Here is a 102,464-nt window from a genome sequence, read left to right on the forward strand (position 1 = left end):
CTCAACGGTTGTAAAAGGAGTTTCCGCTCGACCTTGGGACTTCATGGTTATGAAGCAGCCCGGAGGTGCTGGGGGTGGGGGCCTCCTACCCTCCCGGTCCGGTGGAGGCCAGTGTCCCGGATGATGGATGTGCAGAGCGCGCCCGCGGAGCCCGGCCTCCGCTTCCTGACCGCTACCGCTTCTCTCTTTGGCCTTATGTCTTTTTTCCTTCCATCTTCTTTTCTCCTGGCCCTCACTGGTGTATCTGACGGGCAGCGTCCCCTCTTGCTGGCCTGCAGCTGGGGGTCTGGGCGCAGGGCTGGCTGCCCGGACAGACGGATGGACGTCCTGGTGACCTGGTGACGACTGCACCAGAGCAGGCCAGGGAGGCGGGGCTGCGGGTGTGGGCTCTCTGCTTCCCGAGCCTAGCCGCCCTGCCCCTGCCCGCACCGCCCTGCCCCTGCCCGCACCGCCCTGCCCCTGCCCGCACCGCCCTGCCCGGCCTCCCGTTCCATTGCTTCCCTGCAAAAGCTTGGGCCACCCTTTTTCTTCTTTGTTTTTTTTTTTTTTTTTTGGGTCCAGTCGTGGGGCCTGAACTCTGGGTCTGGGCGCTGTCCCTCAGCTCTTCAGCTCAAGGCTAGCGCTCTACCACTTGAGCCACAGCGCCACTTCTGGCTTTTTTCTTTTTGCTTATGTGGTGCTGAGGAATGGAACCCAGGGCCTCAGGCATGCAAGGCAAGCGCTCTACCACTGAGCCACCTTCCCAGCCCCTCGTCTTTGTTTTCATGCAGTTCGCATTCTACAAAGTCTATGACTCCAGGCGTCTGCCAACGCCCTGCCCGTCGCTGTGACCCCACGCCTTCTCCCGCTCTTCGCCCATCTTCTTAAAACCAGCTCTGCTTTTCTTCTTTTGCAGGGCGCTGCGGAGCTGGGCGGGGACGAGGCCCTGCGGGATCTGGCGCTGCTCTGCGGATGCCGAGCAGGCAAGGTTGGCGGCCCCGCGGGGCTGCGCTCAGCGCTCAGCGCCCGCTCCAGGAAGACATGGGGCTGGGGGCTGTGGGTTGGGGGCTGGGGGCTGGGGGCTGGGGCTGGGGCTGGGGGCTGTGGGTTGGGGGCTGGGGGCTGGGGGCTGGGGGCTGTGGGTTGGGGGCTGTGGGCTGTGGGTTGGGGGCTGGGGGCTGGGGCTGGGGCTGGGGCTGGGGGCTGTGGGTTGGGTGCTGGGGGTTGGGGGCTGGGGGCTGGGGGCTGGGGGCTGGGGGCTGTGGGTTGGGGGCTGGGGGCTGTGGGTTGGGGGCTGGGGGCTGTGGGTTGGGGGCTGGGGGCTGGGGCTGGGGCTGGGGCTGGGGGCTGTGGGTTGGGGGCTGGGGGCTGGGGGCTGGGGGCTGGGGGTTGGGGGCTGGGGGCTGTGGGTTGGGGGCTGGGTGCTGGGGGCTGTGGGTTGGGGGCTGGGGCTGGGGGCTGGGGGCTGTGGGTTGGGGGCTGGGGGCTGGGGGCTGTGGGTTGGGGGCTGGGGGCTGGGGCTGGGGCTGGGGCTGGGGGCTGTGGGTTGGGGGCTGGGGGCTGGGGGCTGTGGGTTGGGGGCTGGGTGCTGGGGGCTGTGGGCTGGGGTCTGGGGCTGGGGGCTGTGGGTTGGGGGCTGGGGGTTGGGGGCTGCGGGCTGGGGGCTGGGTCCGTTTGTGGTGGCACTGGGCCTGGAACTCGGGCCTAGGCTGCCCCTTGCCAGGAAGGTGGCGCTGCCATCGGCACCGTGTCTCCAGACCTTTCGCTTGGGTTCTTTGTCAGACAGCGCGCGGAGCTCTGCCCGGGCGGCTTTGGGGTGGGCGTCCTTCCCTCCGGTCGCCTCCAAGTGTCTGTGGAGATGGGTCTCCCGGCTCTCTGCTCCGCAGCTGCGCCCAGCGACTCTCAGGGGGACCCCCCTCCCCCCCCCCCCCGCAGCTGCAAGCACCTGATGGGCTTCACCCTCCTCCTCCTCCCTCCCTCCCTCGCAGAGCCAGTGTTACTGAGAAGAGGGGCTCACTATGTCGCCAAGCTGGCCTCCGCCTCCGCCTCCGCCTCCCCCTGAGCCTCCACCTCCCCCTGAGCCTCCGCCACCAGCACAGCCTGCCTGGTAAGATGCGTGAAGCCTACAGCGCCCTCCCCCCCCCCCCCAGCGTCCCTCCCTCCCTTTCTTTCTTCTTCTTTTGATTTGTTTTGGGTTTGTTTGTTTGTTGCCAGTCCTGAGGCTTGAACTCAGGGCCTGGGCATCATCTCTGAGCCTCTCTGTGCTCAAGGCGGGCGCTCTACCACTTGAGCCACAGCCCCACTTCTGGCTTTTTCTGTGTGTGTGGTACTGTGTGTATGGCATGCGAGGTGAGCACGCCACCCCTGAGCCACCTTCCCAGCCCTCCTTCTTTCCTTTGTCCGTATTTAGATCAAACAAACCCAAGGCCCCACAGCTGCCTGTGCGCAGCTGCCAGTGCCCGCTGCCTTCATCTGGCCATATTGCAGTGTGATAAAGCCCGTCCATATTCTAAAGCAGAGGAACTTGAGTCGCCACGCGGACAGGCCACGTGGATGGGCCACGCGGAGAGGAGCTGAGCCCCGCCCCCCCAGCCCAGCCACGGGAACCACGCCGCGTCCTCCTGTGCGCGGGCACCGGGCCGCACACTGCCAGCCCCGACAAGCCTCTGGTCACAGCAGCTCCCACCACGAAATCTCCCGAGAGGAGCAGCGCCGAGCCAGAGCCGCCCCAGCCCGCCTCGGACAGGGAAAATTCTAAACATGGAGAATTCAGACCAGCTGGGTGCCAGTGGCTCACGCCTGTAACCCTAGCTACTGAGAGCTGAGGATCCAGGTTCAAAGCCAGCCTAGGCAAGAAAACCCATGGGACTCTTATCTCCAGTGAACCACCAGAAAACTGGAAGTGGCGCTGTGGCTCAAATGGTAGAGCGCTTGCCTTGAGCTGAAGAGCTGAGGAACAGCACCCAGGCCCAGAGTTCAAGCCCCACGACTGACCAAAAAAAAAAAAAAAGACTCTCGGTCACATTCAGGTTTCATTCCAAGCCTGCCGTAGACAGCTAGAGGCTAACGTGTCCTTGCTCCCAACTGTAGTCACTACCTCTCAAGAACCCCTTACCAGTGCACACCTGCAGTCTCATGGCCTGTAGAGTGAAAGGTAGAAGGTGGAGAGTTCAAGGCCAGCCTGGGCTGCCCAGCGAGGCTCTGTCTCAACCACAGCCAGACTGGGCATGAAATTTGGGAAGTGTCTAGTTTTGTTTTTTGTTTTTTATCCTAAGTATAGATCCACTGAAGTTTTGCTTTGGTTTGGTTTGGTTTTGATGGGGGTCTCAGGTCTTTGTCTTCAACCAAGGCTACAGCTCTGTGGGTCAGGCTGGCCCCCAACTCTGTTCCTGTTGCTTTAGCCTCCAGAGTGCTGGATTACAGGTGTGTGCCACTACACCCAACCCCACCTAAGATTTTGTGGTTACTCTCAACATTCCTTTGTGGCTCTTTTTCCGGTCACTATAGAGACCACACACACACACACACACACACACACACACACACACACACACACACACACACACCATCAAGAGCCCCTTGTTGCTGGAGTCCTCTGCTTCCCTGCTGCCATGTCAGGAACACCGCCTGTCTATTCCTCCCTGCATTGCTAAATAAACCATTGCTAATCTTCAAGTGAATGAACTACTCAGTGTAACATAGTCAAGTATTAATGCCAAGTGTAACTTGGTGTGTATTTTTTTTGTCTTAGCACTGACTAGAAAGATGCTCAGCATCTGAAAGGCCTCGGGGGTGGATTGCAACTGGGATTTCTTTTTTAGGAGGTGTCAGCTATCATTGAATGAGCTTGCCGTGTGTCTCGCTGATTTAGAAGTCTGTGGCGTCATCATGGCCTACTCTGAGCAAGGAAGCTTCCGTCAACACGGACCGCAGCGCTGAGACCCCCCCCCCCCCCCAGCTTGAATTTGTCACCCCTCTCAGGGCCTGATCTCCGTGTCTTGAAGGACAACAGAGGGCAGGACTAGACTTCAATTCTGTGATGTTTGGGGGGCCAGGGCGTAGCCCAGAAGTAGAGCTGTGCCTAGCATGCCCAAGGCCCTGGTCCAACAGCACAAAAAGAGCAACAGCAAAACCCTATCAGTGGCTCACACCTGTAATCCAAGCTATTCAGGAGGCTGAAATCTGATGATCACAATTTGAAGCCAGCAGGAGCAGGAAAGTCTGTGAGACTCTTATTTACAATGAACCACCAAAAAAAAAAAAAGCCGGAAATGGTGCTGTGGCTCAAGTGGTAGAGCGCTAGCCTTTAGCTGAAGAGCTGAGGGACAGCGCCCAGGCCCAGAGTTCAGGCCCCACGACCAGACCCCCCCCCCCCAAAAAAAAAGTCAGTTGGCTTTAAGTACAAGATCGTTTTTAATCCCCTATTTAACCATCATGTTTGCTGTTTAATATTCTTTTTTTTTCTTGTTTTTGCAGGTTTTGAGAAGTTGCTCTTCATTCTCTTTTCCCTCCATTAACTTGGTTTACCATAAATCACACTATTGATTACTTTCTATTTTCCCTATATCCCCATATTTCTTTGATATTATCTAAATATAAGATAGTAGGGTGGTTTTTTTTTTTTCTTACTGAAATGCTTAATTCTAGCTGAGCACCAGTGGCTCACGCCTGTAATCCTTTCAACCCAGGAGGCTGAGATCTGAGGATTGCTGTCGGAAGCCAGCCTGGGCAGGAAGGTCCATGAGACTCTTATCTCCAATTAACCAGCAAAAAAACGGAAGTAGAGCTGTGGCTCAGGTGGTGGAGCACCAGCCTTGAGCAGAAAAGCTGGGGACAGCACCCAGGCCCTGAGTCCAAGCTCCAGAAGGAACACCAAAAAAGTTTAACTAAAAAAATTTAAAGGGCTGGACGCCCGTGGCTCACGCATGTCATCTTAGCCACTCAGAAGGCTGAGATCTGAGGATTGCGGTTCAAAGCCAGCCCGGGCAGGAAAGACTGTGAGACTGTCATCTCTAATAAACCGCTCAGATAACCAGAAGTTGTGTTGTGGCTCAAGTGGTAGAATGCTTGCCTTGAGCTGAAGTGCTGAGGGACAGCGCCCAGGCCCAAAGTTCAAGCCCCAGAACCAACAAAAACAAAATTTAAAAAATAGAATTAATTCTGCCAGTTGTCTTTCCTATAAAACCTGCAAAACTGGAGCAGCAGAGGTGACACCTAGACTCAGGCCTGAGTGGTGGGCAGATCCCATGCATGGGGCAGGTCCTGTCATGGGTGGGTCCTCTGTATGGATGGATCCTGTGCATGGGCGGGTCCTGTGCATGGGGTGGGTCCTGTGTATTGGGCGGGTCTTGTGCATGGCTGGGTCCTGTGCATGGGTGGGTCCTGTGAGTGGGACAGGTCCTGTGCATGGGGCAGGTCCTGTGCATGCATGGGCAGACCCTATGCCCCACTGAGCGCTGGCTGAATGACAGCTCAGCTCCAGCAGGTCAGAGGCGGGTGGAGACTTGGTTGTGGCTCCCTCAGAAGGACATAGGAGCTGTGTGTTCTGCTTTTAATGCGTTCAGACCACAGCTGAGCACAGGTGGCCGGCACAGAGGATGGAGCGGCTGGGCAGGAAGGCGCTGCTCACGCAGACACAGCCACGCCCTCCCCCCCCCCCCCCCCCCCCGCTCCTCCCCCCCCCCCCCCCCACTGCCGCACTCCTGTCCAACACCCTTGGGGTTTTCTGCCCAGAGACCTTGCTGAACGTTTTTGACGACTGACTGCTAGATTGTGTTTTAGCCTCCTCTCCTTCAAAGCCTCTGAGACGGGTCGGGCGGTGCCCAGAGTGGAGTTGGCCAGGCCGGCACATCTGGAAACAAGCCCTCTTTGTTAGGATTTCTCCTAGGAAGATGAGGGATAGAATGTGAACTTCCAGTCATTCCCCACACTCATATGTCGGTTAGAACATGTCTGCATTGCGTCCTTCGTATGTAATGTGGGATGTTAAAAGTTCTCTAAATGTGGCTCCCGTTTCCCGTTCAGAAAATGCATGTGTCCTGCGCTTCCCAGACGCAGTCCATCCTCCTCCAGCTGTGTTGTGCCACTTCCAGCTTTTTTCTTTTTGCTTTTGTGGTGCTGAGGAATCGAACCCAGGGCCTCAGGCATGCAAGGCAAGCGCTCTACCACTGAGCCACCTTCCCAGCCCTGTGTTCTCTATTTGGAAAGCGTTGAAGTCTTGCTCACGGGCTGCAGGGTTTCTGTCCTTTGCTGCGCTGGCCCTTCTAGGCCACACAGGAAGTGCAACTTGTCTCCTGTAACACAGGGTGCGGCGCTTCCTGCCTTACACAAACAGTCCCACGCATGGGGCCTGGCGGTGGCCATTTTCTTCGTATTAAAAGAACATCCAGGCTGGGCATGGGGGCTCATGTCTGTGATCTCAGCATTCCGGAGGCTGATGTGGGAGAACCAAAAGTGTGAAGGGAGTCTGGTCACACACTGAGGTCCTGTTTCAAGGACAAGAAAATACCAACTATGAAAACCTACTCAGCAGAGCCTCTGTATTTCTGTGAATTCATGCTTGCTTGCTTCTTCCTTATGTTTTAAAAATAATTGTTTTGCTCTTACCCTGTAACCCAGACAGGTTTTTTGTTTTATTTTTCATGCTGGGCCTGGGGCTTGAGCTCAGGGCCTGGACCCTGTCCCTGGGCCTGGGACTTGAACTCAGGGCCTGGGCCCTGGCCCTGAGCTGCTTTTTGCTCAAGGCTAGCTAGCACTCTAGCACTGCAGCCACAGATGGCCCGCTTTCCCTTTTCCCTCCCGCTGCAGTCCCAGCGCTGGCTTTTGTGGTGATTTATTTGCGTCTTACACACTTTCCTGCCCCATCTGGCTTTGAACTGCGATCCTCAGATCTCAGCCTCCTGAGTTCCTGGGATGACAGGCGTGAGCCATGGGCCCCTTTGAAGTGAATTTTCCAGGGCTGGAGATGAGCGCGCGTGAAGCACGCTGCCACTGAGCAGGTGTGGAAACCAAGCTGGGTTATCGGCTCCGCGATGGCGCCGCTGCCCCAGCCTGCGAGGGGAGACAGCACAGCGGAAGTAAAGTCAGGCGCACGTGCGTCCCTCAGCTGTCCCGACCTGAGAGCCAAGGTCACCCGAGGTCACCCGACTGCAGGGCATGGGGGGGTGGACATGTCCTGCAGAGTGGACATATTCTGTGTCCAGATGCCCCCAGAATGGTAGCCATGGTCAGAGTCACAGACCTGTGCTCAGAAGGGCGCCTTTAATTCTAGGTCAACTAGACCTAACTAAGCCTGGCTTTAAAAATGAGAACCAGCAGGAAGCTGGGGAGGGAGGAAGGGAGGGGGAGGGAGGGCTGGCGGCCTGGGAGCCTCCTCCTGCCCCTCCCCGCCCCTCCCCACAGCAATTCCTCAGCCTGGGGGAGGAGGGCGGGTCAGTCCTCTCCCCATTCCCTTTTCCTTCGGCCCAGCCTCCTGACCCTGGCCTCCGCCTTAGGGGTTCGGCCTCTTTCTTGGAAATTCTGGGCTGGCTGCAGAAGAGGCTGAACATTGATCTCCCTTTGACTTCCTCAGACGGCCTGTTCCCAGAACAGGAGGAGCCAGAGGCCTAGGGAAGGAATCTGGCTGCTTTGGTCCAAGTCAAAGAATAGATTAGGAGATTTCCTGCCAGCAGCCCTGGGGAGAAGCAGCCGGGGGGGAGCCACAAACCCCAACCCAACCGAAGCCCGGTCTCTGCTCCCCGGACCCTCGGCCTGGGAGGAGAAAATTCTTTCCAGGTTTCCTTCTGGCATAGGTGCCCGTCTGGCACATTGGCTGTGACCTCTGACCTTCTCAGACCCCCAGCGGCCTCCACTCTAGCGTGAGATCCAGGTTCATTGGTCAAAGCCCCAAAGTTGGTGGGCTCGCGGCGCAGTGAGTTCAGCGGTGTAGCATCCCTCGGACGCCCAGACACACGCTTGTTTTTACAAACCAACTTCCTAACTTGAGCCGCCCGTTTCCGAGGGTTGATGGCCCCGGGGACCCAGGCGGGCGCAGGTCCCGGAGTGCCCAGCGCGCATCGTCAACCGTGTCCGTCCCGCACTTGGAGGGAAATGAAGGGATAAAGCGGACAAAAACACTGCTGGGTCCTGCGGTGGAGGGGCGCTGGGCACCGCGGTGGCCGGGGGGGCTCGCCTGGGAGGGCGCTTGGCACATTGGAGGTGACCCAGGAGAGCTGTGTTGCAATCCAGGGAACGGCCCCAAGCTCCCCAGAGGCGGCGGGAGGCTGGGCGCGGGTCTGGGTGTTCAGAACAGGACAGGAGAGGGCCAGGCCACTCAGGAGGCTGAGATCTGAGGATCACGGTTCAAAGCCAGCCTGGGCAGAAAGATCCATGAGACTCTTATCTCCAAGGAACCACCAGAAAACCAGAAGTGGCGCTGTGGCTCAAGTGGTAGAGCGCTGGCCTTGAGCTGAAGAGCTGAGGGACAGCGCCCAGGCCCAGAGTCCAAGCCCCACGACCAACCAAAAAACAAAAAGAAAGGAAGAGCTGGCAGCTATCCCGGCCAGAAGCCTAGACGGGGCTGGGCCCAGAGAAGCCGCTGGGGAGGAAAGGTGCAGAAGCCCCCTCCTGCTCACAGCCTGCAGGCGGCGGGAGGCCGCGGCCCTGTCTCCCGGATGGAGAGGGGCCGCTCCGCTGGAGAGGGGGCCGCTCCGCTGGGGGGGGGGAGAAGCTTGGTGTCCACCCTGGACCACATGTTCGAGATGGAATGTTCTAGATTGGAATCCTGGAGTTTTTGGTTGGGTGTATCTGAACATCCATCCCCGAAATCGCCTTAGCACAGGTCTGAGAGCCGTGTGCTGCGCAGGAAGTTCATGCCGGGTGTGTAAGGGTGAACAGCCGCCAGGACCCCACGTGTGAGCAGCGGGCACGGGCAGGCAGCGGGGTGGCGGTCACCTCTGCACCCCTCCACCGCGACGGCAAGAACCTCCCCGCCAAGGTCACCAAGGCTGGGACCCCACGACACCCCACCCCGCAGCCCGAGGGAAGGCGGTCCCCGCCGGAGCTGCCTGCCGGCCGAGGACCAGCACCTGGCCAGGGCCGGGCTGCGGGACCAGGCCAGGGTGCTGACCACATGGTGTCGCCTTGGGCCCCTCTGTCCCCAAGAACCGGACACTGGTGTCCCTCGTGACAGGGAGCCGGTCACACGGAGATGGTTCTGGAAGGCTGCTCGCCGGACACCAAGAGAGAGGATGGCAGGCCTCAGGCCTGGAGGCACTCTGCGGGGGAGGGAAGGGAGGCTCTGGGCCTCCAGGGAGGGGAGTATGGGGACTGGAGGCAGAAGGGAAGCGCTAGCTGATAGAGGAGACACGGGAGGGCGTGGAGAGCGCAGGGGTGCGGCATGGTGAGGAGGGCTTTAAGGCTGGAAAGGTGATCCTGTGGTCAGAGCCACTGGCTGCCTGCTCGCTGAGTGGAGGCTGTGAAGGTCCTGGGGCAGAGGCCCGGGGTATGGGTGAGTGGAGGCCGGGGAGGCCTTGGGGTAGAGGCCAGGGGTATGGGTGAGTGGAGGCTGGGGAGGCCCTGTGGCAGAGGCCTGGGGTATGGGTGAGTGGAGGCCGGGGAGGCCTTGGGGTAGAGGCCCGGGGTCCGGCTGCAGGGTGGTACGCGTAGGTGTGGAGGATTTCTGCTGCGCAGATGGAGGGGGGGGGGGTGGAGAAGAGCCAAGGAAGGGGGTCTGGGTTTTTTCAAACCCTGTGTGTCACCGTCACCTTGGTCACACGCCGCTGCTGTCACTACCTCCCTCTTGTTCTTGGAGGCTGGAGAGTCACACTTTGGGGTGCACTGGTAGCGTGGCTTGGGGGAGCGGGGTGGGGCAGAGCGGGGTGGGGAGGCGGCGGTGTGCAGCGTTGCTGAGCTTGGATTGGGACACGGACACCACCAAGTTCATGGGCCAGGCACCGGCGGCTCACGCCTGTAATCCCAGCTACTCAGGAGGCTGAGATCTGAAGCTTTGTGGTTCAAGGCCAGCTAAGACAGGAACATCCACTGAGACTCTCTTTTTCTTTTTTTGGTCAGTCGTGGGGCTTGAACTCTGGGCTTGGGCGCTGTCCCTCGGCTCTTCAGCTCAAAGCAAGTGCTCTATCGCTTGAGCCACAGTGCCACTTCCGACTGAGACTCTTAATTAACCACCAGGAGGCCAGAAGTGGAGTTCTGGTTTAAGTGGTAGAGTGCTAGCCTCAAGCGAAAGAGCTCCAGGGATAGCATCCGGGCCCTGACCTCCAGCCCCAGTACTGGCACCAGATGGAAATAGAAACCAGCGTTTCCGTTAGGGGTCAGCAAACTTTCTCTGCAGGGCAGATCAGGTTTTCATCTCTGAGGGCCGCACGTGTCGGTGTGAACTCCTCTGTGTGCAGCATTACACGCTAGCAGCCCTGGCATGCATGAAGAAGACCCCGTTCCAACAGCACTGGCATTCTCCTGACTTGCGTGGGGATGGCCGGGGTCTAAGCAAGTACCATTTCCAGATCATGCCACGTAGTCTTCCGGTTTCCTGCCCTTTGAAAAGGTAAAGCGTCGCCTTGGCGGGCAGGCATCGCGAGAGCAGGTGGCAGAGCTGAATTTAGCGGAGGGGCCTGGGCTGGCGGGCCTGTCCTCAGTGTCACAGGCCGGCACGGGTGGCTCCCACTCATCACCTGAGCAACTTAGGAGATAGAAGAGATGGGAGTTCAAGGCCAGCCCGGGCAAAAACAACTCACAAGGCCCCATCTCTGTAGAAAAGTCTGGGCGCCGTGACACACACTGGGGAGCATAAATAGAGGGTGACAGCCAGGCTGGAGACCCCATGTCAAAACATAGCCAGAGCAAACAGGCCGGACGTTCAAGTGGTAGAGTGCTTGCTCCGCAAGTATAAAGCCCGGAGTTCAAGTCCCAGTACTCCTGAGAGAGCCCCGGGCTCCTGGTGGGTGGGGTCCTGATGTGGAGGGAGTTTTAAGATGACAGCCACTGCTCAGGCCTGAACATCTGCTCAGGCAGATCCAGACTGGCTGGCAGAGGGCAGGGAGCAGAGGGAAGGCAGGGATGAATGGATGGGATGGACAAATGGACAGGATGGATGGATGGATGGATGGATGGATGGATGGGTGGATGGATGGGATGGACAAATGGACAGGATGGATGGATAGATGGATGGATGGATGGGTGGGTGGGTGGGTGGATGGATGGATGGATGGGATGGACAATGTATGGAATGGAAGGGATGGATGGATGGATGGATGGATGGCCAGAATGGATGATGGACGGGATAGACAGATGGGTGGGATGGATGGATATACAGGATGGATCGGATTGATCGGATGGATGGGGTGGATGGGGTGGATGGGATGGATGGGGTGGATGGGATGGATGGATGGATGGGGTGGATGGGGTGGATGGGATGGATGGGGTGGATGGGTGGATGGGATGGATGGATGGATGGGGTGGGTGGATGGGTGGGGTGGATGGGGTGGATGGGATGGATGGGGTGGATGGATGGATGGGGTGGATGGGCTGGATGGGATGGATGGATGGATGGGGTGGATGGATGGATGGGGTGGATGGGATGGACAGGTAGATGGGGTGGACGGAATGGACTGGATGGATGGATGGGATGGATGGGGTGGATGGGGTGGATGGATGGATAGGGTGGATGGGCTGGATGGGATGGATGGATGGATGGGGTGGATGGGATGGATGGGGTGGATGGGATGGATGGGGTGAATGGGGTGGATGGGGTGGATGGGGTGGATGGATGGATGGGGTGGACAGGTAGATGGGGTGGACGGAATGGACGGGGTGGATGGGGTGGACAGATGGACAGTGTGGACGGACGGGGTGGCCAGGCCGGGCAGAGCTGCTGGCGTGTGCTCTCAGAGCCCCGGGGGAGAGGCAGCGGGGACGCGCAGGGTTTAGATGTTGCAGTGACTGTGGAGAGGCAGACTTGGAAACACAGAAGGAGGCTCAGGGTAGAGTGCTCGCCTCGCGGGCATGAGGCCCTGGGTTCCATTCCTCAGCACCACATACACAAAGAGCTGGAGGTGGCCCTGTGGCTCAAGTGGTAGAGCGCTATCCTTGAGCACAAGAAGTTCTGGCCCCATGACTTACAAAAAAGAAAAAAGAGAGTCAGGACTCATGCCTTGGGAAAACTGGCACATTTTGAAGGCTTTGAACATAAACGTCAACTTTGTATTTTTAGATAGATTCCATGTTGGTAATAGAGGTGTTGGGCCAAATAAACATTGTTAAGGTCCATTTGTCTGTCTGTCATTATTCCATGCTACCTAGCAACTCGACAGTGTCTTTTGTACTTGTGTGATCTTTCTTTGGGACTGTGCCAGGCCTGAGCTCTCTCTCTATGCTTAAGGGTTTGGGCATGCTTTTTGTTGTTGGTGTTGGTTATGGGGCTTGAACTCAGGGCCTGGGCACTGTCTCTGAACTTCTCCGTTCTCAAGGCTAGTACTCTACCACTTGGGCCACAGCGCCACTTCCAGTTTCTCAGTGGTTAATTGTAGATAAGAGTGTCATGGGGACTTTACGGCCCGGGCTGGCTTCAAACTTCAATCCTCAGACCTCAGCCTCCTGAGTAGCTAGGATGACAGGTGTGAGCCACCGGTGCCCTGCTGGGCCTTTACTGGGCTTTTATTCTGGCTGGTGTGGAGGGCATCTGGAGGAATCTTGAGCAGAGGAGTGGCACGGCTGGCTTGTTCGAGAAAGATTGCTCTGGATGGTACGGAGACAAGAGATTAGCAGCTCACCCGCAGCGAGGCCAGGGACTGGCCTGGAGAAAGGCCAGGCTGGGGCGGGGGTGGGGGGTGGGGTGAGGGGTGTGGCTGTGCTCTGAAGGAGTCACCCGTGGGGCCAGATGTACAGCGAGAGGGAAGGTTTTGGCCTGGAGAAAGGCCAGGGCGGGGAGGCTGTGGGGCAGGGCCCGGCAGAGCCGCAGAGCTGCGTCATGGGGGCCGAGGGTTGGATGCTGGAGAACGGAGCTCAGGGAGAAGTTTCAGATAGAGATAGAAACTCATTGGAATTTCCAAGTGCTGTTCAAGGCTCAAGGCGCTCACGGGAGGAGCGAGAAGGCTTAAAACTCACGGAAGGGACCTTCGTGCACGCACTCACCGCGAACACGCTGGGGGAAAGCGGACTCCACCGGGGATGGAGAGAGGAGAAGGAGCCCCAGAAGCTGAGGATGGAGCCCGCCACGGTGGGGGGCGGGGAGGCCCCCCGAGGAGATTCTTGGAAACGACCAAAAGCCAGAGTGCAGGGGCCCAACCAAGAGATCGGGAAAGGCCTTGGGGCCCCCCGGGGCCACCCAGGATGGGGAGCCCCAGGAATTTTACCAGGAAAAAGGGAGAGAGAAGTAAGGCCGTAGCTGGTAGAAAACTGGGTCTCAAGAAGGACCAAAAATAATGACAAGGGCTGGGAAGGTGGCTCAGTGGTGGCGCGCTTGCCTTGCATGCCTGAGGCCCTGGGTTCGATTCTTCAGCTCCCCATAAGTAGAAAAAGCCAGAAGCGCTGTGGCTCACGTGGTAGAGCGCTGGCCTTGAGCTGAAGAGCTGGGGGACAGCGCTCAGGCCCAGAGTTCAGGCCCATGACCGACCAAAAAAGACAAGACAAGGCAGAACAGTAGCTTTGTGCACGAGTGGCAGAGGTGAGGAGACAGGCTCAGGGCGGGGGGTGGGGGTGCCCTGGAGCCCGGGCCGTCCACCTTTGCCCACAAGCAGGCCAGCCGAGCGGGGGGGCGCGGGGCAACCAGAGCTGAGGCCGGTGCCTGGGAGCCGGCGGGGCCGCAGGGGGAACGCTGGGGCTCCACAGGGACTGCACGGGAGACACACAAGACAGGCTTTGCTGGTGGTGGGTTTGAAGGTCGGCACCCTGCGTGGGCCCCTGGGCGTGTAAGGGTGTATGGGGGGGGGGGGTATTTGGTAACAACTGACCCCGGTGGACCCACCCAGCCTTCCCTGGGGCCTTAGGCAAGGTGGCTGAGCAGCCTTGGCCTCATCCTCTACTGCCCTCCAGTGGCCCTGGCAGGAACTGCAGATGAGGCAGCACGGCTGCCACCCTGTGGCGGGTGTCTGTCAGGTTCCCCACTCTGAGGGCCTTTGACAGGCGTCAGGATGGGGCCTGGGGCGGCCACTTCCTCTGCGGGTCCCCGCTTTCCCTCCAAAGGGAGGGGGGCTCAGGATGGAAGACAGCTCTCAGTAGCAAAAAGCCCCCAAAGCCACACGTGGGATTCATTTGTGGAAGATGCTTGCCTAGCATGCCCTGGGGAAAAGAAGAACAGGAATGTTTACAACGCTCTAGTTATAGAGTAATCGTAGTATTAGCACCTTTTAAAGATTAAACCAATTATCTGATGGGCATGGGTGATGGGCAGCAGGACTTACTTCAGTGCAGATTAGCTACCTGGCCCCAGTCCAAAGGGGTGAGTCACTGCGGGCCTCAAAGTAGGATTTGCACCTCAAGCCAAGTGGGTGCTGCTAGCTTTCCTGAGATAAACCCACTTCAAAGGAGGCAAGCTTGCGGGCGCCGGTGGGGTGGCTCACGCCTGTCATCCGAGCTACTCAGGAGGCTGAGGCTCAGATCTGAGGATCACAGTCCAAAGCCAGCCTGGGCAGGAAAGTCTTGAGACTTATCTCCAAGGACCCACAGGACAACCGGAAGAGGCGCTGTGGCTCAAAGTGGTAGAGTGCTATGCGAGCCTTGAGCAAAAAAGCTCAGGGACAGCACCCACGTCCTGGGTTCAAGCCCAAGACCAAACAACAAAAAACGGAGGCATGCTTTGTTTCGTGGGGAGGCCAGTCCAGACTGTCGTTTCTCTCGCTCGTGGGCCGGTGGCAGGCAGAGGAGCGAGGCCCTTCTCATGGTGGAGAAGGGTGGGGGTGGGGAGGAAGCGCACGCCTCCCATCCCAGCCACTTGGGAAGCTGAGATTGGGAGGATGGTGATTTGAGGCTGGCTTGGGCAGAAAAGTCTGTGAGTGTCTTCTCTCAGCCAAGGGTGCGGTAGCATGTGGCTATGATCTTACCCAAAACAGACGCCTCACGGGCCAGGGGTGAGAGCCTACAACCAGCGGAAGCAGGACCAGAAGCGTGGCTCTAACACCTTAATTGTAAGCCCAGGGGCCCTGAGTTCAAGTGAGGGTACTGCACAAACGCGTTCAACCCATAGGACTGTGCGTGGTGATGCGTGCTTGTAATCCCAGCTGCATGTGTGTGGGGGGGTAGAGGTCAAGAGGATCACATTCCAGGTCACCCAAGCAAAAGGTTAGCAAGACTCCATTTCAATGAGCTGAGCATAGTGGTGTACACCTGTAGTCTCAGCAAGAGGCCTTAGCTAAGAGGGCAGTGGAGGCCAACCCCAGGCAAAAATCTGAGGCCTTATCTGAAAAATAACTAGAGGCAAAAGATGGACACAAAGGGCTGCGGCATGCGGCATGGCCCCAGCAGTCTGGAGCCCCAGGCCGGGAGTTCAAACCCGCACCAACAGCAAGCTAATGACTGCCACCTTCAGCTTCTTTGTAAAATTGCACAAATACTTTTCTTTCTCGCTTGTTGAGGGGTTTGAAAGTTAGATGCAACTATTTCTCAGTGGTACTTGGTGTGGGTGTGTTTATGGAGAAGTTCATGGAATTTGCCAGAATTTGCTAGTCCCGTGTGGAATGCAAAACTAAGGGCAGTTGTCCCTGCGTCCCCGCCCGTGTGGAACTTGAGTTTCTTTGGAGAAGGGAGGAGAACAAGGACAAAAATCTGGCCAAAACAAAAGCAACAGTAAAAAACACACCACATCGGGATTGTTTTTCTCAAGCTTGAAATAAATCTGCACCTGCTTCTGCTCCCAGGGTCCTGCGGCTAGCTCCATTTTGCTTTTTTCTTTGCCTATAGGAGGCATGTCACTCCAGTAGTCCTCAGGAGCTGGGTATGGGGTGGCTCACGCCTGTAATCCCAGCTACTCAGGAGGCCGAGAGCTGAGGATCACAGTTCAAAGCCAGCCTGGGCAGAAAAGTCTGTGAGACTCTTAATTCCCAGTCAACAGGGGAGCTGTGACTTGAGTGGTCCAGTGGCTTGGGCACAAAAAAAGCTTAGGAGCAAACAATGCCCAAGGTCCTGAGTTCAAGCCCCAGGACCGGCACCAAAAAAAAAAAGCAAGAAAAAGCAGAGTTCTTGGGACTCTTCTTTCAAAAGGAGGATCCAGGGCCAGGTGTGGCTCAGAGGTGGCTCAGTTGAGCACTGGGTTCATGAACACAGGGGGAGTTTGATCCTCAGCACCACAGAAACAAAATCAGAAGAAAGGTGAGAGGTGCGTCCGAGCTGGCTGGGTTGTGTCTCTGAGCTAGCAGAGATTTGGGGTGATCACGTGGCGCAGGTAGGTAACCTCACAGTGCAGACCCGGCCACTGGGGCGGAAAGAGAGAGAAGAACTTATTGTGTCAGCACCCAGCCGAGGGTGGCTTCACCTGCCCGCTCCTCCCCAGCCCGCGCCTCTGCTGTTCGCTTCTGCTGTGCTACCACGTCGCTGCGGAATTCTTGTGCAGAAATTCTTGGCGCGTTCCGGGCAGTTGTTTGTGCAGCTAGAAGCAAATCAGAACCTCTGATTGTCAGGAGCCCGTCAGGAGCGCGGCCGGGCTGGGTCTAGAGACAAGGATCTGAGCGTGAGATCTGAGGCCTCACTTGACCTCTCTGGACCTCTGCCGTCTCCTTGGTTTCACTCACAATGTTTTTACACGCGTTAAATGAGATTTGTCTGTACATGTGCTCTGTATGGCATGAAGAGGCCCAGCCTGGGAGTTCTGGAAGTCCTGAGGCCCTAGTTTGTTGTTGTTAGACAGGACCTTACGAAAGCTCAGGCTGGCCACAGTGAGCTCTGCGTCTTCCTGCTCAACCTCTTGAGTACTAGGAGTATAGGCTGGGATTACAGGCATGTGCCACCATATTGGACTTCCTCTGAGGAGCTTTGCAGTTGCCTCTCCTTAGTGCACAGTAGAGGTCCCAGAGAGCCTGGGACTTGAGACACTTGTAAGAGGATGAGCAGGAGGCAATATGAGGAAACCCCCAGGCCTTCTGATAGGTGAGGGCATCGGTTGGAAACATGTCAAGCAATATTATTTTTCTTGTTCCATGACCTATGTTTTGAAGACGAGGTTAGTTTTTCCACAAGCATGTTATTTGTGTTAAAAATATACTGGGCTGTTAACTGTTGGTTCAGATGCATACATAAACAGTTTTCCTCATTTCCAATGTGGGGAATATTGGTCGTTATAACACACAAGTAGAAGCTCTTTGCCACCCTCATGACGTTTTAGAAAACAAGTGGACACTGAAGCCAGAAGGTTAGAAATGACATGTATAAAGCACTGTCAAATAGTAGATGTCTTCACATCATTTGCTCCTTATAAAGAAAGTGTCAGGGGCTGGGAAGGAGGCTCAGTGCAGACTGCTTGCCTTGCATGCCTGAGGCCCTGGGTTCGATTCCTCAGCACCACATAGGCAAAAAGCCGGAAGTGGCGCTGTGGCTCCAGTGGTAGAGGACTAGCCTTGAGCTGAAGAGCTGAGGGACAGCGCCCAGACCCAGAGTTCAGGCCCCACGACCAGACCCCCCCCCCCAAAAAAAGAAAGTATCAGCTGATGAAGTGAGCCGTGTGGGTTGAGGCGTGGCTCAGGTGGTAGAGTGCCCGCTTGTCTTAGAAGCACGTGTGCCAAGAAATTCAGTCACACAACAACTGTCACCGTGTATGAAGCATTTGGCTGTTTGTTTGTTGCTGGCACTGGGGCTTGAACTCGGGGCCTGGGTCTGTCCCTTCCATTCTCTGCCACTTGAAGCATAGCTCCGCTGCTGGCTTTTTGCTGGTTAATTGGAGAGAAGCATTGAACCGTGATCCTCCGGTCTCGGGCTCCTAGCTGGGATTACAGGTGTGAGCCACCAGGACGCTGCCTATCCCTGATTGTAAGTATGCACCGGGGGTTGCAGGCTGCAGAGCTCGGCGGGTGGCGCCGGGGGCTTCCCTGCCCTGTGCTGACCCCTGAGCTCCCTGGGGAGCTCAGCTCTGCGCCACGCGTGTCTCTAGAGGGGTTTCACGCGTGTCCGCCTGGGTCAGCTCACCCCACCGCTCTCTGGGGCAGTGACAGGCAGGGCCTGTTGGGGTTCTGGAAGTCAGGGGGTGCACATTCCCAACGTGCAAACTTGCTTTAAGAAACACAACCGTTGGCCTGCCTGCCATGCCCGCCAGAGTGCCGGGCCTCCCCGCCCCTCCCGGAGCCCGGCTGGGGTGCAGGCTGGACCCGTGGGGTGGCACCCTGGAGGAAGGCAAACAAAAATCCCTGCCGAGGAGGGTGTTAGTGAAGACAGGAAACCCAGGTGGGTCGGCCAAGAAAACCGCAGAGGGCCTCGCGTTCGCGAGCTGGAAAAGCAGCAGAAATCTCAGCGTGGCTGGAGTCTGGCGGCCGTGCCCCGCAGAGACGGTTCAGCGGTGGTTCAGCTCCTGCGTGACCTTGCGTCCTCCAGGCATCCTCTGTGGTGGCCGGAGCCTTCCTGCGGTGGCTGATCCCTGCCAGTGACCCCGACAGGCTACCCTTGCCTGCAGTGACATCAGCGATGATCCTAGCGGCGCTTCCAGAAGCCAGCTGGGCGTCCTTCTTGCTCAGGACACTCATCCTGATTCTCTCCATCTTAGGGCCCCTTCCCTCCTTGCAGGCGACTCTGGTCCCTGGGCTCACTCCATAACTTGGCTCTGCTTTTCTACTAGCCTGAACTCATTTTGCTAGAACTGCCTCGGGACCTTGGGGCCTGTCACCTGCCTGGCCTCTCTTACTTGGCCTCCTGGCAGCTTGGCTTTTTCTGCAGATTGCTTTGGTGATGGAGTCTTGGGGAATTCTCTGCCTGGGGCTCGATCCTCTGGGTCTCGGGCTCCTGAGGGGCTAGGATCACAGGCGGGAGCCATGGGTGCCCAGTCGGAACTGAACTTCTGAAGTCTCCTTCGTGGCACCCAGAGGATGCGCTGCCCGTTAGCACCCTGAACTCACACGTGCTGTGCGGTGCCAGTCACAGATAGGAAGGAGGGCAGGGACGCTGTCTGCACAGGCCGGGGTGTGATCAGAACACCCAGGCTGGGTCGGGCATCCTGGTTAGGTGTTTGCTGTGCCTCGGGAGGGGGCTCCCCCGTGAGTTTCTCGGTATGTGAAAGCCTCTGTCTTCTTGTGGACAGGTGGGATCTGTGGCAGGGCTTTGCCATCCACAGCGAGTCAGTCCTCCCGATCTGTCAGCAAGAAGGAAAGTACAAGAAGGGAAGCATCTGTATTTCCTCCTGAGGCTCCTGTCAGTGTCTGCTTGAGTGGAAAACCTCCTCCCAGCACAAAGGAGAGGAAAGTTCACAAAACACCCTCCATCCCGCTGGCTGCCCCTACCTGTCCCCAGCCCAGAGCATCTAGATTTTGATTGGACCTTTGCCAGAGCTCATTAGCATAATGTACCCTGACCTGGAATGAATAGGGAACAGCGGTCAACCCAGAAAATGACCAGAGCCTGCCCGGACCAGGAGCGGAGATGAGATGGTTGTGACCCAGAGGCATCCGTGGCCCCAAGAAGACGTTGGGAGGTAAGTAGCTCCCCCCCACCCCCCGCCTCCTCCTCTTCCATAGAAATGATGAGTGTGGGATCCAAATGCTTTTCAAAGGAGATTGTGACAGCATTTATCCTAGTGGAAACTGAGCTCACTTTAGAGCTAGAAGCAGTGTCTTCTTTCCTCTAGTTTGTTTTTAATCTCTGGGGAAATATTAAACGAATACTCACTCATTTATTCCAGAAAACTTTTTTTTAAGTCTTTTTTTTCAAGTAAGTTTTTTTTTTTTAACTTTATCTTCCCTTGCTTTGAAAACAAACAAGAGAATTAATTATGTTCTATACAGCTTGGCTTGAAAGAATGTTTTGGGTTTTGGAAAATACAAATTTGACAACTCTCAGCCCTAGAAATCATCTATTCTATGTTGTTGTTCTATTAAATCTCTCGCTGTTGGGACCACTTTCTTCTTCAAAGAGGAAAGTTCCTACACCTGCCACTTGACATGCATGTCTTCTCTAGTCATTTACGTTTGAACTAAGGTCAGACGCTGCTTCAGTTAACACGGTGTGTATTTACCACCTAGAGCATTGTTACTTCAAATTCGTAAGAGTGGGCTCGGATGTACGTCGGTGGTAGGGCACTTGCTTGTCATGTTTGAGATGCTGGATTTGATTTCTACTGCTGCAAATACACACAGAAACTGTAGGCTTCTCTCTCTCTCTCTCTCTCTCTCTCTCTCTCTCGTTTGGGCATTTCATACAGGGTGTCTGTGTTCAAGCTGGAGAGCTGGACTTCACTCTTTTTGAATCTTAGAACCACTAGGCGTGAGAAGGTTGGGTAGAGGATGAAGAGCCCTTTTTTCACTCATTATTTAATGGGCCAAACTCATTTACATGTCCAAAGCAGTTTTTTTTTTTGGGTCCGGTTGTGGGGCCTGAACTCTGGTCTGGGCGCGGTCCCTCAGCTCTTCAGCTCAAGGCTAGTGCTCTACCACTTGAGCCACAGCGCCGCTTCCGGCTTTTTTCTTTTTGCTTATGTGGTGCTGAGGAATCGAACCCAGGGCCTCAGGCATGCAAGGCAAGCACTCTACCACTGAGCCACCTTCCCAGCCCTCCAATGCAGTTTTATACACACACACATACACACACACACACACACACACACACACACACACACACACACACACACACACATGCTTTGCAGTAGTGGACCTCAATGATGGACAGATGTTCCTATTAAATAAAGATAAATAACCACCCAGCAGAGTTCGCTGGACTTGCTAAGCTCCAGATGGCTAGCGTAGCTTGTAGCTGAGTTTACTCTTCAGTAGCTCTACAGCCTCGTACAGTGGAGCCCGGGTACCCAGTGGGTGGAGCCCAGGCTCCAGCCCCATGTTCTGCAAGGTCACCCCACGACACAGAGCCATCTCTCCCAAGGTCAACAGTACCCAGGCCGAGGAGCCGATGTCAGGGTTCAGAGCAATCTGCTAGCCTAAGATAGTAGCCGATGCCACTCAGAGATACGTGTTGCCCAGCATGTGGAGAGGAGACCACAAGGATCCCCCACAGCCCCTGAGGTCCACCAGCACACTTCTAAATAACTCCAACGTCAACATATTAGCTAGTTTATTTAAATACGTTTCTGTGGAAGCCAGTGCAAGCCAGTTCTGCTCCTGACCTGTACAGAAGCTGCTGATGGACAGCAACGATTCTTCCTGAGGCCTGCGTTGCTAGACCCTGGCCGGGGCCTAGCCATGACCCAGGAAGCCCTAACCCCAGAGAGAGCAAAGATGGTGAGGCCACCTGTCCCTCCCGCTCCGCAGCTCCCCCCGGGGTATCGCAGCCAGCTTGGCAGCGGCTTCTGCAGCACCCGGCTTTTTGGTGAATACTGGGTCCTGCGAAGAAGCCAGTGCAAACATGGTTCTAGCAGACAGGCCTGATTTTTAATTTCTTGCCTATCTTTTTCTTTTTTGGCCTCAGGAAGCTGTCTTCTGGGGTCTGTGCTTGAGTGCTCAGGTCCAGCCACATCGAGAACTTTCGAGAGCAGAACCTGCAGGGTGGGTGGAAAGACACTGACCGGGCCTGGGCTCACAATGGAATGCGAGGACGTGGAGAAGGACAGCAGGGAGGTGTCGAGCTGGGACATCAACGACATCAAACTGCCGCAGGTAGGGCCCACCCCGCCCTGCTGCCGGCACTGCGAACCTGCTAGGACCTAAGGGGAAGAGGTGAGGGTCCTGGCTGGGTAAGCCCTCCCCGCTTCCATGGGCCCAGAGAGCCGAGACGCGGGAGCTAGACGATCCGAACCCAGGAACCCAGGGGCTCCGTGCTTCCCAGGCGCCCCCGGGACCCAGCAAAGGGCACTGAGCTGCTTTTTCAAAGCTGGCTGGAAGGAGAGCAGCCTGGATAATGTATTTGCTCACGAAGACTATTTATGATATGTAAGCTCTCATACTGGGAAGGCCCGGGGAATGTGCACTTGTGAAATAGCACAGGGTCACGCAGATCTTCCGGAAGGTTCCCCACGCCCGCCCGCACAGGATTGCTTTCTGGAGAGAGAACGCTTCTATTTCTGAAGGTCTTTGATCATGGCTATGGCCTTTGACTTGTGTTTTGTTTTTTGGCGCGGGGCTTGAACTCTGGGCCTGGGCACTGTCCCTCAGCTCTTCAGCTCAAGGCTAGCGCTCTACCACGTGAGCCACAGCGCCACTTCCAGTTTTCTAGTGGTTAATGAAAGTCTAGCAGACTTTCCTGCCCAGGCTGGCTTTGAACCATGATCCTCAGATCTCAGCTAGGATGGCAGGTGTGAGCCACCAGCGCCCGGCTGACTTGTGTTTTTATTTTTGCTTTTTGAGGAGGGTATGGCCAGGTAGCCTTGGGTATTCTCAGATGGACATGCGGTGCGGGCTGCTCTTGGATTCCTCGTTCTCTTGCCTCTGCCTCCAGGTGCTGGCACTGCAGGCATGCATTGCGGTGTCTGGCGCTGCAGGCATGCATCGCTGTGCCTGGCTGGCATCCACTTTACTTCAGTTGTTAGGGATCTAGGGACTGAATTCAAGTCCTTGTCATGGCTGGTCATGTGTTCTAACACTACACACTCCCAGAACTAACACGTCCTGGATTTTTGTTTTGTGTTTCCCACTGGTCCTGGGGCTTGAACTCGGGGCCTAGGCACTGTCCGTGAGGTTCTTTTGCTCAAGGCTAGCACTCTACCTCTTAGAGAGCCACCTTCCCAGCCTTCCTAGTTTTTTTTTGTTGTCGTTGTTTTTGAGGTGGGGTCTCAGTTCCTGCCCAAACATGCACATGGACTGTGATCTGCCTGTTATTTTATACTTCCCATGGTGGCTGGGTGACAAGCAGCCACCACTGTCACCAGCGGCTCCTGTGCCCAGGCCGGCCTGGGAGCCTGAGCCTCTCACTCTCGTAGCTGGAGGGGCAGACGCTGGGCATCTGTTATGTAAACTTGATTCTCCGGGCCTGTCACTTCGTCTCACCTCTTGGCATAGGTGTTTTCGCTGGTAGCCTTGTGCAAAGGTCTCACACACACACACACACACACACACACACACACACACACACACGCGCGCCCTGGGCCCTAGACCATGGTCATTTCTCCTCATTACTGCTCCATCACAATGATTCTCCATTCTGAAGAACCGGGATTTGAATTCTCCCCCAGCCTCAACTAACAGCCGTTCTGGATTCCCACCCTCGCTGCCTCCTTCTGCTTCTGTGTGTGTTTCTCTTCACATTCTCGTTCTAGTCTCCCTGACACGTCTCAGGAGAGGCAGAAGATGGAACTTCCCGCTCATAGAAGGGTCGTTACGTGAGCACAGCAGAGCCGCCCCGTCCGTCTTAGGGTGTGTCTGTAGCTGCTTTTGGCTAGTATGATGACGATTAGAGCGGTAAATTGTACTCTCTTGGCTCAGGGATTCCTATTTCTGCCTATTTCTTTAAAATTTTTAGTTGTTATTATCAAGGCGATGTACAGAGCGGTTATAGTCGCGTAAGTCAGGTGAGGAGTGCAGTTCTTTTTGGACAAGGTCACCTTGTCCCTCACTCTCTCCTACTTTTCCCCTCCCATTCACACTCATAAGTTGTGTAGTTCATTTTCAACATAGTGTCCAGGGAGGACTCTATTTCTAACTTCATGATTGCAGTCCCCAGCTAGGAGATGGACATGAACAAACAGAAAATCCCTAAGAAACGTCCCAATGTCCCAGTCCCAGGCAGGGCTCAGAGGACAGGCAGGAGACTCTGGGATCCACAGGCATTTTCCCCCTTGAAACAGGATCTGTATCAACTATCACATCTGTAAATAAAGAAGCAACTTCCCTGGAGCAAAACTTGGCTTAGAGAAGTCCTGTCCCAACAGGGACTTTCAAAACAAAAGCATTCTTAACCAGCCAGGACACGGCGCCAAGGCAAAGGGCAAAAACACACATTCTCTTTTGCATCGTTTGTAGTTTATAGTTTCTACCACCCTGGTTCATGGAAGTAGTTAAGCAAACTCAACTTATTTAAATGCAGCAGGGAAGTAACAAAACATGCAAACATCCCTTAACATGTCTGAGCAGACACAAGACCATCCCTTCCCGACAGTTCAGGAGCTTCTGGAATTATACTAACAACCAGGTGAGGTGAAAAGTCACGCTGTCTCCCACACTTCTCAACAGCAGGTGTGCAAAACTCCAGACTTGGAGACACAAGCCTTGGATTTGAGTTCAAGCACAGTATGGCAGACCCTTTTAGAATCAGCTCCCTCTTCTGAAATTCCCTTTCCCCTTCTTAAAGTGAGGTGCATGCTCTCCTGCAAGCCTCTCGAGTCTGTCGGATTTCGGGAGTCAGCCTCATGCTCTTGGGCTGAGGATGGATGGGGCATGGACAGGGCGTGGTGGTGGTGGAGGGGCGTGGCTAGGCAGGGCGTGGTGGTGGTGGAGGGGCGTGGCCAGGGGCAGGGCATGGTGGTGGTGGTGGTGGTGGTGGTGGACGGGGTGGGGCTGGGCGGGGCATGGTGGCAGTGGACAGGGGCGTGGCCGGGGTGGGGTGTGGTGGCAGTGGAGGGGCGTGGCCTGGTGGGGCGGGGTGTGGTGCAGTGGGGGGGCGTGGCCAGGCGGGCCCCTGGCCAGGGCGGGGCGTGGTGGTGGTGGTGTGAAGCCAGGCTTCATGGCTCACTGTGTGAGCCATCTGGACCCCTAGACTTTCTCACTTCCTCTGTTAACTCACAGCAGGGCTTCCTCACAGGACCTGCGCTAAGCGCTTCAGACCAGTGTTTTCCAAAGCATGTTGTGTACTGCAGAAGTTACAAGGAATTTTTACAGAGTTGTTAAGAAAGAAAAGGGTAATACTAGGTTCAATACAATGGAATGGGTTTGATTTCCTTTTTATTGGCATCTATTAGTTGCTCAAAGAGGTTTCGTGGTGACATTCCCGAGCACACGCGTGCATGCTTCAATCACGTCCAGCCGCAGTTACCCTCCCTTCCCCTCCTCTCCTCTTTCCTGTTCCTAACAGCTCTCCTCTTATTTTCTGTCCTTCCCCACCCCCCAAATTCCGCCCACCAGGGAAAATAGGCACTGCCTGTCTTTCTGAGTCTGGCTTATTTCATTTAAGTCAATCTCAGTTCCATCCCCTTTCCTGCAAGTGACTGGATGTTCTTCTTCATGGCTAAATGAAACCCAGGGTGCATGTGTGCCCCCTTGTCTGCTACGGACCTGCATTTCTTCTCATTATCCCACCCAAGGAGGGGCTGAGCTAGGAGGCTGTGGTGGAGGCTGTGTGGGAGGTGGGGGTCTAGCCTCTTTTTGCCTAGGGGCTGTTTCCACGGGGTCTCCCAGTAACCCTGCTAGTCCTGGTTGGACTCAGAGGGCCCAATGCCAAGTCTTGAAGTTCTTGTAAAATTTCCCATTTACAAATAACATAGTTGTTTTGTTTTTCAATTTTATTTTCGAAACATGGAAAGGTTGGACAAAGGGTTCCCATTTAACGTTTCCATCTGAGGCAGCCTTTTTTTAGAAATTAGAATTATGATTTGAACTCAGGACCTTGTACCTGCTAGGCAGGTATTTTCAGATGCATTTGAGTGGCCAGAATTCACCATTCACCAGGGAAGGCTGAGGGCTACTGCGCCACGGAGCCTCATTCCCTTCCCCACATGTGTTGGCATGGCCCCGTGTTCGCACGTTGGGGGGCGCAGAGGGACTTGAACAAGGACAGCAGTCAGCCCTTGTCTCTCTGGCAGAGGCAGCCTGCCCGGGACGGATGTATTCCGAAGGCTCTCGGCCGGGCCCCTTGCAGGAATGGTGCACATGTGTTTAGCAAGAGCAGCTGGGGTCCCACGGGCCTGGAAGGCGGTGTGGGGGGCTTGGGAAGAGCTCCCAGGGGGCGCCCAGGGTCACAAGGCCTGACGCACAGGCGCTGGACCTGCAGCTGGTAGGGCAAAAGCCTCCTTACTCCCGGCTGGGTGCCCCCCCGCCGTGCACCTCACCCCACACCTCCTGGACACGAGGTCAGTACAACACCATTGCCTTAGAGCTTGCTGGCTCCGGCCAGGCCACAGGCTCAGGGCTGAGAGGGCCTCTCCTCCTTTACAAACGGGGTTACAGGATGATGACATGAGGCTGAGATCTAGACTCCACCAATGGGCTGGCAGCGATGGATCCATCCACTCTTGTCAGTACTGACTCTCATTCTTAACTTTGTAACAATGCTTTTATCCTTTAGGTTAAAAAAAATGGAGGATGAGGCTGGGTGCCAGTGGCTCACCCTTGTAATCTTAGCAACGCAGGAGGCTGAGCTCCAAGGATCCTGGTTTGAAGCCAGCCAGGCAGGAAAGTCCAGAAGACATTTATCTCCAATGAACCAGCAAAAAGCCAGCTGTGGTTCAAGTGGTGGAGCACCAACCTTGAGGGAGAAGGCTGGGGGACAGTGGTCAGGCCCTGAGTTCAAAACCCATTTATCCCACACGTGCACGCTTTTACACACACACACACACACACACACACACACACACTCACCTCTTGAGAATAAATTCAGTGCCCATTTCTCCTAAATAGTACCCCATTTTACAGGAAAGGAAAGGGGGACCAGTCCTGCCATTACCCACCTCTCAGCAGCAGCAGTAAGATGGTTTCAATAGCTCAAATGTCTTGAGTCAGTTTATTCTTGAGCACAGAGTTGTGAAATCAAACTCATGGCCAAAGCCACACTAAACCAAGGTCCTGGGCCCCTCCCCCAGCTCCCCTCAGCTCCCCTCCCTCCTCTCTCCACTCCTTATTTTTCTTTCTTTCAAGAGACAGCATCTCACTATGTAGCCCTGGGTGCCCCTGAACTTCGTCCAATACCTAGAAATCTCTATTAAACTCCTGATGGTGTTATCCAGGAGATTTTAAAATAGAAATTAGAAAAATCTTTAATGCCTATTTTCTTTTTTTTTTTTTTTTGGGGTCCGGTCGTGGGGCCTGAACTCTGGGCCTGGGCACTGTCCCTCAGCTCTTCAGCTCAAGGTTAGAACCACTTCCGGCTTTTTTTGTTTTGCTTATGTGGTGCTGAGGAATCGAACCCAGGGCCTCAGGCATGCAAGGCAAGCGCTCTACCACTGAGCCAACTTCCCAGCCCCTTAATGCCTATTTTCTGCATGGCAAGCAAGAAATATTTCTCTAGGGTTCTACTTATTTCTACTTTAGCCCTGTTATACTAAACTAAATCCTTGTGAAAACTTTCAAAAAATAAAATAAAATACAACTCAGTTAGATGTACATGTGGGAGACCTTAGGAATATTCCCTTTCAATGATAAACTTCTTAACCAAGAGGAAAAACAAACAGTTACCCATGCAAGGTTAGAAATTAAACTAAACAAAGGATCTAAAAAGAAGAGGCAGTGGGCACGGTGCTGCACGCCTGTAATCTCAGTGCTGGGGAGGCTGAGCAGAGGGGGTGGGAGTTCCAGGTCAGCCTGAGATGAGGCCGGGAATGAATGGGTCCCTGGAGGAATGGAAGGAAAGGTTGTATGGGGAGTCGTTAACCAAGATTTAAGAAGTGATTCTGCTTTGTTTTGTAAATTTACCTCTCTGACACCTTAAATTAAAAGACTTTTAGGGATCCTTATTGTCCATTTGACATTTAGAATTTTTGCATTATTTGAGTCTAACTTTTCTCATAATTGCTATGAAAAAAAAGATACCAAAGATTCCATGAAATGTCAAATCGAAAGAATAGGAATAAACAAGCAGTCAAGGGGAGTTTGATGTAATCACATTTATGCCTATGGTGTGTGTGCGTGTGTGCGTGTGTGTGCGTGTGTGCGCACATGTGTACAGACCTATACTGGGGCTTGAACTTGGGGCCTTGCACCCTTGGTTGGCTTTTTCACTCAAGACTGGTGCTTTACCACTTGAGCCACTGCTCCACTTCTGGCTTTTTGCTGGTTACCTAGAGATAAGAGTCTCATGAACTTTCCTGCCTGGGCTGCCTTTGCAGCTCAGTCCTCAGATCTCTGCCTCCTGAGTCGCTAGGATGACAGGCATGAGCCACTGGAGCCTGGCTCTATGCCTAGCAATTTTATCAGTGCACACACTGTCCAACTTATTACCCCACTGTTAATGGAACTAGAAAATGAGGGTGTGGAGGTCACCATATGGGAGGAAGTGGCTGGAAAGGTGTGAGTCCTCCCCTCCAGCGGGAGACTTTGCTCAATTTGAACAACTGATAGTGCTCATAAACACCGGTTCCTTCTGAATGGTGCAGTCATTCTTTTGGTGTGTGGTGGGGGCAGTCATGGGGCTTGAACTCTGGGCCTGGGCGCTGTCCCTCAGCTCTTCAGCTCAAGGTGAGCACTCTACCACTTGAGCACCACTTCCAGATTTCTGGTGGTTCATTGGGGATAAGTCTTGAGGACTTTCCTGCCTGGGCTGGCCTTGAACCTGGATCCTCAGATCTCAGCCTCCTGAGTAGCTAGGGTTACAGGTGTGGGCCACTGGCACCCGGCTGCAGCCATTCATCTTGAAAACACGCACAGATCAGCTTTCGTCCACGCGCCTCGGACTTGCTGGCCTTCACTGTCCTGCTAAGTGTGCATTGTGCTGGAATAATATAAATCTGGTCCGCTGAATTCCTCAAGGTAGTACACGCCTCCTTTAAGCGCTTTAAGCTGCATTTTTCATTCTTTCCATGGTAAGATACTCTATTATTCTTTCCAGGGCATTTCTGTGCAAGGAATCCACACAGTAGAGTCTAGGCTTTCAGTCAGAAGGGAGAAGGAAGAGCGAGAGGGAGAGTTAAGGCGGGAGGTAGGGACAGCAACCAGGCTCAGAGGGAGCAGAGGCCCGGGGGGAGAAGGCAAAGCCTGCGGAGGTCAGGCCCTGTCTGCCACCCACCTGCCATGCCTCCCGGTGAGCAACTCCTAGAGCTGACTGGGGAGCAGAAGCCCCAGCCTCTCCTCCAGTTCCACTCACAGCCCACTCGGAGTGACCGCCAGCGCTCAGGCCAGGAACTCCCACCCACCTGACAGAGACGCGCGTGTGCGGTCTCCCTTCAGACCATTCTTGCCGCTCTTTTCCACACTGTGCTTTCTCGCTGGAGAAGTAAGAGAGAGGTTCCCTGGTTGATCTCTCCTTCAGAACCTTCAGAACCTTCCAGAGTCTTTTAGGCTGACCTTCTAGACTCTTCTAGATAAAATATCCTTACCCCTAGGCCATGTGTTGGAAGGCTGTGGGATGCATGGGCTCAACCTAAGTCTGGCTGCCGAGACCATCTGGTCACTCGCGATGGCTTCTGAGGACCATCTGTGAGGTGTGGAGGAGCCGCCCGACCCTGACCAGGGTGTATGTTGTGTTAACACTTTATACACATGATACTTCACCCTCAGAAAAACCCTGAGGTCGACAGGCCTCAGGGATATTTTACTGGACAAGAAATGGGGGAGGGCTGGTAAGGTGGCTCAGTGGTAGAGCGCTTGCCTTGCATGCCTGAAGCCCTGGGTTCGATTCCTCAGCACCACATAAGCAAAAAGAAAAAAGCCGGAAGTGGCGCTGTGGCTCAAGTGGTAGAGCGCTAGCCTTGAGCTGAAGAGCTGAGGGACAGCGCCCAGGCCCAGAGTTCAGGCCCCACGACCGGACCCCCCCCCCAAAAAAAAATGAAATGGGGGATCAGGAAGCAAAATAATTACTCTATAAGGACTCTAGCTCTGCACATCTGTTATCTTATAAGTTTTGGTATAGTAATAGTAGTAATATAACGCACAATATAAAACTTACCATCTTACTCCTCTTTAAATGGATAGTGTGGTGGTTGTCACTGTACACAAACCATTCTATCATCAATCTCTAGAACTTTCTCATCTTGCAAAACTGAAAACTCTGCGTCCACGGGTCCACAGCTCCCGTGTCTGCGCTCACCGGAACACAGCTCTTCTGAGCCCTCGGCTATCTGAGGTGCAGGAAGAGGGGCAGAGAATCCCCTTGGTGCAGAGGAGGAGGCGGGACCCTTTCTGAGCCGGGGTTCTGAGCCCGCACTGGGTATCTGTGGTGACTTTGCCCGGCCTTGGAGGAGACTTAAGAAGGTACCCGTGTGACACCATCTTCCTTCCTGCCACAAGGCTTCTGCTGGGCTTTGTGTAGGACTGGGACGATAGTCCTTCCCTCAAAACTCCTCACGGAGAGAGGCTCATTCCTTCTCTGGGGGTCGACTGGGGTGGCAGCGGTTAGAACTCGGCGGGGCCCTGTCTTTGGGCGCGGAGTCGGGGTGCTGCGTGGATGTTGCTGCATTTGCTGCTGGCTTCCCAGCTCCCGGATTCCTCCACGGGCAGAGGCCTGGGCCCCGCTCTGCCTGGGCCGGATCCCCGGCCTCTCCTGGGGTCTGTTTGGGGGCTTCAGCTCTAACGGTGCCGTCTGTGCTTCGCTTAGAACGTGACGAGGACCGACTGGTTCCAGGAGTGGCCGGACTCGTACGTGAAGCGCGTGTACAGCTCGGAGGACCGCAGCGCGCAGCGCCACCTCAGCAGCTGGGCCATGCGCAACACCAACAACCACAACTCCCGCATCCTCAAGAAGTCCTGCCTGGGCGTGGTGGTGTGCGGCCGGGACTGCTCCACCGCCGAGGGGCGCAAGATCTACCTGCGCCCCGCCATCTGCGACAAGGCCCGGCAGAAGCAGCAGCGTGAGTGTGGCGGCCGGCGCGGGGAGCTGGTGGCGGCCCCCCCCCCCCCCCCCCCCCCCCCCCCCCCGCCTCGATGGGCCTCGCGTCCCCACACATCCCCAGGGCACGCGGCCGTGCGGTGTGGAACGGGCTCAGGGAAAGTCAGCCGTGCCTGCACCCCCAGTATCCATCCACAGGCCCCCCCATCCCGAGCTCCTACCCAGCTGCTATGTTGGGTTGAATGACCTGACCTGAGGTCCTCCCAGTTGAGTGCTCAAGGTGCTTTGAACCTGGGTTAAAGGACCAGGTAGGCCTCGCTGGTGACGTGTGCCAAGATTAGGAGACACGCGTGTGCGCCCGCGGCCCCCCCGGGGCGTGGGTCCCCACGCGGCCCCCCGGTCGGCGGTCCGCGCCATTCCGTCCCGGGGGTCCCAAGCGGCCGTGCTCTTCTGACTTCCCTCGCTCGGTGGGCTGTAACTGCCGGCGTGCCGGCGCCCTGCTCACTCGCAGGCGGCCACTCGCGTTCCTTCCCGTCGTGGGTCTCCAGGACCGCGCCCCGGGGGACCTGCTTCAGCCATCCTGGCTTTAGTCAGCATCTGCTGGCTGTCCTCTCCCGTGGCTCCCTCGTGGCCCCTTCCTTCGACTCGGGGAATGAAAGGCTTCCTTTCCTCTGCTCAGAAGAGCTCACGGCCCGCGCAACGCCCGCTGGCGGCCGCTGCTTCCCCGGTCCGCGTTGGGACGGGGCTGCGCCCGCCTGGGTCAGGCCGCCCGCCGGCCGCAGGAGGCCCGGCCGGTCACTTCCCTCTGTCCTTCCCCAGGGAGATGCTGCCCCAACTGCAGCGGGCCCCTGAAGCTGATCCCCTGCCGCGGCCACGGGGGCTTCCCCGTCACCAACTTCTGGAGGCATGACGGGCGCTTCATATTCTTCCAGGTGGGACCGCAGCGCGTGCGCGGCTTGTGCAGAGTGTCTCACAGCTCAGCTCACGGCCCTGGGGCCGCGCGTGGCGGGCTGGGGGGGCACGCGTTGGGGTGAGGGGGGCCGCAGGATGTGGGGGGGGGGGCGCACGGCGGGGTGGGGGCCGCGGGGAGCTGGCCCAGGGCCTGCACTCACTCCCCAGGAGCCCACCCGGCCTGCACCCTACTCTGGGGCTCAGCCCACAGCCTTTGAGCTAGTTCTGGACACCCCAACAAGGGACCTCCCAGAGCCCCAGTTCTCTGTGGGGGTATGTAGGAAATACAGCAGGGGCAGAGACACCAACAGGTGACAAAGGCTGTCTGCTGGACAGGCTCCAGCTAGATTAGGGGAGGTTGCGCAGATAGCGTAATCTACTTGTGCATGCTTCCGTTTCCTATCCTGTACGCGGGTGCGGGTGATGATGATGATGGTGATGATGGTGATGATGATGATGGTTCTGATGGTGATGATGATGATGATGATGATGGTGATGATGATGATGATGATGGTGATGATAGTGGTGGTGGTGGCGTGTATCAAGGAGTAAGCCATGTTCGTCAGTGTCCTGATCACCCACAGGGAACATCACGGGGAATGAGGGGCAGCGAGCAAAGGCGACAGCGTGAGTGTGGGGTCTGGGGAATACCCCAAGGTCTCTCTCTCATTGGACGCCACACCCAACTAGGAGACCATCTGGCCACACGTGGAGACCTACAATAAGCTCCGCTCGCTGCCCAGGGTTCGCAGCCCGGCCACCGACTTGATTTCTGTCCTTTTCTTTCCCTTGTCTTCTTGAAGTCAAAGGGAGAACACGATCACCCCAGGCCCGAGACCAAGTTAGAAGCCGAGGCAAGAAGAGCCATGAAGAAAGTCCGCATGGCCTCCGCCTCAGGCTCCTTAAAGGTGACAGGGAGCCGGGAATCGCAGGTAAGCCGTTCCCAGGAAGCTCCACTCCCCCTGGGGAAGGGCAAAGGCCTGCTCCTCTACTGGCCAGGGGGTGCCAAAATGCAAATACACATCCATGCATGAGACCCTGGCTTCGATTCCTCAGTACCACATACGCAGAAAAAGCCAGAAGTGGTGCTGTGCCTCAAGTGGTAGAACACTAGCCTTGAACAAAACAAAAGCTCAAGTTCAGCACCTAGGCCCTGAGTTCAAGCCTCAGAACTGGGGGGGAAAAACCCAAATATGTATTCACCAAAAGAATGGAGATTTCATTCTCAGTATCTACTGGCTTTGAATCATGCTTACAAACTTAAATTCCTTGGGCTGGGAAGGTGGCTCAGTGGTAGAGCGCTAGCCTTGCATGCATGAGGCCCTGGGTTCGATTCCTCAGCACCGCATAAACAAAAAGAAAAAAGCCAGAAGTGGTGCTGTGGCTCAAGTGGTAGAGCGCTAGCCTTGAGCTGAAGAGCTGAGGGACAGCACCCAGGCCCAGAGTTCAGGCCCCACGACCGGACCCAAAACAAACAAACTTAAGTTCCTTATATTTGTAGGACACAGTTTTTAAAGAAAATTGACTTTGTCCTTGATCTATATTTCTCATGCTATATTTTGATAGGATAGAAATGAATTGAAATAGTCTAAACAAGATATTAGCTTTCTGCCTCTTTTTTTTCCGGAGGGAAGTGGTCCCTCAAATGTCCATCTGTCTTCAACACAGATGATTGACTGGGCTTAACTACCAAGATGAAATAAACTGCGTCTACGCCAAGGGTGGTGACCGGAGTCCATAAGCCCAGCACAGAGGAGGCCGACGCAGCAGGATTGCGAGGTCTCCGCTGGCCTGGTCCCTGTGGTTTTGTAGTCAGACCTTTGTGGCTCAGCCACAGATCAGCCTGGGCACGTCTCCTCCCCCACACTCGACTTGGCCGCTGCCCTTTCCTCCTAGAACTATCTGTGTTTGAGTGTAGGCGGGTGCTCTACTGCGGAGCCGCGCCCCCGGGCCGGTTTTCCACAGGTTATTTTTGAGATAGACTCTGGCTTCCCGCCTGAGCTGTGGTCCATCTGCATCCGTCTCCCTTCACTGCAGACACTGCCACTCGCAGCTTCTCTCCTTGGGGATTGAGTCTTTCAATCTTCTCTGGGCAGGCGGGCCTTGAACCAAGATTCCCGCGTTCTTGGCCTCCCATCGAGCCTAGCATGCCACCACACTCAGCTGTGGGTTGGGAGGGGATCTCCCGAAATGTTCTGCCTTGGTTTGCCTCAAACTACATCTTCCCAAACTCTGCCTCTCAGGAAACTAGAGTGAGCCACGGGGGCCTGGCTTAAGACGGACTTCTTATCAAGCTCATAGTTCTGCACAAGAGAGCAGAACTTCCCAACCAGGTTCTATAGAACAACCCATGTCCCTCATTTAGAAAAACAAATTGGCCACGTCGTGTTCTAGAGGTCCTTGGGTCTCAACAGAAGGGCCATGAGGTTCAGAGAAAAATCTCTGCAGGAGAAACACAAACAAACCATGGGGCCTGACACTCAACTCCACACTTACAGAAGTCAAGAGGGTGGGGGGGAGACAGAGACAAGAGAGGGAGACAGAGACAGAGACAGAGAGACCGAGAGAGACACAGAGAGAGAGTCCCCGAGAGTTCCACCGAGTATGGCATCTGGAAGCTGTAGTTTTACTGAGCAGCAGTGAGGCTCTGGGATGCATGTGTGAACAAGGAACACCTTAAGCACTCCCCTGAGTCCACAGAGTGGGTGGCTTGCTCTTCACTGGTCGGAAAGCTCTATGGTAGAACTGCAGGCAGCCTGTCTGTCTGTCTGTCTGTCCTAGAGGCTGTGGTGAGGCTGGCGCGTGTCTGGCTCCAGGCCCGCCGGGAGTGAGGAGCAGCCGGTGAAGCATGGGGCTGTGACTCGGTAGCCGGCTGGGTGAGCTCCACGTATTCACACGGCTTTCCACTTTCCTTCGCAGCCTCGCCCCGGGGAAGCCCAGAGCCAGGCCGGTTTGCCTTTAACTTGGTCATTCCAGGAAGGCGTCCAGTTGCCTGGTAGTTACGGCGGGCCTGTAATAGCTAACGCGGCCCCGCAGAGCTCTCTGAACGACTGCTTCTCCTGCCCCAAGAGAAGTCACGACGTGGGGGAGACGGCGGCGCTGGCAGAGTCGCTGCCCGCCGGGGAGACGCGCAAGGTGTCCGGCCGAAGACCCTGCCACGGAGCGGGCGCGCCCGCGTCCCCCGCCCCGGGGGGCCTCGTGGATCATGACCACGCGCAGGTCAGGCAGAGACAGGCCGCTTTGGAGAGAAGTCCCCTGAACGACAGCTGCCACCCCTTCCCTCTGGCCGGCTGCCCCTGTGACTTCTTCCCCCCGCTGAGCCCCCTGGAGCCCTTCCCCCAGCACACGCCGCTGGAACCACCCGTGACCCACGCCGCCGGCCACCCCACGTGGCCAAACCCGGGCGCTGAGCTGTACGAGGAAAGAGGGCCTGCGGATTTCCACGGCTACGTGCCTTCCCCCACAGGCCCCGGGCCCCAGCAAGACCCCACGATGCTGGGCTACGGCGCCCACCCAGCCCTGCAGTACCCGCTGCCCCCCCGGGGGTACAAATGGGATCTGGATGAAGACACGATGTACACGGGTTTGGATCCCTTCAACAACGAGATGCTGCTCAACCTCTGTCCCTTCCGGTGACCTGCCGCCCCCCGCATCCCCCCTTCTCCTGAGTTTGGGAGCTGGCTGGAAGATGTCCTTCCTTAGGAAAACGTTTCCAAAACGCAGAGCCGCCGCAGCCAGCACACACAAAGCCCGCGTTGTACGTACGTTCTCATCCTGAGCGCTCATCCGCTGAGGAATGGAGACGGGAGCGGCCGAGGGTGAGCTGCTGCATCCCTGCTGCCTCCCCGCAGCTTTGGGCTTTCAGTGGCTTTATCTGTTGGGTTTTCTTAGTTCACCGTACAAAGAAAATAGAGTAACTTAGAATTTCATCCACACATTCTTGGAAACTGAAATGAAGACATGGAGACAGAGGAAGCACCGTCTTCTTCCATGAAGTATTTAATGCTTTCACTGTGATGCGGTCCACTCATTAAAAATGTGCTTTTTAAAGCCGGGTGTCCGTGGCTCATGCCTGTAACCCTAGCTGTTCAAGAGGCTGAGATCTGAGGATCAAGGTTTGCAGTCAGCTAGGGTGGACAAATCTGAAAGACTCAGGCCAACAAACGCCCAGGAGTGGGGCTCAAGGGGTAGAACACACCAGCCTGTAGTGAAAAAGCTATGCAAGATCATGAGGTCCTGAGTTCAAGCCCCACTACTGGCATCAAGAAAATACAAAGTTTTCTAGTCAATTGTAAGACTTGTCAAGATGAGAATCATGACCCAACGGTATTATTTATAAAGCTAACGAGTGGCAAAACTCAGGGACACAGGAAGAGGACTCCAGGGGTGCTGTTTCTGTTTTCCTTCCCCCTCCCCTCCCTTCGGTCCCTTCACACTAGAGCTTGCCTCTGACCCACTGACCTCCGTCCTTTAGGGCATCTAACTTGGCGCCAGGTTCATAATATGGGAGAAATGCTTTCTTAGGGGCTGAGGGCTATGGCATAGAGGTGGAACATGTATTTAGCTGTGTGGGGCATGGGGTTTAAGACCCAGCAACAACAGAAAATAGGAAGGAAACACCTCTGTGCAGTTCACATGGCCAAGTAGCCATGTATAAATGCTGAAGTCCTTTGGAATGAAGGTGAGCCTAGACCTAAACTCTGAAATGAACCATGTAATAAACAAATGTTTTAAAAAATAAATGATCTTTTTTGTTTGTTTGGTAACAAATGCACACAGTACAATATTCAAAAATAAAAGCAAGCTGGGCGCCGGTAGCTCACGCCTGTCATCCTAGCTACTCAGGAGGCTGAGATCTGAGGATCAAGGTTCAAAGCCAACCAGGCAGGAAAGTCCACGAGACTCTTATCTCCAATAAACCATCAGAAAACCGGAAGTGGCGCTGTGGCTCAAGTGGTAGAGCACTAGTCTTGAGCTGGACAGCTGAGGGATAGTGCCCAGGCCCAGAGTTCAAGTCCCAGTGCTGGCACAAACAACAACAAAAACCAGCATAATATTCCCAGTAGTTGGTTTCTGTGTTTCTTTACATTTGGGCTGCTTGAAGTCAATTATATACAATGAGCATTTCTCAGCCAAGCCCCTGGCTTATGATGGGGTTTTAATAAAAATGTGGTACAAATAAAATGGCTAAAGTAGGAACTAGTTGCACTGGCTGCTTTGTATAAACTTTCTCTAGGTTCTTGCAATCAGCCACTGCTTAGTAAACACAGTTAATACCATTTTCTTTGGCAGAGTAGCTGACCCAATAACTATCACCAGGGTGAGTTTATTAATTGGTGCTCAGTGAAACTTTTTTTTTTTTTAAATTTTATTTTATTTTATTTGAGAACATACTGTACAGAGGGGTTACAATTACATGGGCAGGATACATTTCTTACCAAGCATTGCAGCCTCCTCCTTTGTTTACCCTTCAGCTCCCTTCCCAGTCTCCCCCCTCCCCCGCAGTGAACTTTCTTGAATGCAACAAGAAGTTTCCAGAAGATAGCCAGAAAAAGAAAAAAAATTAACTTTATAAGGATGTTTAGTTAATAGTTTTTGAGAGTAGAAGTTCAAACACCATAGAACCAACTATATGGGAAATAAAATAAGAGGACCACAGTCCAGGATGGCCCAAGAAGAGAGGGAGACCCTAGCTTAAAAATATTTGGCACAGGGGCTGGGATTGTGGCTCAGTGGTAGAGCGCTTGCCTTGCATGCCTGAGGCCCTGGGTTCCATTCCTCAGCACCACATAAACAGAAAAAGCCGGAAGTGGCGCTGTGGTTCAAGTGGTAGAGCGCTAGCCTTGAGTTGAAGAGTTGAGCGACAGCGCCCAGACCCAGAGTTCAGGCCTCACGACCGACAATATATATATATATATATATATATCCGGTACCGAGCTGGAGGTGCGGCACGAAGTGAATTCTGGGCTTAGTTCCGGTGTGTAGACACCTCCTTTTTTCATTTTCATGAAATTTTATTGCAATCTTCCCTGGAGCTTGGAAATAATTCGAGGCTCTCTATGTTGGGGTGTATTTAGGACTCACACAAGTTCGTCTTTGATGTCTTTTGAACCTCCCCTCGGGAGCCTTTCCACGTCTTGTCCGCACGTGTGACCCGGCTTGCAATCACAGAACAGCAAGGCAAACCACACGGCCACGTCTTCTGTGCCTACCACAGTAACAGCCACCCCAAACTCCAGCCCCGCGGCCCTGGGGCGCACACGGACCCCACAGTAAGTCCTACAGACCCAGGGAGGGGAATGATACACCACAGTCACACATGGATTTACACTGACTGTATCAACAAAGGTGCTCCTGACGTGTTCTGCGAGGGTGTGGAAACACAAGGACGTACCCTTCCCTCTGGTGGGCAGGGAACTAAGAGCAGAAGAAAAGGGCAATAAAGCCCCTCCCCTGAAAACCCCCGTCAGAGACCGTAAACTTGGATGTAGCCTGCGGTGGGCACAATGGAAGGAATGAGGAAAACATGTATCAGAAAACACAGCCACACACACCAAGACACAGCCTGCCTGTTCTGGCACATGGAAGTATTTCCCCTCTGGTTATGGCTGGTGGTTCAGTTTCAGGTCTTAGGCCACGGCCTTTGATCCACATACAAAATGAGAGACAGAGGTCGGCTCTCCACCGGCCGAGGGCATCCAATCCACGCAAGGGCGGAGCTTTGTGCGGTGGGAGGGGCTCGTGAGGTCTGGGTCATGGGGGGGCGGGAACAGGGGGGCACATTGGGTTAAGAGCCCTCTGTCACGCCACAGCCCAGAGGCCTGAGGACAGAGGTGGGTCAGGTGTGTGCGATGGAATTCCCCTCAAGGAGAATCACATGCTGTCGCTTGCGAGGAAATAGATGGACCTAGAAGCCAGGCTCAAGGAAGCAAATGACCCATGTTTTCTCCCTATGCGTAAGTTAGATTTAAGTATGAGAACATCTACACGGCTGTAAGGATATACACCCACACAAGCTGACAGGGATGGTACTTAGGGGAGGGGCCAAAGGTGGAACTCCTCTGAACAACAGATAAGCTGTTGATCAAAATGAATACCGGAAAGTGGAAACATGTTTTGGGGGGGCTAAGGGGAGGCGAACGCAAATGGAGGGAGGAACGTGAGCAAACAGTCATTACATTCACGCAACTTGAGAGTAAGGGTGAGCGGGAGAAAAATTGAGGAGAAGGAAGGCAGGGACTCTGGTCAAGAAGCATTGTACTCATAGCCTGACGTGGGCTTCCAACCTCTTTGTACACCTTACTAGTAATAGTAATAATGAGTCCATTCACAAGCCCATCCAGTGGGATGGCTGTGGAGCCCCATAGATGAGAATGGGCAGAGGGTCTGACCTCCAGACATCCCAAGACAGCCGCTGTCAGGCCCCTAGGGGCTTGGAGACCCACGATCATCCTTCTAAAGCCAGGCTGCTATGCAGACTTCAGGGCATTATTACCGCAGGGAGCTGCAGCCTGGGAGGATTGTGAAACTTTCTGGTCTTGCCAGTTGTCTGCCCTGTCGGGGTTTCCAGAACTCTTTCATCCTCACGCCTGCAGGGCCTGGGTGGCGGTGTGTGTGTGTGCATGGGGAGTATGGCATTTCTCTTGCTATGCGGATCCTAGCCTCTCTGAATCTTACATGCATCCAGTTTCCTTCTTGTTGATTTCCATTGTTTTCCTACAACCACTTCACCTCAAAATACAGCTCTAGACAGAATGCTTTTGTTCTGGGGGGGAGAGAGGGTAGGAGGGGGTCTCTATTCAGCTGTCATGATCCTGCCCACTTTGGAATGACGCTCTAGATCAGGAATCCACGGGGACCCAGCCCATCATGGACATGGTGCAAAGAACCCTCCAGAAACCAAGAAGATGGGAAAGCAGCACTGAGGGGCTTCAGAGATGCGAGCGTGGGTCTGGGGGATGAGGAAACATCCTTAGAGCTAAAGGTCAAACTTAAAAACACATTCACAGGTGCCGAGTCCAGTTTTACTGGCGGCCTGATGATCGCCGAGTTGGACCTCAATAAATGGAGCCGTCTGCCCAAGGTCTCTCCATCTCCAGGTACCAGGACCCAGTCCCAGGTAAGTGGCTGCTCTGGGTGGATTTGTAGCCACCCACCATCGCTGAGCCTAGCAAAAAACCACAGGAAGGGAAGCTAGGCAGTTCCAAGGTTGACCATCATCAAACAGGGACAGGATGGCTTCCCTCTGGCTCCCGCCCAGCTCCCCCACCCCCAAAGGCTCAACCCACCGCCCTCTTCCTATTCATTTCAAAGCAGAATATTCAGTTTCCTCAAACAGCCAAGGCCAAGTGGCGAGATTAATTGATGGAGAAAGTGGATTTCTTGGGAAGTTGTTGAGTTCAACATGACAGGACTTAAAGCCTGTCAAGAAACCAGGGTGACTTTCCTTTCGTGTGTACTCCAGTTTAGAGTCTACTCTATTCCACTTGGTTTAGATTCTGTTCTTTTGCAATGTTGAAAGTCAGTCAAAGATGAAGGTGTTGCTGTTCTCTTGGAAATGTGAAGAACAACTCGCTATACATGCACACACACATGGACACACATACGAACACACACGTGAACACGCATGCATTCACACACACGCACACATACATATTCACACATTAATATATACATGCATATACATGAATGAACACATCCACCCACATGCACACATGAACACATACACATGCACACACACACTTCACAGATCCTAGAGCTGACTGGAAAGAACAAAGACAGCCTAGGACAAGAGTGCCACCTAGTGGCAAAACATGTTTTGCTTCACTTCTTTGAACCACATATAGAAGTACTTTGACCAGTCTTGGAGGTGACAGGGTCTCGCTGCTCAGCCCGGGCTTCCTCACCACACGCAGGAGTTAGCCATGAATGACTTTTTCAGGGAATGGCCAACTTCGACCTTTGAAATAAAAGGCGAAGTTGGCTTCTCGGAGGGGCGTCTTCCAGTTTTCCTTTTGTAGTCTCTATTTCGTGGTGCATTGTATTTCTTCTTCCTGAGTTTTATTCTACCTGCATTTAAAATGCCCTCCATGCCCCCCCCCCCCTCCATTTATGAGCTCAAGTCTCCTGGTGACCGCGGGAAGATGGTCAGGACTTGTGGGTGGCGGGTGTGGGTGGAGTCGCCGTGGTGGGCTGGTGCAGCCAGGCAGGCCTCTTTCCAGCCTGAGGGATGGAAGGCTGCCAACTTGGGCTCTGAGGACAGCCGGGCTGGGGTCTGTGTTCACGCCGTGTCTCGCCTTTGGCAGGAGGTGGGTGGGGTCGTGGTGTTGGGCTGTCTGAGGGTTGTGAAACCTCGTAACCTCGCTCATGAATCCTGCGATGCTGCTGTGTGGCTCATCAGCGGTGTCCTGGCGAATGGCGTGGAGAGCATCCCGTTTTCCCCTTCCTCCCCCATAAGTGGTGCACAGCTGCTACCGCCTCCCGCTGCTGGGACACAGGCGTTTCGGTCACGTGCTCCAGCCCCCAGAGCCTGGCCTGTGTGGCCAGGGCCTCCTCGTTTCTCCTTGTGCCCGCCTTGTTGCCACCAAACTGAGGACTGCAATTGCTGTGGCAGGGAGGGGCCCACCACACGGCTCCGGCTTCCTCAGGCTCTGACCCCCAGCAAGAGCGCGGCCGCCGTGAGATGCAGAGAAGGCAGGAGGGAGAGGTCTCCCCTAAGAGTGGGAATCACCACGTGTGAAAGGACAGGGCAGACTCTGTTGGGCGAGGTGGGTTCCAGCTCTTTGCCATCCGCCCTCCAGCAGCGCGGAGTTCACCAGGCTTTACCGTGTCCACAGAGGAAGTTGCCGATCGCAAAGCAGGCGGGGACGTGGAAGGGAACAAGAGGGTGAGTCTAAGGCGTAATGGACGCACGCGTGACGTGTCACGGGAAGCCCCTCTGCCCAAGGTGCCCCGGGCTCCACGGTGCTGCCTCCAGTGGGAGGCAGGCAGACACGCACACAGGAAAAGTACGAGTGAAGTCTGCATTATTTAAAGTGGGAGGAATGAGTGTGATGGTGAGCGAGCCTGAGTAACAACACTGAAACCCTTTATGCATCTCCACAGCCAAGAGAAACAAACTGTAGATATGAAAACCATATATGTAACATTTACCCTTTGATTCAGTCATTTTCCTTGGAAATAATTCCAGGGCAGTGAAGGCCTATTTGAAGACTGAGGCACAGTTCCATTCTCTCCAGAAATGCAGAAAACCAAAATGTCTAAAAGCTTACAATTGGACCATGAAGCCATTAAATCTACTCACAAGTGATGTACATAGTCAAGCACTGGTGGCTCACGCCTGTCATCCTAGCTACTCAGGAGGCTGAGATCTGAGGATCACAGTTCAAAGCCAGCCTGGGCAGGAAAGTCCACAAGATTCTTACTAACCACGAAAAAACCAAAAGTGGTGCTGTGGCTCAAGTGGTAGAGCACTAGCCTTGAGCTAAAGAGCCAACTTATGGGGTTTATTCTATACACCGAGGGCCTTGCACGTGCCAGGCTGCTGCTCTAACACTGGAGCCAAGCCCCAGTTGTATTTTTCACTGTGTGCAGGTGTTTTATGTGATCCTCAAGCCACCTGAGAGAGAGGTGAGCTTTTACCGAGGGTGACCGGGACCGTTCTTGGAGGGCTGAGGGCTGTTTCCCCTCCCACGTCTGCCCGCGGCACCTAGCTACGCTCTGGCTGGTTCTACGGAGGCCAGTGATGGACCGAGGCAGAGCTTTTGAGCCACTGCTGGCCGTCCCCAAGCTGCTGAAATATAAGCAATCGCCCACACTGGTTTCTTTGAAAGGAACATCATTTTTAAATCTTTATTGGTTAAACAGCTTCAAACAAACCCAGACAGGTTTTCGCATTGTGAGCTTTAGTGCAGAGACACTAAGTCATGCGGGAAGAGCACTAGCGCAGGAGCCCCCATGCAGGAAAGTACTGGGGTGATCGGGCGGTGACTTGCGCGACAGAAATCTACCCACGAATCTGCTTGGAAAATGACATGATTTTTGCCTTGTATGAAGGTATTTTGCAACATAAATGTGCTTAAACTTACATTTTAAAACACAACATCCCAAGAATCAACAATCCCCTTAAATAAAAAAAATAATTTATACTCTTCTTAAAGGAATTCCAACAATTTAAAATAAGTTTCGATTCTATATATATGTACGTTTGTAACTGAGGTGCTCTTCTGCGCCCTGCTCATGCCGCCGCGCGGGGAGCGCTGCGCGGGGCTCACAGCGGCCGCTCCGAAAGGGCCGTGTAGCTCCTCACTCTGGCGAAGAACAGCGGCGTGTACATCTTGTCGATCTCAAAAGCACTCACTGCCGTCTCCCCGGTGGCTCTGGACAGAGAGGACAAGGAAACTGCAACTCAAGCTGCAGGCTCTGAGCTCCGGCGCGTGCAGGGCAGAGGGAATGCGACGTAACGTGGCGCATTCTGAAACATTTAACAACTGTGGCAAAGTATAAGGAACAGCCGCTCCGAATACCGCCCCCCCCCCCCCCCCCCCCGCCAGGCCAGCCCCGGCGCACGCCCACCTGGCTTCTTGGCTTTTCCCAAGTACCCCAACCTCTACATCGAGACCGTACACTTTTGGCAAGCTTGCTTCCTTTTCATGTGATATTCTGGTATTTTCTCTATTCTTCAGAAACCATTTGCTATGGCTGTATAACGTTACGTGGTCTGCCTGCACAATAATTTAATAATGCTCCTTTTGGAGATTTAGGTTCTCTCTGATATTTGGCAATTAATATGCCTTAAAAATTATGCCCTTTAAACATACTCCTAAGGTGTCTAAGTCAAAGGTAATAAGCAATTTAAGGTTTGAATTAAGAGGTGCTTCCCCATGCGCTGTGTTCTTAGAACTGAGTGTGTGCGTGACTGCTGTGCAGGGCGGGCGGGCACCAGCGCTGCCACAGCCCTTCCGCCCTCTCCACCCCGAGACGAGGACTGCTAAAACACTGTGACAGCTCAACCCGACATCGGCAGCTACACAAGCACCTACTAAACCCACAGTTGAGCCGAGTTTCCCAGGCCGCCAGGCCTGAGCCAAAAGCCACTGTCCAGAGCGTGGCTCCACTTAAATGTTTCTTTCTTGAAAAAAAGGGGGGAGGGACAGAGAGGGAGAGAGAGGGGAGAGAGAGAGGGGGAAGGAGGGAGGAAGGGAGGGATTACGGAGAAAGACAAAAAGGAGCGAGGTGGACAGGCGAGTGTCTGCACTGGCTTCAGGCCTCTGGATACGTGGAGAAGCCCGCTAGCAGAAATGGTGGTGCTGGTGGAAGGACGGTTTGGGGCTGACTGATACTTCTTGGCAGCAGGAATCTGCTGTGTTCTCCTAACGCAGTGCTGCCCTCCTGGTCCACCGACCACCCTCCCCCGGGACCCGCCTGAAAATCTCCTCTCTGGAATTTACCAGAATCCCTACCCTTGAGCTCTTCTCAGCAAAAGTCCACCCTGGCCTTGTTGGAAAGCGCAGAAGGACATCATAAATCCCAAACAGAGCAGTCCCAGGCTCCGCTCTGTTTAAATCCAATCCCCTCCCCCCCCGCCCCCCCCATTCCTCACCCCTCCAACTCGGCTGGGTAGTACTGGGAATCCCTCCGGAACCCCCACCCCCCCCCCCCATTCCTCACCCCTCCAACTCGGCTGGGTAGTACTGGGAATCCCTCCGGAACCCCCCCCCCCCCCGCCCATTCCTCACCCCTCCAACTCGGCTGGGTAGTACTGGGAATCCCTCCGGAGCCCCCCCCCCCCGCCCATTCCTCACCCCTCCAACTCGGCTGGGTAGTACTGGGAATCCCTCCGGAGCCCCCCCCCCCCCCCGCCCATTCCTCACCCCTCCAACTCGGCTGGGTAGTACTGGGAATCCCTCCGGAACCCCCCCCCCCCCGCCCATTCCTCACCCCTCCAACTCGGCTGGGTAGTACTGGGAATCCCTCCGGAACCCCCACCACCCCCCCCCCCGCCCATTCCTCACCCCTCCAACTCGGCTGGGTAGTACTGGGAATCCCTCCGGAACCCCCACCACCCCCCCCCCGCCCATTCCTCACCCCTCCAACTCGGCTGGGTAGTACTGGGAATCCCTCCGGAGCAGAACTGAGTCCTGACCTCACCGGCGGGCGGGGCTCTGCCTCCTCCCCTTTCGTCTGCTTCCTCTTTCCTAACACTTGGGACTTGGAATCAAAGTGAGCAGACAGCCTGGGCGGCGCACCCGCCAGCTTTAATGCCGTGCGCGCGCGCGCCATCTCCCAACTCCCGTTCTAACCACTCGTTCTCTCGGGCTCCTCCTCACTGTACAGCAAAGGGCTCCACACGGGAATCACCGGGCGGATCTGACTTTGGAGTACACGAGCTCCTGGTTTTTAGCACCTGATTTTTCTAACTAGGGTTTACTGTAATCGCATACAAGCCCTAAAGACAAAGCAAATGCAGAGAAAAATGGCCTGGAACCACCAGGGGCCCGAGCAGGCGGGCACGCTACGCTCGGTGCTGAGCCGGCTGAAGGCCCATGCGGGGACACCACCATCCTGCCACGCCGATGCCATGGGCGGACGCTGGCGCCCCACCTCCTCCCACATGGGCTGTCCTCCCCGGCAGCAGTGCCGCCTCGTGGCTTGGGTTTGTAACACTGACCTGGAGGAATCCAACCCCGCAGAACCCGTGGGCTAGCCTGCCCCTAGCGCCATGCCCACCCACCTGTATGTCATGTGACAGGAATGATGGATCCAGACAAGCTTGTTGAACCTCTGGTGGCCGCTGGAACACAACTGCAGCCCCACATGAAAGCTGTGGTCTGCTTCCTGTACGGGAACTCGGCGGAAGTATCTGTACTTGTAGTCCAGTGGTTTCTGTGGCAGACAAGGGTGGGCCGTTACCAGACGGCACTTCACGTCTGTGCAAATGTGCGAGGGACACCGTTCCTGCCTGGTCCCCAGTCACAGTCTCACAGTCTAGGAAGATCGACACGTGCTAATGGAAAGGGGTCTCCCAACTTTCCTGCCTGGGCTGGCCTTGAACCTTGATCCTCTTCATCTCCACCTCCCAAGTGGCTCTGATGATAGGAGTGAGCCAGGGACACCTGGCTTCCCGGACACTTTTGACCTCAAGAAAGCCAGGATCATGATCACAAAGCAACAACCTTTGTCCCTCAGAAAGGAGCTGGCCTCCCCAGGATTTTACAAGCGGGAGGCAGAGAAGTGAACGGGAGGCCCCAAGCTGACAGGACTCACAGACAGAGCCATGCCCTAACCACACTGGCACATGATGCTAAAAGGGTTCCATGCCCAACGAGTGCCGAGGACAGTGCACTGCCCCGCTCCTCACACCTGCGCCGGGGCAGCTCGACTCAACAGGACAGAAGAAACGCACCACGCACAAGCTCTGTGAACGCTAGGGCTTCCATCTGTTACAAGAACACAGAGGAACGCAACGATACAGTCATTCCAGCAATCACATCTGCTGGGCTTTGTTTTCCTTTCGAAAGAACAAGGAGAGGATTACTTCCAGTAGGTAAGCTTATTCTCCACGGGGAAGGAGGCCCACTCTGGGAGGAGCTGGTGGGGTGGGGTGGGGTGCACAGGCACACCTGCGCAGCAGCCTCCGTGTCACAGACAGTGGGAAAGGAACGTGTGAAGCACAACGCTGCCTGGTACTGCAAGAGCCCCTGCACCGCCGCGCCACACGCAAAAGCCCGAACCACCACAGGAAAACCACCCAAAGAAAATCAATATGCACTCCAACAGAAGCTCCCATGCTCACGCTGTAATCCTAGCTACTTGGGACACTGAGATGTGAGGAATGCAATTCAAAGACAACCTGAGCAGGAATGTCTGTGAGACTCTCATTTCCCGTTAACCACCAAAAAGACAGATGTGGAGCTGTGGCTCAAGAGGTAGAGTGCTAGCCTTCGCGAAAAGGCTAAGGGACAGTGCTCAGGCCCTGAGTTCAAGCCCTGAGTACTGGCATGCACGCACATGTACACACCACCAACAAAACAAAAACAAACTTTCCAGCTGTCTTCAGAGACACCTGCATGTCCCTACGTAATGGTGTCAGGAACGCACAGTGCTCTGAGAGCTCTAGCTGACAGCACAGGGGACGGGAAGCAAGGCGGGAGGCGCTCCAGTCAGGCACTCACTTCTTCTTTCTTCTTAGTTATCACAGCAAATACTTTGGTCTGATTGTCTGTGTCTTGTGACAAACGATAATGACCCAGCAGAATAGCATCAGTCCTGAAAAATAACATTTTAAACCGATTAGCCATGTATTTATGTCTTCAAGGCAAATATGAATTATGACAACAGCCACCAACTGCCCAGAAAAGAATCGGCTAGGATGGAATAAACCTCGATTCCACAGCCCTACAGGAGAGAGAGGCTGGAGGCTGCACAGGCCTTCCCAGGTCTGCCTGCAGCCCCTGCCACGGCGTCCTGAAACCATCCGGAGCAAGCCGGGAGCCCTGGCTGTGTTCACGGAGAATGAGGCCTGGCAAAGAGGCTGCAGCAACACTACCTGGTACTCCTGGTTCTCAGCCGGGGCACGATGGCCGGGGGCTCCTCGGGGGTGGTCAGCATCATCACCTGGCCGTCCGGAAAGAACCTGATGTACCTGCAGAAGAGGGAGCACAACACACAGAGTACCAATCACACCCCGGGGCCAGTACCTGAAGCCGCCCCTCGTGTAACCATGGGTCGGGGAACGGATGGGCCAGCAGTAAACAGGCTCAGCCTGTGGCTCATACCTGTCATCCTAGCTACACAGGAGGCTGAGATCTGAGGATCGTAGTTTGAAGCCAGCCCAGGCAAGCAAAGTCCAACAGATTATTATCTCCAATTAACCACAAAAAAAGCTGGAAGTGGAGCTGTGGTTCAAGTGGTAGATCGCTACCTTAAGCAAAAGAGCTCAGGGACAGAGCACAGGCCCTGAGTTCGGGCCCCAGGACTAACACAACAAACAAAAAACCTTAGCGGCTTGAGAGGGATGGGGCAGAATGATGAGAGGGTAACAGCAGTCAAGATTCACTGTATTTGTGGGCCTGGGAAGGTGGCTCAGTGGTAGAGCGCTTGCCTTGCATGCCTGAGGCCCTGGGTTCGATTCCTCAGCACCACATAAGCAAAAAGAAAAAAGCCGGAAGTGGCGCTGTGGCTCAAGTGGTAGAGCGCTAGCCTTGAGCTGAAGAGCTGAGGGACAGCGCCCAGGCCCAGCATTTAGGCCCCACAACCGGACCCCCCCCCCCCCCAAAAAAAAAAAAAAAAGATTCACTGTATTTGTGAACTCCTTGAAGCTGCAGGCATTTCATCTTCCTTAGAGGGAAGTGGCACTTTCAACTTCCCTCACTCAATGAAAATCCACTACATACAGCTTTTTTGTGTTTGCCTGAAGTGCTAGTGAATGCCACACACAAGTGAGCGCCATCAGTGTGCACACGCAGCTATTCCTAAGTGCATGTGGGCGGGGGGCAGGGAGCGCTCCACACCGCAATCAGAGGCTGCAGAGAATGACACGGTGGAGGCTCACCTTTGGGTTTGGGGGGCCGTGTGGGGACAAACCAAAAGTGAGGCAGGACAAAGTATAAGTACCATGCTAACCGTGGAGAGCGGGCCTGGAGGCAGCTCATGCCAGACATACCTGTAGTACTCCACCTGGTGCCAGGCTCGGTAGAAACCATCCAGAGACTGCTCCCCCTGGCGGATGTATGTGGTTTTGCTGATATACACACCTAGGGAAAAAGTAAGATTTTTTTTTTCAAGGAGTGTAAGAAAACTGAAAGTTACCAGCACGTAACCCATGTTCAGCTTTATTTTTTATTGAGGTTTCCTTTCGATCTGCTTCTTGGGTCCGCTGTGGAAGAGTAAGCTATGCGCTATCGATCATATGAGCACAGAAGAGTCTTCCCCTAGGCTCTGAGCAGGCTTACCATCAAACCGGACGCGAGGCCGCTCTAGAAACATCTCTCTCCAGGACGCGTAGGGGAAACGTTTAATGCAGCTTCTGCCCCACACTTTCAAACAGGCCAGGCGCCATATTTCAGGATCTCTAGGTAAAAAAGCACAATGGCAATAAATACAAGCTACCTCCCTCTGAGCAGATACACCGTTTGCTACCAGCGGTTTTTTAAGTCAAACAGTACTACGTACAAGGTGTGGGCAGAGACTCAATGACAAGGCAGAGGCTCTGCCCTTTTCTGTGCCAGTACTGGGGCCTCCACTCAGGGCCAGGGCACTTTCCCTTAGTTTTTTTCACTTAAGGCTGGTGTTCTACCATTTGAGCCACACTCCCACTTTCAGATTTTTGCAGCTTCATTGGAGATAAAAGTCTCTGAAACTTTTCTGCATAGGCTGGCTTTGCACCAGCCTTCTTTTCAAGAGGAAGAAACACTGAGGTCAGTACCTGGCACAGATGTAGAATCCTCTGCACACCAAGGACAGCTGCTCTAGTGACCTGAGGTCCAAGTCGCTGGACACCACCCACCGGAAGATGTACATCAGGACCTCCATTGGCAGTGCTGTGCAAGACATCTCCGTGACTCGCCTATCCGTGCTGCACCTTCACATGCACAGCCCCAGTACTGCGCAGACCCCACGCAGTCCCAGTACCGCCCAGACCTCACGCAGTCCCAGTACAGCCCAGACCTCACACAGTCCCAGTACCGCCCAGACCCCATGCAGTCTGAGTACCACCCAGACCTCACGCAGTCCCAGTACCGCCCAGACCCCATGCAGTCTGAGTACCACCCAGACCTCACGCAGTCCCAGTACCGCCCAGACCTCACGCAGTCCCAGTACCGCCCAGACCCCATGCAGTCTGAGTACCACCCAGACCTCACGCAGTCCCAGTACTGCACCAACCTCAAGCACGAGTCTACGTAGCTACCTAACAGTCACGCCATGGTCACGGGGGTGTTCTCAGTATAGAATCTATTTGAGGCTACTTGTATAGAAGTGTAACTTTTCCTTACAAGACTCTCATCAGCGGGACATATTAAAATCAGTGTATGGGGGCTGGGAAGGTGGCTCAGTGGTAGAGCGCTTGCCCTGCATGCCTGAGGCCCTGGGTTCAATTCCTCAGCACCACATAAGCAGAAAAAAAAAGCTGGAAGTGGGCACTGTGGCCCAAGTGGTAGAGCGCTAGCCTTGAGCTGAAGAGCTGAGGGACAGCACCCAGGCCCAGAGTTCAGGCCCCACGACCAGACCCAAAAAAACACAAAAAAACAAAGTCAGTGTGTGGCATCATCTATTCTAAGCATGCAACTCACACGGGGTTGTTTGTTACACTGTATTAGATGAACACTGAAAAGGTTATGTTTATGTCCTTGAAAATTTTAAATTGTCCTCCTCTGGGGGGAAAAAAATCCCTCAACTGAAGCCCATGTTTTAGCCTATGAAAAAGCAGTGCATGAGTTTCTAAGCGTTCATGCAACACCGGGACTGATGGCAGAGCGCTTGGCAGCGGGGCCAGCCCCTCCAGCGCTGCACTGAGACACAGCTGCACCTCCGCTCACCAGCCAGGGGCCACACCTGATATGTGAGTCTGGCTGCTCTCCAGCTCAGGCTGACACAGCTTGCGCACAGATTCCTGAAACGTGAGCTGCTGCTCGAAGCAGGACAGCAGGTCTGCCATCTTGCTGCTGGTGTCACTGTCCTCCATGCTGGAGGGAGGGAGGGAGGGAGGAAGGGAGGGAGGGAGGGAAGGAGGGAGGGAGGGAGAAAGGAATTAAATCCTGTAACCACAAACATATAGCCAGAAACACTTGCATAGAACTTTCAGATCTGCTTCGGTAAGTCATCTAAAAGCAAATTTTCATATTGCTTTTTAGAAGTGTAGTAATGGTTCTAAACTGAAATTTTCAGAGTAAAGCATTAGAAATTATTATCCAGAGAGAATTAAGTTTTCTAGGTTCAGGTATTGAGACCTAGTTTTAGTGTAGAGATGTTATAGGTTAGGGATAGACTTCAAGTGATTTGGAATCCTTGTATCAATAAATTCTGTATGTGGTCCTAATTCTTTCTAATCAAACAAAATAAAATATACAGAAGTTACTTAAAATACCTACTGAGGTTTTCTAGCAGATGTGCCTTATCACTTACTGTCTCTTTAAAGAGGAAAATATCTAATTTGAAAAGAACTTAGGATCCAAAATCATCTACCAAAGCATGCAAACAGTTCAGAGTTCTAAAAATGAGGCTAGCTTTCCACTTCAGCTTGGCGGGCATGTGGATTTGAATGAGGCTGGGGCAGGAACAAATGCATCTAATGGTTCATCCCAATCTTCTGCATAGACTTAGAAAACTGGCTGAGAACCGAGTGTACACAACTCCACCTCCGTTTAAAGAAGGCTTTGAAAGAGCCCTGGGATCCACTGCTCACACAGCTACCTCTCTCAGAGACCAGACCAACTGTTACCTCTAACTCAGTAACTAGCACTATCAGCTACCTCTAACTCAGTGATCAACACCATCAGTTACCTCTAACTCAGTGACTAGCATCATCAGCTACCTCTAACTCAGTACCAGCACCACCAGTTACCTCTAACTCAGTACCAGCACTATCAGCTACCTCTAACTCAGTGACCAGCACTATCAGCTACCTCTAACTCAGTGAACAGCACTATAAGCTGAAAAGCATAAATAAGCAATTAATACTGGCTATACTACATGTTTATTATGATGTACCCAATTCCTTTTTCCCTCCAGATTTACGTTAATATACATGCAGTTTGAGCCAGATGCTGGTGACCTCATGCCTATAATCTTAACTACTCAGGAGGCTCAGATATGAGAACTGAGGTTCAAGACCAGCCCAGGCAGACAAATCCATGAGAAAATTTAATTTCCAAGTAACCAGCAAATGCCAGAAGTAGAGCTGTGGCAAAAAAGGTCAGGGACAGCACCCAGGCCCTGAGTTCAAGCCCCAGGACTGGCACCAAAAAAACAAAAACAGAACAACAACAACCAAAACCTACTTCATTCTCTTTTTAAAATACAAATTTCTATATGTTAATCTCAAAATTTCTTTAAGCAATTTCTGTAACGTAAGGCGAAGGCAACATAACACCACTGGAAGAGTCGCTTCACGCTTATCACCCTGGGGTCAGCTTGGCAGGCGCGGCACCGCTTCCCTCCACAGCGAATACGCACTGCGTGTTTCCAGCGCTGTCGCCATCTGGAGACCGCGTGTACGTAATCTTGAACTCAATATCAGGCACAAGCTGCATAGCCCTGCGGTAGAACTTGATGGCTAAAAGAAGAAACGGAGCTGTATCAGCTACATGCAACATTCTGTCATTTACTTTACTCTGAGTATCCTTAAATGTACTTGAATTCACTAACCTGCTTTACAAACAGCCAAATTCTCTCTATTTTTTTTTTACATGTTGCAGTAGTTCCCTGAACAAACTGATCTCCTAAACCTTCCTGCTCAGAAAGGAACTGTATTAGTTCTTAAAGCTAAAATGGTTAGCTCTGAGTCTAAAAATGCAATTGTTTTAGCCACAATAAAACACTTATAAGTAAATTTTCTTTCTAGACAGAGTTGAAGAAAATTAGATCCTTCCAATGGAAAAAATATAATAAAAGAGTTTGGATTTCATACTTCAAATTCAATTTCCTTTAGCCAAGGTACTTTTTTCTTTTTGGGGGGTTGTGGGGCTTGAACTCAGGACCTGGGCACTGTTCCTGAGCTCTTTTGCTCAAGGCTAGCACTCTACCACTTTAAGCCACAGTGCCGCTTCTGATTTTTGAGTGATTAATTGGAGATAAGAGTCTCACAGGGACTTTTCTGTTCAGGCTGGCTTCAAACCTCAATCTTCAGATCTCAGCCTCCCGAGTAGCTAGAATTACAGGTGAGCCACTGGCATCCATGCCAAGCTACTCTTATTTAGCTAAAAACCTTTAAATGTAATTCTTTTGTCAGCTGACTTGTAGTTGTAATATCCAATAACTTCCCTGGACAGAGAGAGACTGTGGAACCCAGGGCTATAAAGCTGGCCAGAGCTTTTCCCACTTGCATGACATATTCTGCCACATTCTAATATTCTACATGAATTACCATATATTAAGTAGAGCTCAGATACTTACACACTAATGAAGACTATGTCAGAACTTGACCAATTGAACCCTTTTAAATGACTTCTTTTTCCTATTTTCCAATGATTCAAGAATAAGCGTTTTTCATGGCCCAATTATTACTTTTTTTTATTTATGATGGTAATAGGATGTGAGCTCAGGGCTTTGCACTTGCTAAGCAGGTACTCTACCACTTGAGACATACCTCCAACCTTTTTTTTTTTGCTGGCATTGGGATTTAAACTTGGCTAACACTCTACCATTTGAGCCATGTCTCCTGCCTGGCTTCAAACTTCAGGTCTCTCAGGCTCCTGAGTAGCTAGGATTATAGACAGGGGTGAGCTGCTTGGCCAGGAAGCTATCGTTTTGTCCAGGCGGGCTTGCATCTCCATGCCCCTATTTACACTTCCTCCACGGGGTCAGAGGGGGCCTCACATGTATGCTCAGGCTTGCCTTGAACTGAGATCCTCCCAATCTCAGCCTCTGAAGTAGCTAGGATTGTAAGTATGAGCCACCTGCCAGCTCCCAGTTATTATCTTTAATATAAAAAGTCCTCATGTGGAAAAGAGTTCAATCTAACAGCTGTTAAGTGAGCATCTTCTTTCTCCTTTTTCCCCCAGAATTAGAGACTGAATCCAGGGCACTGCAGGTGCTCCATCACTGAGCGATATCCCTACCCGTCTTCATTTCTTAGGGTTATTAAGAGAGACAATTAGCTGGGTATCAGTGGCTCATGCCTATTAATTCTAGCTATTCAGGAGGCTGATAAAGAAGACTGTGGTTTGAGCCAGCCTGGGCAGAAAAGTCCATGGTTCTCCATGTCGAAAAAGATGGGCTGAAGGCACGGCTCAAGCAGTAGAGTACCAGCTGCAAGCAAGCGTGCTGAGTGAGTGCAAAGGCCTGAGTTCAAGCTTCAGTACTAGCCAGAAAAAAAAAAAAGAAAGAAAAAAAAGAACTGTGAAGTACATTCCTTTGGTAAAATGTTTCCTTCCTACGAAAGGAGCACAGTCATTTTAAAATGAATTTAAACTGAAGTCATTTTAAAATGAGTTTTATTAACACTAAAACAAAATGCACAAAAATCAATATCTTCTGAAGATGAGTCATGTACACGTTTTCATCTTTATTTAAAAACCGATTTCAGAATATGGAGGCTGAAGTTATCCTAAATAAGTCCCAATACAGAGAGCGGGCACCGTCGGGGTGGCGGATGGCCTACGCACACCAGAGGGTTACCTTCATAGAGGGCTCCGTTTTGTTCCTCCTCTACTGCCTTCAGGAAGAGTTCTCTCGCCTATGGAAGGACAAGAACAAAAGAAAATAAACTGGAAATCTGTACTAACAATGAGCACAAAGAGTAGAGCCTTTCCCACACCTGGCGCTGGCTGCTGACTATCCAGACAAGACTCACTGTGACCTAAACCTCAGCCCACCCCTCACTTGAATGGTAACACAGGGGTCGTGCACTGAAGGTAAGACGTAAAACCTAAAAATGTTTAAAGGAAAACCTTGAGACCTACGACTACCATACCCATAGAAGAGAGAGGAGTGAGCTGACCTCATTAGAGCTTTGCTCTGCCAAACAAACGGGCCACCAGCTGGGAGAAAATGTCCACAGGTCACATAGACAACAAAGCACTGTCCTAGCACACTTAAAAAAAGTGTGCAAATGCTGGGCACTGGGGGCTCACACCTATAATCCTAGCTACTCAGGAGGCTATCTGAGGATCATGGTTCAAAAGCCAGCCTGAGCAGGAAAAGACCTCATGAGACTCTCATTTCCATTTAACCACCAAAAAGCTGGAGTGGAGAGATAGCTCAAGTGGTAGAGCACCAGCTTTGTCTCACTATCTGTCCTGGAACTTCCAGTCCTCCTGCCTCAGCCTCCTGAGTGCTGTGGTTATGGGCCTGCCCTACCACTCCTGGCTGAGGAAAAGCTCTTACGTGTTCAGGCATGACAGATAACGACCTTGCTACGTCAGTGAACATTCCTATGTGCTAAAAACGTAACTTGTTAGAACCTCTTCAATACTTAACTTTTCTTCCTTTGCCAGTTCTTGTTTCCCTTTGGTGTCTGCCGCTGCTTTTAGCAGGGCGCCTCTTGCTGCTCTGCAAGGCTGAGCTTCCAAGCCACTCGACCCCACTCCCGGGGCAAGCTCAAACATCCACTGAGCCCGGAACATCTGCAGCTGCGCCTAGGAGGATACAAGTGTTTTAGGATGTAGCAGGAAGGGGGCTAGCCTGGGGCAATCTGTGAACATGCCTGGTATCTACTTCTGGGCCTCTTCTTTTTGTTCTGAGACCACACAACAAATACCCACTAAACATTGTCTTATGGTAATTTTCAAAGCCAAGCACCAGCGTACTCCTGTAATCTTCGTTACTTGAGATCAGGAGGATAATAGTTGCAGGCTAGTCTGGGCAAAAAAGTCAGAGATCTCCCATAACCCACAGCAGGGCACAGTGCCAGTGTCTTTAATCCTAACAACGGGAAGTCTGGAGCAGGAAGAACTGATCTCAGATACACACCTGCGCAGGAATCAAAATCCTCAAAACTAACTGGTGAGAAACAGGGCTGGAATGTGGCCCAAGTGGTAAAGTGTCAGCCCAGCAAGGCAAGCCTTGGGTTTAACTCAGGCCTGTTAAATTTTTAAACCTGCTTAAAACTTAAAAACTGTACCACGGCAACAGCTTACCAATGTAGGAAACCCACGTTTTAATTAGAATTGAAAATGACTTAGGGACTGAGCTTATGAGCTTCCAATAATCTGTGTGTAAATATCATCTGATGGATAGCAATGAGAGCAAAACCCTTCTCATAAATAAATATTCCATACTGTACCAGAGACATTTTTACAGAAAAAGCTTCACATGCTCTAAAAACTGTAAAAACAAACAAACAAAACCCCAAAGGTACCCATGATGTGGCGGGCTGTGGGGAAGAACTGCCCCAGCCCTTTGGGAATGGACCTGGCGATCCCAGTCCCCACCCAGTGGCCAAGGAGAGGCCAGCTGGGAAAGTGCACCCCTGCAGACCGCACCAGACCCCACCCCCCTCGTCCATCTGGATAAACCTCCTCCAGGCAGCCCTACCTGCCTCCCTCCTAAAGGCCAGGCTACACTGTGCAAGTGACTCCCGGTCTCCTTTTCTTTGAAGGTAGAAAATACCCAGCTCAGGTTTTCCTCATATTCTTTACACTGCTTCGATTCCCACATGTACTTCTCTCGTGCACTTGCTCATCTCTGACTTCGGGACACACACAGTCTAAAAGCTTGTCAGCTTACTATCAGTTACTATCAGTTCATTCAGGGAAGTTTTTCTATCTCAATGCACAAAGAGTCACTTCATCCTTTTATGTGGCTGCAGTGTATTTTGCTGTATGAAGGCACCCTTCCTTAACACACCATCAGATTTTATGGTTTTGTTTTTGTTTTTTTTTTGGGTCCAGTTGTGGGGCCTGAACTCTGGGCCTGGGCACTGTCCCTCAGCTCTTCAGCTCAAGGAGAGCACTCTACCACTTGAGCCACAGCACCACTTCTGGTTTTCTGGTGGTTAATTGGAGATAAGAGTCTCATGGACTTTCTTGCCGGGGCTGGCTTTGAACTGTAATCCTCAGGTCTCAGCCTCCTGAGTAGCTAGGATTACAGGCATGAGCCACTGGCGCCCCGCTACATTTATGCTTTTCTATGCAAGCACATGATGGTACAACAAACACCTGTGCTCAGGCTTATCTGCACACTTTACACTTCCTTAGGTCCACCCTGGAGAAGAACTGATTGGGACATCTGCTTTGTATTTAGCCCATCTGCCCTTCCGAAAAGCTGTGGACATTCACGATTGCCTCCTGCCCGCCCCCCCATGGCAAGAGATATTATTCGCCAAACTGACTAAATTATTAACGAAGCTAATTATATACTTTCAAATATTTAATACTTCTTTCCATTAGCCATCCACTTCCATATTTCTAGCCTGTGTTCCTCTAATTTACAAGTGCTCTACCTAAGGATAGCAGGTCTGCCTACATAGTAAACTTGTTCTATTTCTTTTAGCTTGAGTTATACCTTTTGTAATACTGAGGCTTTAAACTTTTAAGTGGCAACAGGTGTGCCAATGTTTTTCTTAAAGGTGATGAGCTTAAGTCTGTTAAGGCTTATTTTGAATAATTCTTACCTACAGTTACATAGCAACAATTACTGATACCTTTTCACTAAAGAAATCTGTCACATATATATATATATATTTTTTTTTTGGGTCCGGTCATGGGGCCTGAACTCTGGGCCTGGGTGCTGTCCCTCAGCTCTTCAGCTCAAGGCTAGCGCTCTACCACTTGAGCCACAGCGCCACTTCCGGCTTTTTTCTTTTTGCTTATGTGGTGCTGAGGAATCGAACCCACGGCCTCATGCATGCAAGGCAAGCGCTCTACCACTGAGCCACCTTCCCAGCCCATCTGTCACATATTTTAAGTATGCTATAAAGCACGGAAAATCCTGTTACACTGAGTACAAACAAGAACCTGTGGCCCACCACCTGCCCCGCCCAGTTCCGCAGAGTCCAGCCTGGGAGAGAGGACTGGGTACATCACGGTACGTACCTGCAGGTCTGATTCAGCAGGACTCTCGTTTTCCCCGTCCCCGGCTCTGACATCATCAGAATGACAATCCTCCTCAGCTTCTGCCTGAGGGAAGACCAAAATAACATGAATGATGTGTCAACACCAGCCTCCCTCATCGGTCCTCACTTCTTCTACCTCAACATCAAGTTCGGCTGTGGAGCCCACCAAACCACCAGAGCGGGGGCAAAAGAATCGAGTCTGGAAAGTACATCCGTGCTTCAAACGAGAGCTCCGTCACTGTGAACCTTTGACAATCTCCAAACTATACTAGTCCTAAATGAAGTAATCCAAGTCCTTCTTTCCCGAGTGGCCGGACAAGACACATGTTCTGGGTGATACTGGTTCCTTCCAACAATCCATGGAAAACTATTTTCTTTTAGAAAAACAAAACGAAACAAAATCAAGCATTTTGGTTTTCCTTCTTGGTTCTACAAAACCAAGTGGAAGTTTTCAGTTTTTTGTTTTTGCTGATCTTGAGGCTTCACCTCAGGGCCTGGGTATCATCCCTGAGCTCTTTCACTCAAGGCTAGAACTCTACCACTTGAGCCACAGATCCACTTCCAGGCTTTTAGTGGTTAGTTGGAGGTAAGAGTGTCATTGGCTTTCCTGCCTGCACTGGCTTTGAACCACAATCCTCAGATCTCCACTTCCTGAATGGCTAAGATTACAGGCATGAGCCATCAGTGTTTGGCAAAACCAAATGTATTTTAACTTTTTTTTTTGTCGGTTGTGGGGCCTGAACTGTGGGCCTGGGTGCTGTCCCTCAGCTCTTCAGCTCAAGGCTTGTGCTCTACTACTTGAGCCACAGTGCCACTTCTGACTTTTTCTGCTTATGTGGTGCTGAGGAATGGAACACAGGGCCTCATGCATGCAAGGCAAGCACTCTACCAATAAGCCACCTTCCCAGCCCTATTTTAACTTTTTATGAGAAGATTTATTCAACTGTAAAGACAACAATAATTAATCCTCAAGTAACCATGGCTCACTTTCAATAATTATCAACAACTCCTCAATATCAAATATGAACTTTCAGTATTCATAGTTCTGAGGATGTAAAATGTACACATTTAAGTCTGTGGAATCAAGGTTTAAATAAGGCTCACTACTGCAGTTGGTTGAAATTTCTCAATTCTTTTCTCATCTTCTCCTGGCCCCGCCCATTTCTTGTAGCTTCTGATGAGCTTGGAGACGTCTCTGTAGAGCTTAGGTGTTGCTGAGGTGTCACTAACATGCCCTTTATCCTTCTATTTCATGTGAATTGTGGCTGGCTCAAGCAGGCTTGACTAGATTCTCATAAGAGGTTTCTAGCAACCCAAGACTGCCTTGTGGGTGATGTGTTTTAGATGAGGGAAGGAAGGAAATGCAGTTGGCCAAGTGCTACTGCCGTTCCAAACACAATCAGCTCAGGCCAACTAAGAAAAAGAGAGAACTCCAACATTTAGTATCCACAAACTCCAAAGCAGACTATTATATTGTTTTATGCCAATGACACAAAGTTGCTTCTTTGTAGATATCTTCTTCAAAGGGAACTTGAGTGACACCTATCAGACAAAACTGATTCGTATTGTCCCTGAGCTTTTTTTGCTCAAGGTTAGCACTCTACTACTTTGAGCCACAGTGCCACTTCTGGTTTTCTGGTGGTTTATTGGAGATAAAGAGTCTCACGGACTGTTCTGCCTGGGCTGGCTTTGAATCGTGATCCTCAGATCTCAGCCTCTTGAATAGCTGGGATTATAAGTGTGAGCCACTGTGCCCAGCTACTTTATTTTTTTTAATAGTGTGAAATGAACAACTTTTCCAAGCTCCAGTTTAAAATGCTTCCCAAGGTAACTGAGAACAACTCTGCTGGAGAAATTAATTTGAGTGGTATAGAGCTCAGCAATGTTTATTTTGTGGATTATATGATTACCATGAAAGATGGCCCTTCTTTTATGTAACTGACACACTAGTGAACATGTTCTATCAGAAAGACTTCTGTTTTTCAATAGGAAAGTCATTAGTCAAAGTACTATAGCTGGGAGTGCTTTTTATCAAAAGACATCTTTGTTTAATTGGTTTTATAAATCCCATCTCAACACACTGGAGTGCTCTGCAGTGGAATAAGGCTGGCCTGGATGACTGAATGCGACCGTGGGCTAACGAAGATCTGATTCCAAGTCCCTCTACTTATCCTTCCACAACTCCTGCCTCTCCCGGAGACCGAAGTTTGCCTCAGTTCCTCCGTTTGCTAATACATGATTAGGAAACAGCCTGCTCAGCGCTCGGTGTGATGAGTTTTATACAAAAATGGGGCAATCAGGGAAATGACCTTGGTGCTCAGCTAGTGGTAACAATAAAACCCAACTTCATCCATTCCAAAGGCAGTAGGGTTTCACAAGGTAATTTGAAGCTATTGCCTCATTCCAGGGGGTGGAAATGCTTCTAGAACCATAGATAAAAGAGATTAACCTGTCTTCTTGCACAGCATTACAGTGCAACACTGCCAGCCTTATCTCTGGCAGCCAGGCCACAGGAGGGGTGCCGGCAATACTCCACTAGTTACAGCAGGGCATAATGCTGGGCACACTAGAAAGGGTGGACCAGGGAGGAAATTAATAAAGCAGCAGCTGCTCCCACTTGGTAATGGATGGGCCCCAGGCTGGTGCTCCTGGGAGGTGGTGGAGCTCCGGGAAGTCCTCAGGTCCTATGGGTAGACCGTGGTACCCTCCTCTTCCGCCCGTTCTGGCGCACACTCCAGCCATCATGTAATGTTTTGTCAGAGCCCAGAGAGGCTCCTCTAGGACCCTGAGCATGAATATGCCTCCTCCTTTGTAAGTCAGTTCTCTCAGGGCTTTTCTGGTAGGAACACAGGCAGGTCCGTGGCATGTTTGCCTCCCACTGAGAAGTCCCCTTGTCTTCTCACTAAGTCTGACTTTTCACTGTAAACTTCAAACCCAACAGGTGGGAAAGGATAGTACTGTAGGGTTTTCTCATAGTAATCTAGCCTCCCGACTCCTGGTGAGCAGTCAGATTGAGCTGTTCCCTCTACTTGGAACCTTCCTCCTCACTTTGGTGCTCAAAAGTGTGGCTGAGTAAACAGAATGTACTGCAGACCTCAAGGTCAAGGATGGAAATGGGAAATCTGTAACAAGATGCCTTCCTCCCTGGCTAAGCTAGTGCTCTAGTTTACTAGTACCTTGATTCTGACACAAAAACAAGACCTGGTGTTGACTGCGTGTAGCCAGCTTCAGCACCACGGGCGCCAGAGGTTTGCGGTTTCCATGACTGAGCCTGACCTGAGTATCACCTTTCCCTCAGGCAGCTGTCTTCTTCCTGTCACTTTGGTTTCACCGGTGGGATTAGGGAAAGGGAAAGGTTAAGCACTTAATCCTCACCAGAAAATGACTCCAGAAAGTCTGGAAGAGTCAACCAGTGCCTTTTCTTTCCTCTAGATTAGCTATATAAAATAAAACCATTCTGTCAATGTACTTTATATTAAAAAAAAAAAAAGATGGGGGAGGGGGCTGGGCACCAGCCCATGCCTGAAATCCTTGGGACGCTGGAGGCTGAGATCTGAGGGCTGCAGTTCAAAGCCAGCCGGGACGGGAAACTCTATGTGACTCTTACCTCCCATTCACCACCACAAAGGAGGAAGAGGAGGTGTAGCTCAAATGCACTGGCCTTGAGTAAAAAATCTAAAGGGACACAGCCCAGGCCCTGAGTTCAGGCCCCAGGACTGGCACAAAGGCACCCTCTAGCAGAAAGCATGAGGGGGAGAGGTGTGCGCGGTGGCGTGACGGATGGATCCTCTCTACCCGGCACAAGTAAGAACGCGGACAGGGATCTTTAGGCACATTCAGGTCCCTGGCGCCAGGGTCCGCTCCGGACTTGGCTCGTCCTGCCATCCGGATGGCCGAGAAGGGGCGGTGGAGGCCGTGAGGGCACCAGGGTCCTCCAGCGGCCGGCAGGGCCCCGGCCGGAGGCTGACGGGCCGCCAAGGACGGGGCGCCCGCGGGCAGGAGCCTGGCTAACTCCTGGAGGCCGGCCTCGCTCGGCCTCTCTCTCTGGGGCGCGGGCAACAAGTGTCCGGGCGGCCAGGGCTCCCCGAACGCGGGTGCGCACGCAGCCCACGCTCGGCACCCTCGGTGCGCCCCCAGGGGGAGGCTTCCTCCGCGGTCCTGAGGACCCCGGCCTCGCGTGGGGCCAGCGGGGCGGCCCGGGGCGCAGGGCCGACGCCCCTCAGCCCCCGTCCCCCCGGACCCGCCGCCCGCGTCACCCGCCCAGGGCCCCCGCCCCCGGTTACCATGCTGGCCGGGCGGGCTGCGGCCCGGGGCCGGCTCCGGCGCCGCCCGCGGAGCGGCCGTGTCCGGTGTCTACTCCTGCCTGTCTACCGCGGCGGGCTTAGCAGAGTTCTCGGTCGGAGAAGCGCACCAGGCAGCGGCAGTAACTGCGGGCCCGGCGTACGGCAGCCATCTTCGCGGGGTCGGGGCCAGGTCCGGGCGCGCGGGAGCGGCGGCCAGGACGGGCGGCGGGAGGCGCGAGGAAGCGCGGGAGCCGCGGGCCGGGGCAGAGCGAGCTGGAGCGCCGGCCTGCTGGAGACCCGCGACGCCGCTGCGGAGACGGGCGACGCACTGGGCCTGCGCGGCGCGGCCACGGCGGACAGGAGCGACGCACCGGGCGTGCGCGCGGTGGCTGCGGTGGCGCCCGCGACGCACCGGGCGTGCGCGGAGCGGCCGCCGAGGAGACTCGCGACGCACGGGGCGTGCGCGCGGTGGCTGCAGTGGCGCCCGCGACGCACTGGGCGTGCGCGGAGCGACCGCGGCGGCCGGAGGCGGGGCCTCGCTGGTCACCTGCGTGGGTTCGGAGCGGCCTCGCGGACGGGGACCTACTGTGTGCATCTACTACGTGAGGCGACACCGAGCTTCAGACTCAACGCGCGCGTCCTGCCCGGTGGTAGACGCCATCATCTCAAAAAGGCCTTTAGACTGAGCGAGAAACTAGAGGACAAACTAGACGTACACCAGGGACTGTCGCCACGTGGGGTCAGGCCACACGCTGCTACAAACATTGGAATAAAACCGGAGGGCTAAGAGCGGGGAAGAGGATGGGATCACGTGCGCGGCCGAGGGAGCGTGAGAGAACAACCCTCGCGAGACTAGCCTGACTACAAGTCCCAGAGTGCAACGGGGGAGGACGGGAGGTTGTGAGGATGGAAGCCCGGGTTTTGCCGGGGCGGCGCCCGCGAGGCACTCTGGGATTTGTAGTTCTCCGCTCCACGTTGCGCCGGGACTTCCAACACGGCCCTTCTTAAAGCCCGACCGTGGATTTCAATTCCAGGAGGGCCGGCGGGTTTAGCAAACGGTAGTTTATTCTTTCCACGCATTAGCTTTCCTACAGCAACTGTGGGATTAAACGTTCCATGAAAGTCTTCAGGTTTCGTAGCCTCTTCCCTTCGTCCCCCCGACAGTCTCTCTAGGAGCCGGCCGACCTGGCTCTACAGCCAGCGCACGGAGTTTGAATTTCCAACCGCTCTCATTCCCGAGCCCCGGAAGTGCAGGCGGCCTCCGGCCGAGGAACGGCCACTTTCGGGTGGACTCAGGGGCTCTCCCGCCCCGGGCCGGCCTGGAGCCGCTGCCCGCAGCGCGCGGCGCCCCAGCAGCACGGATGGGTGACGGGCGGCAGCCGCGGGCCCGGCCACGCGCGAGCGGTGCCGGTGGACGGTGACGGTAACCGGTGGCGATTTTACCGCGTGCCTGCTGCGGCTGTGACCGCGGGTGAGAGGCGTGCGGCCTAGCCACGGCTCTCCGCCGGCCGGGGTCGCCTCGGCCCCGGGGTGCAGCCTCGAGCCCGCCGGCCCCGGCCGCCCGCAGCACGCAGCCCGCGCTCGCCCGGCGGCGCTCGCGGGCCGGCGCCCCGCACGGCCCGGGCGCGCGCGCGGTGCAGGGACGCGCGGGGCCAGCGAGGGGAGCTGCAGGGCAACTTTTCCCGGGAAGCGGCCGGCCGGCCCCCCTGGAAGCCACCCTGCCTTTTGTTTGTTTTCCTGCCCGCGGCCGCGAGCCGCCGGATCCCGCAGCTCCGCCGAGCGCCGCGCGGCCGGGGCGGCTGCCGGACGAGCCGGGGACTCCCGCGCCGCGATCGCCCCCCGCGCCTGTGAGTGGGGATCGGGAGGGTGGGGGGCCGGGGCGCGGCGGGGGAGGGCCCGTCCCGCGATTCCCCCGCCCCGGGCGGCGGTCCGGGGTCCGAGGCGTGGCGGGCGGGTCCCCGCCTCCCGCCCGGCGGGAGCACTCCCGAGCCCCGGGGCTCCAGCCTGCGGCGAGGGGGGCGGCCCGGGGCCGCCGCGGGGGCTCGGACCGGGGGCTCGCGCCCGGGACGCCCCGCCCCAGGTCCGGGAGACGCGGGACGCGCGGTTTGCACGCGCGTGCATCCATTTCCCCCGCGCTAGTCCCTGCTCCGTCCCCTCTGCTCCGGGCGGGGCGGGGGTGCGGAGGGGCGCGGGGGTCTCCCCGCCGGGCGGGGGAAGCGGGGGGGGGCGTCCCGCGGGCCCTTTCATTACCACCACCCGTGTCCCTAAGTTCGGCCCGGGTGCTGCGGCCGGGCGCGGCCCCAGGCCGTCCACGCCCGCACTCCCCTGGCCGCCCCGCTTCCAGGCCGCCCCAAACGCCGCAGCCCCCGGATTTTCCCCCTAACCTACTATTGATACTCGCTTCTTTTTTTCTTTGCCTTCAAAAAGAAGATGTGTTTTTTAACCAGGAACACTTTTTGTAGGAAGAGAAGTTTGATCATTGCAGTTTTGTGACCAGTCTGTTCCAATAATCAGCGGTTTCCCGGCCGAAGAGGCAATCTAAGAGAGCTGGAATTCGTGCCGTTATCACACTGGGAATTGATACCCAGCCACGAGTCTAACCCGCTAAGGAGCGCATATTATGCGTACATATGCACATTTGAAATAGTTTCCGAAGAAAGCCCTACAATTTGGCAAACAATCCTCACAGCCTTCTTAGAACCAGGGATTGTGAAACTCGAGGAAGTGGGTGTAGAGCAGAGTGCTGGGATTTTTTTCTTTTTTAGTTTAAAATGACATCTTGTACCATACCCCACCCCAAGGACCAGCCTTAAAACCCTGCACCCCTCCTCTCCTCCTTCCCGTCCACTTGGTCTTACCTCCTTCGCATGGAGTGGGCAGCTGAGGTCCTTGCTGAGACCAGTTTGGGAGAGGGGGAGGGGGGAATGGAGCCGGCCTGAGTAGGCTAGACTCCTGCCAACTTTGTGAAGCGAATCACAAACTTAATTTATAGAAATTACACACAAAAAGTGTTTTTTCCCCCACTCAAATTTGGTCCCTGCAGACTGAATAAGCTACCAGGACAGTGACAGGCCATGTAGAGCTTTATATCTCTTGACTATTCAGCCTCATCAAAGCCCTTTTTCATACTTTCAACGGTTTGTTTTTATTTGTTTGGTTCTGGGGTCTCCTAGCATAGGTGTAAATTCTGTGAGCCTTGGAACTCTGGAGTTATCTTCAACCATCTTTTCCTTTGCGCTTCATACCACTGAATCATCCAGACCTTTGCCATGTGTTTTCCATGGACCTTTCCCTCTCTTCTGCCCTGCCTAGCCCCCAGGTTCCTGTCTGGCCACCGGAGCCTGCCGCTCTCTGAGAACTCTTAGGACATTTGCACAGTGAGTGAATGAATGAATGGATGAATGAATGACTGAGAAGCTTCGGTTCTTTCAGCGATTGGATCTTTGAACGCAGGGCCTTGTACTTGAGAGAATACATTTTTTACCCCAGCATTCTCCTTAGACCCAGACCCTCCGCCTCTGCCTGTGGAGTAGCTAGGATTTGATCTGCACTAGAGCTGGCCCCAAACTTTCATCTCATCTTTTTTTTTTTTTTGGGGGGGGGGGTGGGGTGTGCAGGCACCCAGCCTTGAACTCAGGGTTCATGCTCTTGCTTAGCTTTTCCACTCAAGACTGGCGCTCTCCCACTTCGGCCATACCTCCACTTCTGGCTTTCTTTCTGCTGGTTCAACTATAATCTTCAGATCTCAGCCTCCTGTGTAGCAAGGATTACAGGAGTGGGCCACTGGTGCTCAGCCCTTCTGATCAGTTTAAGTGTCACTCCATTCCATCTCTAGGCCTTGCAGCCTTTGGCTCCCACGGTTATATGAAATTTCCCACTGGTAGATTTTTCAGGGTGTCCTGGTGAGTTTGGGTTTCTTGGTGCCCTGCTGAGGCACCAGCCCCCCCTCCCCAAGTGTCATTATGCAGGCACACACTGCTCTGTCTAGAACTCTCCCTCCTCCACCTTCTAAGTCTTACTTCCATAAGATTTTCTCTACTGTTTTTTGTTTTGTTTTCAAAGCCTGGAGATACTTGTTAACCTTTCACGCTTCTTGCATCGATCTCTAATTGGTGTAGAATATTTTAAGCCTCTGCAGGGCAGAGGCTATGTTGGATGCATGGGAATGTGTTGTGGGCGGGAGCCTGGCAGAACTGCTCAAGGCTTGGCTCTGTGGGCCCCTGGCCTTGGGAGTTCCAGCAGTTAAGTTCTCCCATGTGGAGAACAGGGGAGGTGCCAAAAGGGTCCATGGAGCCTGCTCCATAACTGTCACACACAGCCAGCGTGCTGCCCATCTCTGACAGCGACCAGCATAGTCCCTACTGTATGGCACGTGGCACGCAGTGCTAAATGTGCCTGGGCTAACGTCTAGCCCAGAGAGCCGAGCACCCAGGCAGGATCTGCCCTGGCTGAAATGGCCTGAGCTTAAGCTATTCCTGGCCACAGCTCTGCTTCTGGGATCTGTTGCCATTTTTCCATCTGATCTTTGCCAGCAACACTTTTGCATTAAAGAATTTTTTTCCCTCTTTTTTTGTTGCTGCTCTTGCAGCAAGCTCTTCCATTTCATGTTGCAGCATCTTGCTGAAAGATGTACTTAATGACTGTGTCTGCCCTTATAAAATGCATTTTCCTGGGTATGGAATTTGCATGAATGTGTACTTTGGCAGCACTATTTGCTAGTGGTTTCTGGGTGGAGTTTTGAGTCTAGGCACATTGCTGTGGTGGTGATATGTAAGCCTGTGGATTGTATCTCACTTAACTGTAATGCTTTTGTGGGTATTGGTTTCCAAGACGGGTTTATGACTAGAGGAGAAATCGATCTTTGGACCTTGATGTGGCAAAGTGTGAGAATGCACAAACAGGTGTGTGCTGATGACTTACACTGTACTTTGAGGCCACAGTGGAACCTGTGAAATATAGCTTTGACTTCCTTATCAAAATACATGTGTTATAGAAAAGTACTTCATGAAAAGGTAGGGAAGCCAGCATTTTCTAGGATCAATTTTTTTTTTTAAGCTAAAGAATTTTGCCGAGAGGAAAAATCGGAGATCACTTTCTTTGTCTTCTGGTGTATTACAGTTGCTCTACCACAGAATTGTGTCTTGGTGTAAGAGCCCATGCAGCTAAGGTGGACTGGGTTGGCTTTAGAGGTTGATATTTGCCTGTGGTCTGTGTTGGGTAAGAAGCAGGTCAGGTGAACCTTGAGATGGATTTAGTAGAGAATTAAAGCAAAGTAGAACCAGAAGAAAAGGTGATCCAGACGCCTTCATGTTAGTTTGGCTGCCAGATGTTTTCCTAAATTGGTATAGAGCATTTAGAAGGACTCTTATGTTCTTTTTTTTTTGGTCTGGTTGTGGAACCTGAACTCTGAGCCTGGGCGCTGTCCCTCAGCTCTTCAGCTCAAGGCTAGCACTCTACCACTTGAGCCACAGCTCCACTTCCGGCTTTTTTCTTTTTGCTTATGTGGTGCCGAGGAATTGAACCCAGGACCTCATGCATTGCAAGGCAAGCACTCTGCCGCTGAGCCACCTTCCCAGCCCGACTCTTATGTTCTGTACCTTAGTCCTGATATGGTTGTTGAATTTACAAAGAAGGTGGTGGGTACTTGAGGAGACAGTGTGGACTTGAAGGTATAAGAAAAACACCTATAATCAAAATTACTCTTTGTGTAGTTCCTAAGTCACTCATCTTTTCAGTCAGTGTGTCATTATTATGAGTATCGTTCATACCAACCACGCCTCCACACACTCTTCCTAGCTACCTGGAATAAAGCTGCGAACCCAGATCTTGCCCCAACATAGTTAGAGTTCAGAGATAACCACACTTTTGCCTACAACCTACGAGCAAGTGAAGCTTCTGTGGAGAATGGTAACACGCAAAAATGTTTTTGCTTACATGTGGGATTTTTCTGTTTCTAAGATTGGCAAACTGTGACTGGCTGATCAAATCCTGTCCATTGCTTGCTTTTGTGAGTGAAGTTTCATTGGGAAGTGTTGGCTGTGGTTGCTTCCATCCTCCGCTGGCATTGTCCAGCAGAGAAGGCAGAGATCGGTGCCCTTGGGGCCTGTAGTGTCTACTGGGGAAAACTTACCTGACTTGGCTCTGTTTTGTGATTATAACTAAGTCACCGTTTTCTCCTTAATACATTTTATTGATTTGTTTGTGATACACAGTGGTGAATCATCTCACACTGGATGAGTTCTGCTCCCTAGTAAAATGTGCAGGAATATTGGTCAGAGCTGGGAGAGATGATGTGCTCACTGCCCGCATCCTTGTCCCGCCCTAGCCTGTCCATCCTAACACGAGGGGTGGCTGCGTGGGACCACAGTCTCCTCCTCCTCTCTTCCCACTCCCCTCCCCTCCCTCTTTTCCCTCCCTTCCTCCTCTCTCTTTCTTCTTTCCCTTCCTTCCCGTTCCCTTCCCTCCTCTTCCCTCTTTCTTCTTTCCCTCCCCTCCTCTTCTCTCCTCTCTTTTCTTCTTTTCTTTCTGTGCCAGTACTGGGGCTTGAACTGAGGGCCTGAGCACTGTTTCTGAGCTTTTATGTTCAAGGCTGATCTACCACTTGAGTCACACCTCCACTTCCTGGTTTTCGGTAGTTAACGGGCGGTAGGAGTCGCATGGCCGTTCCTCTCTGGGAAACAGTCTTTGAGTTGGGAGACTCGTCCCAGCTCATGCACAGTTTCACACACGTTGGGGGAACTGATTTTTTTTCTAGTTCTTAAACATTTTGCTCTTCCTTCAGTTCTTCATAGTCTATAAAAGCCTAAAAAATTCCAAGCAAGCGGCTGAAGAGTTTCCTCTAAGGTCTGCGGTGAGACTCCACTCTGGGCCTGCAGAGGTAATGGAGACTCTGGACATTTCTCAGGGGGTTAGGACGTGGGGATTGATGAGGAGTCCTCTTCTCAGAAGGTCAGGTTAAAGAGCCAAAGGCCTGAAGGTCAAAGGCCTGATGCAGCTTCTGGACCTCAGAGAAGGCCCAGTCCTGAGTTATCCTCTGTGGTAGCTCAACACATCTTTTTGGGGGAAGTCAGCTATGAGGCTTGAACTCAGGGCCTAGGCGCTGTCCCTGAGCTCTTTTGCTCAAGTCTAGCACTCTACCAATTGAGCCACAGTGCCACTTCAGGATTTTGAATGGTTAATTGGAGATAAGAGTCTCACAGGCTTTCCTGCCCAGGCTGGTTTTGAACTGCACTCCTCAGATCTCAGCCACCTGAGCAGCTAGGATTAGAGGCATGAGCCACCAGCGCCTGGTGCTAAGCACATCTTTAATGGCCTCTTCCTTCAACCTAAAGATGAAGCAGGTTCTGCAGGGGGGGCGGGGGGAGCCAAGGGGTGGGGGTGCGGTGAAAAAGCTTCTTCTGACTTTGTAGCTGTTCTTCTCCATGCAGAAAAAGAAGCAGATTTTCCCAGAGGCAAAATGCTTAAAAGATTTGTTTGCTAAAAATGTATATGGACAGAGGAACTGAGCCCAAGAGAAACACAGCGGCTGCACTCGCTATTTTTAGTGCACTTTTAAAAGAGATGAGCAATATTGACTTATTCTTGTCAAGTTATGACACATTCGAATCTAGAATACGAAGTATAATTATAAGCCTGTAAAGGTATAATGAAATTCAGAAGCACCATGAGAGGGTCGTTTAGTGATTTGCTGGTATTCCGGATTTCCTATGGGAACAGATGGGTGTGAGACTTTTCTGCATAAAGTGGCAAACTAGGGGCAGTGTACTCTTCCTAAGGTCTGAATAGGGCAGATGGGTCTAAGCCACACATAATTGTGTGCTTCCCATTTTCAAAGAAATACATATTGTGTCACTTAACTTCATTGGTTTCGAAATGAAGGTTGAGCTATGGAGCTTATCAGTTTATTTGCATGTATGAAAATGGAATAACAAAGCCTGGAGCCAGTGTCTCACAGCTGTAATCCTAGTCACTTTGAAGGCTGAGATCTGAGGATTGTGGTTCGAAGCCGGCGGCAATCCGCTGCGACCTGGGACAAGGCGGTAATGGAGATAGGACTGTGGAATTGAGGTTTGGGGCATCAGGAGCCTGAAGCCTTCTGCCAGCTTCGGGTGCCCCAGGTCCCTCTTACAAGTTATTTATTGAGTAGGGTTCAGGGTATACATGCAGAAAGTGAGGTATCATTATCCTTGAAGTCACACAATCTTATTCAAGTGATAAATGACTTGCTTATCTTAGGAAGTAGAGGTGAGCAGTAAATGACTCACAATTCCCATTGGCTTTTGTTGATCCCCAAGCTCTCAGAAAGTTGGGGGTGGAATTAACTCATGTCCAGGATAGACATCTGAATTCCAATCAAGCCAGGACGAATTGACCTTTTCAGGAAACTCCCAGCATTTTGAGAGTGTGTTAGGACAAGGCATTCCAAACCCCACAGCTCAGCTTTCAGGGCGCTCACAGAAGCCAGCCCTGGCAGGAAAGTCAACTCTGATCTCTAATTAACTCCCACTAAACCAGAAGTAGAGCTGTGGCTCAAGTGGTAGCCTTGATTGAGAACGCTAAGGGACAGTGCCCAGACCCTGAGTTCACGCCCTAGTACTGGTATACACACACACTTGTGTACACGCACACACACCTAACAACAGAATGTTGAGACTTTTTTTTGTCAGTCGTGGGGCTTGAACTCTGGGCCTGAGCACTGTCCCTCAGTTCTTCAGCTCAAGGCTAGTGCTCTACCACTTTAGCTACAGGGCCACTTCCAAAGTTTTCTTTCTTTCTTTCTTTCTTTCTTTCTTTTTTCTTTGAGACTTTTAAGAAGAAGGAAGGAGGTAGAGGAAGTATCATCGGTGATAAGGATGCATTGTTTCTGTGGGTCAATGTTATAATGAACTGCTCCCTTGTACAACAAATATATGCTTTAGGAAAGAATGGATTACAGGAGGCCCTGCCCCAGCCTGGCTCCCAGGCTGTAAAACAGCAGGGTGCCCAGTGCGAATTGCTGGTCACAAACAGCTGTTCTTTCCCTCCACCCAGGACTGAGGCCAAGGGGAGGAACAGGACTGAGCACAGGAAGGTTTTCCCCAAGGTTACCAAGCCAGGAGAATCATAATGTTTCTTTCTGAGATTTGCTAGAGCTCTTTGAACAAAAGAGAGACAATGCTGCCTGTTTTTGTGGGTTGGGCACAGGCGTATTCAAAGACCCAGACTCTGCTTGGCCGGGCCTTTCTGGGTTTGAGGCCCCTGGGGCCTGCCCGCTCCGGCTGTTCGGTGGTGTTTACTGTCTGTCCATGTTAGAACATCAAAACATTTCTGGTCAGCTCAAAGCATTTCCTGACTTGACTTTGAAGGTGAAGAAATAGCATCATCAAGAGGGGTTGGAGATTCTTTCCCAAAGAGTACCAAAAATAAATGGCAAAGACCACACTTCAAATTTGGGTCATTCAGACAGTGTTTGAAGACCCGCAGTTTGCTAGGGGAGATGAGGGGTGAGGACAGGAAAACTGGAGGAGGTGGGGTTTGTATCCTCTGATTCAAAGGGTGAAGCTGGGGGTGGGGTGGGGGTCGTGGGCGGGCAGGCATTGCTCACCACAGGGAAGGGGCCGGTACCAGAGTAAATGCTGTAGGGTCCCCTTCCTTACTTGTGGCCGTCTGTGAGTTAGCTGATCAGGGGCCAGACCCCCTGACAACATGAGCCAGAGTCCACCTTCCCACTCTTTAAGTTGGTTTGTGTCAGGTATTTTGTCACAGTGATGGGAAGCTCACCCAGTAAGAGCGGATCTATGGTGAGGGATGTGGATGGAATTTCCTGGTTTGCCATATCCAGGACGCATCCAGCTGTTCGTGGGATACTAGTGTGACTCCAGCCATGGAGGCCTTCTGTGAGGTCATCTGGGAAGGCATCCCAGGCACATGTTTTCAGAGATCATGTAGCAGCCCCGCTGAGGATACAAAGCCTCTTTCTTCCTGGTCTAGCCTCCTCTGTAGATGGGTTCTCACCCGTAGAGCTCATGGCCCAGAGTTCTGGGAGCTTTCCTGACCCTAGACATTGTAGCTTTACCCAACCATGCTCGAGGCAGAAGTACAGATCTACTCCTTTGTTGGCTGTCTGTCAAAGAATAGATTTCTTCTCTCAGCCTTTGTCTACCCTCTGTGCCTGACTCCCATTTTGGTGTCCCACGTTGTGGCCATAATTCCACCACTAAATTATTTGTAATTGGAAGTATGATTTCTTTGCATGGCTTAGATTTATCCTAGTTCATAAGTAGGGCTCAAGTACTGCCGTGCCTGAGCGTAGGGAATCCCGAAAAGAATCAGAGTTCTGTAAACTAACCTGCTCCATGTGGAGCATCTGAGTAAAATTGGAATCACCTACACCACCAACCTGACATGAATGCTTGCAAAGACCCTAGTCTGATCTCTTATGCGGTTGTTAGGTAATTTCCTAAAATAACAATATATTAGGAAATAACTACCATGATATCATGACCAGAACTGAATTCATTCCCTGGTAATATGAAGAAGTATAACAAGGAGGAATCGTTAGCATGATAATATTCTGAATGACCCAATCTATCTCAATTTCAATAGCTCTTAATTCTTTCCCAAATAGTTTTCTCAATAATAATCTAGGCCAGCATTGCTTCAGTGATATAATTTAATTGGGTGAGGAAATAGTAGGGCATTAGCTATCCAAGAAAAGGCATCAACTAGTAATAATTGCCAGATCTGAATCAGCAATATAACGCCCTTTCAATAAAAATAAGTGAGGTCTATATGCCACTGCAGCATAGGTCATTTCTAAGTTTTACTCACCATAATCGTCAAGGAGCTTGAGAAGTCTGGAGATCTGAGATGAGTGCCAGACAATTAAAGGAATGGAAAATGGATCCTGCAGGGAACATTTGTGCAATTAGAGCTGAGACACACACTTGACGAATAATTTCATGTGTGTACACATTTTTATGATATGGTTCCTCTATAGGAACCATGGAAGACTAAATATGAAGGAACTAGCTGAAGCTAGAATATGCAGCTTTGGGTTAGACATGAAAAATATTCTAGATTATTTAATAGCTGAGTTGCAAAAGGCAAATAAGGTCATGTTCTCTAGATTAAAAAAACAAAAACTGAGCTGCCATTGTCTCTAGAACAAAGAATACTTTTTTCTTTTAAAATAAAGGATCCAATCTATTAGTTAGAACAGTTTTGACAAATCAAAGATCCCTCCCTCCCTCCTTCCCTTCCTTCCTTCCTTCCTTCCTCAAAATGGGCTTGTGTCAGATGATTTTGCTTCACTGTAGGCTAATATAAATGTTTTGAGCACATTCGAGTAAACTAGGCTGAGCTATATTTTAGGTAAATATATTCCATGCATATTTTTGGCAGTGCCAGGGTTTGAACTTGGGTTCTTGTGCTTGCTTTCATGCCTTGAGTTATTCTTTTTTGTTTGTTTAGCTTTTGCTTGTCTAGGAGTAACAATCACACTGTTAGCACTTGGCCATGAAGATTTCATGGAGCACACGTAGGCCTCTTTCTGGAGAGCTTACTTTGAATGTTTTGTGGCTTTTGTGAGTTTATGCTGTTAACTATGCCTTAGGGTACAGAACCTGGTATGTTTAGCTCAGCTTGCCATTTTCACCAACTGGTTATCACATAGTTTTCCCAGCTTGACCAATCAGCAGAAAGCATTGAATGAGAGCTGATTCATTTCATTACTTTTCAAACATGGTGTCTTTAACTTCGTAAAGATACTTACTTGAATCTGAAAAGAGCATTATTTAGACCTGAGACTGACAAACTTGTTTGTGTAAAAAGCCAGAGTAAAAATAGTTTAGACTTTCATGCCCTACAGTATCATGGACATTCAACTTTGCTACTATAGTTATAGATATTCTCAGGGGTGTGAGTTTGCCTGGGTCCCAATAATAAAACTTTATTTATACACAGGGCCAGGCTGGGAAGTTTGTAATTCATCACCAAGCCCTGATTTGGATATAAAAACACACACACACACACACACTTGAAATGTCCATTACTAGCATGTGTCCTCATCTTTAATATTTCTCTGCAGGCAGAAGACTGCCTTTTGAAAATATGTCTGTGGGAGCCAGTCACCTCCTGTTGAACACCTGGCATTGGTGCTGCCACCGGAAAATCTGGTTACATTCTGGGGAGGCCTGCTAGGCCACGGGCCGGGACCGCCTGAGCCCTGGGATGAGCATCTGGTGGCCATGAACAGATACACGGTCATCAAGCAGCTTGGGGACGGGACTTACGGTTCTGTCCTGCTGGGAAAAAGCGTGGAGTCCGGGGAGCTGATCGCCATTAAGAAGTAAGATTCCCCCTTCACGCTCGGGAGTCCATGCCAGCCACCTGTGGTCAAGATAGTTTCTCCTGCCCCTGTCAGCTCACGGTCCTGGAACAGCCAGAGTTCATACATTCATCTCGCGGTCACTGCTTAGCTGGGGGGGTCTCTTGTGAGGGTCTCTAATGCGGCTACAATCAGGGCCAGTGTGGGGGTCTCGCTGATGGCTGGACAGGTCTGCCTCCAAGCTCACACCACCGTAGGCCACAGTTAGTTGCCAGTGCACCCTGAAGGCCCCGGCTGCCCTGAGGCTGTGACAGGGCGCTGTGTGCTCTTCACTCCCTCCCACCTCAGGTCGTGGGCACTGAGAAATCTGAAGTGGAAGCCGAGTCTTTGGCGTCTGTGAAACAATCACAGCAATGGCTCCCTGGCACATGGCTGGGTCTGCTGGCTAGAAGTCTGCCCACTGTGTCCATCCCCGGTTGTCTTCCTAGTCCTGCAAACATGTGACCTTCATACCCCAAATTCAACTCATGCATACTCTTCACTGTTCCCCAAATTCTGTTCTCCTCACTGTTCCTTATCTTGATGAGTGACATTTGTCCTCAAAACCTGAGAGTCAGCTGGCTCCCTGCCTCTTCTGACTCACCTTAGGGCGTCTAGTCCTGTTCCTCTGCTGTTGGCCTCTTCTTCTCCATTCAGCTCTGGGTGCTCACCACTGGCTGCTAGCTCTTCTGCAGGGCCTCTGGCTTCCAGTTATTCCTCTTCATTGCAGACCGGAGAGATTGGTGTGTATGTGTGTGTGTATACATGTGTGTATATGCCCATCAGTACATGCACACACATGCATGTGTGTTTGCACATACTGGTGCTTGAACTCAAGACCTCAAGCTCTCACTTGGATTTTTTTTTGCTTGCAATTGGAGCTGTACCACCTAAGCCATGCCTCCTTCCGGTTTTTTGCTGCTTGTTAATTGGAGAAGAGACTCTGGAAGAGTTGTCTGGCTTGGAATCCTCAGTTCTCAGCCTCCCGAGTAGCTAGGATTCTGGGCATGAGCCACCGGTGCCGGTGGGCCTGTCTTTTTACTGGGCTTTCCAGGTCTCTGCAGGGCATCTCTCCTCTTTGCCCTGGCTTTCCAAAACTACTCCCCAAGTGGACTCCTTGCCTCTGCATTTAGGAGAGTCCAGCTAAGATAGCTTTCGATGGCTTGAAGCCATTGACCATTTACTCATTTATTCATTCATTCATTCATTCACTCATTTGTTTGTCTTTTTTTTTTTTTTTTTTGGTTGGTTGTGGATCCTGAACTCTGGGCCTGGGCCTGGTCTCTCAGTTCTTCAGCTCAAGGCTAGTGCTCTACCACTGAGCCACCTCCCCAGCCCTTGTTTGATTGTCTTGTTGGTACTAAAGTTTGCTAACAAACACTGGACCTTGTTGGGTGAGCTTTCTGCCATCTGGCCACATGCTCAGCCAGATGGTTAATTTTTAATAGCTGTTAGTTTTAGGATCAAGGCCCACATTTTAGATGTGACCTACACATTGCTGCATCCTTTGAACCCTGCTTGCTTCCTTCAGTCTTGTCTCCTGTCACAGGTGTTTGCTTTATTCTCTGGCCTCTTAGCTTCTGAACCTCACCAGAGACCTTCTGCCCACATCTTCCCTGTGATAGCCTCTACCTCTCCTGCCCGGCTCAGTTCTACTGCACCTTCAGATCTGGGTTGAAACTCGTCTCCATTAGAGTGTTAGAAATACCTCTTCATCTTCCCAAAGCGTGGGGTACATTAGGTTCCTCCGTGCCTGTTGTAGCACTGGCATCTTTTCCACTTTCCTTCTATAATGTTCATTCCACGAGGGACATTCTTTCTCATCTTTTGACTTCGTGTCCTATGTGCCCACCACACAGGAGGGCTAAGCAATATTTGGAGCATGATCACAGGAACGGAGCTCTCAAGCAGGAGTGTCAGAGTGAGCCGAGGAGACAGAGGTTAGGGTGTGTCCGGAACCAGCATGGAGGCCCGGGAGAGTCAGCAATCACCTGTGGCCAAGTCCTCATCTGTGGAGACCGAGAGCTTTCACGTATCATCGCATAGGCGTTATCTTCCGATTCCCCTGTTACTTAAACGTACGAGTGTCATGCTTGTCTCGTGGGCTATATACAAACAGATTGTAGGCGCTGTTGGCACTAGGACCATGCTTTGCTCTCTCCTGAGCAAGGGAGTCCAGGACAGTGCCACTCCAAAGAGTAGCAAGTACCACAGGTGGCTTAAGTTGCAATTCACTTACAATCAGGATTTAGTTCTGTTGGACCAGCGCCATTCAAATTGGTCATAAGCACATAGCTCAGTGTCTGCCATACTTGGAGGATTTACACTGACACAGGGAGTTCTACTAGGCAACTGGGAATATAGAGGTTTATTCACCCATCCAGAAGACTCTCTCAGACAAAACCTGAGGGAGAAACTTTAGCCTAATACTGGTAGTACGCATGCTGATTCTCTCTTTCTCCTCTTCTAGAATGAAAAGAAAGTTTTATTCCTGGGAAGAGTGCATGAACCTTCGGGAGGTTAAGGTATTTATTAATATACTAGGGAACACTTTATATTTGGCTGATGAAAATAGCTTCATGGGTATATTCATAGTTGAGATGGTTATTCCATGTGTATTTTTTCATAATGCTGAAATTGAAAGTGGAAGATACCTGATACGGTGTAGGTGAATTCACTGCTCATAGAAAGCTTTTTATCTTACGTCGGTTTCTTATATCTGAGTTTAAGTATATCTCAATATCGATATAAATAAGTACATTGTTAGCGAATAATTGTTGCCTATATGGTTGTGACTATTCCTGTAGAGGCATATTGATGTATGGTGTTTTTCCTAGATATATATAATGGTAGTACCTGGGGAACTTGTACTGTTCTCTGTGACGGTTTGCTCTGATGAGCATTGGGTACCACGGCTCTATACTCGACTCAGCTGCAGACTAGTCTTGGGTCCCCACACCTTCTTCTGTTCCTTCTTCTCTCCTTTCTGCCTGAGTAGACTGACTTCTTTACTTCCTTTCCTCTACGTGGGAAAAGAGACCAAGGAGTAAATCTTTTAGACTTGATGAACCAAAGAGTCACATGTAGGCTGTTTCATGGGTAAATATATAACAATAGTAAAAAAAAAAACAAAAAAACAAATTGCCACAGTATTTAAATTTAGGAAATATAAAACATAATAATAATTTTGTGTGTAACTTTTTTTATATTACAAGTTTTCCAGTGAAAACAGTGACACCTCTTGAGGGGGTAGGACACAGATACCACGTGAACTTGCATTCAGGTTCAGAGCTAGTGCCCTCCTCAGGCTGATCGCTTCTCTGCAAAAACTTCTTACCTTACGGACCATACAATAGTGGTCTGGATTTTAGGTGCGGTACTGGATTTCACCTGTGGTTCAGTGTGACAACGTCTTGCCTAAACTAAAGAAGCTCTGAGAGATCCAGAAATACAGGATGATCCAAAAGTGTGTTTTGTTTTGTTTTGTTTTTTGTCGTTGTTTCTGCTTTTTTTGTGGCATAAGTAATGGAAAATGTTCTTGGCTTGTATGTAAAAAGAATTCTTGACTTCACTTGACTTCTTACTTTATATTTTTTTGTGCTGGTCCTAGGGCTTATCTTCAGGGTCCAGGTATTGTCCCTCAACGCCTTTACTCCAGGCTGGCTCTCTAGCACTTGAGCCACAGCTCTACTTCCAGCATTTTGGTGTTTCATCAGAGATAAGAATCTCATGGACTTTCCAGTCCATGCTGGCTTCAAACCATGAGCCTCAGATCTCAGCCTTCTAAGTAGCTGAGATTACAGTCAGGAACCACTGGCATCTGTCTGACATTATTGTTTTAAGTAGTGCTGTGCAATTCCAGACATCATCATGAGAGCAGGGTGCCTGAGCCTGTATCCTGTCCTGCCTGCTGTCTCTCTGCTTTTTTAAAAAAATTGTTCTTAAATTCTCCAATTTAACATATCAGTTTATGAGTACAGTAAATACTGACCGTCTCCCCCATCTCCTCAAGCTACCATTCCCTCAGTGTACCTAGTTCATTTTCCTTTATTTGAAGCCACCTTAACTTCTGATATCTTAAGATGGTTGCTCTAGTAACTTTCCCTCTTTGCCTTATCTTTAATCTCTTGCTTTCTACTGCCTTCTTCTTCTCTTTGAATGTGTTCATCATTCTCCTTTTCTCAGAATAGTGTTCACTTTCTCTACTCTTTCTCCATCTCCCACTTGCTTCTCTTGACCTTGTCTTTTTTTTTTTTTACCTTGTTTTTTATAACCCTCTCATCCATGCCACGTCCCTGCATGCCAAATCAAATCAGCCATTCTCCTCCGTATTTCCACTGAAGCGAACATTTTCCAAAGGAACTCGGTAGGAATACACCCTGTGTTACATGGATGTTTGCCCAGTATACATACCCTGTATGACTCCCATACATGCACTGTGTCCTGCATCATGCGAATACCTGCACCAACTGTGCCCTGCATGACAGTTTGTCCTCAGCTCCCCTCTCCAGCAGAGGATTCCCTGGTAAGCCCCTTTCAGAGCCAAACTGGGGTAAATCTTGCTCTCAGTGGCTTAGACCTAGTGTCTGCGTTCCCCTCCTTCCACACCTTACCTCGAACAAACTTCTTTCCCATTACCTCTTCCTCCCCTAGCTTCTTGGTACACTGACCACTTGGTGCTCACAGATGACTCCACCCTGAAGTATCCCCGATGTTGCTTGTTTCTGTCTTGCCTTTGGTATGCCATCTGATCTTCCTGGTTCTGGTGCAGGCATTTTGAATTCGTTGTCCTGTGCTCTTGGTTGGTTTGTTTCTTCTTAAGAGCAGACAGTATCTTGTGCCCAGGATGTCCTTGGAACCTAGTAAGTCGCAGGTTGTTGATCAGTCTTGGAGGAGGGCACCGTTCAGAATATTATCCTGGGCTTTCATCCGTGTCCACTGACCCCCTGGGTCACACTGGTGTCCTCCAGTGCACTGCTCCAGTACAAGTTACTTGTCTCCCACCCTCCTTTGGAACCTTCAAGATGGTTCGTTTAGGAAATATATCTCTGGAAGATGTCCCTTCCCATTTAGGTGCCAATTTTAACATTTCCATCCTTAAACATTTTGTGTTCAGAAAGCAATGTCCTTTGTAACAAAATTCAAAGTTGAGAAGGCTTTACAGTTCACAATGGCTGGACTCCCAGCTTGATGAGAAAAAGGCTTTTGGAAGTACAGGGTTCACTCTCCTAGCTTTCATGACCCTTGGCTCTCTCGGGGACTGGCTATCAAGTCCTCATTGGCCTGTGAACAAGCCGCAGCCATTGCTTCCTCCTATTCCACCCAGCTTATCACCCAATGCACAGCTTTATACCTGAACAGGACTCCTGTTCCCGAAGACAGGGGTGTTTCCTGTCACCCAGTGCACAGCTTTATACCTGAACAGGTCTCCTGTTCCCGAAGACAGGGGTGTTTCCTGTCACCCAGTGCACAGCTTTATATCTGAACAAGACTCCTGTTCCCGAAGACAGGGGTGTTTCCTCACCTTTGGCAGGTTGATGATTGAGTGACACACGCAGGAAGTGGGCCCACTGCCCGAGCCACTCTGCAGTTATGCAAGTGAGTCACCAAAGGTCCTGAACCACCTCTGGTTTCTGGTCTGTCTCCTGATATCTTTGCCTTTGTGATCCTTACAAGCAAAAAGAAATCTCTCATTTCTCAGTAGGGTCTTTCTAATCCTATATCTCCTCTCCTCCTGGGTGATTTAAACTCTCCTAAACACCGGGTGTGACACAGGTCAAGAGAACCATGTGATTGATTAGTCTGCTGGCTAATTTGAGCAATTTCCTGTTCAGAGCATCTGAACCTTGTTAGCTGGTGATGTCAGCCAGAAGTAGCTTCATACATCAGTACTAGAAAGTTCAGGGGCTTGGTTTCCTTCTGGCTACTTCCAGCTGAACTCCAAGATCTGGAGGCTGTGCCTCAAATATCCCCGTCCTGTACCTGCTGCTGGGTGCACCCGGAGCTCTCGTTGGTAGTCAAATGCTTGCTTTCCTGTTCAGCTCATCGGAGTTGTTTTTCTAGATAAAGCTACTGTTGATTAGAGAGAAATACTGTTTGTTACAGTGTCCATAAAATATAATGGGTGGCATGCCAGCCCTTCTAAAATAAGATACTTCTTCTCAGCTATGATTAGAATCACTCTTGTTGCCTACAGATTTTCTCTAATTCTGTTTTATTATTATTATTTTTTGGCTTTCTTTTTCTTTCTTGCCTTTCCAGTCTTTAAAGAAGCTCAACCACGCCAATGTGGTAAAGTTAAAAGAGGTCATCAGGGAGAACGACCACCTTTATTTCATCTTTGAGTACATGAAGGAAAACCTTTACCAGCTCATTAAAGAAAGGTACGGGCTCACCATCACGGTCGTAGAAGCAAACATTTGCACAGCAGATGTGTGCTCTGCTTATTGTCTCTGGATTCTTTTTCTGGTCCCTTTGTGGTCCTGCAGCTGGGCTGAGAGTGGACACTGGGTGAGCACCTGACACCCACTCCTGCTAGGGAACCCCAAAATAGCTCCCAAGGCAGTGGTTTTACAGTCACTCACCCAAAGAAGCACCAAGACAGAAGAGACCCTGCCCTTCTCCATTCCCACAAGATGGGTGTGGGGGGGTAGCAGAGCGACCCTGCCAGGGGTGTTCACAGCTTCATTCTAGGCTTATTGTAGCTCCTTGCTCCTGAAGTATCTGGGGCAGGGAGGCTCATAGGAAACTTCCCCTGCTATGGTAATTTTGAACTTTGAAAACAAACCATTTGCAAGTGGGACACTGGTGGCTCACACCTGAAATCCTAGCTACTCAGCTGATATCTGAGGGTTATGATTGGAAGCCAGCTTAGCCAGGAAAAGTCCATGAGACTCTGACCTCCAATTAACCACCAGAAAACTGGAAGTAATGCTTTGGCTTAAGGTGATAGAGAACTAACCTTGAGCGCAAAAGCTTAGGGACAGCACCCTGGCCCTAAGTTCAAGCTCCATGACCAACAAAAGAAACCATCTGTCCAAGATGCATTGCAGTGCCTAGTATCTGTGGCTCACGCCTGTAATCCTAGCTACTCAGGAGGCTGAGATTTGAGGATTGCGGTTCAAAGACAGCCCAGGCAAGAAAGCCCATGAGACTCTTATCTCCAGTTAACCACCAGAAAACCAGAATTGGTGCTCTAGCTCAAGTGGTAGAGTACTTTCCTTGAGCTGAAGAGCTGGGGGACAGCACCCAGGCCCAGAGTTCAAACCCCACATCTGACAAGAAAAAAAATGCATTGCACTTCTCATTTAGCTGGCTGAATAAAACTCCTTTGTACAGCTACTTAAGAATAATAAAAATTAAAAAACAAGAAAAGGAGCCACTCAGTCCTCCTGGACACATTTTCTTGGTGGGAAAGCAGATGCCTTGGATAGGATTTCTGGGTGAGTGGGGTGAACAAATGCCATCTGCACTGTCAGTCCCAGCATTGGTGCGCAACAGCTTGCTTAAGCAGGAGCTAAACATGAACACCTATCGTGTCTTATAAAGGCTTCATCTAAAAGACCTTGAAGACAGGCCCTTGTGGCTCACACTTGCAATCTGAGCCGGTTAGGAGGCTGAGATCTGAGGATCAAGGTTCCAAGCCTGCCCCAGCAGGGCAGAAAAGTCTGCAAGATAGTGCCCACGCTCTGAGTCCAAGCCCTAGTCCAAGCCCACGCACATACACACACACACACACAAAATTTAAAAATTAATAAATAAAAAACCTTCCTCACTGAACATCTTTAAAATCACAGCTTATATCTGGAGATTTATTTGTTTGTTTACTTTTGAGGCATGTAACCCAGGTTGCCCCCAGACTTGAGATCTTCCTGCATCTATCTCCTAAGTGCTGGGAATACAGATTGTTATACCCAGCTTGATCATAGATTTTGTCAATTATGTTAGGGGAAATTTTGTTTATTATAAAAGGTTTGATCTTTTCTTTGTAATATAATTGAATATATTTGGCATTTTTCAGTTAGGTCCTCTGTATGAACAAATGATTGTTTTCCTTTGTCTTTCTTATCAAAGGATCTGGTAAAAAAAATACATATGAGCAAAATTTCCCCTTTGTTTCTTATGATGTAACCAGAAGAACACAGGAGAATCCTCGTAATACATAGACTCACATTAATAGCTTTGTTTTTCTCTTTCCTATGTAGAAATAAGCTGTTCCCGGAGTCGGCTGTAAGGAATATTATGTACCAGATACTGCAAGGCCTCGCGTTCATTCACAAACATGGTGGGTGATTTGGGGTCTTGTACTTCTGAGTAGCAGTGCGGTGTCACCACACATCAGAGTAGAAAGCTTTATTCTCTGCCATAACTAACTCCCAGAAAGGCTGAAGAATTGAGGGGTGTCAGGACAATGGACTTTGAAATACATTGTCTTTTGGAGCTTGATTTCAGGACTTTTCTTTACTTATCATGTCCTGTTTCCATTCTTCAAGCTTGTTCCTGGTAGATGTAAGATTTATTCCTGATTGTTAACTGATGTATTAATGAGAGTGAAAGTGAGAATTCTGAGACACTTGGTGTATTGTTTTACCCACTGACACCTGTTCACTGCCACTTCGCATTTTCTAAGGTTTTTGTATTTCAGTTTGTTTCACAAGAGCTTAGAAGTAGCCTAAGAAGATTTGTGCAATATGGGACCACAAAATAGATTAAAACTTCAAACTTCAAGCCAGGGGCAGGAGAATCCACAGATCCTGTGACCCTCAGCTTCTTGGGCAGCGGGAGCAGAGGGCATCTATTCCTGTCCGAGAAGAAATGGAAGTTCAGAGGGCCCCCCACAGTAAGGGTGGCGTGCGTTGTTTGGACAGCCCATTAGCACAGGCCACACTTTGCTAGAAAAAGTCTGTCCTGCAAGAGAACGGGGGAATCCAAGATGAAGAAAATGGATGATTGTATGTGCAATGGACACTAAATGTGTGGATCCCATATCCACTGATAAAGGACTGTTAGAAACGAGCGGGTTTTATTTGGTATTGACCTGACTTGGGTCAAGTGCCTCTCTGTTGTTATTCCTTTTCTCCAGTAATGGAAGGAAGGAAGGAATATATACATACATATTCGTATATATTTGTATATAAGTACATATATAATACGAATGTATAAATATATTTATTAATGTATTCCTATATATAAAAGTACACATACATTCGTGTGTGTGTGCGTGCGTGCGTGCGTGTGTGTGCGTGTGTGCGCGTGCGTGCGTGCGTGTGTGTGTGTGTGTGTGTGTGAGAAGCGGTCCACAGAGCTGACTCGTGCGTCACGCACTGTTCCTGGGAGCACACTCTCACTGTGGGTATGTTCTGCCCCGGGGAGTCACCTCCCAAGGGAGGGAAGCAGCCTGCAGGTGGTTGCTATGGCTGAATTTCACGTCTCTCAGTATTTCCCCCACGGGACAAACACATGCCTCTCCTGGGTACTGACTGAGCAGTGCCAAGGCACATGCACTTCCCAGGAATTCAGTAACCTCTGCAAATGGTCTGTCTTGTCCCCGAGCCGCCCCTGCGCACATTTGGGCCACCCCAACACTGAACGGTGGCCCATGGCGGCAGGTGCTTTGGAGGACAGTTTTTGTTCCCCCTAAGAAGTCCCCGTTTCCCATGTTCAGCTACCTTCTCTAGGTGCCTGGCTTGAGCATCCTTTACCTGTCTGTGCCTCACTGTTACTATGGGCTTTTTTGGATAAAAACACTGTAGGCTTAAATCCAGTATTGTCTGAAATCACAGTGTCTACACAGAAAGGCCTGCTCCCTAAAACTGCTTTAGTTAAGCATGCTCTGCCCATTTCCACATGTTCAGTGAGATTGTCAGGAAGAGTGTGGGGAAGGAGAAAGGGCCTCCTCGTGGCCTGTGACGTGTTTCTTGCCCAGTGGTTGGTAATAAAATAAGTGAGCACAGCAAGCTGTCTTATGTTCAGCGTAAACTGAAGGTCACTCCCTGCCTTTTGGAAGCCAGGCCATTCTGAGCTGGGTGTTTCTTATCCTAACAATGCTCTGCCTTTGCATGATCTCTTGAGTGACTCAGCCAAAGGATTTCCAGTGTCCGTCAGGGGCCCAGAGAAACATGGGGCCATTGTCACAGCCACGCGGCGCCAAGAGGGAGCATGTGCCCAGATGAGAGAGAGCCGAGTTTTAGTGTCACCTCTTCACACTTAGGTTATGTCACTAGCCTCACCAGCCCTAATTGTGTGTGTGTGTGTGTGTGTGTGTGTGTGTGTGTGTGTGTACAGGTCCTGAGGGCTTGAACTCAAGCCCTGGGTACTGGCCCTGGGCTTTTGTGCTCAAGGCTGGTGCTCTACCACTTGAGCCACACTTCCACATCTGGCTTTTTGCTGGTTAATTGGAACTTAATCTCGTGGACTTTCTTGCCCATGCTGGCTTTGGACCAGGGTCCTCATGTCTCAGCCTTTAAGTAGTTAAGGTTACAGGTGTGAGCCACAGAGCCAGGCTTGAGGTCAACTTGTGAGAAGTGTGGAGAGCCGCATGCGGTCTGAGGGATGAGTGCGCGGCTGTGGTGTCACAGCACACAGCTCTTACGCACAGCTGCTATGAGTTGAGCAGATGCGGTGATGAGGATGCTCAGAGCAAGCGTGGATTTGGGGTTCCTTGTCTCCACAGGCTTCTTCCATCGGGACCTGAAGCCTGAGAACCTCCTGTGCATGGGCCCGGAACTCGTGAAGATCGCAGACTTCGGGCTGGCTCGAGAGATCCGGTCCAGACCGCCCTACACAGACTACGTCTCTACTCGATGGTGAGTGTTCTCACCCTTACAGTGATTTGGGTATTCGCTAGAGAGACGCCATCCCAAGGAGGGCCGCAGCAGCCACCGGCACCTGAGACAGTAGGTGCGCTGGCACCACATGGGGGAAAGCCAGAGTCAAATGATCTTAAGAGGAACCCGTCATGCCTCCCCTCAGCATAAATGAGTGCTGTGCGAAGGCCTCCCCAGGATCCTGTGCCAGGAGAGTTACGCAAGAGATTCTCCACAGGCTTGTTTGAAAAACCCGTAATTGCTCCTGTCAAAACTTGGAAATGATTTATAGTTTGCCATACCTGGAGGTGAGCCTCATAGGAGTTTTACGTTGTTTCCTCTCTTCCCTTCTCTCCCCCTCTCCTTCCTCCCTCCTCTCTCCCTCCCCCTCCCTTCCTCCCTCTCTCTTTTCCTCTCTTCTCTGTCACTCTCAATCTCTCACAAGTACTACAGGAAAGACTCCTATGAGGAACTGTTTAATGGAAAGTCCTGAAGTGGGAAGCGTTGCTTCTCCACAGGAGCCGGCACGTGCCGAGTCCTGAGTCTACCTGACCAAGAGAGCGTGCTGCCCCGGGGTTCCCCGGGCTCAGCTCGTGACCGAGCTTGCCTCTGGCGGGTGAGCCGAGCTGGCAGCTGGCTTTGTCGCTTCAGGTACCGAGCGCCGGAGGTGCTGCTGAGGTCCACCAGCTACAGCTCCCCCATTGACGTGTGGGCCGTGGGGTGCATCATGGCAGAGGTGTACATGCTCAGGCCGCTCTTCCCTGGGGCCAGTGAAATCGACACAATTTTCAAGATTTGCCAAGTGTTGGGGACACCCAAGAAGGTAATGCTGTGGAGCAGAGTCCCCTGGGCCAAAGCCAGCAGCTTCCCACGGTCCCTTCCCCAGGGGCGGGGCAACACTCCCCAGCCTTGTGCCTGTTCTAGAATCCTTCTGCCTTCCAGCGTCTTCCCGCTAGCATCTCGTGGAGTCTGTGACCAGATCCATCCTCCAAAAGGATGGCTTAGTTACTGTCCTTCTCGCCTAAAAAATACTCGTTCGCTCTCCACTGCCCACCCCTCAGCTCATCCTCAGCCCCTCTTTGCATCCCTGGTTGTTTGCTGGAAGGGCCCCCACTTCTGTGTTCTGTGGGGCCTGTGTCCCCTCTGCCATGGCTGGGTGTCTCTGGTAGCCGGACCCCTCTGTTTCTCCACGGCCCTCCCTCCTCACTCCTTCCCTAATGTCCTCTCCCTCTTCAGCTGTGTTTTGTGTTATGAAGACAGTTGTCTGTATAGGTATTTTTGTGTCTTGGAACCTACTTGGCAAAATACTAATTTGGTGCTATCCCAGTCTCAAGAGATGGACTGCTCTCGATGAAGGTTGTAAGACAGGTTGGTGGGGGATTCTGGATCTTTCCTAATGTTTCTTAGATTTTATGTTCCCTGTAGTTGCTTCATGAGGACCACCCAGTGTCCCATCACCTCTGCTGCCCACTCAGGGAACACTGCCTCTTGATTATGAGCACACATAGAAGAAGACAAACCCAAGTCGTAGCAACTGGTCGAGCGAGGTTTTCCATCTTTTCCTTCTTTCAGACTGACTGGCCTGAAGGCCACCAGCTTTCAAGCGCAATGAACTTCCGCTGGCCCCAGTGCGTGCCCAGCAACTTAAAGACCCTGATCCCCAATGCCAGCAGCGAAGCCATTCAGCTCCTCAGAGACATGCTGCAGTGGGACCCCAGGAAGCGGCCGACCGCCAGTCAGGTTGTCTGCTGCGTTCTTCACGAACGCGTTTCCTCCGGGTTTTGATCTGACTCTGAATCGTTTCTGTAAATCACACAGGAAGCCTTTTATGGGTGACAGCACTGAATGCCACTCGTGGTGTGGTGTGTGATAGGAGAGCTTGAAGTTATTTGAAACCTCCTGTGTCTAATCAAAGGAGCCCAGGTCAAGCAGTGTAATTGCCTTCACTGTCAGCATAAAGTCTGAACACTCCCAGTAGCAGGGGCGGGAGTGAAAATAGATACGTGTGTCTGGTTTCAGAGACTAGTTTCAGATGTCTGCTCTGTCACTTAAGACCGTGTAGTCAGTTGTAACTCTCGCTTGGCAAAGCCAGACTCATTCAGCTGGAAGATGATGGTGAGGATTGCTGTGAGGCAGACTCATGCTAACACTGCCCTTGTCACTTTAATGCATCTTTAATTTACATTTTGTAAATGCTTTAGTATATTTATGTGATTTTTGTTTGCTTGTTTGTGTTTTGGTGCCAGTCCTGGGGCTTGAATTCAGAGCCTGGGCACTGTCCTTGAGCTTTTTTGGTCAAGGCTAGCATTATACCACTTAAGCCACAACTCTACTTCAGAGTTTTCTGGTGGTTAATTGGAGATCAGAGTCCCACAGACTTTTCTATCCAGTCTGGCTTTGAATCACGATCCTCAGATCTCAGCCTCCTGAGTAGTTAGGATTACAGTGAGTCACCAGCACCCAGCTATGTATGTGATTTTTTAAATTTTTAGCTCAATGAAGATTCCATGAAACAGATTTTCTTTTCATTTGCATCCATGAGAAAACGAACTCCCTGAAAGTCTGAGTGATTTCTGCTGGCTCGACTTTTCTCCTTCCAGGCGCTTCGCTATGCTTACTTCCAGATTGGACACCCACTGGGCACTGCCACTCAAAGACTCCAGGATTCAGGAAAGCCACAGAAGGATGTCCTGGAGAAGGCTGGGCCCTCTGCTCACATCAAGCCCGTCCCTCCTGCCCAGCCCCCGGCCAAGCCGCACGCCAGGGTCTCTTCTCGGCCACATCAAGCCAACCCGGCCCCCCAGTGCCTCGTGTACCCCTACAAAGCCGAAGCCTCCCGGACAGACCACCCGAGCCCACTGCTCTTCCCATCCCTCCACAACAAGAATCCTCCGCCAGTAAGCAGTGAGGATTTGCCAGGGGGCTGTGCTCCGTGCCCGTCTTACTTGTCCTCTGACAAATAAGATGAAATGAAGTCCTTCCCTTTTCAATCTGTGAGGTCTAATGTAATATGCTCATTGCTACCGTGGCATTGGAACTGTGAAAAGTCTCTCGGTTTGGGGTCTACGTTGTAAGTTCTAGCTTTGCTCTTGATAAGCAAGGTTCTGTTGCTGGGGCTATAGGGGGCTGGGGCGGTAGGGGGCTGGGGCGGTAGGAGGCTGGGGCGGTGAGCTGTACGCACAGGCTCTGCCGGGTGACAGCTTGGTGACCTGAGCATGTGCATGGCTTCTAACATCTTCACGCTCTTGTCCATGAAGCAAGGCTGCTAACAGCATCTACCTGGGGCAGGTGTTCCACTTAATATCTGACAGCACATTAGTGTCTGTACACAATGAGAACTCACTAACAGCCAGGTAGCAGCGGCTCGTACCTGTCATCCTAACTATTCCGAAGGCTGAGATCTGAGGATCATGGTTGGAAGCCAGCCTGGGCAGGAAAGTCTGAGACTCTTCAATGAAGCACAAACAAGGCTGCCACTGGAGCTGTGTCTCAAGTGGTAGATCACTAGCCTTGAGTATAAAAGCTCAGAGACAGTGCCCAGGCCCTGAGTTCAAGCCCCAGGATTGACACACATACACAAAAAAGAAGAAAACCAACTCAGTAAGTGTTCGTCATTGATATTATGAGTCCCTGCGGGAACTTACCTTGCCTATAAAAGGAAGGTCATGATGCACGTTTTGGCCTCTGGACAGTACTGGAGCTCCCGTGTGGTGCTGAGAGATGTGCTGAAACCATCGGGAGCCCGCAGACGCTTGCCAGCTTTCACGCCAGTACTGCTTCACCTCAGGTTGTCGCTGTGGACTTTTAGTGGAGCCCAAGTCTGTTTTCTCCACCTGATTTCCAAGTGTTAGATTCAGTAGAAAGGTAACATGAGAGGGAACGGTAGTTATCACCAGCTTTTTTTTTGTCGGTCATGGGGCTTGAACTCCGGGCTTGGGCCCTATCCCTGCACCCTTCAGCTCAAGCCAAGTGCTCTACCGCTTGAGCCACAGCGCCACTTCAAGTTTTCTAGTGGTTTATTGGAGATAAGAGTCTCATGGACTATCCTGCCTGAACTGGCTTTGAACCACAATCCTCAGATCTCAGCCTCCTGAGTAGTTAGGATTATAGGCGTGAGCCACCAGCACCCAGCTGTCACCAGATTTTTTTTTTGTTTTTTTTTGGGTCCGGTTGTGGGGCCTGAACTCTGGGCCTGGGCGCTGTCCCTCAGCTCTTTCAACTCAAGCCTAGCACTCTACCACTTGAGCCACAGCACCACTTCCAGCTTTTTTCTTTTTGCTTATGTGGTGCTGAGGAATCGAACCCAGGGCCTCATGCATGCAAGGCAAGCGCTCTACCACTGAGCCAACTTCCCAGCCCATGTCACCAGTTTTTTAATGCTGTCAAAGCCCAGTGCTCTAACCCTTTTATACAAGAGGTACCTCTCCTCTCAGCTCGTCTTACTGGAGGTATACCGGGACTGTACGGGGCCTGCCAGCACTCGAGGTGCTGGTATCTTTGGGCACGTTACACCACTCACAGTTTTGGGGTGGCATGGTTTGGAGATTTCCCATTGTAGCGAATTCTGTAAGTTCAGCGTTCATTCGCAGGTGCGTTGAGCAGCCAAAGGAAGCATTAGGTGCATTGGTGTTTGTAAAAGAGCAAGAGGGCTGACCCCTTGGCCGTGAGCTCTTGTGCCTCTGTTGTCGCTGTGGAAATCCTGTGCTTGCTCACGGATGGAGCTGGGGGGAGAGAGAGCGAGAGATAGGTGAGATGGAAGACCTGGGGTGGTGGTCCTCAAGGACCCTTCAAGGAAGCAGCGCTTCTTATTATAACAAAGGGAGTCGGGGTAGGAGCCACCATGCACGACTCCAGTAACGCCACACAGTGCTCCCCTCTCCCCCCTCTGCTCCTCCACATAGAAAGTCCTAGCGGGCCCGGAGCACAGGAGCGAGGAGATCAAGCCAAAGAGCCGGAGGCGGTGGGGGCTCATTTCCAGGTCGACGAAGGGTTCCGATGAGTGGGCTGACTTGGACAGCCTGGATTTCACTTCACCCCTCACCAGGACTGACCAGAGAAGCAAGAAGAGGCAAAGCGATGAGACTCTCTGCAGGTGCGCGTGAGGGTCACGCTGGGGCCTGCGGAGTCTCCGGGTCTGTCCCAGTGTGCGCTGGCTCTCGCTCGCGCTCTCTCTCTCTGTCTGTCTGTCTCTCTCTCTCTCTCTCTCTCTCTCTCTCTCTCTCTCTGTGTGTGTGTCCTGCCCACTTAGACCATGTTCTCTTGACACAGATTTGAGAGTGTTCTGGACCTGAAGCCCTCTGAGCCTGTGGGTACCGGCAGTAGCGCCCCCACCCAGCCTTCACATCCCAGGAGAGACACGCCCACCCTGAGGTCCGCAGCCAAGCTACACTACTTGAAGCACTCTCGGTACCTGCCCGGTGAGGAAATGACTTGCCTCTGCTCTGACTGCTGTGCAGAATTTCCTGTGATCTCATATCCAAATGTCTTACAAAGCCACAAAAATGTCTCCTGCTCTGTCTCTCTCCTGTTTCTATGCTCTGGGCACACTGGCTGTTTCGAGAACCACGTACATGTGTTTATGGAAGCCTGGGTGTCTGTGTTGATCTTACGCAGTCATCTGGGATAAGACATGAGGTGTAGGAAACTGAGTTAGGCCTCCATGGAGGATTGAACAGCAACTCCTTTCCCCCCCACCCCACCCCCTCCCCCATCCCCCATCCAATGACAGCAGGTCTAGGAGAAATTGCGTTCTCTGGGCAGCGCTGTGGGGGACATAAGCGTCGGCGCCATCTGGTGGTGCCCAGGCCTCGCTGCAGAGTCTGCCTCAAGCCTGCAGTGTTAGCCAAGTCCTGCACGGCCGGTCTGTGCTGAGCACCTGCCACATGCCATACACCAGAGTGGGCAGGTGAGCAGATGGCCAGTGGGGGTCTGGGGGGTGCGGCCCCGCCACTCACCAGCCCGCTGGCCCCAGGACAAAGCGCTCGGCACAACGGCTACCTAGTGTGGAGAGAGACAAGCTGTGTCGGGGGGGGGGGGGGTGACAGAGGCCAGGGACGGCCTCGCAGAGCAAACAGGTCTTAGCTGGGGGTGGAGGGGGGGATGGAGAGGGTGGGCAGCGGAGCGGGTGGAGGGGAGGAGGGAGAGGGTGGGCAGCGGAGCAGGATGGAGGGGAGGAGGGAGCGGGGTGGGCAGCAGAGCGGGTGGAGGGAGAGGGCAGCCCAGGCTCGCGGTGGCCGTGGAAGCTCTTGGCCTTCGTTTGAGAGCCTTCGAGAGCTCCCGACTTCAGTCTCTGTGTGCTCGGCTTGGTTTGGAGTCCATGTGTAAGCATCGTGCAGTAGTTTTTGGTCTGCACCTGGCTTATTCCCCTTATAATTTCCTTCCATCTTGCCCATTCTGCGGTGAATGGCGGGATTTTGATCTTGTCTCTTTTTAGGTTTGAATAATATTCCATTGTGTATATGTACCACAGTTCCTTTATCCATGCTTCGTATGTTCCATTTCAAATTCCTTTCTTCTCTATTTAGGAATCAACATAAGAAATGGCATACTCCCGAATCCAGGCAAGGACTTTATCCCGTCCAACCCATGGTCCAGTTCTGGCAAGTCTTCGGGGTCAGTGTCAGTAATCAGCAAAATAAACTCAGGTGAGTAACAACTGTTAACTCCCCTAAGTGACAAAAGGCACGTTTTCTGGCGGTGGCAAGGTAGGCGTTTCTAGTGTGAAGACATGCAGGGCTCTCCGGCCGTCTTGGCCGCAGGTCCTGAGCCGGGCTCTGGTTAAGACGGAGGTGGTGCGGAATCTTCCTTGGCTGAAGGGAAAAGCAGAATTGACTTTCCAGACTTGCCACACCCCCCTCCTTGCTGCTGCTATCCATCGGACCAGCCAGCCTCAGGCAGGTGTCCGAGTCCTTCTGATTGGAAGGTGGATGCTTGTAAGCCCTTCTCTCCTTCTCTGTCAAAGTTCTCTAGGCTCAGTGACCCCATTCTCAGTACACCTGTTTCTGCGTCCTGTCCCCCTCCATGAGGCAGCCCTACTGTGTGCCGCTTCCCCCCACAGGCAGCCCTACTGTGTGCCGCTTCCCCCCACAGGCAGCCCTATTGTGTGCCGCTTCCCCACACAGGCAGCCCTACTGTGTGCCGCTTCCCCCCACAGGCAGCCCTACTGTGTGCCGCTTCCCCCCACAGGCAGCCCTACTGTGTGCCGCTTCCCCCCCACAGGCAGCCCTACTGTGTGCCGCTTCCCCCCCCCACAGGCAGCCCTACTGTGTGCCGCTTCCCCCCCACAGGCAGCCCTACTGTGTGCCGCTTCCCCCCCCACAGGCAGCCCTACTGTGTGCCGCTTCCCCCCACAGGCAGCCCTACTGTGTGCCGCTTCCCCCCACAGGCAGCCCTACTGTGTGCCGCTTCCCCCCACAGGCAGCCCTACTGTGTGCCGCTCCCCCCCCACAGGCAGCCCTACTGTGTGCTGCTTCCCCCCCACAGTGCCAAGGCAATCTTACCTTCATTGCTCCTCCCTTCATTCACTCATCACCATTTAAGAAAGACAAAAAAGAGAGAGATGATGTATCAGTGCCCATACACCCACCTCCCAGGAAGATGCCAAACATTGTGAGCCAGGCATCGTGATGCAAGGTGTTTGGAAAGTGGAGGCAGGAAGACCATGAGTTCAAGGCCAACCTGGGCTAGCTAGTGAGTCCTTCCCTCAACTTCCAACAACAAAAATAAGTCAAACTTGAAGCCTGGCCTCTAGACTTTTCCCTCCCCATCCTCCATCCCAGCCTGCTCTAGTTTTTCACTGTTGACTTTTTTTTTTTAAAGAAAAAGGAGGAAAAGAAAAGAAAAAAACAAAACCATGCCTGGCACTGGTGACTCACAGCTATAATCCTCCCTACTAAGAAGGTTGAGATCTGAGGATCGTGGTCTGACGCCAGTCTGGCCAAGAAAGTCCTTGAGAGTCTTATCACCACTGAACCAGCAAAAATAAAACAAAAGTGTGTTGTGGCTTAAGTGGTAGAGCACTGGCCTTGAGCACACAAGTTGAGAGACAGCACTTGGGTCCTGAGTTCAAGCCCCAGGACTGACATAAATAAATAAGTGAAAATGTCATACTGAATTAAAACTCCTTTGTACAACTATTTAAAGATAGTAAAAAATAAATTTAATTTTTAAAATGTGTGAAATTCATAGCCTGGTTTTGCATTATTTAAAGTTTATAGAAACATGATCCTAGGTTGTGATCTCATTTTAATGAATATGTAGCAGTTGTATTTATATGTATCATAGGGTATATGACATACATATATATATAAACCTATTATACATGACATATATTCTATAGTATCTATATATATTACATATACATATGTATTATATACTAAACCATATAAAGCTGTAGTATATTATTTATGTTAGCCCATTCTTCATTTTTTTCTTTTTTTTTTGTTGGTCGTGGGGCTTGAACTCAGGGCCTGGGCTCTGTCAAGACCAGTGCTCTACCACCTTGAGCCATATCCCCACTTCCGGTTTTCTGGTGGTTCATTGGAGATAAGAGTCTCACAGACTTTCCTGCTGGGCTGGCTTTGAACCGTGCTCCTCAGATCTCAGCCTCCTGAGTAGCTGGGATGACAGCGTGAGCCACCAGCGCCTGGCTTACTTCCCTTTTTCTTTCTCTCTCTTTTTTTTTTTTTCCTAAAGATTGAACCCAAGGCCTTTTGCATTCTAGACCAGTGCTGTACCATTCAGCCCCTTGAAACTGGGGCTTGAACTCAGGGCTCAGCACCCACAACTTGGCACCATACTTCTTGAGCCAGGTCTGCAGACAGACTAAATGGCGATGGAGTGTGTGGGTTTCTGCCCAGGCTTGTGTCGAATCTTGGTCCTCTGGTCTCAGTCTCCGGAGTCGCTGGGTTACAGTCAGGAACCCTGGCTTTGCCCCTTCCTGTTTTTCTGATGGTGTGGTATGGTGGAATGCTCTACTCAGATTCCACATTTTCATCCGAATTCATGTGTTTCGTCCTATAAAAGTAAAAAGTTCGTTTTGTTCGGCACTGCTGTGCTTTATGAATCTCCTGATATCATGTGAATGTGTCTTGGTAACAATAAACTTGTGGATTTTTTTTGTAAATCAGTTGGTTCCGGCTCTACAAGTTCTAGTGGACTGACTGGAAATTACATCCCTTCCTTTTTGAAAAAAGAAATCGGTTCCGCTATGCAGAGGGTCGGCCTGGCGCCCCTTCCGGACCCTTCCCCAGGTGAGCTCTGGCTGTGGATGGGCTGCTTCAGCCGTTGGCTGCTGAACAGTTGCTGCATGCTGGGCCTGGCGTAGGCAGGTGAGACAGAGCTCCCGGCCTGGGGAGACGGGACCCTGGAGACAGTGAGCGAGTTGAGTAGGTATGACATACACCAAGGCAGATGCTCCCAAGTGCTACGGAAAAAATAGAACTGGCAGCAAGTAGGGCTTGTGGGGGTGGGTGTGTGGGTGCAAACTCTAATTTGAGCCATTGAGGAGCCTGCCTCAGACCTGAAGGAGGCCGGGGAGCGAGCCCCCTTCCGGTCTCCCGGGCCAGGCAGGCCAGGAAAGTCAGGGAGACCCTAGCCAGGCCACCCGAGAGCAGGACGGGCGTGCCGGACTGGCGGGTAGCAAGAGGAGGCCAAGGATGATGAGGAGTTGGGCTCCAGTGGCTCACGCCTGTAATCCCAGCTACTCAGAAGCCCAAGATCTGAGGATCTTGGTTCAAAGCCAGCCTGGGCAATAAATCCCAGGAGACTCTTACCTCCAATAAACTACCCTAAAAGCCAGAAGAGGAGCGGCGACTCACGTGGTAAGAGCGTCCATCTTGAGTAGAAAAGCTCAGTGAGCGTGCAAGGTGGAGCCCCTGTGGTGAGACCAGTCCGTCTCTGTCTGCAGGCTACTCCTCGCTGAAGGCCGTGCGGCCTCATCCAGGGCGACCTTTCTTCCACACCCAGCCTAGAAGCACCGCGGGGCTCGTGCCCCGGCCACCAGCCGCACAGCCCGTGCACGGCAGGACGGACTGGGCTTCCAAGTACCCATCGAGGCGGTGACCAGCAGCCCCGAGGCCTGGCCTTCCCGGAGGAAGCAGGCTGCCGCCTCTAAGCGCCGCGGGGTTCGCTGACAGAGAAGCAAGCCTGCACCTCGTGGGCGTCCTTCTGAACGAGATAGTTCCAGATTCCTCCTTTTTTTTAAGGTTTTTTTTTAAAGATTGATTTGAATGCAATACTCATTTTTTTGTATAAAATTATTTTATTTTATTCTGCACCCGGATCCCCTTATTTTCATAAGCAACGAGTGGCATTTTGTACATATAGGTTCTGTTTTAGCATTTTATACAGTCAACTTTGTAAGGAACTTTTTAAAGATTTAAGTGATTCTTTTTTCTTCCCGTTGGGGTTCCAGATAACGTTTTATACAGATTTTGAAGACAATGTAATGCTGTTGATCCAGTATTGGCCCAGGGGCGTGACGTGAGGCGGAGGGGAAGGACATGGACTTGACAGGAGCCGACATCATCGTGTGCTTTTATACTAAACGTGGCTCTGTCGGTACTGCAGGCTTTCTTGGACCAGCTGACCCATTGTTTCTTAATAGTCCGGCCCTGGCTGGATTTCCTTTCTTTTTTCTTTTCTTTCTTTCTATTTGTGTGTGTGTGCCGGTACTAGGGCTTGAACTCAGAGCCTTGGGCTTTCACTTGGCTTTCCTGCTCAAGGCTGTGCCACCTGAGCCAACCTTTCATGTCCCTAAACAGCCTCTTAATATGGAATTCATGGGTTTTATTCTAGTTTCCTAGGGCAAAGAACAGTTAAAATTCCAGTGAAACCAAGCTCAAGCCGTCATATCCTGTTTTCTTCCATTTTTGAAATCACACGGTGTTGCTATCAATCGGAGCTTTTCCTACAGACAGGTTCTCAGCAGAAAGGTTCACCTGCTCGGTTGACACACATCCCCACCAGGGTGTTCTAAAACTTGGCTTTACTCGTCAAGAATAGCTTTGATTATAGTATCTGAGATGGCAGTTTGCATTCGGCTCATTTCTCCAGAGTGCTAGAAGCAGCCCATAAATATTGTGACATAGCCAAATTCTCAGGACACATGGGGTTGGGGGCGGGGGTGGGGGGGGAGGGGACTTTAGGTAGGGGCCTGCTTACCTCGGTGTCACAGATGCCACAGCGCGAGTGTCCCCAGCGACCAGTCACCCCCAGCGACCAGTGCCATGTCAGCGTCCTAGCGCAGGGAGATTCTATTGGTCGGGCCGAGGCAGTTCCGGTGAGAGGTGTGTTCACAGCGCATTGCATTAAATGTCAGAGCTAGTTTGGAGACAGAAAAGCAAAGTCCATTCCCGTCATCTACACCCGGCACGCCAGCGTCCCTTCTGGTTACCTCTGAACCAGGCTAGAACATCGGGGAGCGCCGCTGTAACCCCAGCACCGGGCTGGCTTGCAGCCTCCCTGGGCTGTCAGCAACGCCCTCTTGGGCCGACGTACACAGCCAGGGGCCCACAGGTTGACAGGTGAGGACAGACAGTCCCGGATGGCTCTACCTAGTGCAGTGGTAAACGTTGAATCTGCTGCAGTTTGAGCAACTTACCAGGGCCACCAAAGGGCCTTAGCCTCAAATCGGGGAGTTGTTCGTGCTTTAGAGTCTCTCTCTCAAAATACACTCGACCGACATCTATGGTGCCAAGAGGCTGAAACGAGGATGGGGCGGATTTGCAGGTGTGCATCTCGCCGCTGAAAGCAGGAACAGGCCTTGGAAACGAAATATGTCATTAAGCAACCTCTTGAAGCCCAACTCATGTTTGTATTATATTCTTAACTCATTGTCTACGTAACAGAAAATGGGTTTTCAGAGATGAATCACTGACTGTGAGGTTAATATTTATTTTCTCTTTCTGTATTATATATATATATGTATGTATATGTATATATATATATATATAAAGTAAATTAATCTGAAACCTGACCTAGCTAGCTGGAAAGCTGGTTTAAATTGTAAATATCTCTTACAGAGACACACACCATATTCTCTGTACTTTAGCTTATGGTAACTAAGATTTATTACATTTTTTTAATTGGAAAAAAGTTTGTTATCTTGTTATTGCACATTCTGAAGCTGTTTCCTTCCTAATACTTTTGGAGGGCCTAACTAAAGAGGATACTTCATCTCCTCCTGATTTACCAGCAAGTAACTTCCCATCAAAAGATAAAGCTCACATTAATTCACACACAAGTCAAGAAGTGACTGGGCAGTTGAGAAGCAAAAATGCAGCTTAAATAACTGGCATATCCTAAGGTATTTCCATCTTCCAGTGGGGTAAAGGAAAATTGGTCTATGTGAGCTACGTGCCATAGAAGGATAGAAGAGCACTTTTAAGGGAAATAAAATGCTACCCGTTGAGTACATTTTTAGTCACAGTAGATTTTTTTTTTTTTTTTGCCAGTCATGAGGCCTGAACTCTGGGTCTGGGTGCTGTCCCTCAGCTCTTCATCTCAGGGCTAGCACTCTACCACTTGAGCCACAGTGCCACTTCTGGCTTTTTCTGCTTATATGGTGCTGAGGAGTCGAACCCAGGGCCTCATGCATGCAAGGCAAGCACTCTACCACAGAGCCACCTTCCCAGCCCTCACTGTAGAATTATAAAATGGAATACATGACATTTACAGGAGTGATGGGTTGGTTGAACTATACTTGTACATTTCTAGTCAGAAGGTTTTCTGGGATGTCAAGCAAAGGTATATGCCCAAACTGACTGACAGCGCCACAGAGAAGCCACGTTTGTATAGAAGCTCCCTTGACAAGATAGTTCACTTTACAATCAAATCCCGCTCATTAGCACCGCCTCGCCAACCCCAGGACAATAGAACTCACAGAGGCAGAAAATTGATTTTGCAAACACATTGCTTGCATAAAGGATCATATCTGTGTTTAAAAAAAAAAAGGTATATGTCATCTCCTGGAATGAAAAAACTTAAATATACTCAATGTAGCCCATGTCAGACAATTAGGATTGTTTCCGTTTTCAGCGCAAATACAGGAACTGTTGGAATCAAAGAGCATTGTGTGTTCTTAGGAAGTAGCATTTCCCTGTCTCAAAACATTGTGCCATTTAGCAGAGGAGGAAAAAAAAAAGGGAACACAGGCTGTACGTTTCACCTCAGTGTAAGACCAAAAACAATTTGTTTAGAAGAAAATACTGACATACTGTCATAGCCCTTTAAGCATATCGTAGCAACTTGATTAATATGTGTTGATAATTTTTAGAACTATTTTTGCAATTTCCAAACAAATGTACTGTATGTTTATATATGTACAATTTATTGAGAGAACCTTCTAGAAATTGACAAGACAAGCTGGAGGTGGGGGGATCTCATGTTAATCGGTATTACTGGTTTCTTTGTGAAGATATGTTTTATAGACACTGCTAGTGTGAATTTCGTGTCACCAGAACAAGGTCTTCTGATGGTGGATATCTCAGCATGGATAGAGTTTTGAGTTACATGGTTGGATTGCAACGCAGCAACAGAGAATATATTTATTTATAAAGCAAATACTCACCATAGTGAAAAGATGGCAGTACAGAAAACCACTGATGCCAGCCCTCCTGAAGAAAAGTTGCTTTTGGAATAGTTTGTCCTAGGATGTTGAATGAACTTCACTCTACGTAAGCAAACGTGTCCTGTTCCAAATAAAGTGACAGCTTAAGAACAAAAGAATTTGGGTGTTCTTGGTTTTGTTTTCATATTTTTCATTAAAAGATAACTAAGAAGGGCACTGGTGGCTCACACCTTTAACTCTAGCTACTCAGGAGGCTGAGATCAGGGTCACGGTTTGAGGCCAGCCCAGGCAGGAAGCTCTGTGAGACTCTTTACCTCCAATAAACCACTCAAAAAGGCTGAAAGCAGTGTAGCTCAAGTGGTAGAGCAATTGCCTTGTGCAAAAGAAGCCCAGGGACAGTGCTCAGCTTTCAAGGCCCAGGATGGGCAAAAAGAACGATAGCTTTAGGGGAGGAGGTCAGCTCAGTGGCAGAGGCCTTACATGCAAGTGAAGAACTGACGGGTCCGTCCCCAGCACCACACATGCACACTCAGACACACCACACATGCACGCTCACAGACACGCCACACATGCACTCAGACACGCCACACATGCACACTCACAGACACGCCACACATGCACACTCACAGATACGCCACACATGCACACTCAGACACGCCACACATGCACACTCACACAGACACCACATGCACACTCAGACACACCACATGCACACTCACAGACACACCACACATGCACACTCAGACACGCCACACATGCACGCTCAGACACGCCACACATGCACACTCAGACACACCACACATGCACACTCAGACACCACACATGCACGCTCAGACACGCCACACATGCACACTCACAGACACGCCACACATGCACACTCAGACACACCACACATGCACGCTCAGACACGCCACACATGCACACTCACACAGACACCACATGCACACTCAGACACACCACATGCACACTCACAGACACACCACACATGCACACTCAGACACCACACATGCACGCTCAGACACACCACACATGCACGCTCACAGACACGCCACACATGCACACTCAGACACACCACACATGCACGCTCAGACACACCACACATGCACGCTCACAGACGCCACACATGCACACTCAGACACACCACACATGCACACTCAGACACACCACACATGCACGCTCAGACATGCCACACATGCACACTCAGACACGCCACACATGCACACTCAGACATGCCACACATGCACACTCAGACACACCACACATGCACACTCAGACACGCCACACATGCACACTCACAGACACGCCACACGCACACTCAGACATATCACACATCCACGCTCAGACACGCCACACATGCACGCTCAGACACACCACACATGCACACTCACAGACACGCCACATGCACTCAGACACACCACACATGCACACTCAGATACACCACACATGCACGCTCAGACACACCACACATGCACACTCAGACACGCCACACATGCAAACTCAGACACGCCACACATGCACTCAGACATGCCACACATGCACACTCAGACACACCACACATGCACACTCAGACACGCCACACATGCACACTCACAGACACGCCACACGCACACTCAGACACACCACACATCCACGCTCAGACACGCCACACATGCACGCTCAGACACACCACACATGCACTCAGACACGCCACACATGCACACTCAGACACACCACACATGCACACTCAGACACACCACACATGCACGCTCAGACACACCACACATGCACACTCAGACACGCCACACATGCACACTCAGACACGCCACACATGCACACTCAGACATGCCACACATGCACACTCAGACACACCACACATGCACACTCACACAGACATACCACACATGCACACTCACACAGACACCACATGCACACTCAGACATGCCACACATGCACACAGACATGCCACACATGCCCACTCACAGACACCACAAGCACTCACACAGACACCACATGCACACTCACACAGACATGCCACACATGCACACTCACAGACACACCACGTGCACACTCAGATACACCACACATGCACACTCACAGATACACCACATGCACACTCAGACATACCACAATGCACACTCACACAGACACCACATGCACACTCAGACATGCCACACATGCACTCACACATGCACTCACACAGATATGCCACACATGCACACAAACACCACACATGCACACTCAGACACCACACATGCACACTCACAGACACACCACATGCACACTCAGACACACCACACATGCACACTCACAGACGCGCCACACATGCACAGATACACCACACATGCCCACTCACAGACACGCCACACATGCACACAGATACACCACACATGCACACTCAGACACAACATGCACACTTAGACACCACACATGCACACTCACAGATATGCCACACGTGCACAGACACACCACACATGCACACTCACACAGACACACACTTGAGTACTTCACTGGAGACTTCCATATTAAAAGGCTCCCATAATTTCTCCTTAATGCCTAGACTGGCGTTACTGACTGAGCTGCAAGAAGCCTTTTCCTGCAACGTGGAAGAGTTTGATTTGTTTTGAATTCAGCCATTAGTAATTTAGGTGCTTTGGGATGCTTTTTAAAAAGCAAGACCTTTCCACTATGTGGAAAATGAACTATGTGCCTTGTGTGCAGAGATGGGAGGGGGAAAGACAGCAAAGGAAAGGCTGACCTTGTCAAAAAGAAAAATAGGAAATGGCAACTGTCCATACAACACAATAATAACAAAATTTATATTATTTGTACTATTATAAAATGCAGAAAGCAACAATTCCTTGTTTGGTTTTCATCGTGCTTAATTTTTTATTTCCCAAGAGCGTAGTGCAGGAATTTCCCTAGATGGTCTTGGGCTTCCTGAAGCCCTCCATGTCCCCTGTCGCCAGCCCAAGGTGGACCTTTCTCGCTGTCACAGGCATTTGTCTTTCTTTCTTTTTTTTTTTTTTTTTTTGGGGGGGGGGGGGGGGGGGTCCGGTCGTGGGGCCTGAGCTCTGGGCCTGGGCGCTGTCCCTCAGCTCTGGCTTTAGGCATTTGTCTTTCAATATCACCTGCGTCCAAGACCCTTAAGTCCCAAAGTCTTCTATTTTTTTTTTTTTTTCCCCCCTGAAAGGACGAAAACGTCTTTGCCTGGCAATGAAAGTGAAGTAAAAAACATTAATTTTTTAATTAATTTTTTAACGTTCTCTAGGCTTTTTTCTTTAATTTAATGATGTATAGAGGAGCAGCGAGCCTTGAGCTGAAGAGCTGAGGGACAATGCCCAGGTTGAAGCCTCATGAAAAGAAAAAAAACAATAATAGAAGCCAGCCTGATGGCAGGCAGAATGAAAATAAAATAAGAAAAAAGAAATATCTTAGAAGTTTCAATTTCAAAAGAAAGGCAGACTGCCCCGCGCAGCGCCTCATTTGGATGTGTCTGGAGTCTTGGAAGCTTGACTACCCTACGTTCTCCTACAAATGGACCTTGAGAGCTTGTTTGGAGGTTCTAGCAGGGGAGCGCAGCTACTCGTATACCCTTGACCGAAGACCGGTCCTCCTCTATCGGGGATGGTCGTCCTCTTCGACCGAGCGCGCAGCTTCGGGAGGGACGCACATGGAGCGGTGAGGGAGGAAGGGGACACCCGCCTAGCCAGCCAGATCAGCCGAATCAACCCTGGCGATCAATGGGGTGACAGATGTCGCAGCCAGATCGCCCTCACATCCGAGGAAGCTACGGCGGCAGCGCGGTATATAAGGTGCAAGGAGCGCGCTCACCTTACACTTAGGTCGAGTTCGATTATTTGCGTCGGCGCTGTGACCTTCACGTAACGGTCGTGGCAGGAGTTAAAACTCACTAACAGAGGAAGAACGTGTTTTCACTCCCTCAAAACGAGAAAATCAGACGAAAATGACTGAAATTTGGGCTTTTTTTAACGTTACCCACAATTCCTTGCAGCTGGTGGCGTATGCTAAACACTAGATCTCCAAGAGTGAGACCTCCCGGAGCCCCGCCCTCGGCCCCGCCCCCGCCCCTGCAGCCCCGCCCCGGGCCCCGCCCCCTGCAGCCCCGCCCCGCGCCGCCTCCTGTGGCTCG

At 51.8% G+C, this 102,464-nt stretch overlaps 3 protein-coding genes across 3 annotated transcripts; 2 read left to right on the forward strand and 1 right to left on the reverse strand.

The window, feature by feature from the left end:
- Positions 1–19,520: 19,520 nt before the first annotated feature.
- Gcm1 (glial cells missing transcription factor 1) lies at positions 19,521–36,373 on the forward strand. The gene is made up of 6 exons (XM_042671947.1): positions 19,521–19,573; positions 21,517–21,704; positions 30,439–30,691; positions 31,489–31,601; positions 32,424–32,552; positions 34,540–36,373. The coding sequence occupies exons 2-6, from the start codon at positions 21,630–21,632 to the stop codon at positions 35,254–35,256; spliced, it is 1,287 nt and encodes a 428-aa protein (XP_042527881.1). The 5' UTR covers positions 19,521–19,573; positions 21,517–21,629; the 3' UTR covers positions 35,257–36,373.
- Positions 36,374–42,457: 6,084 nt separating this feature from the next.
- Fbxo9 (F-box protein 9) lies at positions 42,458–61,849 on the reverse strand. Its single transcript, XM_042671946.1, has 13 exons — positions 61,615–61,849; positions 57,312–57,395; positions 54,756–54,914; positions 53,956–54,013; positions 51,793–51,892; positions 50,173–50,303; positions 49,046–49,160; positions 48,573–48,691; positions 48,284–48,374; positions 47,168–47,263; positions 46,794–46,887; positions 45,353–45,504; positions 42,458–42,998 (listed from the first exon to the last, which is right to left on the reverse strand). The coding sequence occupies exons 1-13, from the start codon at positions 61,615–61,617 to the stop codon at positions 42,890–42,892; spliced, it is 1,311 nt and encodes a 436-aa protein (XP_042527880.1). The 5' UTR covers positions 61,618–61,849; the 3' UTR covers positions 42,458–42,889.
- Positions 61,850–62,602: 753 nt separating this feature from the next.
- Positions 62,603–95,415, forward strand: Cilk1 (ciliogenesis associated kinase 1). The gene is made up of 14 exons (XM_042671915.1): positions 62,603–62,672; positions 73,682–73,942; positions 76,431–76,485; positions 80,222–80,343; positions 82,165–82,244; positions 84,633–84,765; positions 85,417–85,588; positions 86,338–86,505; positions 87,366–87,662; positions 89,667–89,857; positions 90,034–90,182; positions 91,290–91,409; positions 93,894–94,016; positions 94,673–95,415. Exons 2-14 carry the CDS (start codon positions 73,842–73,844, stop codon positions 94,825–94,827), a joined length of 1,866 nt encoding a protein of 621 aa, XP_042527849.1. The 5' UTR covers positions 62,603–62,672; positions 73,682–73,841; the 3' UTR covers positions 94,828–95,415.
- The last annotated feature ends 7,049 nt before the right edge of the window (positions 95,416–102,464 follow it).

Source organism: Dipodomys spectabilis, unplaced genomic scaffold (genome assembly GCF_019054845.1).
Source record: "Dipodomys spectabilis isolate Male_0828 unplaced genomic scaffold, ASM1905484v1 ptg000669l, whole genome shotgun sequence".
NCBI classification, from domain to species: domain Eukaryota; kingdom Metazoa; phylum Chordata; class Mammalia; order Rodentia; family Heteromyidae; genus Dipodomys; species Dipodomys spectabilis.

What these genes read in the sequence shown, in the direction of transcription:
- Gcm1 (XM_042671947.1), top strand. Translation starts at nt 21,630, where the DNA reads ATGGAATGCGAGGACGTGGAGAAGGACAGCAGGGAGGTGTCGAGCTGG. An exon ending in GGCGCTTCATATTCTTCCAG is followed by an intron (nt 31,602 to 32,423) that starts GTGGGACCGCAG and finishes GTCTTCTTGAAG; the next exon opens with TCAAAGGGAGAACACGATCA. An exon ending in CAGGGAGCCGGGAATCGCAG is followed by an intron (nt 32,553 to 34,539) that starts GTAAGCCGTTCC and finishes TTTCCTTCGCAG; the next exon opens with CCTCGCCCCGGGGAAGCCCA.
- Fbxo9 (XM_042671946.1), bottom strand. An exon ending in CTGCTGAATCAGACCTGCAG is followed by an intron (nt 54,915 to 57,311) that starts GTACGTACCGTG and finishes GTATCCTCCTAG; the next exon opens with GCGCAGCTGCAGATGTTCCG. An exon ending in TAACTAAGAAGAAAGAAGAA is followed by an intron (nt 45,505 to 46,793) that starts GTGAGTGCCTGA and finishes TGTCTGCCACAG; the next exon opens with AAACCACTGGACTACAAGTA.
- Cilk1 (XM_042671915.1), top strand. Translation starts at nt 73,842, where the DNA reads ATGAACAGATACACGGTCATCAAGCAGCTTGGGGACGGGACTTACGGT. An exon ending in TACCAGCTCATTAAAGAAAG is followed by an intron (nt 80,344 to 82,164) that starts GTACGGGCTCAC and finishes TTTCCTATGTAG; the next exon opens with AAATAAGCTGTTCCCGGAGT. An exon ending in AGCGATGAGACTCTCTGCAG is followed by an intron (nt 89,858 to 90,033) that starts GTGCGCGTGAGG and finishes CTCTTGACACAG; the next exon opens with ATTTGAGAGTGTTCTGGACC.